At 39.8% G+C, this 144,179-nt stretch overlaps 3 protein-coding genes and 1 long non-coding RNA gene across 14 annotated transcripts in view; 2 read left to right on the top strand and 2 right to left on the bottom strand.

Moving 5' to 3' along the window:
• Positions 1–7,373, bottom strand: part of LOC145995201 (uncharacterized) — a 26,861-nt gene extending 19,488 nt beyond the window's left edge. Inside the window, exon 1 of the mRNA XM_083131760.1 lies at positions 7,251–7,373. The gene's annotated coding sequence lies outside the window, so the exon portion shown is untranslated. The remainder of the gene's footprint in view (positions 1–7,250) is intronic.
• LOC145995202 (uncharacterized) overlaps positions 1–56,595 on the top strand; it is a 79,218-nt gene extending 22,623 nt beyond the window's left edge. Inside the window, exons 2-5 of the mRNA XM_083131762.1 lie at positions 8,319–8,458; positions 15,250–15,438; positions 51,288–51,380; positions 55,803–56,595. Coding sequence (XP_082987888.1) covers positions 8,341–8,458; positions 15,250–15,438; positions 51,288–51,380; positions 55,803–56,467 — 1,065 coding nt within the window. The 5' untranslated portion in view covers positions 8,319–8,340 and the 3' untranslated portion in view covers positions 56,468–56,595. The remainder of the gene's footprint in view (positions 1–8,318; positions 8,459–15,249; positions 15,439–51,287; positions 51,381–55,802) is intronic.
• Positions 56,596–67,741: 11,146 nt separating this feature from the next.
• Positions 67,742–127,718, bottom strand: bwa (alkaline ceramidase). 11 transcript variants are annotated; one of them, XM_083130920.1, is made up of 5 exons: positions 127,608–127,718; positions 87,983–88,124; positions 79,572–79,828; positions 74,294–74,431; positions 67,742–70,207 (listed from the first exon to the last, which is right to left on the bottom strand). In XM_083130920.1, the coding sequence occupies exons 2-5, from the start codon at positions 88,073–88,075 to the stop codon at positions 69,886–69,888; spliced, it is 810 nt and encodes a 269-aa protein (XP_082987046.1). In that variant the 5' UTR covers positions 88,076–88,124; positions 127,608–127,718; the 3' UTR covers positions 67,742–69,885. The 11 variants fall into 11 exon arrangements, with proteins under 11 accessions (XP_082987046.1, XP_082987045.1, XP_082987042.1 ...); XM_083130919.1 differs by having other exon boundaries at positions 87,983–88,127; positions 127,608–127,703; XM_083130916.1 differs by lacking the exon at positions 127,608–127,718 and adding an exon at positions 95,592–95,699 and having other exon boundaries at positions 87,983–88,127.
• Positions 127,719–142,434: 14,716 nt separating this feature from the next.
• Positions 142,435–144,179, top strand: part of LOC145994721 (uncharacterized) — a 13,779-nt gene continuing 12,034 nt past the window's right edge. The window contains exon 1 of the long non-coding RNA XR_014442394.1: positions 142,435–142,561. This is a non-coding gene — a long non-coding RNA (uncharacterized LOC145994721). The remainder of the gene's footprint in view (positions 142,562–144,179) is intronic.

The raw sequence follows: 144,179 nt of genomic DNA, 5'->3' as shown, positions 1-144,179 counted from the left end.
AATTCCTTTCTTCCCTCTTCCAAATAAACGTTATTTGACATTTCTATCGTCAACGATTGTTGAGTTATTTAAATTCTTTATTGGTATATTTTTTCGTCGGACACATTGTATTTTCTCATTCTGCAATAAATTAAGCTGTTTATCAATAACCAATATTTAAATTAACACATGTTCCAAACACAGCTCATCAACTCCGTCTGTGTTGTGAAAAATTAGGAAACAAGATGAAACCCTGCAAGGTATTGGTTATTTCGCCCTGTGAATTTCTTGATGTTTCTTATGTTACCCAACAATATTTAGACGGTTTCACATTTGCCACAAGTGTTATCGAGGATTATAATGATGACGTTTGAAAACATGAAATCATCTATATGCCTCATAAACAAGTTAATATTTGCAAACCTAATGGCAAGATCTACTAAAAATGTGACTATTATTTACGGAGGGATAAAAATAATATAATCCCTTACAGAGGTGAAAATTTACCTCTGTTGCCTGGAATGCTAAGAGTCTAGTAGGAGAGGGTAATTCACACCCATTCTGTGAAACAACTAATTTATGATTAGCTACGAACAACCTACTACTTATTTTCAAGCTAATTTTATGCATTAATGTGTGAATAATACAGAGTGAATTAAAAGTTAAACAACGTGCGATATTTTAAAAATACTTTTAAGGGTTACACAATATAAGAATGAAACAGAAACTGTGTATTTGCAATGCAACTAATGTGATTCGTGTGAAAATAATCGTGAAATAGAGGTAATGTGGTCACTTCTGGTACTTTATGCCCAGAAACTTGTTCAAATCTGAATTTTTAAAAGACCAAATCATATACATTTTCACATGTTCCTTGCACTTCAAGTTCTTTGAGAGTCAGTTATTGAGGTGATGTGTACATAATGTGTGCCAGAAAGGTTTCCGTTAAACAGTTATAGCAGTCTTAAAATGATGTATATCTGAAAGAACAAGAGCAATAAAGAGTACCCTTCGTCAGTGATGAAACACTCAAAGTCAGGGCTCGAAATGGATCAGAGTGGAACGGAACGGCGTTCCGGCTCGTGAATAGAAGGAAACCTTCTCAGTCTCGTGAGAAATGGCAACAGACCGTTCCGGTTCGTTAATTTTTTTTAGATATTTCAAGACATTTTCCATTTAAGTGTAAACTAAATTGTTAATACTAACTACATATTATAGGATTCATATAAGCTTCCCCTATACATGAAGATGTGTTGTTGCCGTGAAGGGGCTAAGCAGAGTATGACCACAGATGTATGACGTCGTTTATGTTGCCTAAGCTGGATTCAAGTACGTAGCGCTGGAATTGAGACCTGCACACTATCTGCAGTATTTTATTTTCTCTTAATTTTCCCTTTCTCAGTACTTATTTACCCTAATTAACCCAACAGTAAAACTGCAAGTTGTCAAAGACGCAAAATAACAATTAATTTTTTTAATATCAAATCAAATCAACCAATAAAAAAAATGTTTTTTTTACCTTTAGGATTCAGATTTTTAAGATTTTTTGTTTATTCATAGCACCTATCAAGAGGACGAAAACTGCCAAATTTCAGATTTTTTGGGCTCATCGGTTTTGAGTTGTTGACTTTCAAAAAAGCAAAAATCCCAAATTTGGACGACTTTTTGAAATCTTTAAACAGCTGTAGATAAAAAAAAAACTTAGTCTTAGTCTTGTAGTCTTTGACCTAGAGAGCTCGAATTGGTGACATCCTCTTCTATTTGTAATGAGCTTTAATTTGAAATACAACATGACCGTGTTACTTGAATTTTGTAATTTTTCATAAACCTCCCAAAAAAGTTCTTTTGAATATCTCAAAAACACCCCCTTTATTATTATTTTTTTAAAATGTATATTTTGAAGACATCAATTGACTATTTGTGTGCAAAATTTCATAATGGGTCGGCAATGGGTTCCTATGGAAATTAAGTTTTTTTGTCTTATAAAATGTGTGAAATTTGCTAAATTTGTTGACTTTGTTAAAACCATAACTATTACTTTTTCTTGTTAAATTAAGGTCACAATATTTTATTTCACACTTGAAAAGCAACAAACCTAATTTTCTCCTGTGTAAAACGAAAAATTTCGGGGGCTCGAGCCCCGAGTCCCCCTCTGGATGCGTCACTTGTTACAAGGAATGAATATATATTTGATGATTCCTGCTGAAATGGTTTTATTGCGAGCGAAGACAGTTAGAAATTGTTTAGATTTTCTTTACAAACCAAAAACAAAAATTGTAATTTAATTGACGCCAATACTTTCACGTGTCATCTAGACGTCTGCACTTTTCTGACGTTCCACATTTTGTCCTTCAAGGCTCTTTCAGCGGCGCAACCACAGGTGGGGCAGGGGGATATCAATTCTAGGGGAGACAAACATTGACGGTCAAGGGCACCTGCAGGGGGCACCGAGAGGCAATTTCCCCCCTTTATTTCAAATTTAAAAATACATTTCGTAAAATGTTCTTGCTTTTCTTAGTCTTTTCAAGTTCGGAGCCGTAGATAGGGTGCGATGGGAGTTGGCCCTGGGCGCCGAACGATCTAAATGAAAAAAAAGTTGTAAAAGAGAGAATGCCATGGCGCTTCGTGAAATTATTTGCACCCTATTTAATCAATATTGTTTTCAGTTTGCAAAAAATTGGATCCAAAAATATTCTTGCTCGCTTCGCTCCCAATATTTGGTTGTTTCCTGTAATGCATTGTAAATTACCAGAGAGAGAAGTAAGGCTTCTCTTTATTGATATTGTCTTCAATGCACGAACAATTGTTTAGGGGGGGGGGGGGCGTGCACATTTGAGAGACAATTTACATACTTTTTTTGCTCTTGGTTTATTTTGAGATGGTTGAATTGATCAACACAAATGCTTTAGCATCGATTTCTACCACTTTTTGCATGATTTAAGAGGATGATAACGTATTTGATACTACTACTACTACTCTACTACAGTACTATTATTACCACCAGCACAATAGTAATAATAATAACTATTATATAATAATTATTATAATTATTATTATAATTTTTGGTATGTTTATCCTGGTATTTGCACCCCCAAGACAAAAATTCGTGGTTGCGCCTCTGGGCTCTTTGCCTCTGTGCCCGGGGAACCCCGTTTCCCTTAACTACGTCTCTGGTTACTGCACATCACTGATGAACATACGTTGTGTGTTCAGATGTTTTGGAATTTTTGATATCTGCATATGAGTCATTCCATATGAAATCAACACAGCCCACAACCAGACCAACTCCGATTTTCATGGAATTTGGAGAGTTCAAACCATGCATGTAACTTAGTAACTACGAAAATTTTGAGCCTCGTGCGCCTTGTAATTGTTAAGCTATTCAAGGTCAAAGTTAGCATAAATTGCCCGTTTTGAGTCCGCTTAGCTATACTAAATATTTTGTAACTCCGCCCCTGTTTCGCCTAGGAAGCTCAAATAAAGCTTAACAGGGAATTGAACAAGATTTCCAGTGATATATTAACAAGCCTACCTTTGGAGAAAAATATAATTTTGTCACGTGATCTTGACCTTTGACCTTGAATATCTCAATACATGTCATCACCAAAAATCGTGAAAAAAATATATTTGGTCCCTCACGCCATACTCTAAAACATATCAAAAAATCATTCTGAGACTGCAATGGGATCAAAGCATACAAAATAATATGTGTAACTATCTGACTGATAAAAGCCCCATTACATGAACTATGACGAGTCAAATGTCCCTTAACACCCCCTACAAAATGTAAAGGAGTTATCGTGGTCATGAAAGAAATAGGTTAGGCACAGGTCCAGCATGTTGTTGACCGCCATATTGAATTCAACTCAAAAATTTCAAAGGAAAGGGGGTGATGTGATATATCATTTCGGGTGGGAACGCCAAGTCCGAAGGAAGGGTCGGCCCTTTCTTGCTTAATAACTTACTTATGGTATTAGTCGCCACAGGTATTGTTTATTTGCCTGAAGTCAGCTGGGTTTTCAATAAAACATCATCATTGCATGTTTTAGCTAGACAATTAGATGCCTCACTATGCCACAAATGTTTTGAACTCTGGTGTTTTATACCTTTCTGCATGACACAAGTCATTAGAAAACCTACCTGAATCACAAGCGCCTTTGAACAACAGCAGACGTCATTGTTGTGGTTGATCCAACTACTCATTGATTTGGTTTATTTTACTTCGCTTTTCTACCACTTTTGGTTAATCGCGAATATGAATATGAGTGATGATATTGATGAAGGGACACTGACAAAGAACACCCGTGCTCTAGCTGGGATTTGAACCAGGGACCTCTGTCGTCTTGGCGCACTGTGAAAAGCAGAGTGGATGATCCAAATATCGTACACTCTACTGACGTAACAGTGCCGATTAGTAATTCAGACCACTGTTTATTACATCTTGAGAATGCTGATAAACATTTTAAAATAATTTTGTCCAGAGACCATTCGATGTTAAGAGTTTTCAAATGAATGCTAAACATTTCCATTGACACAATATTAAGCAGTTAGATAATAACGAAAAAATACAATAAAAAAATTAATAGTTTTGCGGGTTAAGTGGTAGAGCAGCCACAGGCTGAATTTCTATCACGAGGACTTCACCAACTTATTTGACAAAAACTGTGTTGATCTTTTAGTTTCTAATACACATCGCTGTTCGTGCGATAAATTATACAATGCAGTGGCCATTAAGAAGCAGTATATTTGAGATTGGTAAAGTTACGTCAGTCAATATTGCGTATTGTAGCATCACACAGCACGAGTTGCATGAGCGCGAAGAGCGAAGAACTGGGTAAGAATTCTGCCGCTGTCGTCTGCTTCAGAAGGCAGGAAGGGTCACATGAACCAATCACGGTAGACCTCTCGTACGCCAGCGTAAGAGAGCCCATTTACGCGCGTGCTGTAGAAATGGAAGCTTTCCCTCCATAAAGGCAGCAAGGAATATAGGAGTCCTGTACGCCGAACCTGCTCGGCGTCCGGCCGGGAAAGGCATTGAAAAGAGATGCTAGAACGAGTGTTGAGAGTGGAGCGTTGCAAGCGGATCGCGAAAAATAGCTATTATAATGCCATGAAGGTCAAACATATTTGAAATTAGTCACGTTTTACTTTATAATCACAGCATTTTATAATTTTTGAAATTTTAAATCTGGGAACGTCGGGCGTACGGGCGTACTATAACGCTACGCCACTGGTGAACACACTCGTTGACGTCTCTCACACTCACATAGAACATTTGGCAATGTAGCAGGTGCAACATCATCGCAAGCAGCAAGTATGCCATCTCTCAGATGGTCAATATCACGGACTTTTAGTGCATGCACCATTCTCTTCAAATGTTTCTGAATGTAAGAGTCCTCCTAAGATGTTAAATCTGGGGAATGTGCAGGCCTTTTAATAGATCCCAATCTGCCCATCAATCTACCTAGAAATTTACCATGAAGAAATTGCCACAATGTCCACATAGTGTGGTCACACTTTGTCCTGTTTCAAAACTCTGGAAAAGTGCCATATCCCGTAAGCAAGGATGAAAAACGTGTTCACTTTACAAATCCAAGAAGCCCTCATCATTTAAGGTTTCGTTGTTGAATATGGATCAATCATTTCCGTTCTCAATACACTATACCACATCATTAGCTTACCAGCAACAACCATTCGACTGGGATCTGTCTACTGTAGATTATCAAATCACAGGTATTGCATACTCTTTTTATTAACTACACCGTGAACATAAAAATTAGTCTCATCACTGAAAAATTTTTCATTCCAAAGGAAGTGTCACGTATTTGCTTGAGATACTTTTCCCAATATTCTTCACTATTCAACTATTTGGTGAATGTCGCTGATTAAAATCATATGCAATGGTGCGTATACTTCTTTCTCTCCCGAGATGTCAGTATGATCTCTATGAGTTCCTAACGCGTTAGGAGCATTCTAATGCTTTGTTTTTTTAACACCTCGAAAAGGAGAAAATGGTTACAAGCATACAGTAATAACTTTATGCTGGTTAAAAATATGTTGGAAAAACCTTCGTCACTTCATTTCCTGTGAAATTCTAGCCTGATTTGATATATGACATCACCCCCTTTCTTTTGAAATTTTTGAGTTGAATTCAATATGGCGGTCAACAACATGCTGGACCTGCGCTTGACACACACAGCTAGGGATCTCCTTGTGCCTGACCTGTTTCTTTCATGACCACGATAACTCCTTTACATTTTGTAGGGGGTGTTAAGGGACATTTGACTCGTCATAGTTCATGTAATGGGGCTTTTATCAGTCAGATAGTTACACATATTATTTTGTATCCTTTGTTCCCATTGCAGTCCCAGAATGATTTTTTGATATGTTTTAGAGTATGGCATGAGGGACCAAATATATTTTTTTTACGATATTTGGTAATGACATGTATTGAGATATTCAAGGTCAAAAGTCAAGGTCACGTGACAAAATTACATTTTTCTCCAAAGGTAGGCTTGTTATATATCACTGGAAAGCCTGTTCAATTCTCTGTACAATAAGCTTTATTTGAGCTTCCTAGGCGAAATAGGGGCGGAGTTACAAAACATTTAGTATAGCCAAGCGGACTCAAAACGGGCAATTTATGCTAAATTTGACCTTGAATAATTTAACAATTACAAGACAAAAGAAACTAAAAATGTTCGTAGTTACTAAGTTTCATGCACAGTTTCAACTCCCTAAATTTCATGAAAATCGGAGATGGTCAGGTTGGAAATTGCACATATCTGTGTTGATTTGGCATGGAATGACTCATATTGCAGCACTGCTGGTTCGGATTTCGTGAACAGCTTCACTCAATCTTGAGTCCAGCCACTTTCCTCCTCCGAGGCATCAAACTTCACAAAGCCATCAAATTATTACAAAAAAAAGTATACTATTTTTAAATTGCCCCCTTGCCTCTGATATATAATTAAATTAAATATAATTAGATATAATTGACTATAATTTTAAGAATGAAATTATGAGAATCATTAAAATCCCCCCCCCTCCTCCAGACCACTCACTGAATTCGCTTGAGTAAAATAAACACCTCAAATCATGCCTACGCTTTTCTAACATCCGATTTTGTGTAATTAGGTCAAGAACATGAATTCCGAGATAAATAACACAGACGAAACAAGATACCTAGTCAGTCGTGCCGTAACTCCACGAGACCGAAGTTCTACTCCCCTTCTGTTTTCTTAAGAGTTAAGAATTAAATTCGAACTAACCTTGTTGAAATTGAGCTTGACGAAGAAATGAATTCTGCTTTCACGCCACACGCCTAGAGTCACTTATCAAATGCTGGCTTCATCTGCTGACTGACGTGTCAACGATGACGATATAAGTTCTCCACGTAACTCTCCAACTCTACGCTCACTTGTTCCGACCTTGGCGCTGAAGTAAGCGAACTGCACTTTTTTTTTTTCAATCTCACTTAGCCCATAAAATCAGGGAATGCTTCAAGGAGCTTTGAATTCGCAAAGGAAAATTTTTGCTGTGATATCCAGATAGCTACTATGAGCATTTATCAGTGGCGGCGTCAGAGGTGGGCACAGGGGGTAAATGCCCACCGATCGGTAGCGGCGCGAGAGTTTCTGCTGTCGGTGGGCCACTTGATGGCTGTGAAAGATTTGGGTCGGCAACATCTTCAATAAAAAAAAAAAGGATTTTGATATTAATATTGTTATTATGTGATCCAAACATGGATGTATTGTCCAGTATAAAACGGTTTAAATAAGGGAGTAAAAACATGTTAGACAATATCATACTTTGCATTGAAACCGTGTTAAAATTTAGGTTACAATTATATTTAGCAGAATGGTATAATAATAATAATAATAATAATATATTATAAACTAAATGTAAAAATGTTTAATTAAACATATTTTTGTCTATAGTTTGCGTTCTGTTAGTTGCTAAACAAGATAAAATATGGTTACGATTAAAATTACTAGACAAGCACTATTAAAGAAATCACTTCCACATAAAATAGAAAAACATACTACTACTACTAGAGATTGCTGAAAAAAAGTCATCTAAGCACTTTATTATTTATTTTACTTAGCTTTTTTGCTACTTTTCGGTAATCGCGAAGATGAGGATAAGTGATGATGAGATGAAATTGATGAAGGGGCACTTACAAAAAATACCCATGCCCAGGTTAGAATTCGAATGCGGGGCCCCTGCTGTCGTAGCGGCCTGTGCTAACCACTCCGCCACGGAGATCGACTTACTTGAGATGTTGAAAATGAAAAATTTCATGAGCCTTAATACATATTATGTTATCTGTTTTGCAGATAGTGCAACCTACAGAACAGGATGAAATTCTACAAGGATCGAGGAGGAATCGTTCTTCTGCTGCTACTTATGCTATGTGTGCAAATAGAGAGTAAACAACACGGAAAAGTACTACAGTTTATAACAATTGAAAACAATGGTATGTATGTGAATGTTTGCACAATGATATCTATTTTTATTTAATCTTTATTTTTCCAAAGGAGAACCTTCATGGTGGAATATGATCCTCGGTCTTTGTGATATGCATCAATTGTATATGCCTTTCGATATACATATTTTTGCCCATTTTGACATTGGTAAATGAAACTAAAGTATGTATAGATTCAGATCATCCTTCCTTTTATTTCGAAATTCCATCTGACAGGACAAATTGTTGGGTACGAAATCCGGTGATAATTTTTCCGCGTAGATGGTGCAAAACTGGTACTCAACTAAAAAAAAATATGTGTAACTTAAATTATTTTCCTTGTTTACATTGTAGGCTCTGTTCAAAAGCATTTACATTGCAAATTACTTGATTGGCTAAAGATTTCATGCATAGCCAGCGAGTTTCTGATTACAAAGTATTAGCTATTACTAATTTCTTTACTTTCTCTTTTGAAACATGTGATCAGTATTAATATGGATTCCTGTTTCGCCGAATCCCCTTTCGCCGAATGCCCCAGAGACAAATACCTCACCTAAGCAAATTTTTTTCAGCAAAATGGGGATTCCCGTTTCGCCGAATCCCCTTTCGCCGAATATTCTGAGGCATGGGAATTTTCCCTCTGCCGGGAAATTTCAGGAACTGAAAGGGAAATAATATTTCAACCAAGTTACAAACTCATTATTCATTTTCATTGACGATGAAAGTGAATGTATACTAGGATTAGATAATCGCATATCAGAAACTCTTTGTAAATGCAAAGAATGTTATATTTTATTGTTTGCAAAGGGTAGCGACGCTAGATTTATTGTGGTGAATTAAATCATAACCATAACATTTCTTCTTCCCAACTCTTTTCTGAGAAAAATGTCAGTAAAGAATCTGCTGATTTAATTAATTAGGAGTGTAAGCCTCAACGAAGGAAATCCTACCATCTTCCTTGGAACTTATGAATGATAAATGTGGAGCAACATTTAAATATTGAAACTCAAATTGATCCCATTGCTTGAAATTTCCTGAGTTCTCAATGATCTCATGAACATATATTTCTCAAAACAAGAGGCACCAAATATGTAATTTTATACTATCATGTTACAAGCGGCGAGTGAAATAAAAAGAAACATATGTTAGTGAAAATATCATTTTAATGGTTATATTTCAAAGTGCAGAAGCAAAGAAAACATCCTAATTACATTCATTCTAATACAAAACAATAAATTTTACATTTTATTAAAATTTTATGAAGACAATTAAGCACAAAATAAATTCTGATACCCTGAAGAAAAGGGTTAAGTAATAATCAGAACTTAATTGTAAATAACATCATCTTTGATTATATTAACAAATCAACTAGTTAGGAAAAATATTAACAAATTATCGTTTTATATGAAACTTACAGTAAGTGTAATTCTGCTAATTCATGTTACTTTTGTATCGTAAATTGTTATCATCTCGTGTATTTGAAAAGAATTCAGTCTAAATTATTTTTAAAAATATTTTCTGCTGCTGGTGTTATTTGAATGTCAAATTGCGTTAGGTTACTATAAAAGTGAAAACAAAGTTTAAAAAAAGTATCGATAATGAAATATTTGCAAAATTCCTAAACGTAAAATTAACAAAGAAACAGATGAACGGAGAAGACCATGCAATACTGAGTTGAATAATGCTTGCTCATAATAAAATATTGTTGGTTTAATTAAATGAAGAAGACTTGATGAGGAGACAGTAGTGGGAAATAATTTTTGAAGGGCCCTTGATTGGAAACCTATTGATTGTTATTGTTTATTTTTGTGGAACATTACAATTAGTCCATGAGCGAGGACCTCAAATTTAGGCGATCGGTACCACTAGGGGGGATGAGTTCTCGTATGATTTTCTTGCAAGGTGTGGATGCCTGGAACTGGAAAATGTGTGATATCATCTCATAACTCTTTGCTTTTTATATAATATGATTGAATTAGTAACCATAGCCGAAAAAGAATGGTTTTTCATATTTTTATAAAAAACATATAAATTGATTACAATATTTAAATAAATAAATTTAATTTCATCAGACTTATAACATTCAATATTATTTTATAATAATTGTAACTATTAAGTGTAATAATATTAATATAATTCTTATAATAATAATAAAACTCTATTATATTGCTTAGGCCTATATATTTACATAGATTAAATGCATAAGTTTTACTTACAATTTTCAATAATAATAGTGACTAACAGTAAGTCTTAAATATGCATGTATGTTATAATTTAACATAAACAAAATTTTATTATTTACATTCATAATCATCATCTTCTGAATAGGTGTCATCATTACTCATTGATTTTCACATGTGGGGTAGTCGACACTTGTCAGTGCACCTGATGTTATTTAGAAAGAAGACGAAGTTTGAAGTTTCTAATGAATTGGTTGGTTGATTGATTTGGTATTTCAAGTCCACTTTATGCACAGTAAGCTTAATTGGGACTGGACCTACAGTTTAAAGTGGGATCCGAACCACTTTGTGCCTGCACCGGGTATCGAACATGGGACCCCTTGATTACAAGGAGGTTACGCTACCACTGCACCATCGGGGAGACAGTTTTTAATGGAGTTGCAGGCTAGTAGATGATCTAACAGAGTTTAAGATACTGGCTGCCATTCCATCCAATTCATTACCAGCTCCTCTGCTCCATCGTGTTTTTTTCAATGTCCACCTTCTCCCACTTGGTCTAGGTGTACGTGCATTCTTTCTTTCTTTCCTTCTTTCTTCTAGAGAGAGAGGGGGAAGCAAGGTGAGGAGAGAGGGAATGTGCTGAGTTACCAGTTGAATCATGCTGCGGCCCTGCTTCTACAGGCTACAAGCTGGCCAGTCATAAGGTCGGATGTTGCACAAAGATTGCTACTGTGTTTGCATAAGGTTTCATGTTGTTTTTACTGTAGTCCAGTAACATACAACAGGTTTTATCCGTTGTTCTAGCTTTCACTGAAATGTGCCAGACAGCGTTATTCGGTGGAATGCTTCAAATGTCTATTTCACCCTTCTTTGCACAGAATAGATGATGACATGTCATGTCATTCACACAATGTAGGGGAAGATTTTGAAGCATACAGTAAGCACGAGAACTACAATTTGCCCATTACTATTTAATTGAGATTATATTGATCTCCGAGGCTGCGAAAATGTTTTCTGTGTTTGTCTGTTGGCAGGAAGGATGCACTTACTTTTCCTTTTACTGCAAATGCATATGGAGACTTATCATATCTCAAAAAACATTTTGAATAAGAATTGAAGCTATTTTCTTAACGTCAAGAACCCACGTGGGTATTTTAGTACTATATTTCAGAAACAATTTAACCGTGATTCTTTCATGGAATCTCAAGCACACAATACGCACATCTGTGTCATCTGAGCCTCTCATTACCGCTTCATAACTCTCATTAGCAGCGGCAGTATTCACCAACAAATTACCATATCTTCTTCATGTTTGCTGTTGAGATAGAGCACTTTGGGGCTACCTTCAGAGTGATGTTCCATCATTTATCTCCACAGTTCGCGAAGTGTTTTATTCAAAAGATTTACATAATGTTCTGGTTTCCTACATTCGTTAAAAAGAAATGCAATTAGAGTTGTTTTATTCATTACGTGCCTTAGGAATTTCCTTAACTTTCTGACAATCTGGGAAGATGAGATGCTCTATGGCTGATGCCCGAGTTCTTCCGATGTGATTATCCTTTCGGTGTTTATAGACGTCTCATTGAACGTATAAAACGGACATCGATTCTCGGACTAGTATTTTCTTCTGGAATGCAATGGACAAGGCAGACAGACCTCACCAAAGTTTGTCTCCTCTTCCTTTTACTCTCTGAATAAGAGCCATGCCATCAATCACCGTGGCTGAATTTCCAGATATTTCCTCAGGGGGATAACATTTTTCTGCAAGTATGTTTCTAATGCCCATGATAATGGTTCTAAGAGAATGCCCATTTGAAGATTCCGATTCTGTGCTGTCGCAATAATTCGACCAAATAGTGTCTTGTCTGATAATTGACCCGCCATAACTATCCACCGCCTCCTTCATGGATCAAGAGAGGAACAGAAAAAACTAGACGAAAACCATGTACAGCCGATGTTTATGCAACTAAAAGAACATTCAGAGAACAGATACAGTAGAGTATGAATTAGTACAGGTAACAGAAAGACCCTACAGTCGCTTGGACCAATGCTCACATGATGTGCGTCACTATAGAGCAATGTGTGTACCAATAGAGCAGCTCAGAAACGGACATGGTCTCAGCAGTAACTCACCCCTAGTATTGTAATCTCGAACGGCCAACACCGCTGCACATCTGTGTTGCATGAACTCGATGAAGTGATCGATGAGAGCTTGGAGGATTCTTCGCCACTCTTCACTTGGGCATTTTCAGCTCTGGAAGAATTGAGGGAGGTGCCATCCTACCTAGAATGCGTCTGCCAAGTGCATGTCAGACATTCTCTATGGGATTTAAGTCCAGTAATCACGGTGGCCACTCCATATTCGCAATTCCTTCGTCCTCCGGCACGTTGTACACTAACAGAACTCTGTGAGGACGAGCATTATCGCCTATGAAAAGGAAACGATCACCTATTGCATCTGCGCACGGCATGGCAAGAGGCCTGAGGTTCTTGTCCCCATATCTAAGGGTCGTCAAACTGCCATTTCCGTACGTCCCACAATTTTCATTCCAACTCACAAAATCGTTCCACCACCTCTATTTTAGAATGTTTCTTGAACAAAAACAGGGTTATAGCGTGTTCCACATTCCCTCCAGATTAGGCGCGTCTATTGTAACTCATCGGAGAACACCGCTCAACCCCATTCCTTGTGGCCCCAATTGCGACGTTCCTCAGCCAATTTTCCACGGACTGAAAGCTGTACGGTGATGGAACACACACCATGACTCTATATGCACAGAGGCGATCTTTATGAAGGCGATTGCAGACAGTTTGAGATTATATCTGCGCCCTATTGCTGTGAGAATAGCATATTATAGTTTCGTTGCATTCTGTCGTCTGTTCCCATCGGTTGTTAACGAGAGGTACCCGTTGTTTCTTGCTGTTGTTGCTCGCGGACGACCTTGACCTTGCCGTCGTCGCACATTTCTTGTTGTTTGGAACCGAATATACAGGCGAGAAATGGCATTGAGACACTCCAAGGGCTACAGATACCTCTCGCTGTCTGTCCAGATTCCATCCTTCCTATGGTTCTCCACGCCATTGATTCAGGTAAATCGCCCTTTAGAGGCATTGTACCACTTGCCCACGTTTCTGAATGAACTCTTACACTGTCCTTGGACTGCTACGGTCATACTCACAGCTGCGCACTTCAGTTGTTAATTCAGAGATATCGGCATTAATGATGAACAAATAGCCAATTGACTCCAGTAATGGTGTTAGATACCAACTTGTCAATTAAATTATGAAAATATTCACATGTTTTAATTAGTGTTAATATTATAATCTTAATTATTATCATCATAATTATTAATTTAGATCAGAATTACTGTAATTGTCATTTCTAATAGTAAAAGTAAAAATAATAAAAAATTTCAAAACTTTCCATTTACATCAAGGTTATCTGAGGAGAGTGGAGTGATAACACCAGAAGGCAAAGAGTTATGACATGCTATCACATATTTTCCATCTCTAGGCATCCCAACCTTACCAAAAAAACATATTAGAACCGTCCCCCGGAGTGGTACCGACAACTTGCCTTGCTCAAGGCCTAAATGGATGCTACAGCTCTTAAGATATTCGCACCCTTCTCTTAAGATCCAGACACTTCAATTCCTTAATAAAAACATAGTATTTGAAAAATGAGCAAATATTTTGGGGGTGAACTCGTTATGAACAACTCAATGAATCACGATGAAAAAAATTAGTAGTCCCCTGATAGAAACTCTGATACCTGTGAAAAGCAATAAGAAACCAAAGACATTAGGGCACTCATAAAATCCGAGGCTGTAAATAGCGATTGCAAAATTTAAAAAGGTGCGCTTTGGCCTCAAACACCTCAAATTTCCCTGTGGAGGGAAAGTTTCATTCATTCAAAATATTCGGCAAAACGTGAATTCCCCTTTCGCCGAAAATGTTAATTAGGTGTGAAATCTGATATAATGTGCCTCTAGGCCATTCGGCGAAAGGATATTCGGCGAAATAGGGAAGACACGTTAATATGTTGTCTTCCTTAAATTATTTAATTTTTACTAATTAAGTTAACTGAAATTTGGTTTCAGTTTAACTTGTCACGCCCGGAATAAAAGAGAATGTAGCGTACTACTTGAAAAATTAAGGAAGATTGCTAAACTTGAAAACAGTTTATTCGTGGTTTCATTTCAAAACGATTGATATGAACCAGTACTGATGCGATGATGATTTACAGGCATATCAAGATAATTTGCTGACCTATTATTAAGGCTAGGATTTTCATCACTTTGCACATATTTTGTCACCGTGAAGAGAAAACACAATGTAGCAATTCAATTCTACCACTTCAAGAATCACAATACATTTTGTTTCATGCCGACGCTTTTTCAATAGAGAGTTACTTTCCAGCCACCCTGTAGTTTACCCATAAAGTAGATGTATGAGAAAACTATGGATAAAAAAGTTGTGTTTGTTAGGGTATATTTATTAGAATTTTATGCAATAAGTGCATTTTTATCTTGCACATTTTGATGATTTTAAGTCCTAGTTTTAGTTTTACTTATTATTATTATTGTTGTTGCTCTTTGTATCTACTGATTTTCATCATTTCAGAAGCAAATGCGATTTCACACAACAGGCCAATGTCCAAAGAAATGAATCAGACTGATTTTATTATTGGTTTCAACAACGCAACCTTGAGGATCCAGAGACAACGATTGGGAATGCCGTGCTCCTGTGAAAGCTTGACATGTGGCTGTTGCGCCAATATGACGATTGAAACATTTGGCTTCAGACAATTGGGTATGTATTGATGTAATTTTCTTTAACGTTTGCGTAAAACATAATTACTTATTGAAACAACGAAATAACAACTGTTTCTAAGTAGGGGAACCTGTTCCTAAAATGACATACGGTAAGGAAAAAATGCTGTAGCAAGTGTATTAATTGCAACTCTTTGTTTATTTTTTACATATTAAGAACTCAAAGCATTAACTTTTATATGGTACAGTTAAAAATAATATATGTTATGTTATATGCTCTTTACAAAGGTTTTTTGAAAAATGCAACAGTGTGTCATTTTACCTGAGGTACATAGATAAAATGACATACCCATTTATAACACGTAATTGAATCTTACATACCCATTCATATAACACGTAATTGAAACTTTTTACTTGCATAAATCGCAAGTAAATGTCCTTGATGTCTTTGGTACACCAGCACACTCATTGTGCGCCCACATTGAACTTTGTATGCACTTCAGCCATGTTTCCTTAGGTTTCGAATGACTGAATAAGTCGTTGCAATAGATGCATTGCGCGGTGTCGTGTCGTTTGCGCCGAGGCTTCTTATCGGTTCATTTCCGCCGTGACATATGTCAAGACCATCCGTGGCTGGTTTTCCCACAATCCAGAGTGTCATCACCGCCGCGCGCACGTGTCTTTATGGCCACATGGTGCATAGTGCATAAAGTGGACTTAAAACATAAAATAAAACTTGTGTTGATGACGATGCACAGCTGTGTTTACACTGAAATGTTAAACCTATCCAGAGTGTCAAATATGACTTTTCTTTACTTATTTCAAAAGACGTTACACAGGATTACTTGTATCAATTTTATTCCACAACAGAAAATACATAAATCAGTATCAGCTTATTAACTATTAATCATTTATCGTTAATCGTCAAAACACATTGAAAATACAGTATTGTTAAAATATTGAAAGCATTCTACAAGTACTACGTAAATATACAGTTTGGAAGCAACGTAAATGTGCCAGTCTATTACACTTAATTATTATACACTACATAAAATCGTCAAAAACATTATAAATACAGTGTAATCTTTTGCAAACGTTATATAATTAATAGCTACGTATATATAAACACAATATTTCAATACACTTGCACAACAACAATACAAACGTTATTTGAATTCTTGTAGGTATGCAAATGCTCGAAGGCATTCCACGCGTTGTTTCTATCATTTCCATATTCTCAGCCATCTTGTCTCTCTCAAGTCTCAGTTTTACATAAATACTAATTTCCCAATGTATATCCCTCATATATACTTTCATCTTACATTCACTTACCAATCACCCTCCTTGTCAATCACTCCGGATTGTGGGAAAACCCACCAAGGAAGGTCTTGACATATGTCGCGGCGGAAATGAACCGATAAGAAGCCTCGGCGCAAGCGACACGGACTCGCATTGCGCATCGTCATCACATGTAGCTCAGAACCATCATCGTCATTATCATCAAACTGAAGTTTAATATTGGCTTGTCGAGCTGCCCGTCTTGATTCTAATACAGTAGAGCGTCGATTATCCGAAGTAATTGGGGGACATGGGTGTTCGGAAAACTGGTTTGTTCGGATAATCGAACTGTACATGTTTATTTGCCGTAAACAGCATCATCTAGATCTGTGTTAGTGGCGAGCTTCGTAGTTTTACGGCTTGTTGATCCATCAGTAGAATCAAGCATAGCTATAAAATTTGCTATGCTCGTCTGTTGTTTTTTTATATCCGTAATTGTCGACTTCCCCACCTTGTACTCATTGGATAAAGTGGTTGCAGATTCACCTTCTTCTAACCTTTTAATAATCTCGTACTTGTCCCTCATAGAAAGGACAACACGTTTACGTTTAAGCATTTTGTATCGTCAAGTTCACTTTTTCACGCAGCAGCACACAAGTGGTCGTAACAGAGAACAGAAGGTTACTGTTTGCACCGTGAGAAGCTCTTCTTGGGGGCGCGCAATCCTTCAAACTGCGCGGAGCGGCACGCCTCAACTCTAAGCTGGCGCAGCTGTTGCTGTGAACAGCTTTGATACTGCCGCTACTTCTACAGCCAGTGCCAAACCGACAGAAGTGTGCTGATTGTTGAAACACAGCGACTGGCGGCTTGGCCGGTCAGCAGCGCCTTATGAAGGCCCCATTAGAAGCAATGTTCCGCCAGCGGTGGCTCAGTGCGGCGACTACTGTGGGAAACTTGGTTTGGGAGTGAGGGGGATGATGGACGGTAGGGTGGGAGAGTAACAGGTGCGAGCGAGTACACAGTTCGGTTAAGCGGTCGTTCGGTTGACCGACGTTCGGATAATCGACGCTCTACTGTAGTTTCTTCTCTGCAACTTTTGTCTTCACTTCGGCGAGATAAGGGCTACCTGTTAATACTTGTGGTCCCTCATGCTTCCTTTTTCTGGAGGACCTGGCCTGGGATGTAGAGGGCAGTGGTGATATGTCGATTGGTCTGAGAAATGAGGGTAATGAAGTTGCAGTTACAGATGTGGTACCACAAGGTGATGGCATTGCAGATGGCGGAGGAAAAGATTGTGCATTTCGGTTACAGGAGTCAAAGCTGGAAATGATGCTCCAACCACCTGCTTGTTTTTCCCCTGCACTCTCATCCGTAGCGTAGCCTGGGAACGCAGAATGTCTTGGATGCACGTTGCCAACCCATTTCTCCATTGTTTATTGCATTTATAGCACGTTGCATAGTGCCCTTATGCCATGACTGTCTGTCAGTTTTTCTTACGTAATAATAATAAAAGAAAACATTTTCAGTCTGCTTTCCATAATGTCTACAATAATTCAGTTGCAATAGTGATTTATTTAATTAACTGTAGCCATTACTGGTATTATTTACACATTGAACAACTTTCAACACTTACATATTTTACGCCTTGGAAATAATAGAATTCCTGTTAAATGTGTAGGTCCACAAAAATATTTACTCTGATAAAATGATATACTATGTCATTTTATCCTAGTTAAGAGTATGTCATTTTACCCTCTGTCATAACCTCAAACAGGTGTGTAAATGCTCGCGTTTATGAATACTTGCAAGATTTTACAATGGGTTTATAATATGCACAATATAACTAATTCCTTACCTTATTTATACAAATGTTGGCCCGCTTATTGTAATTGTAGAAATCTGGCATCAAACAATGATCACCTCAAACTTTTACAACTCCGTATTTAAGGATTACGCTCCTGTTCCGAAATCCTTTACACAATGGCACCGCCACTCATACAGGTTCTTTGTTGTCTACTACAGTACACAATCAGAGACTGAAAAGTACTGCCCCTTGCAGCAGTAACGAGAAACTTAAGGTTGTAGTGTTGCCCACGGGACGAGACGGGACGAGACTTTGGCCTGTCTCATCTCGTCCCGTGGAAATGCCGTCTCGTCCCGTGCCTCGTCTCGAAAATATTCGTTTGTCTCGACCCGTGTCTCGTCTCGAAGAGCTTTGTCCCGTCTCGTCTCGTCTCGTTTTGTCTCGTCTCGTCTCGTAAAATTAATGTAGAATATCATGCCAACAAAAGTTAAGAGTGGGAAAAACATTATTCCCTAAAGTGGGTTAATTCTTTAAAACATTTTGTTCACTGTACAGTCAGATAAAATAAGGTTTGTTAACTACAAGGACATTAATATCTAGCCTAAAATAAAGTTTGTTGATTGCCAATAGCAGATAGTTTATGGAATCTGCCTTGTATTTCTGACGTCGATCCACTCTTTAACCATCGTACCCTAATAGAGCTTTCACACCGAAGAAACACGCAACAGCAGACAATTCGCACGGTGGGGTTGTAATCTTACAAAGTTACAAGCGACACGAACGAACTCCTTCCGTCTATAGGCAAGTATTCACCGCATATGCACCAGCAACAGACTGAGGCGGCACACCGCACGATGTTAAGAAAACGACCGAGTTTCAGCTACACGTGCAGCTTGTATTGCTTCGGTTCGGAAGGTTACATTTACTGAAGTTTCGTTTCCAACAGCCTGTTGCTTTAGTCTGCGAGCTCCCTGAAGTGAGCGTTCAGAGCAAAGTGACAAGCGACACGGTAGTTTCACACTGAAGCGACACGGGCCTCTTCAGTTTATAAACAACTCCCCCGCGCATGCACAAACAACAGTCCGAGAAAACACAACACACGGTATTCATAAAACGGCCTCATCGGTACAACACGCAAGCGACAATCGACATGAGCAGTTTCTTGAGTCGCTTCGGTTCGAAAGATTTCATGTAAGGGAGATTTGACACCGAAGCAACAAGCGACACGCAACACATGCTGCTTGGGAACGAGCCCATCAACAGCAACATTGCACACCGTAGCGGCACGAGAGGCTGCACAAGCATGCCTTCGGTTGGTGGAATCCCCAAGCGACACGGGAGTATCGCACCGAAGTTACAACCGACACAATCTCATTTAGTCTATAAGCGGGCATTCCCCGCGCATGCGCTACCAAGAGACAGAGGCGACACGATACACTATAACTATTAGAAAACACCCAATTCTGAGTGATACGCAAGCGACACGTGCCGCTCGTCGTGTCGCTCTGCTACGGAAGGTTGCATTTATTACTGAGTGTTCATTTCCAAGCCGCAGATGCCGCTTGTAGCCTGTCTCAGGATTATTCTTACTCCTTTGGCTTCTGGTAAGATATGTTATTCACGTCAACGCACAGTACTCGTATCTAAAACCCGAATCACACGGAACTGGATTTCCTGTACGAATGCCGTGGTTTGCGCTGGACTGGCTACCCATTTGCTTGTTTTCGCCTCACACGATATACTTAATTGTTTTGTACCGTACTTGTCGATAGACTTTTGTTCCCATAATTCATTGCGCAGAGCAGACAATCTGTAAAGATGGGCAAGCAATTTGAAGAATACTGCTTTGTGCTTTTATTAAAAATTTAAAAAGAAAAGCATGGACTAGAAATTGGCTCGAAAAAAATATGGTAATGAATGCGTACCGAACAAGCTTTTTGATGAACATGCGATTCGTAGGACTCATTCAAAAAAAAAATGTCACGTACACATCTCATCGCTTTGCATAAATACCTAGATATTAATGAACTGAACACGAATGCACTCCACGTCATCTTTTTTATCGAGAAACGGAAAAACTAACAAAAACAACCAACACTCGAAAACCACAGACAAAAAACTCCCCTTTGCAAACTCACAGATTATCTTCACATGGCCAAACTTTCTTCTGATTGGCTGTTCCACAGAATTCAGTCGAGGAACGCCAGTAGCAATTAGAACATGTCATATTCTTCCAATCCAGTCAAACAGCCAGCCAGGCAGACATCACATCCGGGCAGGTAGCCAGTTCAGCGCCAACTAACTGGATATCCAGTTCCGTGTGATTCGGCCTTAACTATTTGGGTATTACTAGGCCCTTCCCGATGGCATGGTGGTAGTGTCGTCGCTTTTTAATCAAGAGGTCACGGGTTCAATACCCGATGGAGGTACCTAGTGGTTCGGATCCCACTTTAAACTGTAGGTCCAGTCCCGATTAGCCTTACTATGCACAAAGTGGACTTAAAACACCAATTCAATCAACCAATCAAGGAGTCAATTTCTAGCTTGTTAGTGCGAGATCTTTGGAGTTTGCATCAGTATACTTGAGGGGGGTGAGGGTGTGTTGATTTTGAGAAATGGGGTCGCTATGAAAGAACTCCTTGTACGAGCAAGAATTTTATGACGATTGTCTCCAGCATGGCTGGAAGAAGACCTACAGTAAACAATGGTAGTGACTGCCTCCACATCGTTTTGGGCAAGGATGAATGGAAGGAAGCGCGTGGGGTAGCAGATGGTTGGCAGATTTAAGGTATTCGGAGGAAATTTCAGCAGGAAGATAGTGATCTTTGGAAGTAGGTAGATTCGTTACGGACAACGTGTGACGAATTCGGATTTTCGAGGGGGAATCTTGCAGAATATAACTAACAAGAGCTTACTAAAAAATCGAAGATATGTTGGAACATCGAGAAATATAGAGAAATGAGAGAATGCTTAACCGATGAAAGAAATTACATGCAAGTGAGATATTGATATGGACAGTCATAGAAAAGAACTGTTTCCAGCAACACGCAAGCGACAAGCGACACGTGCAGCTTGTCGTGTTTCTTCGGTTCGGAATGTGGCATTTATTAACGGAGGTTCGTTTCTAAGCGACATAGGTTGTTGCTTTGGTCTGGTCACTTCTTACTTCGGTCTGACCTATGCGACAAGCAACAAGCAATAGGCGACAGGCGAAAAGCGAGAAGTGTCGCTTGGAAACAAACCTACAGTAATGAATGCAATCTTTCGAACCGAAGCGACGCGACAAGCATGAGAGGATATCGATCACCCAGTGAAGTTATGCCACAAATCAGTCCCTTACTTTTAATTGATTATATCTCTTCACTGGATTCAGACATTCTTTTGCTCCATCTTTAGTCCCTGACCGCAAGGTATGAGGGAGGGATTACAAACAGCAAGGCAGATGATTACAGACCTTGCTTTTGGTCAGTTCCCTAGATGACACGATTTTACGTGGAATTTCTCTAATTTCGTGTTGTGACGATAACAATTATTGTATGCCTGCCTTTCTATAGCTTACGCGTTGTAGCAGTAGGTTTTTTTTTTTTTACTTTGAAAGCGTTAGAAATATTCCAGCTGTCAGGGCCGCCGTTAGGGGTGTGCGACGTGTGCCACCACACTGGGCCTCGCGCTTCGAGATATTTAATATTATTGACTATTTTATTCATATTCATTTCTCATGAAAAATTGATCACATTAGAATATATAAATGAAAAGAAAAGAAACCTACATTAGCAATACAGCTTTATTTGCAATCAGCATACATACTATAGAAAAGGAAAACAAAATCGAAAACGGGGACAGCGAGCCTGCTGTGAAAAGAAAATTTCAGCACTAACACAGTGGAGTTTCTTGTTTGTGATCCCAACCTTCTACCGATACCCTGTCATCTATTGTTCCATAGAGTGCAGGCAGGCATCGTTGTGATTCTTTGCGTTGATTCGAGCTCCCATGCCCCAAATTTGAGGATGGGGAATTTAGGATGTAAGTAAGTAAGTATTTATTGCTCATCTCATGTGCGAGCCATCGGCTGTGCGCACTACATCTATTCGTATTACACAACTATGATTTTTCTTACACACTACACTTTCCATTACATTTCGTATAGGTGTAAAATAGCAGTTCTGGTTGTTTTAAACCCGTCCCCCATGATTTCTCCCATCCTTTCCCTTTCCGCCTCGTTCCATTTAAATTTCGGAATTTTCCTAGTTTGTACCCCTTTTCCCTTTTTCTGTGCACTCTGTTCTCCCAGGTTCACCTCATGTGGTTCTGATCTCAGTGACAATATGATTGGGAAGTGGTGCGAATCTATTCTGTCTCCTACATAGAAGTCCCTCAGCTCCCCTATTATTTCCCTCGAACAAATAGCATTATCAATGACACTTTTCCCCGATTGAGCTATAAATGTATACTCCCCGTCCCGATCTCCAAAATATTTCCCATTTAATATCTCTAGGTTCATCGCTTCGCACATTTGTAATAGCTGCCTGCCGTCCGTGTTGATAGTTTTATCCTTGCTTTTTCTTCCCCTCCCCCCTCCCCTTCCGATATGACTTCTTCGTCTCCAATTCTGGCGTTCATGTCTCCTAATATTATAATGCCTGCTGTTGGGTCGCTATCTGTTATATCCTCTACGCATTTTGTCAAGTCCTCAAAGAATTTTTCTGAGTGAAATTTTGAATTTTTCGGTTGCCTGTAGGCTACTATTATATATAAATGCCAGTTTCCAATATTTATCCTGGACGCTAATAACCCCCTTACACCTGTATCTATCTCTTCCACGTTCTTCCTGATATTATGAGCTAAGTTAATAAGAATCCCTCCCGAGTGTCGCCCCCTCTTCCCCGACCTTTGCGCGTCCTGCAGGAGAGAGTATTTGCCCATCGCTTGCGGCGCTTCGCCTGCTGGCAACCACGTTTCCACCATACATGAAATATCAAACTCTTTCACAAAATTTACAAACGAGGGATTGGAGAGTTTCCCCCTGAGACCCTCAATGTTCCAAAATAGAATGTTTATGACCCCACTTTCAACCCCCTCAAAGTCATTGACCTTACCTCCTCCTCCCCCGTCGTCCCGGTCCTCCTGGATACCTTCCTCTTCCCCCTCTCCGTCGGTCGGTCCTTGCCTTCAGGAACTTCGCCTACCTGCTCCTAGGCGGGGGGCGGTCCACCCCTCCCCCTCCCCCTGTAGCTTCCATCTCTAAAGCGCGGGTCTCTTGTCTCCTGACGGACTGCCCTTTGTTCTTCCGTTGTCCCGTTCCTTAAACCGCCTGGTTCCTGCGACGTTGCCACATACTCGATGGACCTTGCGTTATCCTCTCCAGGCGACGTTGTCACACCGTTCTTTGCAGTCGGGGTCTGGTCGCTCTTCTGCAGCTCCTCAAGTGTCCATGGCCTCCCGTTTATGTACAACGTTTTGTACCTCAGTTGCACTTGACATCCTTCCGACCTTGCTTGGGACATGTACGTTTTTAGCTTCTTTCTGCACTGCCTCGTTTCGTAGGAGAAGTCTTCCGCGGTGCTAACGCCGAACTCTCGTAGGTCCTTGGCCCTTTGGAGCACAGCACATCTGTCCTTAAAGTGCTCGAATTTGGCTATCAGCGGTCGTGGCTTATCCTTATCTTTCTTTGTCCCCAGCCTGTGCACTCGATGGAAAAATCTTTCACTAACGGTCATGTTCAAACTGTCCTCTATCACCTTTTTTAGCGTCTCCTCAGATTCTTCCCATGTTTCTTTGTCTTTCTCCGGAACATTGTAAAAAACCAGGTTGGAGCGCCTGCTCTGGTTTTCCATTGAGTCTAATCTATCCTCCAACTCATACACTTTGTCGAAGAGCCACTCGTTTTGTCTCCGTGCCACTGCCAATGATCCTTCCAGTTCTCTGTTCTTCTGTATTAGACTTTGCACACTTTCACTGAGTTTTTTTATTTCTATCTTCAGGTTTTCCTGTCCTGTCTGCACTAAATTATATATCTCTTCCAGCGTTCTTTCTGGCCCTGGGTTAGATTCCACCCCTGCACGCAAGAGTAACACTAGCACCACTATTCCGTAAGTAAAATATACATTCACCTGGGGTTCCTTTCCTTTTGGCCGTCTCTTCTCTTTCTTTCCCCCCTCGAAGCCGCCCAGGCCGATCCGCACTCTCCAAGTAACGATGTCCACCCCCATCTCGGAAATCTGGCACCGTCGCGCACGAGCTTGTCAACCACACAACCTTCCCCCACGAGAGTCAAGCACGAAGTCCAATTTAGGATGTAGGCAAATTGAGGACAGATGTCAAGAAGAGGATAGACCGTGGCAGGGAAACTTGTCCCGCTCGGGATCTTGTCTTTTGTGTGAAACGGATCCGCGACTAATAAGAAGAAATAAAGATTTGGAGATACTTTTATTTCTACTTCCTTGAAACCCAGCCAAGGGGCGGGGCAGATTTCGCCACTATGCCAGTCAACCCAAAAAGGCTAACTCCGGGGTAGTATTTGACAAGCGGATGAGGGTGAATTGTCCCTCCGGTACCTCCACCCCCCTGTAGTAAAATGTTGACCTGATATTCGCCCGCTTCGGGGGAAAGTAGAGGTCGAAGAACCTTGCCCTATGGTTGCTAATGTTTTGCTCTTAGGGGAGCAATTGTATGTCCTAAGTTTTATAATGTCCGAATTGGAAATTTTTCACAGATTGGCAGAAACTTATGTGGCGTCAGAGTTTGACTTCGATTATGGGATTGACCAGGGCGCACACAGAGGGGGCTGATAATGGCGCGAACAGCATCATCAAATATTTGGAGGTGATTTCTTCTCAAAATAATATAAAATTCAACATGTACACATTTTTCTTGAATATACTCGTATATAATATTGTAATGTGTAAAAAAAAAAGTTTGCATCATGTTGCAATATGTGCAATGAGGTAGGGGGAAATCAGAATGTTCCAGTCTTGGGAGTAGCTGGATGGATTCTTTGCATAATCAAAGGGACTTTGTTGGGGTATACCATTCTCTCGTACCAGCCTTAGAACACCCACCCCGGGAAGCTAAACTGGGTCTCCCGCGTGGCAGTCACATGACCTACCGAACCGACTATACTACCGCGGTTCCTATGTATGTTTGTAACGATGAATCTGTAGAGCATGGCTACATACATACAGGATAAAATATGTTTTTCAAAGGCTGATAGATGTTCGAAACAGGTCCTAAAGTAGCAAAAAGTTATTAAAGAAAGTTATTTGTCTTGATGTTCTCAACACGCTGCCAAATTTCGTTGGTGGCTCAAGGGAAATCCTTGTGTTAAAGGTGGGGTACAAATTATGCAATATTAATAACCATATTGATATTAGTGTAGAATTTTACGAGGAATTGAAGGTGTATATATTATAATTTTTCAAAATATAAGAGCCTCGCGGGTATAGTTTGCACAGGCCCTCGCGCTTCCTAACTGCGGCTCTGCCAGCTATTTTAAGGATAAGCAAATAATTTCATTAATATTGAAAAGCAAACAAAGCCCGCAATTTTCTAATTTTCTTCGTTAGGTTTACAATATTTTTATAAATTTCTCACTCAAAGAAATTATGGAAAACAGTTCTCTTATCACAATATTTTTACAAATAGATATCTGAATCGGTATTTTAGTAATGGACTTGTATAACGGAAAATCACGCCTTACAGATTAACCAATCTGATTAAAATAATTATAGATTAAATTATTCCAATTAAGAAACTTATTCAGTATAATTCTACACTTAATACTAGTAAAACTAAGGCAATGTGCAAGTGGATGATGTTTAATGTTGCATTTGGCCACGACAAATCGTCTCTGAAACAGCATTTGTATATGTTCTTATGGACATTAACGGAAAAAAGGAACTTTTGATCTAGTGGACCGATTGAGCAGAAATTCAAGACCATGGTAAAACACATTCTAAAAGTCAAGATTCCGAAGTTTAATAAAAATCGAGTGAAGGATAAGGCCGTAATTGAGGATCAAAAATCACGTAAGATAACAAAAGGACGCTTGAGAAGATAGCATTCACGCTGAGCTGTCCTACTTTCCATGCTGATGGACAATGAACGGGTCAATCACCTAATCTCGTCAAGGGTGCATTTCATCAATACAGGGGTAGATGGCGGATAACAAGTTTTTCTGGATGGAAAGTAGAAAAGGACTTAAGCATAGAGGCTAGACATGGAAGTCTTCGCGCGAAGCTGAAGGAAAAGACAGTACTAGTGGAATATTCGTTCGGATCGCATCCGTGCTAGCTGATTTAGCAAAAGAGTCTTTGTTAGTTTTCGAAACGTTGAACAGCCACATCATGGGTGAGTAGATCGCTACAGAGCCGCAAGGGTTTTTTCCCCCTTCCGATCGCGCCTACGTCTGCGACAAAATTCCATCTGTCGTCGCGAGAATTTGATTACCGCCGTGATAAATTATAGCCCGATAATTGCATAACATCTGAGAAACGCCGCCCGAACTATTTAAAGCTAACCGCCGCATTCGTAACCCTGTGAACTCTGATTTCAATGTGTGAGAGATCGTGAATTGTTGAGGATGCTGAACCATTGTTGATGTGCCAATCCACTGTTGAGATGCAGATCCATTGTTGAGATGCTGAACCATTGTTGATGTGCCAATCCACTGTTGAGATGCCGATCCATTGTTGAGATGCTGAACCATTGTTGATGTGCCAATCCACTGTTGAGATGCCGATCCATTGTTGAGATGCTGAACCATTGTTGAGATGCCGATCCATTGTTGAGATGCTGAACCATTGTTGATGTGCCAATCCACTGTTGAGATGCCGATCCATTGTTGAGATGCTGAACCATTGTTGAGATGCCGATCCATTGTTGAGATGCTGAACCATTGTTGAAATGCTGAACCATTGATGAGATACCGATCCATTGTTGAGCGAACTTAAGATCCTTGCTTCAACGAAGATTACTCCAGAGAAAGGAAGAGAGGAATACGGGTTGACAATCGTAAGTTAAGTTCTGGAAGTGAAAGTGATTCCGTTAATCGAGTGTCCATCTGAGATGTCATCCCAGGTAGCAATGACCCAAGTCCAGCCGTAAGGTAAGAAAGCATTTTTATGACCGTCGGATATCGATCCACAATATCAGCGCGTGATTCTAAATATTGGATTACACAATATTCCGTAGCCAAATTGACATAAACATTATCTACTTCGCATACTAACATTTCGCCGTAGTTATTCCTTGTGAACTGAGAAAGTAATTTTATAATGGATCCAAACCCTAAATAAATAATATTCTAATCATTTCAGTATAATTATCAATCTTAAAATCACATTGCGTTGAGTAAAAAAAAAATTGCTAACAACCGTCTTTAACTGAAAGCTAGACAATGCTATTTTTCCAAAAAATAACAGTATTTGTAGTAGAATTAGTATTGTGTAATCTGCCGATGAATGTGTGAGTGAGTGTGTGGTTTGTGCGTAAGAGGGCAGCCTGTATAATATAAATTGATTTATTTAATTATATAGATTTCACACCCATTTTTGTTGTGTTACGTAATTTACAGAATAGAATAATATAACTGTATGAACAAAGTTACCTCGCTTTAAAGGTCCAACTGCATAAACACGATCCCTGAAACCATATTTATTATAATATTATTATAGTCCTTATGGCTTGAGTGCAGTTATACTTTACATTATTGAATTAATTAATTAGTGTGCATTTTACTTTAATTGATTACCACTGAAGCCGTCGCTTTTTACAAGATGGCGCCCGAACATGCGACAGGGCAGGTCGAGCATGCGATAGGACAGGTCGAACATAGTTACGTTTAGGCTAATGTGTCGTATTTGCGTTCTAAATCAGCTGATCAGATAGGTAGGCCTGAGTGGGCTGTGGTAACTGCAAAGGAATAGGTTAAGATAATCGTAGCCATTATGCAAGCTATGGATAGGAAAGTAAACTGTTTCATTTGTTGTTGCTAGTATAACTGTAATTTCAAGAATTGAAATTTGATTGAAAATTTTTATAAGCCATAAACTTGCCATGTTTAGCGACGGGACGTTAAAGCGAAAGGAGCTTGTGAGGAAAATTTATTAAGCTAAATAATAGAGTAATAGCAATAAACGCGTAACCAAATTAATTGAATGTGAATAATTACGTAACAAACACAAACTTAGGATGTTTATCATTTATTGAGGTATTCTGGAATATTTGCATGTTTTGTTTATTGTATTTTGATATTTGTAGTGGTTAGTGTACTTAAAAACTATATAGAGGATTTTGTGAATACTATTATGTTGCATGTGTGTATATATATATTTTGGGCTTATCGATCAACAATTAAATGGGCGAAGAATTAAATTTTTGGGCAATCCGGCGGTACGGAAAACGACTAGGCCGATGGAAGAAAGGGGAACCCCGTAGGCTCTATTTATGAAAAAGAAAAGAGAAATTTATATCTCGCTGCGAGAACGCATCGAATCCAAGGAAGAAGAGAGAGAGAATAACGACCTAGGAGAAGGGTGATGGAGAGAATAACTCGACAAAGGAAGAAGATTGAAGAAATGGACAATCCAAAGGAAGGAGAGGAAGTGACGTTACTGGAAGGCGACCAGGGAGGAGAAAGCAACCGTGCTCCGGAGAATACCGTTATCCCTGAAAGTGAGCAGCCAACGGCAGTGTTACCAACCCAAGGCACCATGGATGTTCAAGCGATAATGGCGCTCTTCACTACGATGATGAAGCAACAAGAAGAAGGGAAAGAACGTCGAAAAGAGGAGAAAGAAAGGAAGAGAAAATTGGAAGAAGAAGAGAAGGAGAAGAAGAGAAAATTGGAAGAAGAAGAGAAGGAGAAGAGAAAATTGGAAGAAGAAGAGAAGGAGAAGAAGAGAAAATTGGAAGAGGAAGAGAAGGAGAAGAAGAGAAAATTGGAAGAAGAAGAGAAGGGGAAGAAGAGGAAATTGGAAGAAGAAGAAAAGGAGAATAAGAGAAAATTGGAAGAAGAAGAGAAAGAAAGGCAAAAAGAAATGCGAAGAAGAGAGAAAGAACAACAACACCGAGAGATGATGGATCAGTTTCTACAAGCAGTAAAAAAGAATGATGAGAAAATAGAAAAAGCCCAAGAAGAGTGTGTTGAAAGACATCGTGATAACTCGAAAGACATTGAGAACCTGGAAAAAACAGTGGAAACGGAAGTCAGGCAGATCCACGAACACCTGGCACACCTGGGAGAGAAGATAGAAGAAAAGAAGAATGACGTGGAAAAGAGAATGGAAGAGGAATTCCGAATGGCTGATCGTCGACTTGCAGCGGATTCCAGAATGGTGGAAGAAAGATTCGGACAAATCGAAACCAAGATGACCTCAGAACAACAGCAATGGAGAAAGATAAAAAACATGACGCAAGACTTACGCCAAGACGTCACACGAATCAAAGAAACGATGCAGAGAGAGACTTCTTCAATCGTTATTACGTCACCACGAACAATCTCGATCGGGGAGTCAGTCCACAGGCGATGACGTCATGGTGTAAAGAGTGCACTCACGGTCCCCGAAATGACGTGTCAATCATACCCCGGCACGGGGCCAAACGTCGTTATGTGTACGGGAAACCGGTCGTGACTCACGGTCCAGTTATCAAGTTCGGTACTGAGACGGTCGTTTATTGTCATACTATTGCGAGGCGGAGATTAATACCTTGAAATGTTACACTGTTTTGTTTACCTTTGATATGTAGATTCGAACAATCATAAAACACTAATAGCATAATATCTGGTACCTGAAAAACGTCAAATAACAACACTGACGAACGGTAAAAAAGTGAATATATATTGTAACAACAAAAAAATATTGCAATCAACAACTGTTTACAAAGCCTCCTCACTCTCACAACATTCACGCTATCTCTCTTTCACACACATGAGGTATTTTTACATGTGAAGTATGGATACAAATCATGGATCTCATTAACATATCATTCCTTTTAATTTTTTAAACCTTTATGTGAATTTAGGGCATTTGTCTGCCAGCTCCTGTGCTCTTTTAAATTAACTTGAGTGCCAGCCCTCGGAAAGCGGTTAACTAAGACAATTGGGTCGGCGTGGTTAAATCTTTCGTTCGACTGAACGTTTGCACCCAGTCGTAAGCACGACATTATACAAGTTTCTCGGACGGGGGTATTACACACAAGCCTCTCTCGTCCAATGAGAACAACTACTCAATTACATAGTGATGCAAAAACTTAATTGGCTCCAGCTGCCGGAATACACTAATCAATCGTCGGCGCGAGCAAAAATTACCTTAAAAACCACTATGCAACAAATAATACTATTTCACGCACACGACCTTGCAATAAAAACAACTACGCTTTCCACAATTAAAAGGACTCATCAGTCAAGTATTGACAAATTAAATGGCGCGACGGGGCGGTCGGTTACACAAGAAATGGAGCACACTTTGACAATTTATACTAAATATTAAAGAAATGAAATGGAGCTTCTAACCCTGAATGCAGACAATTAAATTTGAACATCTGAACATGAAATTACCCTTTTTTACAACAATATCAAAACAATTTTTAGACGCGGAAGTTAGGTTTGGGTTTTCCTGAGTAACTTTGCGAATAAGTGAGACTTCGGCGTTAACTGTACGGTGTTGATACTAACGACGCACGTTTACATGTACATGAGACCCTCTGAAGTATACTGTACCAGACTCTGCTACATGGCGCGGTCATTCATCTCTCCTGGACGCGGGACTTGCACACGGTTCCTTTGTGGCGAAATTGTCCTCCGAGGTCGATCGCGACGAAGAATAATTGCGACGATCTGGTGTACTTGCACCTCCTTAGTACTTCGGGCGTTCCTCTTGCCACTAGCGTCGGATGTACGAGGTCACGCGCCGGTTCGGAATCTCTCTGGTGACGGGCTTCGATTCGGCGTCGTTCTGGAAGCGTCGTTCTGGAGTCGTCCTTCAATCTCTCCCTCTGGCTTCGATCGGCGTCGTTCTGGAGTCGTCCTTCAATCTCTCTCTCTGGTGACGGGTTTCGATCGGCGTCGTTCTGAAAACGTCCTTCGGGCTTTGGGCAGTGTTTGGCTTTGGTGTCGTCTTTGGCGTTGGCTGACTGGCTTCATCGGAAGATGGCGATGCATCGTTGCGGGGTCAGGGAAGTCGACAGACTCCCTTCTCAATCTCCTTTAGCCGCCCATGATTATGTAGTTAACGCTTGGCAAAAAACAAATCACCGCGTAATCTTCACCAAAATAAGGCGCACACTGGTAACCCTCTATCTGCGATTCGCTCACGGTACGTAAGGAAACAAAGTCCACGGACACAAAACAATGATCACGCGAGAGTGTAGCGCGGAGATGCTCTCTCTGTGAAATCCGGGTAAAAACTGTGTCTGGAATCATAGTACTGCCTATATATAAGAGATTCGAATTCTTCCGTTGAACAGGACGCTCTAGTGGCTTGGCTTCGCTTTCTCAGGGAATGGAAATGACCTCTGTCCATTGTCTTGAAAGGCGCGGTCGGCGACGCGTCCTGGATCCTTTCAGGCTTGAGCTCCAGCTGATTTCTCTGGTCATCCGTGAACATGGGTTAGCCCGCCCGCTGCGACTCAGGCCTGGTAGCGACGAAAATAATCTTTCCTTATCTTCGCGTTGGTGCAAATATGTCATGTTCTAAGCGGCGGCTGTCACTCAAGAAAAACTCGTCCCCAACTCCCGACGTCTGGCTCGGATACAAGTTTATTCACAAAATAAATCAAACCTCACACTTTCATGTTTGTGCATAAAATGAATCAATAAACAAAAAATAGTTTATATCGAACTGCGTTTCACATGTCACTAGCTACCGTGACATCTCGCCCTCCTTCCGATCAAAAAATTCTGTTGGCGAATAAAATTTTTTACTACTCAGGGGCACGAAATTTTGACAACAAATTTTTTAACACCCTGTACAAGAAAAGTCAACCAGTTCGATAACACAACACACACGATATAAATGATGCCTCCAATTTACATAATAGATAAACATATTATACACTCTCAATAATTTACACAAAAATAGGATAAATGTACCTCACATCCTGATCAGAATTCAAACCAAAGACTCGCTCGTGCTTTTATATCGCGCTAACCACTCTTGGCGCTTTTCGTCGGAGCAGTTCCACCTTTTGCATTTCTCTGCAAAAATAAGGCCCGTCGTACATGAACAACAGCTTCTTGATCTTTCCCTTCACTTGCATAGAGCGTGGAAAGTGCGTCAGGAAGGCTTCCCTAAACGCCGAGTACGAATGAAAGTGTCTTTCATTCCGATCCAGCTTGTTCTGTGTTCGATCTTGCACCCAGCCTTTCAGTACAAGCAATCGCTCTCCATCCGCCAGTCCTAACTCCCGGGCTGTTGCTTCGAATTCCTCGACGAGGGCAGACGGCGATATCCTGACGTCCCCGGAGAACTTCTTGAAGTTTTTCTCATATTCGGGCGGGAACAAAGCTCTCTCCGCGGACGGTGGTTCAGGCCGTATGTCGTCCTGGCTTGAAGTTTGGGCTTCGAACGGTCGCGGCGATGGAAGATGTAGTACCGATTCCACTTCGCTTCCTCGGTTGACACCTGTAGTCGGCCTTGCGTCACTCGCGCTTCTTGAAGGCGAAGGAACTTCAGCTGGCTGCGATGACGTCATAGCTGCCGGCTCTCGCGGTGATCCCGGAACGTCGGCTACGTTCAATTGTTGTAGTTTTTCCTCGATTCCCTTTATCTTCTCGGAATTCCCTTCCGCTGGGTTCGCTGCTCGCCGCACTTGTCGCTCGAGGGCATCGTTGCTCCGATTGCAAAGGAACTCCAGCTGTGCGCTTTGCTGGCCGATGTGTTGCAAGGCTCCTTCTCGTTCACGTACGCTCTGCGCCAGTGTTGCCACCTTGGCTCCTTGATCCATGATGCGAGCGTCGGTCTCCTCGGTCCTGGGTTTGATTTGAGCCTCGGATTCTTGGATCGTTGGGAGGAGTTGTTGCGTCATTTCTTCTCCGGAGGCGCGAACTGTTCCTTGGAGGCATTCTTCCATTCTTCGTACGTCGGTCTGCATCTCGGTCTGCAGCATCCCCTCGACGATGGTTTGTACTTCTCGAAGCGTCTGGAGGATTAGCTGGAAGTGGTTGGCACCACTGCCACTTCCTAAATCATCTTGTTCCTTGCTGTGGTCGCTGTCCGCACGTGACGATGTACCCCCTTGGGCACTTGGTATCTCCCTTTCCATTTCCAACGGGCCCTTGCACTGAAGACAAACCGGTCTGGCCCCCTCGCTGTTGATTTCGAAATCAGCAAATTCCTTTCCACAAGCCTCGCAAACCATCATGACGTCACTCTTGTTCAAACAGTTTATACGACGATTTCTTAATCTCATGAAGGCCTTTCCTTAATTATCTGCTCAATCTTCTGTCGCACTTTGGAACAGTTAAGCAAACTTACGCGAGCTCACACAAAATGTGAATTACAAATCGATACATAAAAAGAAAAAGGAGGTCCGTCGGGAATCCCTTATCCCGCAACTCAGCCTGATGCCATAAATTACGCCAACAACCAAAAATAGTACACAAAAAGTACATAAAAATGCCCTATGCAGCTGCCCTTGCTGCTTTCGCCGAAAAAATATATGCCCTATTGTTACCAATTACGCCCAAAAACGTGTCCTTACACGTGAACCTACGACAAATACATCAAAATAACCCTCGAAATACAAAACGAAAAACACACAAATAACCAGGAACCTAACACAAGAATTTTATGCGTGGCGTATACAACAATGAAATTTCTACCGCTCTCGCAACCTGGCTTTCTTGGAAAGGAATGACAAAATTTGCCGTCCCATGTTCGCGGCGCCAAATGTAACGAGTGCACTCACGGTCCCCGAAATGACGTGTCAATCATACCCCGGCACGGGGCCAAACGTCGTTATGTGTACGGGAAACCGGTCGTGACTCACGGTCCAGTTATCAAGTTCGGTACTGAGACGGTCGTTTATTGTCATACTATTGCGAGGCGGAGATTAATACCTTGAAATGTTACACTGTTTTGTTTACCTTTGATATGTAGATTCGAACAATCATAAAACACTAATAGCATAATATCTGGTACCTGAAAAACGTCAAATAACAACACTGACGAACGGTAAAAAAGTGAATATATATTGTAACAACAAAAAAATATTGCAATCAACAACTGTTTACAAAGCCTCCTCACTCTCACAACATTCACGCTATCTCTCTTTCACACACATGAGGTATTTTTACATGTGAAGTATGGATACAAATCATGGATCTCATTAACATATCATTCCTTTTAATTTTTTAAACCTTTATGTGAATTTAGGGCATTTGTCTGCCAGCTCCTGTGCTCTTTTAAATTAACTTGAGTGCCAGCCCTCGGAAAGCGGTTAACTAAGACAATTGGGTCGGCGTGGTTAAATCTTTCGTTCGACTGAACGTTTGCACCCAGTCGTAAGCACGACATTATACAAGTTTCTCGGACGGGGGTATTACACACAAGCCTCTCTCGTCCAATGAGAACAACTACTCAATTACATAGTGATGCAAAAACTTAATTGGCTCCAGCTGCCGGAATACACTAATCAATCGTCGGCGCGAGCAAAAATTACCTTAAAAACCACTATGCAACAAATAATACTATTTCACGCACACGACCTTGCAATAAAAACAACTACGCTTTCCACAATTAAAAGGACTCATCAGTCAAGTATTGACAAATTAAATGGCGCGACGGGGCGGTCGGTTACACAAGAAATGGAGCACACTTTGACAATTTATACTAAATATTAAAGAAATGAAATGGAGCTTCTAACCCTGAATGCAGACAATTAAATTTGAACATCTGAACATGAAATTACCCTTTTTTACAACAATATCAAAACAATTTTTAGACGCGGAAGTTAGGTTTGGGTTTTCCTGAGTAACTTTGCGAATAAGTGAGACTTCGGCGTTAACTGTACGGTGTTGATACTAACGACGCACGTTTACATGTACATGAGACCCTCTGAAGTATACTGTACCAGACTCTGCTACATGGCGCGGTCATTCATCTCTCCTGGACGCGGGACTTGCACACGGTTCCTTTGTGGCGAAATTGTCCTCCGAGGTCGATCGCGACGAAGAATAATTGCGACGATCTGGTGTACTTGCACCTCCTTAGTACTTCGGGCGTTCCTCTTGCCACTAGCGTCGGATGTACGAGGTCACGCGCCGGTTCGGAATCTCTCTGGTGACGGGCTTCGATTCGGCGTCGTTCTGGAAGCGTCGTTCTGGAGTCGTCCTTCAATCTCTCCCTCTGGCTTCGATCGGCGTCGTTCTGGAGTCGTCCTTCAATCTCTCTCTCTGGTGACGGGTTTCGATCGGCGTCGTTCTGAAAACGTCCTTCGGGCTTTGGGCAGTGTTTGGCTTTGGTGTCGTCTTTGGCGTTGGCTGACTGGCTTCATCGGAAGATGGCGATGCATCGTTGCGGGGTCAGGGAAGTCGACAGACTCCCTTCTCAATCTCCTTTAGCCGCCCATGATTATGTAGTTAACGCTTGGCAAAAAACAAATCACCGCGTAATCTTCACCAAAATAAGGCGCACACTGGTAACCCTCTATCTGCGATTCGCTCACGGTACGTAAGGAAACAAAGTCCACGGACACAAAACAATGATCACGCGAGAGTGTAGCGCGGAGATGCTCTCTCTGTGAAATCCGGGTAAAAACTGTGTCTGGAATCATAGTACTGCCTATATATAAGAGATTCGAATTCTTCCGTTGAACAGGACGCTCTAGTGGCTTGGCTTCGCTTTCTCAGGGAATGGAAATGACCTCTGTCCATTGTCTTGAAAGGCGCGGTCGGCGACGCGTCCTGGATCCTTTCAGGCTTGAGCTTGTAACGATATATTTTGTGCTTTTAAGCTGATTCTCAGCAACATACACAATATACACAACCATACATTTTGAATCCTTGTCCCGAGGTTCAAAACTTGCAGTACCTGAAGTTCTGTGGATGCTAGTTTAGGCAATAGACACGTATTTCTTCAAATTATAGTATAACGCCCATTTCCTTTTAGATATATATAGGTTTATTCATAATATATTTACAGAAGTTAATTCTTGGCCGTTATTCGCAAAATTACATTCCGGTGTACCCTGTCCCCCCTTCCCGAAGAGAGTGTGTAGACTCGCGTAGCCACTGGCTCCACGAGTAAAAAAAAATATAACCCTCAGTACCAAAAAAGGTGGCTGAAGGTATGTGTGTTGTGTACCCGGTTTCCCACATGAAATAAACTATTGGGATAGTGTGAAAAGAGCAAGTGTGTGTATTAAAAGAAAGAAAGAAAGTTAAAGTATCCGCCTATTCATATTATCAAGAAAGATTCTTCGTTTCGCCCCATAGAGAAACAACACCTCTTTACCTCGCCGAATTGCACCGAAACATCTGAGGCCGACTGCTGCCTTCCCTTCCTTTTATAGGCCCCGCTAATGACCTAAACCGTTACTGGAAACTTACCGCTCCCCAACGGCCAAGAACTCAAACGTACAGGACATAGACATAGACATACACAATTTATAACATAAAAAAGGATCCAGTAATGATCGCATCATTACATAGTCCCCCCTTCCTGAAGAGAGGAAAATCAAAGTTCTGTAACCTAGAAAAATAATAATAATATACACAAAACACTTGTTCGCAGTTTCTGTTCACTTAACAGTTCACCCGAAATTCACAGTCAATGTTCACACGAATTTTGTCCACAAGTGTACTTCGAGATCCGCGATCGTCCCTCAGCACTGGAGCTGGTTAACCCACGTCGATTCTTACCCACTCAGCATCTCTTCCAACCTTCCTCCTGGACCAATTAGAGACAGTCTCCTGGAAATCCATCCAAGTCACCAAGGCTGCTGGTTCGACTCCCGGCAACGCCACTGCTCTGCGCTCCTACCGAGATCGGAAGACACCGCTTCGACCGGGTTCCACATGAATGGGTCTAAATGGCTCTACATCCAGAGTTGTCACTGCTATTCACTGGATTTTCTCACCACCGAACTGCGGCTTCTCGACGAAAATACGCGGTAAAAGAATACGCACTAACTTTGCGTTACTTTTGTTGACTGCGGAACGAAACGTTTGCACGAGTAGGTGCGAGGTATCAGAGAGAGAAAATAAGTGAAAGATAAAAAATAAAGAAAAGTTAGATAAATCCCTATATACAATATTTACAAAAATCCCCTTTTGAAATTAGATCAGAATCTGTTTCTCAGCTTGTAACGCATCTGGGGTACATCTTCATTCTCGTCTTCTGGAGAAGATACGTGCGCTCCCTTCGCTGAATTTTGCCCGGCTACTTTCTTCGCGAACTCAGGCGGCGAAGAATAAGGTTTTAACTGATCGCTGTTGGCTCTCAATATTCTTCCGTCCTCGCTGTGTTTTAGTTTGAAAGTATTTGCCGAAGTTTGCTCCACAATTGCGTGTGGTCCAGAGAACTTCCCCGAGAGTTTACTGGTTACTCCGCGGGCCTTATCAGAGAGAGGATGTTCCTTAAGCCAAGCTTTTTCCCCCACCTTAAACGTGCACTTGCGGCGTTTCTTATCATATACTTTCTTCTGTGCATCATGCATGCGCTGTTGATTGTTGCAAGCTATCTTCTTGGCCTCTTCTATCCTGAATTTCGTTTCCTCCACGAATTCCAAGATGTCCTCCTGTCTGATTTCGGGTCCTTGAGGCAAAGCGTCCCTGGCCTTCTCGAAAGGACCCCTCACAGAACGTCCAAAATGCAAATATGCTGGACTGAATGTGGTCGTGTTGCAAACTTGTGAATTCAATGCAAACTGCACGTACGGTAGCGATGACGCCCACTCGTTGTGCGACGAAATTAGTGTGGAAAGAGCACGTTTAGTTGCCTTTACGTAGCATTCTGCGAGATTGCCCTGCGGGCGATATGGAGAAATTCTGATCTGCTTGGAATCAAACATCTTCATCATCTGTTTCCACATTCTGGAATTGAAAATGCTTTGATTATCAGTGGAGATTCTTGGGTAGAATCCATGGATCGAGAATATATCCAGTAATTGTTCTAACACAGATTTCGCAGTCACCACGCGAAGAGGGCGCAAGATAGTAAATCTGCTAAAACTATCGACGCATACTAGAACGTATTGGAAATTTCCCTTTTTCGAACGAACGACTGGTCCCAGAATGTCACAGTATAAGTTCTTGCCAACTTCTGTTTCCTTATTACTTGCCATGAAGCCTTGCTTCTTAGTCGTGTCCCCTTTAAATACACAGCATGGTTGGCACGACTTACAGTATTGAATAACGTCTTTTGTTAGGCCTAGCCACGTGTATTGTTCTCTGACCTTTGCTAAAGTTTTCAATCTTCCAGGGTGAGAAGCGAATGCACTATCATGCAAGGACATAAGAATTTGTGCACGTAGAGAAAGAGGTGCCCATATTTTGCCAGTTCCTTTCTCTTTGTACTTTTCTGCAGGCAAATTTCTCCTAAGGATTCCATCATCGTCGAAATACGAAGATTTGGCCAGTGTCTTCAACTTTTCCTTGTACATCTTCGTCCCTTCCACCTCCTCGTTCCTAACAGTCTTCCCTAAGTCTGCAAGAAAATTATCTTTCATTTGCTCTGAAATGATTGAAGTGGTGTCCAGAAGCCTGCTCGGATCCAGCGGTTCGTGTTCTTCATTCCCCTCGGCCACGGAAAAAGGCAACAATGAAAAGCCCTGCATCTTTTCACTTTTAGAGAGACGAACCTTGGGTAGTTTGATCCCTCGAAGCAAATTTTCTCGTCGTTTCTTCTTTATTTGCTTCGCGCTTTGTATAGTGCACAAAGCACTGAGGTCAGCAACTGGTTTCTGTGGAATATCTGACGAATCGATCACAACTCCGTCTTCCATCTCGAATTTTACGTAACCTTCATCATTTTCATCTTCCAGGGGGAATGTTTCCTGAGCTGCGGGTAACCCGTCGTACTCAGACGGATGGGTGTTGCATACTTCATTTCTCGATAGAAAGTCTACCAGATTTAGCTCTCCTTTCACGTATTTGATGAGCAGAGGGTAGCGCGAGAGACGAGCGGTCCACCTTGACATCTTTGCGCTCTTGTTTTCAGTACTGAATATCGTGGTCAGAGCACTGTGGTCAGTGAAAACTTCCACTGCCGGAGCGTGGCAGATGTACTTGTCGAAAGTCTCGACTGCAAGGAGCAGAGCGAGGAATTCTTTGTGCGTTGTGCTGTAGTTCTTCTGGGCTTGTGAGAACTTTTTACTTCCAAAGGATACAACATGCAGTTTCCCCCCTTGGTCCCTCTGTCCTAGTAAGAAACCGGCGCAGTTATCGCTCGCGTCGCTGTAGATGACGAACGGCTCATTCAGTACAGGAATGTACAGAGAAACGTTATTCTTTACTGCTTCTTTCAGTTTGGTCAGGCACTCTTCGCGAACATCCGTCCACCGAAAACGAACTCCCTTACGTAACATGTCAGTGAGAGGACTCGTCAACTCTGACATGTGACTAATATGACCTTTCAGAAATCCGAAGAATCCTAAAATGCTCTGGAGTTGCTTCACATTCTTCGGAGCCCTTATCTGGTCCAAATACTCAATCTTGGATGGGTGGCACATCACTTGCTTGTGAGAAATTCTGAAACCCAGGTAATCCACTTCCGAAGTAAAAAGTTGGGACTTCGATGGTGAAAGTGTTAAGTTCGCCTTGTGCATTCTCTCCAAAACTTCTTTCAGCGCGAGCAACAATTCTCCCTCCGTTTCTCCATAAACCAAAATGTCATCGTAAAAAGCAATGCATGAGACACCCTGCAGCTCTCCAAGGACAATATTCATCAGTTTCGCCAGTGTGTTAGGAATCATGCTCAATCCATAGGGACATCTCAAATAGCGAAAGATTCCTCGTGAAGTGTTGAAAGCCGTGTATTGGCGTGAGTTTTCTTCCAATAAAAGCTGGCCAAAAGCGTTTACCAAATCTAATTTACAGAAATATCTAGCCTTGCCTAATTTACTCAAAGATTCAAACATATCCGGGACTTCATTCCTAGATTTCTTTGTTACTGCGTTTGTCTTTCGAGGATCCAGGATCACCTTGTATTTATCCCCTTTCCTGATTAACAACGGTGAATTAATGTAATTAGATTTGCAGGGCTCAATGAAACCCCCAGCTAACAGCTCATCGATACAGTTATCCATTATTTCCTGCTTTTCTGGAGTCAAAATACGAAGCTTAGAATAGAATGGTGTCCTATCGGTTAGTTCTATTTTGTGCTGTAAGATGTGTGTAACGCCAGGTTTTTCAGAAAAGACGTTACTGTAGATGTTTAAAATATCTGCTAATTTCTTCTTTACTTCTGGTGAACATTCTGCACGCTCAATCAATTCTGCTATTTCGGGACGTCTTTGGCAATATCCCATCGTCGCGGTTGTTGCATCAGATGTTTCACTTTTTCCCATCGTCGCGGTTACCGTCGCGGTTGCCCCAGCTTCAGCCTCCACAGTCGACGTTATCCCCTGCAGAATCGGAAGACTCATCCCCGCTTCCCTCTTCTCCGCAGAAAACAAATAGATGACGTCACTGTCTGCAAAGCTGTAGCCTCCCTCTTTCAAGTGCAAAGATAATCCGGCTTGCCTTATGAACCCACGACCTGCGATGAATCCCTTGAAACAATCGCGCAAAACGACGAATTTATGCCTAAGTTTCACCCCATTCAAATGTACAGTAAGATACATTTCCCCACATGATTGTACAGAGCCTACTGCCAAAGAAATATTGATACGTTTATTGTTAATCTTATTTCCTTGTTTTTCCAGTTGTTTTGCGACCTCTAAATTTACAGTGCTCACAGAGGCCCCTGTGTCTACGAATAAGGAGAAGTCCTTTCCATTGATTTTACAGGGGACTAACGGCTCTTTGTCGCCAGAAGTGAAATTCCTGCAGTTGCGTATCTTCCTACTCCCCCCTTTGTTTTTCTTCCACGCAGCGCCTGCTACGATGGCGGTGTCGCTCTGTTCGGGCCTAACGAGTTTTTTGGAGCAGTACACATGGCGGCTTTGTGGTCAAGACCGTCACACCGAAAACAACGGATCCCCCTTCTCTTCGTCGGTTCTTCTGCTCTCGACGGGGTCCCAACATTCCCGGAAAAGCTTAGCCGGTTGACCAGTCCAGGATTTATGGCGCTCATCGATACTTCTGTCCTCACGTTGCCGAAGAGGTTCGTTGCCCCCGCGGCTGCTAATTGCTTGGTTCCACTCACAGGAAAAGGCTGGGCGAACACCTGCGGTGAACTGTTGTCCCTCAGTTCTGGGCAATAGTACAGGGCTTCTGAATACAATCTCTTTTGAATGTCCATAGAATGGGTTTCCAAATCTTTGATTGTTGCGAATGTTCTGTTGTACAAGTGTGTTCTGAATTTAGGATGGGAAAATTTCAAAACGTGCTGGATGACCTCGTCTTCTGTCCCCCGTTTCTCCCTCATTGCGAAAAGCTTCCTGGTGTGTCGAATAAATGCAAGAAGAGACTGGTCTGGTGACTGGTAATTGTTCTGAATGATCCTTGCTATTTCCGAGTCGTAATCGACACTAAAGAATTCTTCCAAGAACGCCTTCTCAAATTCCCTAAAAGTGCCGAATGGTCTCGAAAATCTGAACCAATCTGCAGCGATTTCCTTCAACGAAAGCGGCAAGATTCTATCTAAGAGGAAAGTATCCCCAATTTCCATGATTTCCTGATAATTGCGTAATTCATACAAATAATCGTGTGGACTTACATCGCCGACGTTTCCCTTAAAGATCGGAATGTTTATGTTGCTTTTTTCCAAGATTTTGTTCATTTTCTCCTCGCCCGTCCTTGCCGAAGTTCCTTGCGTAAGGTTTAGAGAAAGTCTCTCAAGTTCCCCAACAATATCTTCCTCAGGCCTTCCCTCCAAGTTCGCATTGCCTAGCAACTTGCCAATGAGCTCCCTGTCTATTTGAATTGCCATTTTGTCTTCTGTTACTTTCTTTCCACTTCGCAATAACATATGCCTTCAGTACTTCTTACAAAAAATATCCCGACTATGAGCCCCCAGTATGTAACGATATATTTTGTGCTTTTAAGCTGATTCTCAGCAACATACACAATATACACAACCATACATTTTGAATCCTTGTCCCGAGGTTCAAAACTTGCAGTACCTGAAGTTCTGTGGATGCTAGTTTAGGCAATAGACACGTATTTCTTCAAATTATAGTATAACGCCCATTTCCTTTTAGATATATATAGGTTTATTCATAATATATTTACAGAAGTTAATTCTTGGCCGTTATTCGCAAAATTACATTCCGGTGTACCCTGTCCCCCCTTCCCGAAGAGAGTGTGTAGACTCGCGTAGCCACTGGCTCCACGAGTAAAAAAAAATATAACCCTCAGTACCAAAAAAGGTGGCTGAAGGTATGTGTGTTGTGTACCCGGTTTCCCACATGAAATAAACTATTGGGATAGTGTGAAAAGAGCAAGTGTGTGTATTAAAAGAAAGAAAGAAAGTTAAAGTATCCGCCTATTCATATTATCAAGAAAGATTCTTCGTTTCGCCCCATAGAGAAACAACACCTCTTTACCTCGCCGAATTGCACCGAAACATCTGAGGCCGACTGCTGCCTTCCCTTCCTTTTATAGGCCCCGCTAATGACCTAAACCGTTACTGGAAACTTACCGCTCCCCAACGGCCAAGAACTCAAACGTACAGGACATAGACATAGACATACACAATTTATAACATAAAAAAGGATCCAGTAATGATCGCATCATTACAAGCTCCAGCTGATTTCTCTGGTCATCCGTGAACATGGGTTAGCCCGCCCGCTGCGACTCAGGCCTGGTAGCGACGAAAATAATCTTTCCTTATCTTCGCGTTGGTGCAAATATGTCATGTTCTAAGCGGCGGCTGTCACTCAAGAAAAACTCGTCCCCAACTCCCGACGTCTGGCTCGGATACAAGTTTATTCACAAAATAAATCAAACCTCACACTTTCATGTTTGTGCATAAAATGAATCAATAAACAAAAAATAGTTTATATCGAACTGCGTTTCACATGTCACTAGCTACCGTGACAATGGAGCAGGATAGCAGTTGCTCGCGAGTCCACTCCGTGGTATAGACCAGTGTGGCCACCTCGAAGTTTTCACTGGACAACTTTATGATTTTCGACCAAGAGAAGACAGAAACTTTGCCATCCACGTTTCTTCAAGAATTCAAAAGAGATTGCATTTTATATGGGATTCACGAAGAGGATTACCTGAAGCTCATCCAGAAACTTCTTCGCGGTTCCGCACGCATTTGGTTAGACCACCAGGTACCAGCGTTCAAGACCTTTAGCACCTTCGAAAAAGCTTTCATTGAACAATTTCAGTGCAGATCGTTGGTAGAGAGGAAGGTTACCCAGTTAAGAAACAAGCGGTACGACGTCAACGGAAAGCTCACATACAAACAGTTTTTCTGGCAGAGGGTGAATGAATTCCGTTCGCTTAAGCCCGGAACAGAAGTGATAGAAATCCTCACGGCCATCAGAGCCATGTACCCGAGCTATGTACAGAGGCAGCTTACAGGAGATGTGTTAGAAAATTTTGACCGAATGTCGCTTATCCTTGAAGACATGGATTTGCTGAAGGAGAACGAAAAACATCGATGGGAAGATCAATCGAGCAGAAGAGGGAATAATAATTTTGATAGGAAGAGAGGAGAAAATTTTCCACGAGTGCAAATGGCGACTACACGCAATACATACAATGGACGTCGACAACAATTCAATCGACAAGAACAATCGCAGTACAGTCCTCCAAGACAGCGAGACAGGGATACCAAACGCTCGAATCGAGGAAACTACCGTGGAGGCAGACAGAACACAAACGCAGGTTACCGAGGGCGTGGCGACATACGATTTTCACGTGGGGAGGAAGACAATCGTATGGAAGAAGGCAGAACACAAGCTATTCATTTAGTAAGAACCGCCTACAACAATGAGAAGCAAGAGACTGACGAACAATGGCCTCAACCATCCACGAGTAGGGGACTCAATCCCAACGCGCCAGATTACCAGTCAGGTACTCGTCGGGATAACAGCCACGGCGCAAGAGCGGAAAACTAACACCTTCCGACGACAGCTCGGCTCGTGTCGGCGGAGAATCTGAGATGCAAAAGGTTCTAGAGCCACAATCCTCACCTGTGAATCGACGACACAAAAAGACAGACATAGAAGTAAGAAGTTGTTGGTTCATAAATAACTTATCAGAAGATGATGATGAAAGCGATGCTGCAGAGAATTCGAGCAAGAAATTATGGCCATCTCAAACGCCTCAAATACAGTTAAAAATAGGAGAACACTCTATTAATGCCATCGTGGACACTGGGTCGGAATTGAACTTATGTGGGGAACAGATCTGGAAGAAAATCTCTAAGGATATAACGAAACCGCAGCTTAGTAGCAGTAAGGACATTAGGCTAGTAGATTTCTCAGGCAAGGTTAGACAGCGACCACTAGGGCACGTGGTAGTAGGTGGCAAAATAGGAGACATGGAGACTCTAATAGATTTTTACGTCGTTCGAGAATTGAATGTGGATGCTATTTTAGGCATGGAGTTCCTTATACAATATAGCGCAGATTTGAACCTACGTAGAGGTGCGTTACGTTTATGTGACGACGTCAGTCAGCAGGAAGCTGAATTTATAAATAATAGAATGTACTTCCCAGAGGAAGGAAAGTGTTTTAATGTTACAGAAAATTGCGCTACCTTAAGCCCTGAGGAAAAAATTGATGTATTAGTGTCTAATCTCAACGAAATAAACATGGAAGCCCGAGAAAAATTCAGAAACATCCTACGAGAACATGCAGAGATCTTTTCAGAGAAACCAGGCAGATGCAGAGTATACACTCATGAGATCAAAGTTGAAGGTGACGAACCAGTTGTGTCACGTGTATATCCGGTGGCCTACTCCTACAGGGGCGAGATAAGAAAGCAGCTGAGACAGATGTTAGATTGGGACATCATTAGATTAGGAAATAACATCTTAAAACTCACAAACTGCAAAAATGGCAAAGAAACAACACCTCAGCACATCGATAATGTAAAAAAAAATGGAATTGTTCGACAGAAAAGAGAGATTCGTGGATTCAACAGCTAAAAAGGAACCAAACAAATCCTACCAACGACCAAGCTGCAAGCTACGTGTAGAGAAACTTGTATATAGCAAATATCTATATATATCATACAGTCTAAATATATATATATATATATATATATATATATATATATATATATATATATATAACATAATGAAGTAAAAAGTTTAAAGAATTGTTAATTATAGTAATCGCATTTATATAACCATATCTACATGATGAATAAATTAGTTATAAGTATATAATTTTCATGTTTTAGTCAAGTTATGAAAATTGATTTACGCATATAATCATTAGATTTAAGTTTGGTAATTGTACTCATTTTTGAAAATCAAGTGTAGGTATGTCTAAAGGTTTATATATATATAAGTTCACTTATTTGACGAATGAGAAATATTTAATATTCATTTGCAAATATTTAATATGTAAGGTAATGATTTATAGTAATGATAATTGTGCTTATGTGATATTGTGATATTGGTTATGAAAATGGTGTAAACAGTCCAGGGTTCGAGTCCCTGATTCGGACATTTTAAATTTAAGGAAAAGTAGGCATAATTTTACGTTATTATGAAATTTATTGTGGGATGAATTTTCCTCTAGTCAGCAAAGCTAATTCCAGAAAAAATTCATGTGTAAGAGGGGGAAAGTTTATAACGGAAAATCACGCCTTACAGATTAACCAATCTGATTAAAATAATTATAGATTAAATTATTCCAATTAAGAAACTTATTCAGTATAATTCTACACTTAATACTAGTAAAACTAAGGCAATGTGCAAGTGGATGATGTTTAATGTTGCATTTGGCCACGACAAATCGTCTCTGAAACAGCATTTGTATATGTTCTTATGGACATTAACGGAAAAAAGGAACTTTTGATCTAGTGGACCGATTGAGCAGAAATTCAAGACCATGGTAAAACACATTCTAAAAGTCAAGATTCCGAAGTTTAATAAAAATCGAGTGAAGGATAAGGCCGTAATTGAGGATCAAAAATCACGTAAGATAACAAAAGGACGCTTGAGAAGATAGCATTCACGCTGAGCTGTCCTACTTTCCATGCTGATGGACAATGAACGGGTCAATCACCTAATCTCGTCAAGGGTGCATTTCATCAATACAGGGGTAGATGGCGGATAACAAGTTTTTCTGGATGGAAAGTAGAAAAGGACTTAAGCATAGAGGCTAGACATGGAAGTCTTCGCGCGAAGCTGAAGGAAAAGACAGTACTAGTGGAATATTCGTTCGGATCGCATCCGTGCTAGCTGATTTAGCAAAAGAGTCTTTGTTAGTTTTCGAAACGTTGAACAGCCACATCATGGGTGAGTAGATCGCTACAGAGCCGCAAGGGTTTTTTCCCCCTTCCGATCGCGCCTACGTCTGCGACAAAATTCCATCTGTCGTCGCGAGAATTTGATTACCGCCGTGATAAATTATAGCCCGATAATTGCATAACATCTGAGAAACGCCGCCCGAACTATTTAAAGCTAACCGCCGCATTCGTAACCCTGTGAACTCTGATTTCAATGTGTGAGAGATCGTGAATTGTTGAGGATGCTGAACCATTGTTGATGTGCCAATCCACTGTTGAGATGCAGATCCATTGTTGAGATGCTGAACCATTGTTGATGTGCCAATCCACTGTTGAGATGCAGATCCATTGTTGAGATGCTGAACCATTGTTGATGTGCCAATCCACTGTTGAGATGCCGATCCATTGTTGAGATGCTGAACCATTGTTGAGATGCCGATCCATTGTTGAGATGCTGAACCATTGTTGATGTGCCAATCCACTGTTGAGATGCCGATCCATTGTTGAGATGCTGAACCATTGTTGAGATGCCGATCCATTGTTGAGATGCTGAACCATTGTTGAAATGCTGAACCATTGATGAGATACCGATCCATTGTTGAGCGAACTTAAGATCCTTGCTTCAACGAAGATTACTCCAGAGAAAGGAAGAGAGGAATACGGGTTGACAATCGTAAGTTAAGTTCTGGAAGTGAAAGTGATTCCGTTAATCGAGTGTCCATCTGAGATGTCATCCCAGGTAGCAATGACCCAAGTCCAGCCGTAAGGTAAGAAAGCATTTTTATGACCGTCGGATATCGATCCACAATATCAGCGCGTGATTCTAAATATTGGATTACACAATATTCCGTAGCCAAATTGACATAAACATTATCTACTTCGCATACTAACATTTCGCCGTAGTTATTCCTTGTGAACTGAGAAAGTAATTTTATAATGGATCCAAACCCTAAATAAATAATATTCTAATCATTTCAGTATAATTATCAATCTTAAAATCATATTGCGTTGAGTAAAAAAAAAATTGCTAACAACCGTCTTTAACTGAAAGCTAGACAATGCTATTTTTCCAAAAAATAACAGTATTTGTAGTAGAATTAGTATTGTGTAATCTGCCGATGAATGTGTGAGTGAGTGTGTGGTTTGTGCGTAAGAGGGCAGCCTGTATAATATAAATTGATTTATTTAATTATATAGATTTCACACCCATTTTTGTTGTGTTACGTAATTTACAGAATAGAATAATATAACTGTATGAACAAAGTTACCTCGCTTTAAAGGTCCAACTGCATAAACACGATCCCTGAAACCATATTTATTATAATATTATTATAGTCCTTATGGCTTGAGTGCAGTTATACTTTACATTATTGAATTAATTAATTAGTGTGCATTTTACTTTAATTGATTACCACCGAAGCCGTCGCTTTACACTTGAATCTGGAGTACTATTAAAACGAAACTATTAAGCTTGAATACATTGAAAAATGGAAGTAATGCTGGATTTCGAAAGAGTGTTAAAAATAATTAGGATAGCCTTTTTTGGATGTAAAAAGAAGGTAAAATACTTCCCTGTGCTATGGACCACACCATGAAGGCGTATAGGAGGTGTGGTGTTAGAGCCCCACACTTTCTTGATCATTGCCAAATGTGGGAGTGGTGTGATCAGCACCACGCCCCTGGACGCCTTTATCCCCCAGAGTCTCCTCCAGGTACCCACTTTATACGACGCTGGGTGGGTGCCGGAGCTGCTTGAACTGGTGGAAAAAAACCAGGTTCTCTCCCACCGGGGATCGAACCCGGGTCTCTCGCATGGTAGTCAGACGCCATAACGACTGATCTACCGCGGCTTTTTTGGATGTATTGTTGTTGAATTGTTGTTTTAAGTCTACTTTATGCACAGAAAGGCTAATCGGGACTGGACCTACAGTTTAAAGTTGAATCCGAACCACTATGCCATGTGCTTCCACCAGGTATCTTTTACAACTGATAACATATAATTCTCAAAAAACCCACTTAAACTTCCAAAATAACTACTCTGCATTTATGGTGTTGCTTCACAGCAACATAAAATATACTATATTTTATTAGAATACATAAATTGGTTACAAGGCGACGACGTTGCCACTACGCCATCGGAGAGGCCCGTTTTTTTTCGGTGTAATACACGCTGATTTAGGTTTCAAACAAAAATACTTTATTCCGAGTAAATAATTATTTTGTTTGTATTTTTTTCGAGAATTCCGAGACGGGACGAGACTTTTCAAGAGCCATTTGTCCCGTCTCGTGTCTCGTCTCGAAAACGAGACGGGACAAATGGTCAGTCTCGTCTCGTCTCGAATTTTTAAAAGCCTGTCTCGTCTCGTTTTCGAGACGGGACATGTCTCGTCCCGTGGGCAACACTAACTTTATGGAAAATTGCTTTCAGTGATAGAAATGCTGATGTTGTTCACTTGGAAAATTTGATAGCCACTTTGGAAAAGTTGAAAAGAGTCATTTTTGAACATCTAATATTTTATAGTTTTTCTCCGTGACTTCTTTCTGCACTTTTACTGCAAATTATCGCAAAATATTCTTATAATTTTCAGTGGCGTAGCATGGACATTTCGGGTGGGAACGCCAAGTCCGAAGGAAGAGTCGGCCCTTTCTTGCTTAATATTTACTTATGGTATTAGTCGCCACAGGTATTATTTGCCTGAAGTAAGCTGGGTTTTCAATAAAACATCATCATTGCATGTTTTATCTAGAAAATTAGATGCCTCACTATGCCACAGATGTTTTGAACTCTGGTGTTCTATACCTTTTTTTATATCTTTCTGCATGACGCAAGTCATTAAAAACCTACCTGAATCACAAGCGCCTCTGCACAACAGTAGACGTCATTGTTGTGGGCGATCCAACTACTGATTGATTTGGTTTATTTTACTTCGCTTTTCTACCACTTTTGGTTAATTGCGAATATGAATATGAGTGATGATATTGATGAAGGGACACTGACAAAGAACACCCGTGCTAACGCCGGGATTCGAACCAAGGACCTCTGTCGTCTTGGCGCACTGTAAAAAGCAGAGTGGATGATCCAAATATCGGACACTCTACTGACGTAACAGTGCCGATTAGTAATTCAGACCACTGTTTATTACATCTTGAGAATGCTGATAAACATTTTAAAATATTTTTTTCCAGAGACCATTCGATGTTAAGAGTTTTCAAATGAATGCTAAACATTTCCATTCACACAATATTAAGTAGTTAGATAATAACGAAAAAATACAATAAAAAAATAATAGTTTTGCGGGTTAAGTGGTAGAGCAGCCACAGGCTGAATTTCTATCACGAGGACTTCACCAACTTATTTGACAAAAACTGTGTTGATCTTTTAGTTTCTAATACACATCGCTGTTCGTGCGATAAATTATACAATGCAGTGGCCATTAAGAAGCAGTATATTTGAGATTGGTAAAGTTACGTCAGTCAATATTGCGTATTGTAGCATCACACAGCACGAGTTGCATGAGCGCGAAGAGCGAAGAACTGGGTAAGAATTCTGCCGCTGTCGTCTGCTTCAGAAGGCAGGAAGGGTCACATGAACCAATCACGGTAGACCTCTCGTACGCCAGCGTAAGAGAGCCCATTTACGCGCGTGCTGTAGAAATGGAAGCTTTCCCTCCATAAAGGCAGCAAGGAATATAGGAGTCCTGTACGCCGAACCTGCTCGGCGTCCAGCCGGGAAAGGCATTGAAAAAAGATGCTAGAACGAGTGTTGAGAGTGGAGCGTTGCAAGCGGATCGCGAAAAATAGCCATTATAATGCCATGAAGGTCAAACATATATGAAATTAGTCACGTTTTACTTTATAATCACAGCATTTAAGCATTTTTGAAATTTTAAATCTGGGAACGCCGGCCGTACGGGCGTACTATAACGCTACGCCACTGATCATTTTATAAATTTGTGTGTGAAACTGACAACATATTCATTGCAAAGAGTTCGGCTTATGTTAATAAATTAATATTTATTTGGAACTTTTATGGTACTAAACTTGGGGAGTAATGATTACAGATTATTAACCTTCTATTATTATTCATGATAAATTGTTATAACCAGATTACAATACTTATTTGTATCAGTATGAATTTACTTCACACAAAGTTATTCCTAGAATTAACTTTTGTCTATTTGTTCTATGTTGCTATGTTATCATGGAGACTTAGGTAATATCATTATGTTTCTATTTTTTCTCTTTTTATCATAGCAAAATTACGTAATCATTACTTCTGTTTCAGGCTGTTTGAACTTGACATACGACCCAGACGAATTCTCCATGGGTATAAACGTTCTGATGAACGGAGTGTCTTTCTATCAAACATCTGTCTCAGGTACGTGAACCGTGTGTGTATATTTTCTACTTTCTTTATAAATTATTGTTTCTTAAATCAGAAATGAATGTATATATATATATATATATATATATATATATATATATGTGTGTGTGTGTGTGTGTGTGTGTGTGTGTGTGTGTGTGTCCAAAGTAAGAATTTACATTATTAGCTTCATTTTTATGATAAATAAATGTATATAAGGTAACTGGGGGGAATAACACCATTCCAAGCTTCTTCGATTTTTCCTGGCATTATAAAAACATCTGGCAATGTAAAAACTGGATAAGGCAATAGATGCATTTTTTTGCTAGCAACAAAAAATTATGATTTCTTTATTTCAAATAATTAGTAAATTTTCTGAGAGCTTTTTTCTAAGAAGATGCATTTTGGCGTTATTTCCCACAGCCGGGTAATAACGCCACATGTGTAGGGTTAACGCCATACTATAAGAATGTCCTAATAAAGTAGATAAATGGTAATTACTCACTTTATACACACTTGAAGCATTATTCATTCTACAACTATTTAGAAGATGCCATAACATGCAACGTATAATATATTATATTAACTTAAACATATAGTAAATGGAAATGTATATAATACACAAAACAGATTCTATTTTCCACGTTTATTTATTTTCTACAGTACTGATACAGTTTCTTATCTCTTGAAATCTATAACTTTAACTGTAAGTGTACTTCCGTTGCATCTAAAACACAAACCGAAAGCAAACAATAAGTGCTCGTGTTGAAGATATCTCATATTAACAATAAACACAATAGCAAAGTTAGCGTTGTTACCCCAAATTGAAGTTGGCGCTATTACCCATAATACGCAAGTTCCTCTTTTGGAATGCATTTTGCTTCTTCCTCAAAACAAAGAGAATTAGTTAGTAGTATGTTTGGAAAAAATAACGACCCACGTACAAAAATAATACAGAGCGCGAACCTCTAACGTGAGCAAAAAACTTCTGCACACTAAGAACTTACCTTCTCAATTTTACATCAGCGTCTCCGAATCAGTGTTGCCACAATCTGAGGACACAATTTCCCTTTCCAAAGGGCAAAATTTCCCTTTTTGGACCATTTTTTCCCTTCACCTAAAAAAATTTTACATGTAAGCTTCATCGCTTTCTGGTCACATGTCCCAGTTTAAAATCATGGTCAGGAATCCATTAAATCGTTAATTCTAATCGTTACAATTATCCGAAGATATAGAAAAGCGACGCACAATAAACTTGAGAGAAATATAAATAGATACAGGCTTATATTCAAAGGAGCAGAAATAAGAAGGATCAGAAAAAATAAAAATGTGAATATGAAACTGGAATTTGACATAAACTGTAATAATGTCGAGTCAGAAATCTTAAAATTTCCCTGAAATTGTGATATTTTTCATCGAAATTCCCTTTTCCCTTTTGGCTAAAACTTCAGTCCGAATTTCCCTGCAAAAGGGAAATTTTCCTTCATGTGGCAACACTGCTCCGAATAGCCACTTTCACCACAACCAGCTAACTCACACTGGGAAGAATGGCGCGACGTCAGAACAAAGGAATCACGTGACTTACTTCGAATTCACTTTCAACTTTTCGAGATATAGCCACCTGGCGTTATTCCCCCCAGTTACCTTATGAGGTGGGCCAAAAATAAAATCATAGATTTTATAATTTTGAACTATAATAGCAAAAGAAAAGTTCCTTTTACACAGCAAAAGTTCATGTGAAAAATTTCACTTCTACATTGTACCATCGCTAAGATCCTCTACAGGAGCATTTTTTGTTTGATGCTTGACAAGGGAACCCACCAAGTAGGTCCCGAGCATGGTCGGAGAGAAAACAAGAATTACCAAGGGTTTGCATACAGCAGCACCACGAAGAGTAGACTGGGAGCCTCTACCCAGGAGCCCATAACTGCAGTGGAGACGATTGATTGGGTTCCAAAACTGGAGGACAAGGGGCCAAAACTTACGAAATGAACAATACTACTACTACAGTTATTTACTTGATGTCGTTTATTTTCAAGTGGAATTTTTTGCCACTAATTTGTTATTGTTATTTCAACATGTGAGGTTAATTATAAATAACCAAAATTAATTTTAATTGCAGATGGTCATCAATGAAAAAAGAACATCTTGTTTGCAATTCATGCATGAAACTGTTACACTAGTTGTATTTTATATAAAATGAATTTACTATAGAAGTAACGTAGTAATTTTTTTATAGAAGCTGTAAGCATAACTGAGTTAAGATTGCAAAGTGAGTAACTGTAGCTGTAACTCTGTTACTTTGCATGCACGTTAACTGTAATTCGATTACCTTTTGTAACACTGGGGAAAGCATATACAATCATTACGTAAAAATTTAGTATGTATTTTTACAATATTTTATAACTATTGCCATATATTGATTGATTGATTTAGTGTTTTAAGTCCATTTCGTGCACAGTAAGGCTAATCAGGACTGGACCTACAGTTTAAAGTGGGATCCGAACCACTATGTGCCTCCACCAGGTATTGAACACGGGACCCCTTGATTACAAGGCGACGACGCTACCACTGCACCATCGGGGAGGCATATTGCCATATGTTATAGTTTGTCATACTATGTACTGTATTCATGCTTCTTAACTATGTCCATACCCATGTAATAATAGATCAAGATAAAAATAAAGATGATTATGATTATACAAAAATAAATTATCAAGAAGAGGGGTAGTAAGCTCAAATAGGAAAAAAGAGCAGAGGGGCAATATATAGAAGACACAAGAAGAAAAGAGTGTTACAAAAAGAGATGTAGGCAATTTGTCCTTTTCACAGGTCCTAAACTCTACCTCTGGGGTCCCATGTCTGGCACCAGTGGTGAACACTCTATGTACCCATGCTACTCCTGTCTAGGGGTTGGGTGGTTAGCTGGTATTGAATATTTTTGTCAACATAGTGTGAAAAGAAAGATATAGTGACAACATGCAGAAGATACATACATACTTGATACATGAAGGGTTCGGTGGGTGTTTTGTAGTTTCCACTACACCTGAAGTTCGCCACTGTCCAGCCAGACAGGGGAGCTCAGCCCCCCTGGAACTGCCGTCAGCCCCCTCCCAGCAGTTCCATCAGCCCCCCTCATCTTGACATTAGGTAAACTATTTTGTATAATTTGTTTGCAGTGAAGAGTGAAAATGTAGACGGCTCACAACTTTAAGGATAAATCCACAGAACATGAACAGCAACTATTAAATTCACTCATCTTGTTTATGAGCTGAAGTTTAAGTAGCTACAAGTATTTAGAAGATTATCTAGACTTTGTAAGTTCTTTCATATGGAGCTTTTTATCTGTACCTTCACTGTCCCAGTTGTGACCTCCCGTTTAGATAGAAATCTGTGACTTTCATGTCATCATGCAAATTCCCTTCCCATCTGCGTCAAAGGTCAACAGCTCCAAAGATTTGGGAACAAAGGGGAGTTTCATTGCTTTGGCTGGGGGTGGAATGTACTGTAGGCACTGTGATTGAATATTGTGCATTTTTTGGTGTGATATAAATAACAGTATCATCTAAATGGAGTATTTAAAGGATGATTTCAGTATCAGTTAATTAACACTTCAAGAGATGTTTTAAAAGATGTAGGAAAATGTAGTATTTGTATGATATTTATAAATTTTATATAACTTAATGAACCCTTCCCCACACATTTATTTCTGTTAATTGTTTGAAAAATGGATTTGGTTTACTAAGCACCCCCTCGAGATCAATTGTAGTTACGGGCTTGTGTCTAGCACTCTGATTTTGTATTGTGAGTGTGCAAATTCCACACTTAAGCTTGACCACTGTCAGGGCCAAGTGACCTAGGCGACTTCCCCAGGCATGCCAAATTGGGGCATCCCCCTTGATTAGCACCAAAACCTTATTTCTGATTACAAAGCATGGTTATTTGTTTTAAAATGTGTTGGATTTGTGTAACAATAATTAATTGAATTAATTGAAATTATTACTGCATAGCATAATAAATATATTGCAAAATTATGAAGCAATTTAAGCTAAGAAATTACTCTTACATTGATGTCATTAAAATTATGTATTAAATAAACATATACCTACAATAAACATGTTCTTTAACAGTAACACTTAAACTATTTAAAAAGTAAGCCTATTAATTTTCAACATTAAAACTGTAAATATGTAATATGGTCATGTTTTTTATTAGGAGAAAGTGGAACATAGGAGGACAATTGTGGAAAGTAGAGGGATGCCAAAAATTCACCTTGTCGGGGTGAAAATTTTATCTTGATCCACCCCTGACCACTGTCTGGTATTATGCATTTTACATGAATAATATTAATTGCCATAATACAAGTTTTAGTTTAGAAACATTATTGCATAAGTATCTGCAAGAATAACATTAATGCATTCTATTTTATTTCTACAGCCAAAAATCCTCGTCCAATTTGCATTCCCCTCCCACAATTTCCACTCATATCAGGCTGCATTCGATTCCACAACATCTTCACTCCAGGACACAACCTGCATGCCTGCGTTGATCTGGAAGCTCTAGTCTATGGAGTCCCTGTTCTTGTAATAACCTTCGACTGTTTCCGCATTGGGGCAGATGGAATTGCTATCCTGAAACCTGAAGATGGAGGAGGTCTTGGGCCGGATGAGGCAGAAGAAGACTATGATGAAGTTGATGACTACGATGAAGTTGAACAAGAAATAGAAGGAAGTGGAAGTGAGGTAGAAGATGGTGTGAATCCAACGCCTCAACTGGGGAGTGTGACTGAAGTTGAAACTGGTCAAAACACCACGGTGGTGAATGTAAGTGCTAGGCCACTGAAAGTGAAAAAGAAGAAACGGCCTGCTGGTTCTCCACAGAAAAATCCTCCGAGTCCTTTGAGGAATAATGTGGCCATTTATCCTGACCCTGTTCCTTCAAGTTCTGAACAGGATATAGCAGTTATGCCAGTGTTGAACCTTATGGCTGAATCCCAAAACATTTCTTTGAAGAAAGATGATGTTTCACACGTTGATCAGAATTACGCAGGTGCCAAGAATGGCTCATCCTTACGAGACAAAGTAATTTATTCCCTCAATTGAGCTTTTAGCAAATGGAAAATCACTTGCATTATTTAACAGACTCTTGCAACATGTGAAAATGAAGATACCATTGAGAAATGTTAAACTATGAACATGCATGACCTGTGTGACTAGTATTATGTACAGATATTTCCACCTGAGGATCGAACCAGCTGTCAAGATACTGTACTGTGTCATTTTCTAGAAGATATAAATTCCAGTGTGTTACAAGCATAATAAAACACTATTTATTACATGTAAGTTTCATGTTGCATATGGTATTTTCAGAAAATCATGACAATGTCTTGTTAGGTTTACAATCAATAAACATGATTGTAATGCTAACCTGGCAGAACTCATGCTAGTGGAACTGATGAGAGAATTTATGTCATATCTATTTGGTGCTGTTACAGGCCCGTAGCCAGGCAGGGACCAGGGGGAGGGGGGGTGAGCCCTTCCCCCTGACACTGCCGTCAGCCTCCTCGACACTAGGTAATATTATTTTGAGTGTGTGTGTGTGTGTGTGTATATATATATATCATGGGTGGTTATTCCGTGGAATGAAGGGAATGAGTCATTTCCTTATAAAGTAGAACACATGCTAATTTATTAACTGTGTTTTTGTTGTAAAATTACTTTTACAGTTTCATTCAAACCATTCTCTCACATGTAAAAGCCAAGAGAGGCTTCCCCTCGACCGTATGTCGCTCACCCTCGGCATATTTCGTGACACTTCGGGGCAAAAGAGTCTTCGGCCATATGCTCCCTGCCTCAGCATTCTTTGTAGATCTTCAGCATAGGGAATGCATGATGACTCATTCCAGCCTCACAGTTTCTTACGAGTTAAGTGTGCCTAAAACATATTTATATTGTAATATTTTCTCTATACATACAGTAAATTCCATGTGAGCTATCCTGGAGTATGTATGAAAAACATATGTTTAAAAATTACACTTAACAGTTGGCCAAATCGCTGCTCTTCAATGGACTCGAAGGAAATGAATCCTCAGAAATCATTCTGCATCTTGCAGCAGCTAGCTGATGGTGCGAAAAAAAGCGTAGATGAGTGCTGGATACACTTCGTCCAGGGCCTGACATGGAGAAGTTTTGAATGCCTGATTTAAACTCTACCAAGTGTAATAAAGAAAACAACGTGTTCGTTTTAATCCAGACCAATGTGGAATAATAGTTTGGTTGCAGAAAAGCATTAAAACTCTACTGTTGGCTTTGCGTCCTATTTTCAAATGTGTTTTAATTTGAATTCACTTTATACACAAATAGGCTAATCTGAACTGGACCTACAGTTGAAAGTGGGAACCGAAAAACTATGTGTCCCCATCCCTTCATTACAAGGTGACGATGTTACCACTATGACATCCGAGAGGGCCTATCTTCAAACAAAGAGGGTGTGGAGCAGTTTAGGTTTCGATGACATGAACAATTTACTTAAAGCATTCCAAACTCACATAAGCACTGAAAATCTGATGGCAGCATTCGAAGCTATGAGAATAGACTTGGAACAAGGTCAACAGTGGAAACTGGAGATCACAACTAGTTGATAAAAATAACACGAAAAAAGTTTTTTTCTAAAGACACTTTCTGTCCTTTCAAATTAAGTTAATAGTCAACATTTTGTCCTCGCTCGTCTCGGAAGAGCAATAAGTGTCGCTAATTCCTCTGATATCTAGAAGGGAGTACAATAATTTTTGTTTTATTTTAAGAAAAGTGCTTTGTCATCTTTTGCTTTCTTTCAAGTTACAGGTGTTAATTGTTTTCTACAATTCCGGTGTCTAGTGCTAGTGTCATTTTCAGCACTTTGCCGAATTCACACTTACTGCAGAAATACCCAAGAGCAACAATTGAGAAGAAGCTGAAAACTGAAATGAAAATGAAGATGGATTCTACAATCTAGTGATAGAAGAATTCATAAAGGACAGTTAATAATAATAATGCTAATAATAATAATAATAATGTTTCAATTTCTTAGGGCATGTGCTTGCCTTGCTGTAAAATTCACGAACTGCCCCTGATATATATATATATATATATATATATATATATATATATATATATATATATATATATATATATATATATATATACACACACACACACACACACACACACACACACACACACACACTGCTCTCCATAAATTAAGCAACAAATGGTGATCATCCAATAGAATCAAACACAAGGCCAGAGGGTGTACATATTTTATTTGTAACGAAAGAAACAAGTGTCCCATGCCATACAGACAGAACAGAAGAAACACAAAACAAGGTACACTCGTGGGCAAAAGAAATGAAATGTATGCATGGAGCATCACAGGTGGTAAACGTTGGAGACGGAAAGTGACCATTATCTGACACTAATAAGGGATATGATCACCGCGCGCAGCAATGCACACCTCACAACGCCGCCGCATGCTGCCAATAAGGTTGTCCACCAACTCATTGGGTATGAGGGTCCATTGTTGGGAGAGAGACAGTTGAAGGTCTTGGAGTGTTTGTGGAGGGGGCACAAGACCAGCGAGACGTCTCCCCAGAGCATCCCACATGTGTTCAATGGGGTTAGGGTCCGGGGAACGGGATGGCCACACCATGCGTTGAATATGGTGTTCGTCCAAGAACCGATCGACTAGTCCTGCCCTATGGGGACGGGCATTATCATCCAGCAGAATGAAGCCCGGACCTCGTTCTCGTGCGAATAGTTCCACATAACATGCAAGGACCTCATCCCTATAGCGCTGACCTGTCATGGTGCCACGTGGGAGGATATAGAGGTCAGTACGTCCACCAATAGAAATGCCACCCCATACAAGCACACCTCCACCACCATATCTGTCCCTTTCAACAATATTGGAGGGATGGAAACGAGTTCCTGCCTCTCTCCAGACCAATCGGCGTCGCGAATCACTGTCCAGTGAGAATCTGGACTCATCAGTGAAGAGAACGGACTGCCACTGGTCCAGTGTCCAGTTCACATGTTCTCGTGCCCAACGTAAGCGGGCTGTCTTCTGATGCTGGGTGAGTGGTATACACAACACTGGTCTCCTGGCATACAACCCACCCTCGCGTAGCCGTCTGCGTACTGTACTCGTTGACATAGGCCGTCCTGTGGCAGCAATAGCCGCTGCACGCACTTGGGTAGCTGTTGCGGACCTGTTACGCCGACTTGTCAAACGGATATATCGGTCATCCCTGACCGATGTCACACGCGGTCGACCTCCACTGAAACTCCGCGATGCATTTTGCGTTCTCTGGAACTTGTTCCATAACCTACTGACAACTGAACGATCGACATTGAGCCATCTGGCCACTTCGGCCTGACGCTGCCCTGCTTCTAGTCTACCGATGGCACGCCACCGTACTTCATCAGCCAAATGATGCCTGGTTGCCATATTCGACCCTTTCCGCACACTTGACTCACCTCTGCACTCTCCAGATAGAGACACACGCCTCTTCCGTGAAAGCGCGTCTTCGACTCCAATACCTGGTACGCCAGAAATCCGTGCGAGGGCACGATGATCGCACTTTATGACTCACCTGTTTTCCCTAAGGCATTTGTTGCTTTCTTTCAGCGTGCCCACCACTCTTCTTCTCTTTTCTCCAACTGTTTTCTCTTCTATCTCACATTTTCTTGTTGTTGCTTAATTTCTGGAGGGCAGTGTATATATACCGTGCGTCCATTTCGATCTGCAGCCGAGAGATCGGGAGAAGCGTGGCGGGCGGCGCTGACGGAGATGCCGACATTTGCGGCCTGAAATGCCCGCTTATTTTTATGGACATATGCAGACATTTATATAAATATTGCAAAACGAGCACTAACCTGTGTTATAAGAGTATGGTTTTAATTTTAGTAGCTTAGTGACTGTATGTGCCGATGATTTTGACATGCCCACTTCTTGTGAAACACGGCGTAGAGGTTTGTTTGGAGAACGTTCTAACGCAGCACCAATATCATCGAGTTTTGCTTCGGTTAGAATCCGTCGTTTTTGCTTAGGTGTTTTAAAATTTAATGATACAGTTTCTCTTAATTTAAGGACAAGATGTCTAACCGTATCTCTGTGTGGAGTTGAAACGCATGGGAATTTCTGTACAAATAACCTACACACGTCTCGACACGAGTTTGTTTTCACGTACGTGTCATACATAAAAATTTTTGTTCTAACGTGAATCTTGCGGCTGGCATTCCAATCGTCTCACTGACACGTCACACATACACACTACAATAACACAAACAAGTAACTGCAAGTAACCAAGAATAACACTCTTGCGCACAGTACGAAATTAACACGCTCTTGGTTTATATTGCTCGCCACTATATTTACAACTCTGTCTTCATCTAGTCGCGAAGGAACAAAAAACTCGAGCTCGGATATTTCGGATTGCAAGGGAGCTCAAGAAAACCATTCACTTTTATCGGTTTCGTCTGCAGTGTAATCCTGATACAGTGTTGCACATTCGAAACCTCCAAACGATTCCCATGGCCACAAAACTCTTTCAAGGATATAAACTTAAACAGGACGTTACTGGTCAAAACTATGATTAAAATGCTTTATTATCTGTGGCTCTTAACATCGTTTCTATAGCGTATTTATTTGTGTATATAAGAGCAGAACTTGGATGAATTACAGAAGAACTTTTGCATGTTATAACACAGGTTAGTGCTTGTTTTGCAATATTTATATAAATGTCTGCATATGTCTATAAAAATAAGTGGGCATTACAGGCCGCAAATGTCGGCATCTCCGTCAGCGCCGCCCGCCACGCTTCTCCCGATCTCTCGGCTGCAGATCGAAATGGACGCACGGTATACACACACACACACACACACACACACACACACACTCACTCTCTCTCTCTCTCTCTCTCTCTCTCTCTCTCTCTCTCTCTCTCTCTCTCTCTCTCTATTTTCCTTACAAATTGGTGAAGGATAAATTCAGAGAACATGAACAGCAGCTATTACATTCATTCATCTTGTTTGTGAGCAGAAGTCTAAGTAGCAGCAAGTATTTAGAAGATTTTCTAGATTTTAGAAAGTTATTTCACGCTCCTATATCTGTACCTTCGCTGCCCCTGTCACAACCTTCCTTTTAGACAGGCACACGTATCACTTGTACTGTCCACTGCATTTAGAATGTTAGCTGCAACCCTGTACCCAAGGGGGCCATGCCCCTCTAACAATAAAATATTTACATGCGATCCTAAAAATACATACGAAAATATAACATTGACAATTTTTCAGATTATGAAAGAATTTCAACTTTTCTCTTGCGGAAACAAATGGGTTGTTTGTGGAGATAGGCAAGCTCCAGAAGTCTGCAGTCTGCAATATTTGGTTTTTTAAATATTTTTTTTAAGAATTGATGGAAGGCTACCAGACGTTCCGATACCCGATTTAAATTCATTACAACAATCATTGCTAATACGTAGGCCTACATCATTTAATTTATAAATATATTATTTTATAGAATTATCGTGGCTGTTCAATGATACTGGTAAAAGAAAATTAAAGGAAATTTGAAAATATGACAATTTGCGGAATACAGTACTATTCTAATACTTCCGAGAATTAAGTGTAAACAAGAAGCACCAAATTGTACTCTGTGTGACAGCCTTGGTCTGTAAGGGATTGTGTTGCTGCTTGTTTGTCTGGTTGGGAAAGGGGGGTCTATGGAGAATTTAATTTTTTTCCCAACTCTGCAATGTCCAGCTGCAACACTATCATAGTGTTGTTGTCGCATCTAATACTCCATCAGTATTTCTAATCTTCCCCCACTAAAAGATTAAAAAATCCTGAGTATGGGCCTAATTAGGTTGCAATAATACACACACCGTGCCACTTGTTTCGATAACAACCTCGAACTTTTGAGTGAACCAAGCTGGTTCGACCACAGATATTATGTATATGCATTTATCTGTAGTTCGATGTTGATGGGGTCCTCCCTGCCTGTTGTCGTGTGTATTGAGGACAGCCTTGCCAACCTCCTGATAAGAAAAATTGCTGCTTCAACTCTTAAATTATGCTAAATGCAACTAATTATGTAGTTTCAAGTTCAATTTATGCAGCTATTTTGGAGTTGTGGAACTTGGGTTATCCATTATTTACTAGGAACATTGAGAATTTCGGCCATCAAATCAATTACAATGTATGAGCTTGAAAAAGTTGGAGAAAATTCAACGATTGGGAACGGTGGTCCATATGTTTTATTTGTGACCTCCAACTTTCTACCGATTTCCTTTCATAAAATGTTCATTTCCTAATCGGGGAGTATTATGAAAAGATTAAAACAAGAGGATGGACCGGGATGTGATTGTAAAACCTTGTCCTTTAGTCGGCATACTTTCTCTTGTTTGGAACAAGCTCGCTAGAGAAGTACAAATGAGACATAAAATATCTTTCCTCAAAGTATCTTCCTTTGAATTAAGTTTATCTGTCTCCCAAAGACACGCGTTTAGAGCACTTAACCAAACACACTGCGAAGGACTTTTAATTCAATGGAAGCGTCACACTGTAAATTGTTCGCGACAACCATTCATAATGCACAGCTCTTCATGGATGTATCCGATTAAAATAATGTGCAATGGCATGCGAACGTCTCTCCATAGACGTCACTTTGATCTCGATGCATTACCGAAGCGCTAAACAAATTTTAAGGCATTTTTCTAACACCTCGAAAAGGAGCAAATTGGTACAAGAATTCAGTCATAACATTTTACTGGTTAAAAATACGTCGAAAAAACCTTCACAATTGCATTTCTTGTGAAATTCTAGTCCATTTTGATATGTCGCACGACCCCCTTCCCATTTAAAATTCTGAAGTTGAATTCAAGATGGCGGACATCAAGATGGCCGCCGACCGTGTGGGTGGCGTCAATGTGGTTCCCCCTTGGCCAGATAACGATTGGTCATCGCCAATTTCAAATTCCATGCCGCAGTGGCCTTGTACTGAGGGTGTTAAGTGACTTATTGAGCCACCCTGTACAATATACAATGTCTACATTGTAAACAATACCTAAAGTGTATATATATTTGCTTAAAAATGTCTGTATTATATTGTTCCGCAAATTTTTGTCTGACCAAAATAATTTGAGTAAATAATTCTACAAAGGGGGAAGGGTCTACCTTTTTGGGGGAGTTCATCATCGGCCTTGGGGGGGATGGACACCCATGTCTTCAGATCTAAATACCATTGAATATGTCTAGGATGCACTTGGCAAACAGTGTTAAAGTGATAAACATAATAGCGACAATTTGTGTACATACATGTATGCACATATATACATTTTGAAATAATCATTTACCCAAGTGCTAAGGTCACTGCACATCACTGACTACCGTGTATGACCAAGGAACAGAAGTAGATATTTTATCACATTTTATGCATGATATGATGCTGACGAAGTGACTATATCAATGAAATGTGCTACAAGTGAATACATGAAACACACATCTTAAGTAGAATCACGGAAGCAGTACTCTACATGGAAACTGTAAGTCCATGCATAATTAAGTACATTAAATATTGAAAATATTTTGACAACTACACTGCTGGACAAAATAAACGGGACACTTGCATTTTTTGTGATAACGCAATGGTTCGATAAAAACTCCGATTCAAAGGCTAACTAAATGTTGCAGAAACTGAATTAAGTACGAATGAATAAACGAAGTCCGAGCCTATGAATGGTGCATATGGTACTACATGATCTGCCAAACATTCAGTATATACGTGCGAGCTGTCATTGCAATTCAGATGTCAAATATCAAGGTGTCCGGTTTTCTTTGTCCAGCAGTATATTTATTTCATGTGTTCACTTGTATTGCATTCTTAATGTTTGCATAGTGCAACTTTGCTGCACAGAATCCATTATCAGTTTTCATGTATTACTACATCTCTAGGTAGAATTACGTACATCATAAAAACATGGCAAATTTGGCAACTGACAGAAGTTCTTGCAAAAAACTATTGTACATTAAAAAAATCTACGCAAAACAATAAGTACCTTGTCAGATTTGATTTTTTTTTAAAAAAAAATAAATATCAAGTTAGTTGATTTAAAGTTGAAGGGAACTTAATGACATTATATCCGAGTTACTTTGCAAAAAGCACAAATCCAGGTAAAACTTCACTTTTGAAGTGAATAAACTCTACGTTTTGGCACTGATAACTGTTGCAGTTCAATTGTGACCAATTTTTCACAATTTTTGTGAGAGTCTGTTTGCAACAAAAATGACTCATCGTATTGGATCCGGTGTGCAGCTGGCCTTACAGGGTGATATGTGGTTAGCACGACAAATCCCTGTCGATATTGTAGCAGTAGCGGCTCGTGCCTAAAATAACAGGTGAAGAAGTACATTTATAGGAAATGAAAAACAAATAGTAAGTTGAACTGAATCATGCTTGACTCACCTACGTTTTGTAGATCAAATCGATCCTTCTATCTTTCAGGGCTGCAAATCTATCGATAATGTCTTCATGGAAGGGGTGACGTTCAATAAGTTCATTCAAGAGCTCCTTTTGGATTGAAACGTTCGCTAAAGATGAAAGTCGGTTCTGTGATGTAGCGCTTCTTGAGTAGGTTTTTATTCTCTTGAGGCACGAAAAACTCCTTTCCACTGATGCACTGGTTGAGGGTATTGTTTCGACCAGGGAGAAGAGTTTGTAAGTTTCCTCGAATACATCTGGATTTGCCCTCAAAGAATGAAGAACTTCTTCAGGTGTGCAATTTTTGTACTTTAAATGATCATTGTAAAAAGGAGACAGCTCATTTTTAAGGCGCTGAGGCTTATTGAATATTTGGGGATAACACTGTTGTAGCTGGCATAGTGCATCGGAGGGGAAATTAATGGAATGTGTCTGAAATTTCGATGTGTCTACAAGACAGAGGAACTTCAATTTGTCACAGTCTTGAAACCGAACACTTATTTGCATCAAAATATTATCAAGTATTTCAAAGTAGAGGATTCTATAATTAAGGAAAACTTCTGATTGTTCTCTTCCGGTAGTCACACTCGTGAGTTTGGCTGTGTTTTCAAACAATGTACCGAAATATTGTTCGTTCCTTCTTGCCGTTAGAATATCAGTCGAACTCTTGATTTTAGCCACGCAGAAACTGATGTCCAACGATCTTTTCTGAAGAACATCGAAAAGAAAGTCAGTCATACTAAAAATGTCATTGAAAACTACGACCAGGAAAGTGAACTGAAAACTGTTCATTTCATGAAGAAAACCTTTGCTTGATCGAATGGCCTTTTCATCAGATTCTGGATCGTCCATAATTATTTCAAATACATGTTTCAGCCTGTCCCAGTCTTCAATGATCACACGAATGAGTCTGGAATGGGAACTCCACCTCGTCTCAGTTAAAGTTGGAATACTTTTGGACAAAACTGAATCAATAACATGCGTTCGTTTGGCAGATTTGTGAAAAAAATTTGGAAAACCACTGATATGCAGCATTTTGAATTGCTATTGCAACTTTGTTTCAGACAAACATTGCTTGAGGTGCTTTATCCTTAATTCTTTTCTGCAGTCCATTTTAGTACCCTGACATTACACTTGCCCCATCGTAGCATTGCACAACTAATTTACGTTCATAATCAAACTCTTTCAATACACCGTCTAACAAATGAAAGAGTGTTTCTGCAGACCTATCAGCACTTACGTCAAAAAAAACTAAAAATTGTTCAACCAGTTTTCCCTCTTCATTAACATATCTCACAATAATGGAGCACTGTGATATCTGGCAAATATCTGTCGTGTCATCCACTTGAACAGAAAAAAAACCTGAAGCTTTAATTTCATTCCTAACATATTCCTGTAAGTACTCAGAAATGCATGTAATGAGTTTGTTTTGTAATGTCTTAGAGTCACCACTGAACACGTTTTTTATTTTCTTGTAATGGTTCTGTATTTCTAACGAACTTCTCGATATTAATAATGCAACAAGTTCTTTGAACTTCTCACGATTAAGCGAAGACACGCTTTCATCGTGACCCCTGAACGCAAGTTCTTGTTTACATAAATACAGCGTTGCGTCAACTATTAATTGTAGGAAAAGCCTATTTAATCTTACATTTTCATTGAACCGTACATTTAAAAGCCTACTATTTTCTTGTAGGGCATCTGCTATGGTATTCCTGTTTTTTTGTCAAAAACTTTGAATTGTAATTTACACTTTAAATGTTTCACCGAATCATTGTGCTTATGCAGAGAATGCGTTATATTGACAAAATCGTTATACCCTTCTTTATTCCACACATTGTATTTGTTGCTAAACAGTAAACAAAGCCAGCAGAACAACGATTGCAAATATTGACTACTACACAAGCAAGGAAAGTCGACAAACCAGGAACTTTTAAATTTAATGTTGTACGATTTACCTGCCTTTTTGTTCTCTCGCTTAACTGATATTTGAAGAATGTCAATGGGCCGCCCACAATTTAAAACGTCTTTTTTGTCTTCATCCGTCCATCTGGAAAATGGTGTCTGCAACAAATTACACACCAAGTCATTTACTGGGTTCATTGTAGAAACCACAGCTCAACACATGAACACAACACACGATAGGAAACGCGAAACACACACACGGAACAAGATCTCGCGAGAACGCGAAGATTTTGCCACAACCACTGGATGCAATGTTTTTTCCGACGAGAGAACTGCTGCACCTAGAAGGCGACACCCGTTCAAGGCCAACGCTAGGTGATGTCACTGTTGCCATGACAACCAGCTAAGTTTTCCGCAACCTGGCGGAGTTTGCTCTACGACGAACTCTGTGCGTAGCGCTGAGCGGCGTATTATTTGAGTATTATCGTGTGCGTTCTGCTGGGAAATAGTTTAATTTAACAAGCAAATAAAAAATGTCAATATTAATTTGAAAATTAGGTGAAAACATCTGCACTTGTTGTACTTGGCCAGCCGCCACTGTATTGTAGGCGTTCCATGACCAGATTACACTACTCATTTGTAGCTCCCCAATTTCCTCTTGATCCAGGGTGGAACTGGCCCCATACACTGGCCAAAATTTCAGGAGAAAAGTTGTTATGCTCCACCCCAGAAGATTCGAACCAGCACATGTCCTGAGCCTTAGACCACACGGCCACGGTGTGGGACTTTTATGTATCGAGTTATCTAGAAATTGGTAAAAAGGATTGCACCAAGTACATAATTCATGTTTGTTTTTTCCTGAAATAATAATCTTTATTCAACAAGTGATGCTGTGTTACGACTTATCTAATCAGCGTAATAGTAATTACTACTGGACTGCAATAAAGAAAATGCAGTTTACTTAATAATACAACTTTATTTTATGTTATTAATGTAAACATAACAAGTTAAATCACTTTAAATGCTGCCATTATATTAACGAATATTGTCAAAGATTTATATTTGGAACTACTACATACTTTTAAATAAACTGTGATGGCTTATGAACAAAAAAATAAAATACAAAGAACAATACTGTCTATCACAATATAGAACTCACACAATAGCAACAACGCAATACATTTCCAGTCATAGAGAGACAAAATTGGTAATGACTTTTTCTAAATGAATAAATTTCACCATACAATCAAGTTTGTACATCAACATTATTGCAATACCAAGATTTTAGAACACACAGAACAACAATATGCATACTTTAAGCACAATTAATTATTATTATTACTTTCTGAATGTAGCAGAGAGACACGTTCAAGTATATATGGAAATGTTTTAGGCTGAGATTACACTTTAATTCCCAGTAGGCCATTGTGCAATTCTGAATAGCTTTCATATAACCATTATTAAAGTTAAAATGCAGATCTTACTTACATGTGGCTTACAAGGTTCATGTTAAAACCAACGTTTCAGGTCCGTCACTGGAACTAAGTGAATATAGTACAGTTGTAGAAGCATTGGAGGAAGATAAAGCAGGTCTTCAAAGTCTTCATATAACCAACTAAGAGAAAGTACTCATCCTTGGACCACAAGATGGAAGATATGCAGAAAATTCACACCAACGAGAAACAACAGTTAATGGAAAGAGTTTCTCACCTTGAGCAACAAGTTCTCAAGATTTCAGACTAATTGAAGTCACCAGCAATCAGAAGAATTTTTCTACCAAAATATCAATAACACTATTCCAAAACAGGTGCCCAAAAAGCAACCAATGGCATCTGCTTATAAAGAGAAGGACATCCTTGATACATCTGCAATCTAGGAGGACAATCCAGATTGGATCCCTGCAACTGAACAGAAAATGAAGAGGAGCCCCAGACTGTCTCTGGCCTGCATTCTGCCATCCGATGCTCTTGCAAACAAAGGGCATTATTATTATTACAAATTCGTGCAGTTGCAAGAACAATGGAAAAAAACTGCACTGAGACCTGCAGGTGCAAATGTGGACACGCACGTGAACAGAAGCTAAAGGTTCACATGTTCAACCCCGGACACTGGATCCCTTTATCCATTTTTACCTTTTAATGTGACTTTATTGGAGAACCCTGAAGAAGGATCCATGGACGAATCTGAAACGTCATTTTTAACAAGAACCTTGTAAGCCACATGTAAGAAAGATCTGTATTTTATCTTCAATAATTAACAATTATGGTTATGCGAACATTTAAAAAAATATACATAACACGTTCTTGTTAATCATAAATCAATCATACTTTCTTCACATGATAATCAATTACCATGCAGTTATTATAAAAGTTGCTTTCAGTTTGTCAAAAGTTACTTTGATATATTACAGATTTTTAAAATATCAAAAATAATATACATTAATACACATATAAATGTATTCCAAATTAATACAAAATTCCCTGACTTTGTTAATTTGCTTTAAATTCCAAATGCATTTCCACACAAAAACACTAATACAAAATACACAGAAGACCAAATACTTTGTATTTCAATGCAAGTAACTATCACTCCTACTCAAACACAAACAAAAATACTGAGTGATTCACTACATATTGCACGATTTGATATGTTGTGCAAAGAAGCACACCCAGTGAACATTCCACACAGCGAAGAGGAAATAGCTTTTGTAGTGCTCTACCATCAGTTCTTTAAAATCTTCTGTTAATATATGCAATATTCAGCTTTTTACGAGAAATTTACCGACTGTAATGTTATGAAAATATGCACATCACATATATATCACAAGCTGCATTTACATAGATACTCACACTGCGACAACAAGAATATACTATTATTACACATTAAAATTAAGTCTATATGGTACAAATATCACAGAACGTTTGTTAGTATGAGGTGTTAGTATTAGTTGGTTGCAGATTTCTTTTACTTGCTAGTCAAAAAAATACATTTAATTCAGTCTGTTCATAAGAAAGGTTCAGAGTTTGTACAAAATACTCTAAAAAATATACAAATTACACACTGAGTAAAATAAATTAACTGTCTCAAACAACAAACTATTTTATATCTGGTGGTTTTCACATGCTGTATAGTAACACCTTATCGAGACATACGGTACTCCCAACTCAAAGTTATCCTTTGGCCAGTATTTTAAGACCGGAGTTTGTTCAGGCTTCTCATCCTTCACCGAGAAATATGCAAACAGAACGCATGCAGTGTATGCAGCAATGAAGATGAAGACATGCCAAAATCCATGCAGGTACGGGAAGTTGATGGATGACCATGCATCACAGAATAGACGATCGTTGATCCAACAAGCCACGGCAAGAAACCAAACAGCTGCACATCGTATCCCAAGCCGCACTACTCGTGCGCATTGGCATCTGAAAGAAAAAGTCATAGTTAGTTATTCTTAAGCTGGCATATGCAAGGTCTCGGAAGTTGGCGAAAAGTTATCTCTTTTTCAAAGACCCCCGAAGACAATACAGATAACACTGATTTTATTTTAATATTTTTATCGCATTTTTGACCTTTCTCTAAAGCGATCAGATTTTTAAAAACAAAAAAAACATTTTCAATACTTTTCTGAAGAAAAATCAGGATGGTAAAATGTACACATTTTAATGTTTCGTCATAAATACTTATGTTTGAAAAACAAAAATTAATAAATGCTGTGTAAATAACTTACAATATATGTTAATAAACATGACACTAAAACCAAGCAGTCCTTTAGAATTAGAAGTCATTCATCAATATTTTGCTGATGAATGGATATTCTTCAGTACATCCTTCTTTTCAAATAACATTTTATTCAATTTTGCACACATGTGATTAAAGTTCACCTTATTAATGAACATAGTTTTCAAACTTTGTAATGAAAGAGCATTCTTGTCACTTGTCTACAAGCCATTCATGTACGAAAACACTCCTTGAGTGGGGGCATTAGTTCCAGGTAAAGGGAGATATTTTAAGAAAATTGGAATATGACACATTGTTGATATTGAAATGTGAAATCATTTCTACTCAACGATGTCGTAGTTCATACTAATACGAGGTGCATCCAGAAAGTAAGTTCCTATTTTTTTAAAAAAAAAAACCAGCACAGTTTCAGGAAACCATTTATTGGCAACAGGTACAGCAAAGGTTCAGCTATTTTTCAACATAGCAACCAGCAGAATTCAACATAGCAACCAGCAGAATTGAGACACTTGTCGTATCGTGGTACCAACTTTTGGATCCCACTGTCGTAGAACTCTGCTGCCTGTGAATGGAACCAGCCTGTGACAAACGTCTTCAGCTCTTAGTCATTGCCAAAATGCTCACCTGAGGACAGGAATTTCTTGAGGTGCAAGAAAACGTGAAAATCGCAGGGAGCCAGATCAGGACTGTAAGGTGGATGATCAAACAACTCCCAGCCAAATTCCGTCAAAACAGCTGCTGTGCGCCGAGCCGTATGTGGACGAGCATTGTCATGGAGGAGCACAACACCTGCAGTAAGCATGCCACGTCTCTTGTTTTGAATGGCACGTCACAATTTCCTTAGTGTTTCACAGTAATGGTCAGCGTTCACCGATTCACCTCTGGGGAGGAAGTCAATGAGCAAAATGCCCATCCTGTCCCAAAACACGGTGCACATCACTTTCTATACCTACAGCGTCTGTTTGAATTTCTTCTTGGCCGGAGATCCACTATGCCGCCAATGCATTGACTGCTGCTTGGTTTCCGGGGTGAAGTGCGAAATCCACGTCTCATCGCCCGTGACGATCCTGTCGAGGAAATCATCGCCATCATCATGGTACCGTTGCAGGAATGTCAGTGCTGCTCCTGAACGTTCCATTTTGTGTTCGAGTGTCAGGTTTTCAGCAGGTGCTGCGTGACAATCTCATGCAACACGGATCGCGATATCTGCAGAAAAAGGCTACTCAACTCCGTAATCGTGAAGCGACGGTTCTCTACGATGCGCTGCCGCACCAGCTCAACCAGATCATCAGTGATGAGGGACGGACGCCCACTGCGCTCTTCATCATGGACACTTTGACGACATTCCGAAAACTGCCGACACCAGTGACGCACCATCTGCTTACTCATAATGTTCGGCCCAGACCTAACAGAACTGACAATGAATGTCAATTGGCGCAATGCTTTGTGCATTCAGGAACTTTATCACCGACCGAACCTCGCATGCGGCGGGAGAAGGAATACGAGCTTCCACTTCGGACCACTGCTGCCTCGCTACTGGCGCCGGGCGGGATCTGTCCACCTGGCATATGATTGATACGTCTTAGCTCTGCTGCGCATGCGCAATTTACACGGCTCATTATGTTTACTTTCACGGGAAAAAAATAGGGAAACTTATTTTCTGGATGCGCCTCGTAGTATATAAGGTATATTGTTGCAGTAATGCTATGCCAATAAGACATTGTGACAAAAAGATACTTTTTGGTGTTCCATTTGCATCCACAAATGTTAGGACAGAGACTCAAAAAAAAGGACTGTCCCTGTCTGGTCACTTTACCTTTCTTTACTACTGGGCATTTTCAGTTCTTTACTGCATTTTTAATATTTCTTAAGGTTTGTTAAAGTGCTTCCTGTGTTTTGCACGATGCCACAAAGGTGTATAGCCAAGCTATTCATGAAGAAGAAGTTACAGAACTTTTTGAAACAGAAACTGGAATGAGGCAGGGATGTATTCTGTCGCCTCTTATCTTTCTTCTGGTAATATTTACAGCAATGAGGGAATTCATAAAAGGAAAAAAGAAGAGGAATACAATGGGACCTTATGGATAGATTAGAAAATCTAGATTTTGCTGATGATGTGTGTGTTGTCAGAATCATATAGAGATGCAAAAACTAAATTGAAAGATCTGGTTGTAGAAACTAAAAAATTTGGACTGATGTTAAATATATCAAAGACTAAAACAATGCGATTAAATGCAAGGACGCAAGATCATATTCAATTAGAAAACAAAAGCTTAGAACATGTAGACAATTTTATCTACTTAGGAAATGAAGTTGCAACAAATGGAGGGGCCGGAGATGATGTAAAACAAAAAAGCTAAGGGAACCTTTGTGCAAATTTATCCAATATGGAAGAGTAGGATTAGAACTACAGAAGCAAAGTTAAAGATTTTTAGAAGCAAAGTGACATCAGTATTGCATGGAGCAGAATCCTGAAAAGTAACAAAGCAAACAGAGATTGCAAGTTTTCATTAACAGATGTCTCAGGAGAATATTAAATGTACATTGGCCACAAATAATCACAAATCAAGAACTTTGGACATGAGCATCAGAAGACCAGATTAAAAACCAAATTATAAGAAGAACTGGATAGGACACACACTAAGGAAAGCAGACAATACAGTCGAGAAACAAGCACTTGATTGGAACCCTCAAAGTCTCAAAGTGCTAGAAAAAGGGGAAGGACCAAAAGCCCATGGAGACATACTATTGAAGAAGACAACAGGAGATAAGTTGGAGAGCCATGAATAAGATTGCATGCAACAGAGTGAGGTGGAGACACTTCGTGGGTGCCCTATGTTCCAGTAGGAACTAAAGGAATTAAAGAAGAAAGATGAAGGCGTATAGGCGGTATAGAGTTAGGGCCCCACACTTTATTGATCACGGCTGAAGGTGGGAGTGATGTGATCACCACCATGCCTCTGGCCATCTTTACTCACCAGTTTCCTTCAGGTACTCACTTTATAGGATGCTGGTAGGTCTCCCCTATGGCACAGTGGTAGTGTCGTAGCTTTGTAATCAAGGGGGTCCCAGGTTCAATTCCCGGTGGAGGCACATAGTGTTTTGGATCCCACTTTAAACTGTAGGTCCAGTCCCGAATAGCCTTACTGTGCATAAAGTGGACTTGAAACACCAAATGTATACGATGCTGGGTGAGTGCCAGGTGAAAAAAATTCCAATTCCCCCACTGGGGATTGAACCTGGGTCTGCCGGATGGTAGCCACATGCCCTAACAAGGCTCATAAATTCCATATAGATCTCTTTATATTACAAATTATCTTGGATATCGCATCAAAAATTGACATTAGGAGTTGGCACATATATGCCAGGTCAGTGTTTCCAGGAAGTAGAATGTCTGCAGCTTGGTCCAGCTGAAATTATGTCACCAATGTTGACAGCCACCATTAAGTCCCTAGTGTTAGCAACTACCAAATCATTTACACGGTAATTCAAGTGAGCTATTTCACAAACCTTGCAAGAAAATTCAATGAATCGAAATGACTTTTGAATAAAATTTTGAGTGAAAAAGGAAGAAGCTATCTGAAAACAAAATGGCACAAAAGTAAATTATTTCAAGAAGTAAAACTGACTGGGCCAATGAAGTTGTATAACTTCTAACCCCCCCAACCATGACATTGTACTAATGTATTGTTGTACTGAAATATCGCTTGTCTCCTTTGTAAGGCCATGCTTTGCTACTGATAAAATAAGTGGAGAAATTCTGAACTTACCTTCTCAATTCATTTACCATCAGAATAAATGCAGGTATTCCTAATGTCATCAGAATAAATGCATTACATGCAGGTTTCACACATGCCAGAACAGTTGCAAAAACCGAAAACACTGTAATGCCTAGGCCAAACAGCTTTCTGAAAAACACAATAGGTGATTTTCATTATAGCACATGTTACCAATTAAATATGAAATGTACCTTATATGTTTTAAATGTTTCATAATACAAATAATAAATTAACACATTGACACTCTTACATTAAGTAACTGCAAAAGGAAAATTGATATTAAAACAGCAAATTTAAATTAATTTTAAGTGATATATCACACTATGTTTTGCTTACATGCTCACACACATATAAAAAGTCATAACAAGTGTTCAATTTTAAAATCTTCAAAGGTAAGAAAAAGGTAAAAGAAGGTGCCTCCTGGTGGCCATTGACACAACTACATGTAAAGAACAAGAGGCACACAGAACTTGGTCAATTCTTAAAATTGATAATATCAGTAATAACCACACAGCCACAACTATTGGGCCAACTGCAGTTTTTACGTGGGAAAAGTTGCGTTAACTTTGGTTGGCAAATTCAAGTTACGTTGGGGCAAAGGTTGCTGCAAATTCTTGCCCAACTATGGAAAAGTGAGTCAAAATCAGTTTTAAAAACTACTTTCTCATGTTAAGACAACTTTCAAGAGTATGCTGTATATTCTAGAGTGTAAAATAAGTGACATGTAACAGTATTTCTTTTCGAATATTTCAGTCACAGCACATACTGGAAATATAATATTTTGTTAATGACTTGTAGTCACTTCTCGTCTGCCATGGATGAAAGATATCTCTGTGCTGGGAATTGTCGTTTGTCTGGTTCGCTGTAGCAGAAAAATAACATTCTTAGAGGTATTCATGTATGTAAAATAAACAATTTATGTGCAGACTAAATTCCATGAAAGGTGGAAAACGTAACTCAACTTAAAGTTTTTTGTGCCACCACTTGAAGGTACCTTGAAAACAATGATGCCATATGAATGAGAAGGTGCTATGTATTTTGCTATTTTACATGAATAATTTGTACTAGTTTATATTTGGCCTCCCAATAAATTATATATATCAAAACACAAACCTATCTACAATTTAGTTTTCAGTACGTTGGCCCAACGTAAAAACATCATCTTGGGCCAATGTTGGAACCACGACCAAAATTACCGTTGCAAAACTATATGTTCTTACGTTTGGCCAACGATTTTCAGTACAGTTGTCTCAACCACTTTTGGTTACTTGGGAAAGGTTCCACTTATTCTCTTTAATTCCCCACAAACTCTTCTTTCCTCCCCTTACCCTTCTTTCTGCACACTGCTCGCGATGTTTTTGCTGTTATGTTACGCCACCTGTTGTTGGTTTTATATAAAATTATAACTGGGTTGTTGGATAATAGAGAGTTTATTCACCAAATATGTTTCAATGCTAGCACATGTAATTTAAGAATAATAAATTTATTGCTATATAATATCCCTAAAACTGAAAAGTACAAACAATCACCATTAATTAGAATGAGTAGTATATATAATAGTCTAACATACACAAATCCAAATATTGATTTTAATCTTAACATTTTGGAATATAAAAATACTATAAAAGCCACACTTAACAGAGACACTTTAACAAATGATTGATTATTTTTTGTATTTATTATTTATTGTAGTGTGTGCATATGTATAATGTAAATGTATGTATGTCGATGAGCTTATGGATATGTGTCCATTAATATGTGTATGTATTTATTTCATTATTGTTTCTATCCTATTATAGTCATATTTATTCTGAACAAATCTACATATGTATTCATGAGAAATGTGATAATATTGGTTGTGGGTTTATGGATAATTTATATGCGTTATGTATATATATATTTATCCGAACACATCATTACTCTACGCTATGTAAGTATACTTATGTTATAGTTACATCTATGTAAATATGTATGCATGCTATTTAATCTCACTTTTATTCATATTTTCATTATTTATGTTATATTAATGCCTCTGTAATTGGAGATATCCATTCTCTGTAGAAGGGAAATAAATAAATTTTATGCAAACACCTTTTATCTTACGCATGACTACGTACAGCCTTTTGATTGGTCGACGACCTTTTTTCCTCATTGTTTCCGATACGAGGCAACAGAAGAGTGCAGCGGAGATGTCGATCTGTGGGTTTTGATTGCCCCAGTTGGTTCCAGAATCAAATTGAATAAGTACAAAATAGTGGATTCATTCCACCGTTGTGATCTTGCGGAAGTGTTGGATTTTTGGGTTCATTTAATTATGTTGGAGCATGTTGTGTCATTGGTTTAACAACTATTGCAGGGTGTTTGTATTTTCGTAAATTACTGCCCAACACTCTGTAATGTGAAACAGTGGAATAATGTCCCAGTTAGGTTAAGTACTTGGCATGTAAGATTCGTGAATGACTACAAGTTGAAAAATTATCCATTTCAAATATAACCACGATTTGAACCCAAAGATTTTAGTTTCATGCCAGTAGCGACTTATAACGTATATTTTTGGTTGAGAATGCCAGCTTGTTAGAATAGATATTAATGGTAAAGAAAAGGATAGTTTCTGATGTTGCCTGGTGATATCGGAATGATACTGATAAGAAGGAGAGTTGAAGTAAAATGGGTTTGGTGTGTTTGATTAATTTTCCATTTTTGTGTCCTCGAATATTTGTAATACTAGAATTATGTGTGCTATTAAGTCAAAAATACTGCTTGCATCTTATTTAACGTTGCTTGTAAAAGAGTTATAAATTTTTGTGTCAAAATGTGTACCACTTCTTGCCAAATTGCATCATTGTGGCATTCTGTTTTGGCATAATTTCCTTTCCTGGTTAGAATACATTAGTGTTCCAAAAGAATTTCGATCCTCGGAAAATAACCTGTCCCTCATAAACAGTACGTAAAGATTGGACTTATTTGTTTAGGATTCAAACCTGTGGCCCAATCGTACCACTTCTCAGAAGCCACCCTGTGATGTTGTAGGTAACACATCCGAAGCACAATATAACAGGGGTTGTACACCTTGGTCCTTATTGAGGAGAAGTGTATCAGTCGGGTAAACAAAAGGTTATTGGATTGGTGGACCGGGTGGTCACCATAGTTTAACCTGTGCCCTAGTCTACTCCTTAAGAACAAAAAGGCAAGGTTGGTACAATAAGAAACCATGAATCCAACTAAGATAAAGCTGCACATTTTGAAATGTGATCTTAAAACATTTAATTCATAAATTAATACAAGATTGGATTAAAACTAATCAATTCTTGCACCGGAATGGCCTCCCTAAAGAAGGTTCAACTGGTAATGACATGAATAACTATGCAATACATTGTAATATATGGTCGATTCTACCATATATACCACTGCAGATTTTAAAATATAGCTGACAACAGTGCAAAAATGTATAATGGCATGTTTAATATTCTGATTTTATGATACACAAAATGCACAAGCATTAAAAAACATATGGGACATTCCAGCGTTACGTGTGTGACATTTCACATACAAAATGTAACATTCTAGACATATGACAATATTCGGTAAGATTTTACAATACCAGACCATTCCCCTATTTCGCATACTTAATGATTTTGGGCTACTAATCACGAATCTGCAGTCAATATTTGGGGGCCACATGTAGAAATTCGAAATTTTTTCACACATCATTCAAGCATAACCCCCCAAACCATTCACAGTAAGGTTAGGTTCGGTTTGGTTAGGCAAACGTAGTTACAATTTGGGGTCGTAATTTCGTTCTTTCAGTATTGGAAACACGTAACAATCGTGCATTGTCGTTTGCTATATCAGACCCACTTTTTTTTTAATTTCTACACGTGACCCCCAAATATTAACTGCAGATTCGTGATCAGGAGCCCAAAATCATTAAGTATGCGAAATCGGGGAATGGTCCGGTATTATAAAATTGCTCCCAATATTCAAATTAAACTGATTTCATAGAATTATGAATTACTTTGTGGAGTCTGCCAACAAATAAAAAATAAAAAAAATATAAAAACTTGCGTATGATGTCATACTCTAAATGCATGTAAAGCATGAACGAAATTGCTACATGTGTCGCTCTTTAAAAATGTTGCAAAAATATGGCTTCATTTGTCTGTGAAGCATATAGGCTACAGATGCTAATAATTTTTGTTGGTGAAACATCCAAATTAAATGCATTCACAAACATTTAAACTTTAATGCAATTAAAAACACTAATAATTTTCAGATTAATTCATTTTATTATTTACATGGAGTAGAACCAATTTTCGTGGAATGCCCCATGTACAGTACTTCTTATTTTAGACAAACATAATTTCCATATGCATACTCAAAATATTAGGAAAAAAATTAGGGCTGTAACAACTTTATACTAATTCAGGTAAAAATCTGATATTCCCTGGACACCTATAACTTCTTCATTTTGTCAATTTTTGACATTTGTACTTACCTATCTGCTTGGCGGAACATTCTTTAAGGTGTATTCACGTTTTTTTGATCAAAGTAATTGCAATTTTTCACATTACGAGTACTTCTTTCTCATAGTCTTTTCGCTTGCCTGACACACAATATGGCACATACACCTTCCTACATAATCCCATGTCGTGCTTGTGTTTTGTCGATTTTCATTTGTTATGCAGTGTTTCAACCTTCGGAACCCAAGAAATACCCGTGAACAAAGCTCATCTGATCCAATTTTTTTTTTTAAAAAAAACTGTTTCGCATTGTTTTACGAAGAAAATTGTAATGTTTCGTCGCGCTCTCCATGAATGGTTTTTGGGGCCATCCATCCCGGATCAGTGGGTAATTTAAACTAAAAAATTATTTTCGTTTGAAATTTTTGAGTCCAAATTTCCCATCGATTCTGGGCTCCGCCCCTGGGGTAATTGACCCACCGCTACACTCTGGCTACCCGGCTTTATCTATAGAGTTCCTGTTAAAGGCATGTTAGAAATTGGTCGGAGTCACCTGCCCCAAATGAACCCCAAACTTTTAAATTTGAAGAAATCCGTTTCCAGGATATGGAAAACTTACCTGAATTTCACCACGCATCCACGACACGCCATATTAGGCATATACCCACATAGTTTCTTCTGTAAAAATGAAGAAATCTGTCCGGGGAATATCAGATTAGTACCCTAATTCACTACCTACAAAATGCATATTCACATTTCAGTGCCGGATAAAATTAACAAAGTACTGAATTTTTTTTATCATAACTAACCTGTCATTCTGAAAAAAGTATGGGATGAAACGCCTTGGGAAGAACATACAGAAGGCTGCCATGAAGACCCACAGAATGGCCACCTCATCTAGAAGCTGCCCAATCAGACTTAAGGTTGCATGGAAGTAAGCAGAACTTATTCCAACAACAATTAACATAACCCAAATTATATGAATGCCCTTGTTCACAAACCGACCATACTCCTGGAACAGGTGCATGAGTACAGGAGGCATCAAGAAGAATAAAATATTGCTGAACTGTAAGAGAGAAACAACAAAATAAAATACAGCTAAAACTTATGTAAACCACTTTTTACAGAAATTAATAAATTTCAAGACAGTCAATTCCTCAATTACCTACATTAATCTAATTTTTTACACAAGGCCTATGTGAGATCTATCTTGTAATACTCATACAGTACTTAATGGATGATATTCAATGTGACGTCAGTGGCACAGAGCATGATGGGAAATCTGGCCAAATCCGCACGTGGTCCGGTTCAGTCCAGCAAACGTGAAGCGAAGCATATTCTGCGTGCGTGAAAATGACCCGATGTTTAACGTTTTTAATTGTACTATTGTAGATTTTCAAATGTAGTTTCCTTTTGACAAATTAATACGTTGTGTGAAGGTGTGTGTGTGTTGTGTTTAGTTTAGTTTATTTGCATCCAAGGACTACCGGTGTGTACAAATTACAGTACATGGTAATATAGGACATGTCCATACTTACATTACAATACAGGTACATTAATAGATTTTACAAATACAAAATATATAGCCAAAAATTGTAAAAAATTGGGTCTTACTCTGCTATTATATCAAAATCACAAAAAAATATAACATGAGAAGATATACTAATTACCCACTTTCATTTGACATTTAATTTTACAAGAATAATATGTGAGTATACTACATTATGTACATTTGTCTTATGTAAAAGCCGCTTCCATGTATTCAGCTATCGAATAAAAAACATGCTTCAGAAGCATTGATTTTATCTTGTGCTTGAATATCATCAAGTTTGGTTCTTTCCTCACATCTTGTGGTAGTTTATTGTAGAGATCTATGGAAGAATTTAGGGGACCTTTCTTACATAAGTTAAGGCGGCAGTGTTTTATGTGAAGTTTGTCTTTATTTCTTGTGTTTAGGCCATGTATTTCCTCATTTGTGGCAAAGTTGGAAATATTTTGCTTAACATAAATTAAGCATTCATAAATGTATATGCAGGGGAGAGTTAACACATTAAGTTTTCGGAAAAGAGTTCTACATGAATAAGTTTTCTTTACTCCAGCTATGACTCTTATAGCTCTTTTTTGAAGCATAAAAAGGACATTGGAGTGGCCCTTGTTACCCCAAACCATAATACCGTATCTTAGTAAAGCATCAAAGTTTGCCATATAAAGGCACTTTACAGTTTGGGTGCTTGAGATGTCTACCATTTCTCGAAGGGCATAGCACACACTACTTAATTTTGATTGTAGCGTGTTTATGTGTTCTGTATAGCTAAGGTGTTCATCCAGAATGATACCCAGAAATTTTGAATTTTTGTTAGGCTCTAGTTGTGTATTCCCAGATATTAGATTGAGGCTTATTTGGTTTCTGGTTTGGACTGTAGAAAATGTAATGTAATTTGTTTTTTTGCTGTTGAGGAGTAGATTATTATTTAAAAACCAGTCATCTAATTTGTTTAATACGTTATTAGCCTTAGATTGTAGAGCATCTTTGGAAGTGTCTGTTACTATAATATTTGTATCATCAGCATATAATATTGCATTTGCCTCAGGTATAACATTTGGTAAATCATTTATGTACATAAGAAACAAAAGAGGGTCAAGAATACTTCCCTGAGGCACCCCACATGTTACACTTTTCATGGTGGAGTGTTGATGTGTTATGTATCCTTTTTAGTGGTGTGAGCGATTTCTACAATTTGCTTTCTATTGGTAAGATAAGGCCGGTTCAAATCCGGGAACTTTTCTAACGGTGGAAGTGGCCCCGGCGCCTACCCAGCATCGAATAACATGGGTACCTGGGGGAAACCCTGGGGGGTAAAGGCGGTCAGGGGCGTGATGCTGATCACATCACCCCCACTCACGACCGGATCAAGAAAGTGTGGGGCGTTACCCCCACACCCCCTATACGCCTTCATGGCGTGGTGCTATGCACAGGGGAACACTTTGGTAAGATAAGATTGAAACCACTTTTGTGGTAGTCCACGAATACCAAGTTTTTGAAGTTTCCACAGCAATATCTCGTGATTTACAGAATCGAAAGCTTTTGATAGGTCACAAAAGACTCCTACCGTGTGATTACAATTATTCAGAGATTGTGTGACACATTCTACTAAGTCTGCTAACGCTGTTTTCGTGCTTCGTTCGGACCTAAAACCATGCTGCGACAAGCTTAAGATTGAGTGTTTACTACAGAAATTTTCTACTCTCATCATTATTGCATGTTCAATAATTTTTGAGAAGACTGAGAGTTGGGAAATGGGCCTGTAATTTGATAAATCCTTTGGGTCATTTTTCTTCAGTAATGGTTTAACAACAGCTATTTTTAGCCTGTCTGGGAAAATACCCTGTTCAATGGAATTGTTTATTATATGTAGTAATGGTTGACATAGGGAACTATAACATTTCTTAATTAGGAAGTCTGGTATTTCATCAATGCCAGAAGATCGTTTGTTTTTTATACGCCTGAAGATTATCTTTAATTCCTGTTCAGTAATGGGGGAAATGAACAAGGATTTGTCATTCACTGTTATGTGTGTAGAACATTCTTCTGGAGCAGCCATAAACCCATTCCTTCTATTTGGAACTGCATTTACAAAATACTCATTGAAAGCATTCGCAATATTAGGGGGATGTTGGACTTCTTTTCCATTAATGCATATCACCATATTATTACCTAAAGATTGGTGTTTTGTTGATGCATTTCTTATAATTTCCCACATTGTTTTACATTTATTGTTTGAATTATTGATTTTACGGTCATTATGATTAATTTTTGATTGGTGGAGTACATTTTTATATATTTGCTTATACCTCTTGTAATATTTCAGAAAAGATGGATTGGGATTCACCTTACTTTCAGAATGAAGCATTTTTAGTTTTCTACTTGAGATTCTGATTCCGTTTGTGACCCATGGTTTACACTCGGTGGATATGTTTACTTGTTTAGGTGGAAAACATTCATTGTGTAACAAGATAATTTTGTTCAGAAAGAGATTAAATTTTTCGTTTGTGGAAGGTAAGTTATAAATATCTTCCCAATTTTCGCTGTTTAGTTTTCCAATAAACATAAGTATAGAACCTTCATCATATTTACGTTTCTGCATTTTTAGTGGCTTTCTATGATATTCAGTAGCTTCTCTTTTACATGTGAGACATAAAAATTGTGCTTCATGGTCGGAGAAGTGGACTGATATGTTTTCACATTGAAACTCTTTTGAGTGTACACTTATTAACATGTGGTCTATGAGGGAGAGTGTCTCTTTCGTTATGCGCGTGGGTGTAGTTACAATTTGCTTTAGGCCAAAAGTGTTTATTGTGGCTTCAAAGTGCAGTTTCCGTCCTGTATTTTTTTGAAAATCAATGTTTAGGTCCCCGCATACCAAAATTTCACATGTATAACTTTTTAATTCATCTAACAATACTGACAGCTTTTTTATGAATATTGTATAGTCTGCATCAGGCATTCTGTAGCAACATACTATTATTAAATTATATTGTGCAAGACGTACAGCACTAACTTCAAAATGTTTTTCTATAGGTCTCACAGTTTTGGGGACAATTTGTTTGGCAATTATATCATTTTTTGTAAATATGCCTGTTCCCCCTCGTTTTGTTAGAGACCTTGATGAGAAACTAGCTAGGTGGAAATTTGGAATTTGAAGGTAAGTAATTTCATCTTTGGACAGCCAGTGCTCAGTAACACACAGTACATGTGCATCTAAACATTCATCGGTTAGGAGCATTTCTAAATCTAACACTTTGCCTGTAATACCTTGAATGTTTAGATGCACAATATTGCATTGTATAACTCTCTTTTTCATTTGAGAGAAACTATCGGGTGCAAGACCTTGTTCCTTAGGTTTAACATTTACAATATTTGTTGCATTTTTACATTTTACAATAAAAAATCATCTTTAAATTTGCCCGGAACACTCCTTATTCTATCGGATGTTCGTGCAGATGGTTCTTTTTGTTTTACATTAATTCTTTTATCATTTTCCACTTCCTTGTCTTTTTCATCTTTTCTCACTTCACTGTAATCTTCATTTTCTTCACTACCATTTTTATCACTTACCATTTGACTGCATTTTTCACCATTCATCACAAGACAGACTTTTCCGCTATTTACCACATCACTATATTTCTTTCCATTTACCACTTCACTTCCCTGATTATTTATGGGGTGCCATTTCAGTTCAATAGGATTGCACTTTCTTCTTTGGTTTAGAATGTATTCAGTTATCACCGTACCTATTGCTTTTGACACCTTTTCTTTTCCAGATCGGTTCAGATGCATGCCGTGATTTGTGAAATTGTTTCTCTCTAGCCTGCTTACATCAACAATATCGACATTACTAAAGTTTTTGCACAGGTGTCTGATATTCTTGTTTGTCTCTTTTATGGCCACATTAACACAAGATTCCGGTATGAGATCGTATCTCGTTGGTATATTAACTATGATCACTTTAGAGTTTCTTATTTCAGGTTGTTTCTTTTCCAATGTATATATCACATCGTGACCCTCATTGCATGCTACATTGTTTGAACCTGCCATTAGCACTACACAGCTGCTGATTTCTTTGTTTTGAGGTTTTAGGCTACTTACAATCTGCCCAATTTTTGCACCTGGCTTGACAAAACCTAACACTGAAACATCGCCTAGCTGACTCTTCACTTTTTCTGCCATTCCTCTGCCATGACTATCAGCATAGATGATCACTTCTGGTTGACTAACACTCGATTTTTTTATTTTCGAGATGTTTGTGGTTGTGTTTTTTGACTTCACATTTCTTCTGTACGTTCTTGAATTAGTTTCTGGGTGTATTTCTTCAGTCTGGAAATCTTGTAGTGTAGAAAATCTGTTTTTACTCTCAAAATTTATGCTATCGATGTGATGTTTTTTCTTTGTTGATTTCCTAACCACTTGAGTCCATGAGGATGTAGAATTTGTTATTTCCTTTGCCTTTTCAATAGTTTCTAGTCTGTTTTTCAGGGCTTCATTTTCATTTTTTAACTCCTTTATATCACTTTGCAGTAGACTCACTACCTGTAAAAGATTCGGGAGTTCCTCATTTTCAACACTTTTTTCTCCGTTTTCACATTGCGGACAGAACCATTCACTGTTTTGGTCAATTTCTTCATCGGCATTCAAGTTGCCGCACTTAAAGTGTAACCATTCGTCACACATGTCGCAAAGAATTCCATTCTTTACAGATCTTTTACACTTTGCACATTTTTCATCATATTTTGTCTTCAATTTGAGAGGAGCTGATAAAAGTACGTCTTCACTCGGTATGCCATTGTTTATGTATTAATAGTGAGAGACACACATTCAGACAGTTTCGTTGGTGGTTGAAATGCCGTGATTTTTCCAATCTCGGGTGAAATATGAATCGTATATTATTAAGGCAAGTACCATGTTTATGGCTAGCGTTATATGACTTTTATGCTAGTCCTTACATCCGCATGCTTTGCAATGAGCGTGGTTCTGTATGATCTCTTAATCACACCCACAAAAAAATGAAATGATGCTTATCAATCAGCGGAATAGTCTGCAGTATGCCTATATTTGTAAGTATATACTTCTCAGCATATCTTCTCTTGCTGTCTCAATATACAGGGTGTCATTTTAATGGCGCCCACGGACCACAGATTTGTATAGAGGACATCAAAACAAACAACTTTTCTCAGTAACATTTTCCTCATTGGTGCGTCGATTCGACGCTACAGCCGTTCAAAAAAGACCGTTTTGCCGCCTGGATGCTGCCAACCAACACAACATTTGATCGTATATGTGACGTAATTTCCTGCGGCGAAACGGCGCACGGCAGGGTTGCAAGGAACACACAAATTATGTGAAAAATGACAAACTACCAACCATATTATCAGCTGTAAAACGAAGCGAGAAACGCGTCCAGTAGACCAAACATCATAGCGTACCAACTAGATGATGAGCAGTCATCTCAGGGGAAGGGGGAAGTGAACTAACGATATGAGAAATTGTAAAAAAGTATTCAAAATGAAGTGTCAGTATCGGATTTTGTCTCAGCCTACATGTCAAATATCAACAACAATAAATTTTGATGGCCATGCAGCTTACATGTGGCTGTTTACGCCCAGCTACATGTGATTTATTTGCAAATCTCGTTGCAAGGTTGAGTCTACAGATTTGTGTCCAGATGCCTTGCGGTACTTTTGTGCTGATAACGGAAGTATCCGAGGTTCACGTTGTTACATTACGACTAAAACACATACAACAGTAGCAACGTAATGATGAATCAGTAACGAGTATACTGCCCTGTTCACAGTTTCAAACTATTACATGTGTATCTGGTGCATGCATAAACACAGTTTATATTACTACTACTTATATCCCTGTATTTTCAACCATTTTTGTCACTTGCCTCATAATGCCCTGAATATACATTATATTATGTGTTGCTTACCTTTGGAATTTTGAGTTCTTTCATTTCTATTGTGTCAACTGTTCAGTGTGTCACAGACAACTAGTATCAGAAGGACGAAGTGGATAGACTAAATTGTAGATTGTCACAGACAACTAGTATCAGAAGGACGAAGTGGATAGACTAAATTGTAGATGCCAACTTGGTAACTAGATTTGCAAATATTTGACATGTAAGATGAGACAAAATTCGATATGACCACTTCCACTTGAATTCTATTTTCCTTCTAACATTTTTCGTATCGTTTGTCTACTTTCTGTTAGGTTATAGAACGTGTTTTCTCATTTTGTTTTACGGTACATAATGTGGCTGATTGTAGCCATGTCATTTTTCATAGAATATGTGTGTTCCTGGCAACCCTGGAACGCATCGCTTCACGACGGGATATGACGTCACAAATGCAATCAAATGTTGTGTGTGGTTGCCAGCATTCAGGTGGCAAAACGGGCTTTTTTGAACGACTGTAGCGCCGAAACTACGCAACAACGAGAGAAATGTTGCTGAGAAAATTTGTTTGTTTTGATATCCTCTATAAGTTTCCGTGGTCCGTGGGCGCCATTAAAATGACACCCTGTATATATGAAAAGTGATAATGATACATTACGGCCTTAAAAAATATAGTAGCCTATACAATTTTGTACTTCGGAACATTTCTGTCAATTATTATTTTCACGAGACAAAGTTTGACTTTAATTCACTTTTTATAATTGTTTTTTTCAAGTAATGCAAGGAGAAAATTATGTTTTCACCAACAAAGAGTATAAGAATAACATTGGCACTGTTGGAAAAAACAGCTTAAATAGCCCGTAGCAGTTGGTAACATTAAAAAAAAAAAAGTAATCTACATCCTTCTTTGCGTGCATTAAGATCATAATATAATTAAACAATTAGGATGATAAAAATAGTTGCACTAAGTGAACCATATTTGAAACTGATCTGACTGCAGTGGCCAGTAAGTTTTACTCAGTAAATTGACTCAGTGCTCTCATAAGAAGAGCTGTTACTGTTATCAGCAGTCTGTTAGTGTTCATCATAATGATGTAATGTTGACATTTGCAAGAAGTTGAAGAACCTACTTGAAGCATGCCAGATTTGTAAATATACACAGTGATTTTTGTATTGCACAAGGAAGCAGTTAGTTCATGGAAAAAGTAATGTGCATTTGTGTCTCAATTTTGACCTATTTACCTCTGTATCAGAAACTGAAAGAAAGTAATGGTTTTTCAGGGCAATTTCTGATTTTTGAAAAACTTCTAAAGGCTATGTGTTATATGGTATTCTAGACACAACTATCCACTTTCTCTTCTTTGCAAGTAGCTACCCTCCCTGCAGAAATAACTTCTGCTGCCACAGTGGAATGCAGTCTTCTCTGCATACCAAATATGACTAATTTAAGACGTGTACCTTGTGTCTCTTTTTGATGTTACATTATTGCTTGTGGTACAGCTGGTATGGTATAAATTATCTCACATGATCTAAAAATGGGACTGAAAATAAACAAAGAATAGTATCCAATTAAGCGCATCTGCCTCCGCAGTAAGATGGTAAGCCTTTCAAATTTGGGAATATTCTACATGTTACGAGTAGTCCAAGGTACAAAGCATTTCATCTTCAGTTTTTCCTCACTTAGGTATGCAGTTTTTAAAGTGTCACACTAAAGAGGATATTACAAGACAGAACAAATTTTGTAATAATAACCAGATCTGCCTACTTACTGTGTTCACAAACTCTGCAATAAGTGGTGTAATTATGTAGTTTGCCTCACACCAGTCCACAGGTGAACTTCCTGGTTCCAAGTGATGCCACATTGTATTAGTAAGTTCAAACCAGGTACTGTGTCAAAAAAGGGGGAAGATTCTGCTGTAATAAAACGAATTTGGAATCACATTACAGCAATAAACCATGACATGTAACAATTTATTTTTTAGTGCTAAGTAACATTTTGAATTACTATTTTTAGGAACTAGTACAAAATCTGAAAACTTGACTGAATCTGGAATCTTATATCCTGCAAAAGCTATTTGTAACAAAAAAAAATCCATTTTAGGCCAACGAGAAAATACAAGCAATATGTAACAATTAAGCCTAACATTATTTGTCACGAACGTACGTACAAGGAATGTCGGGCAGGCAACTGCCTGTGTGTTCCTCATTCAGTACCCCCAAACCCACAACGCATTCGTTTTGCGATATCAGCCGCTGACTGCAAATTGACTTTGAGGAATGCGATTGTACAATTATCAGTTTCTGTAGCCTTAAGTAATCGTAACAGCATTAAAATTCGAACAATAACTACGTGCACACAATATGTACGTTTGTCATAATGCTTAACCTACTTCTATTATTACCAGTTGCCACAATCGATTCGTTTCTTTCAAGTATGTCTCGATTTCACTTTCATCGCTTAAGAAGCATGCAAACATTCTTTCTAGAAAAGCTGCTTACAACTTCCTAGGTGACTTTCTTTGTAATTTTCTTCACAGAATACTGAGGCTAAAGAATTAAAAAAGAAATACTTAAGTCGCAGTACTGCAGAGCACACAGCGAACAGCTATTTACCTTAGCAACCGATATGATAGCAACGGGACACAAACAACACAAATATCTTATGGCAAGTTCACGTTATAATTTTCACTCTTGAACCGCATATTCATTTTGTACACTTCCACTTCTTACATTGAAAAAATCACGTACTTGAGATTCCCTTTCAAAGCCAGTAATCACTTGTGATGAACACTTTTCTCTCAAACTGCATCTCGGGCCCCATAGCTTGAAGGTTAACAGCTGCGCGGGTGAACCAACTCTCAGAACCTCAGAGAACCAGCTGATTCGCTTTTGACTCATGCAACGTTGCCAAATGTACAAGTCACATTTGTTGTCATTGGAGAGTTGGAACAAGGGAGAAGAAGGAACGCACTCTCCTTTGTTGCCTCGCTTGTTACTTGCAATGCAAATAGATGTTCAACGATCACAATCACGTGCTGGCTGTTGGTGACGGTATCGTGTCACTGAAATTCCTTTGTCTTCCAAGTTGCGCTGTGTTGCCATGCAGTCTGGTCATATGTCGCTTTGAAATTATGCTCCCAGTTCTTTCATACTTTGATTCTATGTGTTCCGTTGCTATTTACTGTCGTGTCGTACAGTGGGATACACTAGTATTGCTCGGCAAATTGGCCATGACTATTTTCATTAATTTTTCCTCTTTACATCCTATTGTTTTTAAGCGATGGAATTTTATGTATGCTGGTGCAGAAGTTGTCAACACCCTGATTTGAGCTTTCCTTTAATTCTTGAAGCTCTTATTGGTCAAATAAAGTGCACGAACATGGTGATGCACAATTTGCACCGTAATACTCTTGGATCCCACTGTACCTAGATAATAACACAGAGCAGATATGACGCCGGAAAAAAGAATGGGGTAGAATATTTTCTGACATTTATTAACCCCTATATTGCTTCTGTCGATTAGAAGAACATTCATTTGTCCATATTGTTAAAGGCATTGGGCGGGTCGGGGGGGGGGGGACAGGGGCGGACAGGCTGACCGGGAATGGTCTCCTCTCCTGGCCCCCTTCTGGCGTCATCGCTGAACATAGGGGGATGAACATGCTCACACGCACACATGGGGAAGGGCGTGAAAAAAATTCAATGGATGATATTCAGCTAACAACTACAAACCCCCCCCCCCCTTCCCTCGTTCATTGTGCCTTACTGCGGACAAACAGATCAGATCCTGCGTTGAAAACATGCCGGGTAACCTTTATGCGTTTAGTGTTTGCCGAAGTGATTCGCCCTACAGATACCGTAAAAAATGTGTAAAATTATTAATTGCAAATTTTCTCGTTGTAAGAAGGCTTCTTATACGCTTTCCTTAATACACGTGAATCAGGCAAGATTAACAAGTAACATGTCGCGAAAATAGATTGCCAACAGCCCTAAACCTGGCTTCCTAACAACCTAACAACGTAGGTTTGTGCTATCAGCATATTTGAGAAAAAGATTTTTGCGAAGTATTAGTAGCTGGATGTGCCCCGCACCAATCCCTTACATATATCTCCAACATTTGGACGTAATTATAGCTTCTCTATGGGGAGAAAAAAAAACGAAATTAATTCCACTTCCAGAAAATTCTATTCTAATTTAGATGTTTCACAATAGAAATATTTTGTTTGAACACTCCTAAGTATCTACGTCAATTTAATGTATATTGAAAACAAATGTCCCGTACATGGGCGCCCGGAAGGGGGGGGCACCCCCCCGGGAAACGAATGTCTACCTAAAAATTATATATTTCACACATAATTTCATTTCAGTCACAGCAATAATTATAAATTCGTTGAAGAAACATGATAATTTCAGACTGAAATAGTGATTTTGAGGGGGCATCACTATTTTGGGGGGAAATATGCATCCTTTGCCCCCCCCTGGAAAAAAAATTACCTTGCTTGCTCCTCCATGGAAAAAATCCTGCGGCGAACGTCCATGGTCCCGTATTAGAGGAGAAAATGGCTGTAAGCTCGCCAATGTCGAAACAGTTAACAGAAACGTGGCAACAGTGTCAAAGTGCCTAAAGAAAACTAAATTAAATGTGTTAATAGCCTTTAGCGGACAATGAAAGGGAAAGCAATGCAATAAACACGATGCAACGTAGAGCGGCACGCTTCACTGATTCGTGACTATCAAATGAGAGTACACGTAAATTACGTGTAACACGCCAGGAAATCAGGAACAATCCCCTCCTCTGACACTGTACATACGAGCAAATCTGTCAAAACGATAGCATAAACACTGCAACCAGCACATCGTCCTGGATTGCTATACAGTGGCGGGAATGTGGGAATTTCTATTAGTAAATATTCAAACATTTATGGGAGTTGAACAAATTTTATTCTCATTCCTGGTACTGTTTTATATTATCATTTTGGCTAGAGTCTTCATACTTCTTGCTAATTACTAGAACTTCCTATTATGCCGATTAACCTACCTCCCACTTACCACGTTAACATAGATAAGCGATGCAAATATCGTCAATGTAAAAAACTATTGAGGAGAGTGGTATGAAAATCTGTGCCCGGAGAGGATACACGGAGACCGAAAAGACAGAAAATGGCGAGGAAGACAGAGAATTCAGATACCTGAGGAGGGAATACTCCCTCATTTCCCTTCAAATACCACCGTGCGGGTGTGTATGTGATAGATAGAGTTTTTCCCACCTTTTATCAAATTTTGACATTTGCAAAACTTTGTACCTACATTTTTTTTTAGTATGGTATGAAACTCATGTTTGTTACGTCATCATCTTCCCACCAACTTGACAATAAAATATTTGAACTCAATTGCATTGTTTAGGAGGGGCAGTGACGTAACCATGCCGTAGAATTTTTATTTACAATCCTGTAGTGTAAGAAACTAAACTCAGGGTGTTACGTTGTACATATTGGAACAAAAGGTTGAAATATATTTTTTTTTAAATATATTGCGAACTTTAGGAGGCAACTTCTATACATAGAGAACATTTGAGCTGAAATTTTTAGACTTGTTACAAACCTTGGTGTATTTATCTAGTTTTGTGTTATCAAAACTGATACACACATTTCAAGATTGTGGACGAAAAACAAACTTTATTTTCTTGCGAAAGCTTCAGATTTTGCTATTGATGTAGACGACATTTCTTGAGATAAATAAACTAAACTCTTCAGTAGTTTTAGGCAGTGGCGTGACCAGGATTTTCGAAAGGGGGGGATTACGTATACGTTTTTGAGTCAGCCCTCATTTTGTCATCTTTTCCTTCCTTTGACGTTCATTATTTAGGAATACTGGGCCAAAGGGAGGGGGGTATGACCCTCACCAACGCCCCCCTTGCAGGGCACGCCACTGGTTTTAGGTTCAATGGCGAAGCGTGACATTCTTACGTAGTCATCGCAAGATTTGCCAAAGGTCAGGGTCGATCTTTCAACGGAGGGGGAGGGGTCACCACAATATTTTTCTGCTATAAACGCCAAGGTCATTGCCAATTCAGTGTAAAAGTTCATACCACAGACCTTACGACTACAAAAGACACATAATTCTATCCCATACGACGAGAATTATTAAATATGATGGAAACTGAAATGGAAATACCTCAATTGTCGCGTTTAAAGGTAAGAAGAATCAGCTTTTTAGGCCATTTTTTCGTGTGTTTTTCCTCTTAACAAGTGGAAATAGCAGACATTCGAGTGGTGTGCCCAGGATGGAAGGGGAAGGGGTTACGTGTACTTTTTAGTAGTCATTCCCGAATTCCTCATTTTGCCATCTTTTCCTGTCTTTTATTTCTTTCTTTTTTTTTAAAAAAAAAAAAAAAGAATATTGAGCCTAAGCAGTGGATTATGACCCTCACCAACCTTGAGCACGCCACTGGACACTCTGAAGAATCTTGATGACTCCAAAGAAGCCGTGGCTGTAAACATGACGATGGGGGCTGAAAAAAGTTACCGTTATGACCCAGACCTTCAAGAGTGGGGGAAAGTACAGGTCGTTGGACCTTGTAGGGTATGCCTGTTCGGAAGCGTTCGGCTGTTCTCGGCACCGGAGAGACCAGAGAAATTCGCACCAATCTGCGATGAGCTGGGCCGAAACTTGGCGGGAGGGTTCGGCTCGAGGGGTAGTACTAGGGCCTCATTTCAATGCTCAAAGATTAGCGAATCTCTTGTGTATTTCGAGCTGTTTCATGCTGTTCCTTGGCTTATTTCGCACAAATATGCCAGTATTCTGACTTATTATTTTTTTATTTCTTCTCTAAAATATATAAAATGCAATATTTTTATTATTTTGCTTGGTCATCGCCGCATCTCCCGATGGCCGGACGTCTCGCTTCTGGTTAATACCCGAGCTAAGTTTTTCATAAAACCTCTAATATGGTGCGTCATATAGGAGGGGTTGGAGTCGAAATGAATGGCAAGATACGAACATTGTGACCACGATATTTGCAGCAAATTAAGCGATTTTAATCTGAATGTTATCAGCTAGATACATTGGTTGGTGTTCTGCTATTGCATTTGTGTACAGTCACGGACACTTCTGGGCTACAACAATTTCATTGAAATTCAATGGAATCATAACAACACAGAAGTGTCCGTGACTGTACAAGCAGGAAAAGCATTTCAAGATGGCGGACGAATAATAGATTTCCTATGTTGTAGCCACTCCAAATTCAGTTGCTATTTTAGAAGCTCTGTTACATTTAAAATAGGCGTCGCCGAATTCTATCACGTATACAACCATAATTTTAATATTAGCACATCAATGGGCCATTTCCTACGGTAAAGATAAATGTTGTAGTTAAAATAAAGATAAATTGTTGTAGCCCAGGATACCCGATTTCCCACCAGGTTGCCTGTAGCATGTGTGGTTGTTCCATGTAATCCTATCACGAAGCGGTACCAGAGTTGTCACTTTGGCTGAATACACCATGTAGCTACTTGACATGACTCCACAGGAAAAAAAATCGAGTGGGGTAATGTCAGGCGCATGTAGAAATGTGCTAAAATGTACCACATATTATAAATGTACTAATTACTACTTTGCTCACAGAAACTTTAGGACTATATATATTCATTAATGCATAATTCATTTGGATACATCAAATATACATGTGGAGTTACAGACAGTTGAAATTAGGGCGTTTCCATTCGGACACCCTGTATTATGAATTTCGTTTCGTTTTCGAGCAGATCTCCGTGGCAGAGTGGCTAGCACAGCACACTACGACGCCAGGGGTCCCGAGTTCGAATCCCGGCATGGCTGTACTTTCTGAATGTCTACATCAATCTCATCATCGCAATTAGCTAAAAGTAAATAAAAGAGAAGTAAAATAAAACAAATCAATCAATCAATCATTTCCTTTTCGAAATTCTCCCTCCCCACAGGAAAATCTCTGGGTCAATCCCCTGGTTCCATGAAGACTGCAGCTCCCAAAGTTCCAACTTGTTTGTTTCAATTTTATTCGCAACAGAACACAGCGTCGCTGGTTGCAAAAACGCAATTCACTCACGTGCTTTAATTGCCGCATGCATCCGGTCTGTTGACATTATTAAAACAGCAGCCACGCAATATCTCTATCAGGCACCCAGTGAGGGAGGTGCGTCATTATTTGCGTCGTTCAAGGTTTTTTATCTTCACCTTCTGGAGTTCTACACAGGAAACAAGACAACACTGTATGGGTCTTGTAGGGCGTCTGTGACGACCTCGAATGCTGAAAGTGTCAACTGCGTTTACATTCAGAGAAAGTAGGGCTTGTATTTCCGGAAGAATGTCATTATTTTATTGTCGCTTTCAGAAGCGCCCACTAATTACGAATACACTGTAGTTTCAATACATTTCAAGAGCTACAATTTGCAACAAACGTAATTAAGATTTGATGCTGTAACGATTTTAATGAAAGCATGTAAAAATTTGAAGACGGCGGAAAACCTGCAACCCGATCATTGTATTTGTCATTTTAAATATTGCCGGTCCCCGTGGCGGAGTGTTTAGCACATCGCGCTACGACGCCAGAGGTCCCGGGGTCGAATCCCGGCCTGGGCATGGATGTTTGTGAGTGTCCTTTCATCATCGTCATCGCTCATCCCCATCTTCGCAAATTAGCCAAAAGTGACACAAAAGGTGAAGTAAAATAAAGCAAATCAATCGTTTTAAATGTTTGGGTCAAACTATAGTTTGACTGAACTAATATAATTGAAATATTCACATCTCAAACATAACTATTATATTGTTGCCAATGATATAGGGGTCTAGTGGGTCTAGCACCCCAACATCTCTCCCTTTAATTAGAACCCCAAACGCAGATATTTCTCTGCCTGAGAATGAAAACAAAATCTTGTTTTTCCTCAAGCTTGTGTTGATTAACCTACGTTCTTTCACACCTTGCAACTGCGTAGAAACTATAACAACTGGCAGAGTAAAATATCGGCCGTAAACACTGCCGGAAACAGGTGATAGCACAATTACCTTTGGAGTGTTTCTTATCATAAACAAGTAAATCTTCTCCGATCACAACTCGGTACAGTCACAGATAATCACACTGACTCTCAAAGGAATCGTTATAACCCAGAAGTGTGGGACTTTAAGCAATGTGGATCTTATTACTAACATTTTTCGAGAACTTTTCGTTCGTTACACTACGCGGGAAAGTGTTAGAAAGTTGAATTGAAGATGTGAAAGTAAGCGTAGATACTTGTAACTGGTGTCTCATATAAAAGACGAGCAAACATCTTACGTAACCATAAGCTATCTACATTATTTGGGCGTAATGAACAGAAAAACCAGAACCTTAACATCCATACTTACAGTTATAGAACAATTTCCATGCTTTGAGCCTGGCGCCACTATCTCGCTCTGTGATTTGAAACTCGAACGTAGGAAAGAAGGAGACACGCATCCGAGGTGTGGGAGAACTTCCTGTTTCTGAAGCTCCAGTTCCTTGCAAAGGAAGCAGGAAAGTACCGCCCGCCCCTTGCTCCCTTCCCCTGTAAATGTACTTGCGATTTCTTAGCCAGGGCGGTGAGTGAAAGATCAGATGAATGAATGATCTTGTCCGGGAGAACACATAATTATGAACAAATCGACACAGAAATGTTTGCAAGGAAGAAAAATTGATTTCAAAACGGTTCTTCCTCAAGCACTGCTTGCATTTGTATCTTTTTTATTTCACGTAGCGCCGCCCTCCGTGGGTGGTTAATACAGCGCGTTACGACGCCAGGGGTCCCGGATTCGAATCTCGGCCTGGGCATGGATGTTCGTTGTGAGTGTCCCTTCATCAATTTCATCATATTATCACTCATCCTGGCCTCCCCGATGGCACAGTGGTAGCGTCGTCGCATTGTAATCAAGTGGTCCCGGGTTCGATACCCGGTGGAGGCACATAGTGGTTCGGATCCCACTTTAAACTGTAGGTCCAGTCCCGATTAGCCATACTGTGCATAAAGTGGACTTAAAACACCAAATCAATCACTCATCCTCATTGCGATTAGCCGAAAGTGGTAGAAATGCGAAGTAAAATAAACTAAATTAATCAATCAATTATTTCACGTCGCTTTTCTATCTCTGTAGGCTAATGTTGACGATGAGGATGATGAAATTGATGAAAGAACAAGGTCTTTAGGCACTGCTTGAATTCGAGTATCTTGCAACGAGCCTGTAAGAGCCTTACCTGCAATTGTCAACGTGTGCAATAATCACGTTCACATTCCAGCTGAAAGGGTGTCGTGCAATGTAGCACAAGCTTTATAAACGAAAGGAAGTCATCGATAGCTTAATGTTTAACGTTGTCGGCTCACCGCAGGCCTGCTTGGCCCGCCGTATTTGTAGAAGAGCGCTCTTGTGTGGAAGTATGGACTTGAAAGCGAGCGGTGGTACTGTAGCGCTAAAAGAGGAGCGCTAGGCAGGAGGCTTCGGCGGTCGAGTTCGTGCAGTAGTGGGGAGACCTCTCGTCATCTGATTCGTGTGTGACAGTGCCCTATCAGCAGAAGAAGCAGGAGGTGGTTCCGTGAAAAGGGGATTGTCTTCATACGCCGTATTTTCATTTCTCAACGCACGCAGATTGCCCACTGAGGTGCAGTGTTGGTGCGGGAAGTTCGCACGGCACGGATATTTCGCTCTCACTCACAAGTGGAAGCGAAGACTCGAGACTTCCTTACAACTTTGCAATCTATGGATTCAAAGTTGTTTTCTTATTGTTTATTTATTTATTACTTTTTAATTCTCCGTGGGAGTAGCTACGTATAATTCAGTGTTTTGATCCAACCTACCCTTATGTTTCAATTCCGATTAACCTATTTATAGATAACTTTTGTCCATAAACAAAAACCCTAAAACATCACGATAGATAGTGCATACCAGGAGCGAGACTATACTGATAACAAGCCAAATATTAATAATTCGCAATTGAATTCTTGAGAATAAAATACAGGAGGAAAATCGATCAGAAATTGTAAATATTATTATTCTTATCAGTGCTATGATGATGCTGATTTTGGAGTTGGCAACCTGATTTCTTATGAGTTGGCAACCTGATTTCTTACGAGTTGGTAAATTTATTTGTATTCATAGCCTAGGACCACGTGACACAATGAGTTAGCCCAGATCTTGGACTCAGTATACGCCACTGATATATATATATATTTCTGCTTCTTTAGGTAATCACTGCGATGAAGATGAATAATGAATAATGATAGATGACGATTCGGTGTCAAAACAGGGTGAGGGAGGGCAAAGACAATTTACTTTATCTTAGCATTTAGAGGTAATAGTGCGGGGGGCATAAAGTGGAGGGTGCAACTGCCCCCATGCTCCTCCCCCCCGTAATCGCCGGCACTGGATGCAAATGTTGAAGGTCAAGGTTGAAAATGAAAAATTGGAGCACGCCATTTCCTTACATTGTTAGTTTATGAGGAAACGTATAGAATATCAATGCGGCACAATTTTATTATCCCACGTTTCCGTTAGAAATTACGTCAGCCAAGTTGAGGAAAATACCATACGGAAGGGTCTAATTTATTTGCGAAATCACTTCTCCTTTGTTATAAGCGTTGAAGTTTTCTACAAAGAAGTATTGATTGGTTTGTTGTTTTAAGTCCACTTTTGACAGAAAGGCTAATCGGAACTGGACCTACAATTTAATGTGCGATGCAAGTAGACTGCTACTGCAAGTCAATTAAAATTGCTATAGACTGTCTAAGAGAAAATTCCATAAAGAAGGACACTTTTGTAGAATATAAATGTTCTTCAATCAGAATTTTAATGTATTTAATTTACCCGATGGCACAGTGGTGAAGCTGTCGCCTGCAATCAAGGGTTCCGTATTCGATTCTATGTGGAGGCACATTGCACAGTGGTTCGGATTCCACAGATTGTGAGTCCTGATAAAGTAAACTTGAAACAAATTTCTTCAATATTTTTTAGTTTTTTTTTATTTGCAGAATAATCTGAAACGAATCCTCCATGTTTATTAGCATATGTTACGATCAAACCATCGGAGGAGATCTGACCCTGCTTACTAAGTATTTGGAGGGAAAGTTATATTGGACGCCCTATACAACTCGCCATATACGATGGATCCGTATGCGCAGTACATCTGGATCCCTTGTTTTTAAGGTCCTAGTGAACCACTGGGAATTCTGGCAACGTCACTGGATTGTTCGCAGTGTTTCTCACTCTGCCTGCACGGTCATCATATGTGACGAGCTGTATAGTAGTGTCTGAGATATTGATATAATCTGTCCCGGGAGTCTGTGGAGCAAGCGAACGAAAACGAGACTAATGAACACGCGAGAGGGAAGGGGGCAACGCGGTTGCAGCTACCAGCCGGTTTCGGCAACGTGGACTGTCCCGGTCCGCTCACTCTGTGTCTTCCTTTCTCTAACGTTATTGTCGGTCTTGCTCCACAGACTCTTGGGACGTAGTATAGATAATGTGGATGTTGACTGTGACATATAATCGAAAAGAACCGATCGGCCGACGAAGGGATTGATTCAAATGAACGGGTATTTTTGATCGATACGTTTTAATAAAGCAATTCTGATGAACGAATTTTTCAGACAGAAGCTTGATGACTTTTTGCAACTGGCTCTTCATGGGTGGTGCCAGGAGAAAGGCGGAAACTCTTCCTAATGAAAGAAAGTTCCGCACAAGAGTTGTATCCAGTTACTTCATAGCCTCAGAGGAGAACGCGAGCCGCCTGTTCTCCCTGTCCCAGCAGAAGTTTTTATTGTTTGAAGGTCGTTGCCGTCATCACAAATCACACGCGGCATGAGATTTTCGCAAGGAAGAATCCTTCTCCGCACAAAGGAGGAAATGAAGCACCACTTCCACCTAAGCAATATTAGCAGTAAAAAACTGAACTTCGGCCCGCTTTAGACGAAAGCATTTCCTTTAACATTTTTGCTAGCATAAATGCTATGTAAATGCTTACAAAAAAATTATAGCACATAGTACTTTGCACGGAAGTATTTCATGTAACATTTCGGTTAGCTTTTGCGATTACAATACAATGTATAATATATACAGCGCGAAAGGCACATCTATGGCGTCTATGGTGAGTCCACGGTGTTCACAATAAAAAGAACTAAAACATTCTTCCATACGTGTATAAAGTATGTACTTAAGCAGTGCCGTTGATTTGAACCTAATACCGTTTTATGGGAAACGTTATTCCTGTCGGTTGAATAGTTATCGGCCTTTAGAAATGTGAAGTGATAAATTGTTTACATTTCACGCGGCCGCCATTACATCTGCACTCATGGTCGTTTCTGATTGGTAATGCTACGGAAATAGGACGGATCATATGCTTGAGTTAGGCAGGCTTTTGACGAAAGCATTTTTGCTAACATAAATTCTATGTAAAAGCTTCCAAAAATCTTATAAAAGATACACGCAAGCATTTCATGTAACTTTTCAGCTAGCTTTTGCGATTACAATGCATAACATATACAGCATGAAAGGCACGTCGAGTTACACCATATATGGCGAGTGCGCGGTACTTACAATTGAAAAAACTAAACTAATATTCCATACATGCACAGTAAACGTTGCAAAGTACCGTGCGTTCATTTCGATCTTCAGCCGAGAGATCGGGAGAAGCGTGGCGGGCAGCGCTGACGGAGATGCCGACATTTACGGCCTGTAATGCCCGCTTATTTTTATGGACATATGCATACATTCATATAAATATTGCAAAACGAGCACTAACCTGTGTTATAAGGGTACGGTTTTAATTTTGGTAGCTTAGTAGCTGTATGTGCTGATGATTTTGACACGTCCATCTCACGGTGTAGAGGTTTGTTTGGAGAACGTTCTAACGCTGCACCAATTTAATCGAGTTTTGCTTCGGTTAGAATCCGTCGTTTTTGTTTAGGTGTTTTAAAATTTAACGATCCAGTTTTTCGTAATTTAAGGACAAGATGTCTAACCGTATCTCTATGTGGAGGTGAAACGCCTAGGAATTTCTGTACAAATTGCATACACACGTCTCGACACGAGTCTGTTTTCACGTAACTGTCATACATAAGAATTCTTTGTTCTAACGTGAACCTTGAGGCTGGCATTCCAATCGTCTCACTGACACAACACACATACACACTGCAATAACACAAACAAGTAACGGCAAGTAACCAAGAATATCACTCTTGCGCACAGTACGAAATTAACACGCTCTTGGTTTACATCTGCTCGCCACTATATTCACAGCTCTGTCTTCATCTAGTCACGAAGGAACAAAAAACTCGAGCTCGGAGATTTCGGATTGCAAGGAAGCTCACGAAAACCATTGACTTTTAACGGTTTTGTCTGCAGCGTAATCTTGATACAGTGTTGCACATTCGAAACCTCCAAACGATCGACACAAAACTCTTTCAAGGATATAAATTTAAGGAGGACGTTACTGGTCAAAACTATGATTAAAATGTTTCATTATCTGTGGCTCTTAACATCGTTTCTAAAGCCTATTTTTTGTGTATATAAGGGCAGAACTTGGATGAATTACAGATGATGAATTATAACACAGGTTAGTGCTCGTTTTGCAATATTTATATGAATGTATGCATATGTCCATAAAAATAAGCGGTCATTACAGGACGCAAATGTCGGCATCTCCGTCAGCGCCACCCGCCACGATTCTCCCGATCTCTCGGCTGAAGATCGAAATGGACGCACGGTATATATATAATCAGTGCCATGCTTCTCTACCTAAAACCATTTAATACGAAGCGTAATTCCTCTCGGTTGAATAATTATCGTGTTTTATAAATGTGAAGTGATACGTTGTTTACATCTCACGCGGCCGCCATTACAACTGCGCTCGTGATCTAGAGGTCGCTTCTGATTGGTTACGCTACGAAAAATGCTACGGACCGAGCCTATCCTTGAGAAATGCCATGAAATATGCCATAGCATTTGAAAAGCCATAAGATTTCTCACTTTACACGGTAGCATTTTGGTCATGGCGTAAATGTTAAGGAAAATGCTAAGGAAAATGCTTTCGTCTAAAGCGGACCTTAGGCGTGCTAGGATTTTCATTCTAGGAGCTTTCTAAAGATGCTTACTGTGATTTATTCGTTATGCAAAATTTATTTTAACACTGGAGAGCAACTGACTCCGATCCATGTTCAATTAGTTTCTTATTATTGCTGTGTTTACTGTAATCGAAACAGGGGCGCAAGCATGGACATACTCAGACTTTTTCCAGGGGCAATGATTTATTTGGAATTAACTGATAAGGTAATAACATTTTTTTCACTTTTCACATAAAAACTCACAATGAGCAGAATGAAATTTTTCACCACTCGTCTTCGAGGGAGATGGCAAGTGTCCATTGCCCTCCGAAGGATATGTAAGCGTCCCTTTGCAGTTTTGCACTTCCCTCAAGGCACCACTATTGACGACAGTCATATAGGAACGTTTTTTATTTGAGATTTACAAGAAATCAACCTACACACACACACACACACACACACACACACACACACACACACACACCATTACACATACACACACACACACACCATCACACATACACACACACACTACATAAACAAGGGCCATTCCACTTTAGAACAGTTCAAATAGTTCTGAAGCGTTAAAACAAATTTTGCATAATCTTGCAATATTTACAAGATAATTTGTTTAATGTTGTGCCTATTGAGGAACATAAATTAAGTGGATTTGAAAATAAAATCCTTAGCAAAACATTTGGACCTTAAAGGAATGAGGAGACAGGTGAGTGGAGAAGGTTACATAATTTAGAACTACATAATTTGTATTCATGTCCAGATATTATTAGAAGGATTAAATCAAGAAGACTTAGGTGGGCAGGCCATGTGGTAGGAATGGGAGAGGAAAGAAGAGTTCACAGGATTCACGTCGGGAAACCTGATGGTAATATACCAGTAGGAAGGTCAAGACGAAGATGGAGGGATAAAGGTGAGATGGACCTAAAGGAAATCGGTAGACATGGAAAAGAGTGGATAGGATAAGGATAAGGACAGATAGAAGGCCTATGTTGCTGCAGCCATAAACCTTGTGGTTTAAGAAGGCTATAGAATTAATTAATATTGTGGCTATTTTCAAAATAGTTTTTAAAATGTTTCAAAAATATGTACAATTGAGGAACATAAGCTCCAGCCTCTTTTCCATCGTTTGTGCACTCATTTTAAACAGGTTTTACCTCCTAATTAAATTTGCAATGGCACAGTTCAATTTGCATCGAAATACTACTAGTATAATAGGTTCACAATGTTTCTAGATCTATTGGATAGGGAGATAATATACACAAAACAAACTTTATCGATTAGCTAATAAAAACTAGATTCCTTGAACAATAGAACCTTGCGTCTATTAAATTATTTGAAGGGGTTTATACAACACGATGCAAAGGATTTGAGGTGGTACTGTAACTCCCTCCCAAAAATTCTGGGGTATAATGTACCCGTCGTTCCTGCGCCACTCCCTCAGGATAAAGTTTATAAAAATTTGAGCTGAGAGTAAATTAAACTAATTCGCTAATGCCATGAAGGATCAGAACCGAGGAATGAAGCAGAATAACTTTCACTGTTTAGGAGACAGTCGGAAAAGGAGAAAGACTGACATTGTAAAGTTACACGATTACAAAATTAGGAGCAACATTGTGGATGGACATCCCTGCAACCGGAAACGAAGTATATAACCTTGATTGACCGCCATTGTAACTCTGAAACGTTGCTAGGTGATATTTTTTGGACGGATTCTTTCGGTGTGCCTGTCTGTCTGCGTCTGTACAGTGATATGTTAGAATATATATATATATATATATAAACTTTCTGCTGAGCTAGGTTCAGCGTAGGGCTGCTCTACCACCTAACTCAGGACAAATTAGAATTACATATAGAAAACATTAAACCAAATGGTTTATGCAAAATAGAAGTAAACATACTGGTTCACACGCACACACATAATGCATACATACATAATCAATACCGTATATAACGATCTCCGTGTTGCTAGGACAATTGTTAGCACGCACAGACTCAACGACGACAGGGGTCCCGGACTGGCATGGGTGCTCCTTGTGTGTGTTCTTCATCAATTTCATCATTCAGCCTCATCTTCGCGATTATCCAACAGTAGCAGAAATGCGAAGTAAAATAAATCAAATCAATCAATCAATCAAAATCGTATCTAAAGAGAAATAACGAAATAGTGTACATAATACGCATTATTCATAGTGCTAGTCAGGTGTATGGATATTTATGGAGAGTACTAATATTTTGTAAGTTGATTCAGGTATTTGTCGAGTGGCTTAATCGTTAGCAGTAGAGCAATGAAAGAAATTTTGCGCCAAACTTGACGAAAACGCAATGCAGATGTAACGGAACTTGACACAGACCTCGCGAGCACAGATGATCTGGCACAAGGCGGTGGCCGGTAAAGAAAGAGTGAAGAAGAGAAGGCAGACAGTGGAAATTTTCTTTTCGTCGGCACAGAATACCTGTTGGAGGTACATTGCACAGGATCCCACTTTAAATTGTAGGTCCAGTCCCGATTAACCTATCTGTGCATAAAGTGGAGTTAAACACCCAACTCAAACAAACAAAATAAACTCGTCGGCGCAGAGCCGTTTCTTGTGGTTCGTTACTGGAGGATATGCTTTATGCTCCGCGTTACCGAGAAGAAATTTACGCTGACTAACCAAGTGGTGCAACGCCGAAACTTTCTGAAGCATCTTGTGAAATTCACATGCTACGTAGAAGTCCGGAGGTTTTTAGAGACGATCTATTTTTCGTTCACTGTGCCCCTTGAATGAGCTATCGTGACATTCCGGGTTTCCTCGTGCAGTCCCGGCATTCCTTAGGAAAACAAAATGCAAATGCTATCATTTCTCAAACAGTGTCTCCCTTATCGACCACCGTATTGAGCACCTTTGTCTACTGACGTCAGCGGGGATTGCTCTGGTTGTTAGGTTTAGAGCTTTTAGCATAAATACACTGCAATTTTTCGGGGCTTGATTAAAAAGGTATTATTTATGCTAAAAGCGCTAAACCTAAAATGCCTAGTCGATCAACGTGAACATCGTGACATCAGTAGACGAAGGTGCTCTATAAGGTATGCGATACATGAGATTCTTCTCAAACACACAGCAGTTTGGAGCGACGCGGCGCCTCAAGGCTGTTTCAGTCTAATGGGAGATGGGTTGACCGTAGTTAAACGAAACCATTGTATATAATTAATTTCCGCCACTTCTAACTACGTTCAGTCAATTTGCGCGTATAATTTATTATATTATATAATGCGCAAATTTCCTGAACGCAGTTAGAAAGTATCGGAAAGCGAATGGTACGGAACACGATAGTGTTTTGTCAATGCGCGCTATCTGCGAGTTCTTGCTCATAGCGTTCGTCTTCTGTTTTCCCCCGACGGTGCTGCCATCGGTGGTCGCGAGGAAACGACCTTCCAGTGCCGCCGTACTACAGCGCCTTGAATAACGTAGTGTGGAAAACGACCCAAGAAACTGGATGAGAAACATAGATGGCAGTGCGATCAATGTCGGTGCTAATTTTCTTATGAAAGTAATGCGGCTTTGTTAGTTTTTGGAATATATTGTGTAAATTTGTTTGTCTTGAAAGCCGGTACGTGAATTGATGGAAACAGTTATATTTGTGGAGTGATTTGCAGTCACGAAATGGCATTAATTTGGAAAGAAAAGTAAAATAAAATTATAAATAAATAGCATGCGTAACACAAGAAGAAACATCGCAATGTGATTCCGGACGTCAGGTCTTCGACTGTGTATTAGAGTTTATTTTTCTATGTTATTAGAATATAAATAGTATCCTGAGAGATATTTCATACCAAGGCGACAAACCACAAATGTCGCTTGAAAGTGAGCAGTCGGTAATCAATGCAGCCTTTCGAACCGTAGGGACAAAAGCTCTGACTGCACCGTTTCCTCAAGGAGATTTTAGACCAAAGCGACACGCGACAAACGATACGAGGATTTCACACCAAAGCGACACGGGTCATTCGGTCCAAGGCAACTTTCATACCGAAGCGTATAACCGATGTGCCAATTACCATAACCATGTGCCAATTACAAATCTCCATCGGTCTTTCTACGCTTTCCCCCAAGATCTTATTTTCTGCTCTCTGAGAAGAAACCCAGCTGCCTCGCCGAGCGTTCGTTCCCATGAAGCCTCCCATATATCACCGCCCCTACTTCAAGGTGAAGGAAACAGTGTATCCGGCAATAAACTCCCATATCTGTTCCGTACAAATTCATCTAAACTCTGGCTCACGTCAAGATAATTTCAGCCCAGATGGAGCCTATCAAGATGATTTCGGCCGAGAAGGAGCTAATCACCTGGAACTTCAGGCATTTAAAATTTAAAACCCCAAGAAGACTTTCTCCCTTGTTTTGAACAAAGATCCTCTGTCCTCGTGAGATTTTGCAGGTGGCCAGGCTCGGAATCGAGACAATTGCTCCACACATGGTGTTCTCCACGAGACGCATAACTTCCACGATCGCCGCCAGCCCGTCTGGCTCACTGACGTCGAATTGACAAGAGTAAATAGCAGAGAATCTTGAACTCCAACCCTGCCAGAACATTTCTCTTCGTATATCTTCGCTTCGATGCGATTTCGACAGCAAAGGAAGGAATAACTTTACCGAAGTGTCCGAGTTGTGTGCGATAAAATTTGAGCTGAGAGCCATTAAAATTAATTAGAACAGATGCTTTTCATTCCTCGAGATCAGCTCTCAAACAAGGTGCTATTGTGTTTTCATGCTATGCGATTATCGCCTCTCAGTAAGCAATTCTCGCCCCTATCGCCCCTCGTGTGAAACGATTCTCACCCCTACATACAGAAGTGACCACGTGTGGGCGGAGCAAAAAGTTCAACGACCAATAGAGTGAAGGACAATTCTTCGGAGAACAGAAAGAAAAGACGAAGTAAGGACTTAGCAGGGGCAGTGGAAAGTGAGAGTGGAAATACACAGTTCGAGAGACACAGTTCGATTTGTCAGTTCGACATTCACATTTTAGAGAGACAGTTTTAGAACATTCGCAGTTAAAACTTTCAGCACCTTTATAGGTCAGAGAGAAATTGTTTTCTCTTCTCTGGACCATGTTTAAAATCTTAGCTTTGTGATTTCAAACTTCTTTAAAGTAACTGGTTAGGCCATGGTGCTCGAATGCAGTGTTTACATCTGCGGTCTGCGTTGCTCACTTGTTTAGAGCGGTGCATCATGGGTCTATGAGTGTTTTGTCTTGTGTCGGTGAGCGACCAGAGATTGTAAGTATATCAACAGAAATGTATTAAACATTATTTTGTAACATATTTCAGTGTCCAGTGTTCTGATTTCTGATTTCCGATTCCTGATTTTTAAATTCAAGATAAATTCATGGTAAATTGGCTAGTAAACGAAGACCAATGCAGAAGGAACATCATCGTCCTTCTCCATTGGCCGAACCAGTGACCGTTCACGCAATCATATCTAATTCAATTTGTGTTCGTACATTTTAATTGCTCATTACGTGATTGAACATCCATGCCTTATAAATAATCCAAACCTAGGTACGAACCTCTAAACGCCCCCTTTATTATTTTATTTTTAATTACTGTTATAAGCGACACATGTTGCTTGGAAAGCAGCCAATCAAGAGCAACATTTCACATCGTAGCGGCATGACGGGAAGCACAGGCCAGCGTTCGGTTGGTGAAATCCTCAAGCGATAAGTGTCGCGTGCCGCTTATCGCTTTGGTGCGCAATCTCAGTAAAGCAAGACACTCATTGCATCGCGTAAGCGCGAACAACAAACCACGGCAACATGTTGCAAGCTATTGAGGAAATGGCCCAGTTTGAGCGACGCAGAAGCGACAAAGCAACACGTGTGGCTTATCGTGTCGCCTCGATCTGTTGTTATAATGTGCGGTTTATTGTGTCGCCTATCTGTTGTTCGCAAGCAACGCTTGCTAATAGACAGAAGGCACTTTGTCGCTTGTCACTTAGTTAAGAACTCCCATTGTAGCGCGTCGCTTCCGTCTCAGCACCCTTCCATTAAGGAGCTTTCCGACTGAAGTAGCAGGCGAATACGCCATATGAACGTGTCGTTTGCTGTTTGGACCCTGATACGATTTGTTTATTTTGGCCATATGTAATAGTTTATTTGCTTTCTGTTAATTTCACAGACATCTGTTCGATATATTTGTTAGTTTCAATACTGTTGTTTGTGTTGATTTAAATTTGTAATTTTTGCTGTATATTTGTTACACGCAATATCGGAAGCGGAAGTCATTTCCGGTTTATAAACATTTGTAGAACTGTCCAATCTTTTATTGATTCCGTTGCCAGGACAACAGTGCGTGAAAAGGAAAAAGTGAGTTGAGTTGCGTGAGATGACGTTTATTTAGTGAAAAACACTGTTTTATAGGAAAAGCCTCACCTTAATTCAAATGTGATTGCGTTTGTGAATATTATTGTTATTTTGCAGTGATTGTTTAAAGGCAAAATGTGTTATTAAATTTGTAAAATAGCAAGAAGCTATTTTTTTGTTCAAACCGTTTCGTCCTGAGAATGCTCATTGTAGCATAACATTAAGGAGAGTCTCATAACTCCGCCGCACAAGGAGATTGGGTAGCTACCGTGACGTAGTGATCCGTGATCCAGTGGCGAACACCAGAAAGGAACGTCACAGGTAAATTTGGCGCTCAACGTGAAGGCATCGATGATGTAAAAGGATAAATTGTAACTGTAATATCGTGTGAAGAAAACGTGTGTTTTGTGCCGTGTGAAGTCATGAGGAAATTGTCGAGCGTTACAAAGTCTGATAACACATAGATGTAAGTCATGTGATCGATTTTGCAGAGATATCAAGGTTATGAGCAGGAGAATTTTGCGAAGCCAGAGCAAGAAGAAAATGGATAAATTGAGTTGCTGTGATGATAAAGATAAGCCTTTGGACGAAATATTTCAGTGCAGGAAATGCGAGGCGTATTTCCATTTAGGGTGTGCAAATTTGCCAATATCCAGAGAATTTATTCCTGATGATGACTTAATTTGTAAAAATTGCAAATCGCATAGTGCTACTTTAAATATGGAGGTACTTTGTGGATGGTTAAAGAGAATTGAAGAAGGAAGGAAAGAAGATCAGAATGAATTGAGGAAGATCATTGAAGAAGGAAGGAAAGAAGATCAGAATGAAATGATAAAGAGGTTTGAGAAAATGGAAGAAGGAAGGCTAGAAGATAAGAATGAATTAAGGAAGATCATTGAAGAAGGAAGGAAAGAAGATCAGAATGAAATGATAAAGAGGTTTGAGAAAATGGAAGAAGGAAGGCTAGAAGATAAGAATGAATTAAGGAAGATCATTGAAGAAGGAAGGAAAGAAGATCAGAATGAAATGATAAAGAGGTTTGAGAAAATGGAAGAAGGAAGGCTAGAAGATAAGAATGAATTGAGGAAGATGATTGAAGAAGGACGGAAAGAGGATAAGAAGGAGTTGATGAAGATTATTGAAGACGGAAGAAACGAAACTAAGGTAGCTTTCAGAAACTTGGAGGAGGTATTTAGGAATGATAAGGAGGAAATGATGACGAGAATGAAAGCAGACCGAGAAGAATTGATGAAGAAGATTGAGGATGAGCGGAAAGAAGATAAAAATGAAATGATGAGAGTAATAGAAGACAGAAGACAAGAAAACAAAGAAGAATTGGAAGTTGTGCGATGTGATTTGTTAAAACAGATTGATGAAGGGAGAGATGCTCTAAATAAGATAGAAGAAGTCTGGGAAGTAGACAGACGAAAAGTAATGAATGAATTGGACACCGTAAAAGCAAGGATAGAATCCGTCGTGGATCAGCAAAGTACTTCAAGGAATTTGTATATGCAGGACAGTGAGAAGATGAATAAAGAAATTAACCAGAAGTTCTATTTTATGGAGGAATTCCTTTTAGGGAAATTGGAGAGATTACATTTAGAATCTGTCCAAGGAAATCCAGGAATGACTGCTGGAAATACTGACAGATCTGTGGAAAATGTTCGATGCGTGAGAGATGATAATGACCCTTTGATTTCCGGTATATCTTCAACAGAATCTGTATCTTCTGCTGAATTGTTGACTAAAAGGAACCGTAAGAGGAGAAGACGTATCCAAAGTACAAAAGGGATACCCAGAGAAGATATTGATAAATCTCCTGATGTCTCTCATAGTCCATCTCACACTGGACATTTTTTTTAGAATGTCGGATATTAACTCTCTGAGCAAATTTACCGGAGAAATAAATTCCATATCAGCGGAGCGTTATTTGGAAGAACTGAAAACGTCCATGGACATAATGAAAATGCCTATGCACTATAGATTAAAGGTGCTTCCTTCTGTAATGAAAGGGAAAGCTAAAGCCTGGTTTATTGCCAACGAGAGAAGGTGGAAGTCTTTTGAACAGTTTTGTGCCGCGTTTAAAAAACAGTATGCCTCTGCAGAAGCGAAGCAGAGAGAGATCCAGATTTTAAGAAACAGAAGATATTCCAAATCCTCAGGTCTTTCTATGGAGGATTATTGTTGGGACGTCTACGGGTCATACTGTAACTTGGTCGAACGTGTGGACCAAACAGAAGTGTTAAGTTTAATTATTCATCAGCTCCCATACAGAATACGACAGCTAGTATTAACAAGAGATCCTCGAAACATTGACCAGTTGACCAACTTCTTGGGGAAGTACGAAGCCTCAGAACATATAGATGGGTGGAGAGGCGACGGTAATAAAGCAGAAGAAAGGAGACCTAACCAACCTCGAGTTCGCAGAGTACAGATGACAACTTCTACTAATAATCCTGGAGGATCCCGCAGCGCAGAGAGCGGAAATGGGAAGGAACCAATCACCAGAGAAGGACAGCGATTCCCGGGTGGTAGGTGGAAGAATAGAAACTGGACAAGTAACAGACTTTATAGAAGGACTACGCCGTACACAAATAGTTGGAGAAGAGATCAAAGAGCTCCAGAACGAAAGAGTGTGCAATACAGACGGAAGAGCTACCTTCCAGTAATCTTAGAGTTACAGCGTCGCCATGGGAAATTAACTGCAATGAAGTTCTGGGTTTAGCCCAGCGCCCGTTGTAAGCGGTACTCTTACGCTTGCAATGAAGGGCATGCAAGTAAAAGAAAGCGACGAAAGTGAAGACCCATTCCTAACAGAAGATCCGTTAGAAGTATTGTACTTGAATATCGAAGCCACTCCTCTAAATTATTTAAAAATTAGAAAGACGATAATGGAAGAAGATAGGGATAATGTGAAGAAACCTGAAATTTCAGTCGAGGTATTAGGATTCCAAATAAAATGCACTCTGGACACGGGTAGCGAATGTACCCTTATGAATTATAATATTTGGCTTCAAGTACGAGAGCGATTACCAGGTCTTAAATTGCAGAAGTGTCCAGGCGTAATATTAAAAGATTTTGCTGGAAAAGAAAGATCACGGATAGCTGGTTGCAGGCGAATAAATTTTGAAATTGGCGGTTTTATATTTGAAGATTTGGTATATGTGGTCAAGTGCTTAGAAGCTGACTTATTATTTGGTTATCCTTTCCTTCGAAGATACAAAGCCACTCTGGATGCAGGCGCAGAAAAATTGTATCTGATCAATGACGGACACACAGTAGAGCAACATTTACTTCCTAACGCTGGAGATTCAGAGAAGGGCGAGTCGCGGGAGAAGACAGCCTTTATACAGTGTACGAAAGCGGAGGAAGAAGCTAACGCTGATGAGTGGACTGCAACAGAATCAGACATAAGAGATAAAGCCTTTGCTTCAGATGTTTTGAGAGTTGAGGAAAAGGAGCAGCTATTTAATTTATTGTTGAACTATGGAAGAATATTCGCCGACAAGTCAGGATTATCTAGGAATTCTATCTGTAAAATAAATCTAACCAGTGAAGAACCTGTTTACTCCAATCATTATCCTGTTCCGTTGTCCAAGAGGAAAAAGTTGGAAGGAGATTTATTGAAGTGGCAAGAGAAGAAAGAAATGTTTGATCTATGGAGAAAAAGAAGGAAGGAGATTACAGATCAGAAAACAAAAAGAAACCGCTTGTAAAACACTTTATCAAATAAGCTTGCACGTGTTATCAAATGTATATGAAAATCTATCTTTTGGTTGCATTATGAAGGTTGAATAGTATATTCCATCATAGAAAGTAATCGTCGAGAGTCCTGCACATTCTTTGAAGAAAATGGATAAAGAAGAGTTTATAAAGTCATCTAATTATTCAGATGATGCTTGGCTTGTGTACATGATTTGGATACAACTTGAATTTCATTTCCTGTAATGATTATTATTAAACCGAAAGAGGGCTGACGTTAGGTATAATTTCCAGAAGAATTAGAAGTTCACAATGTTGATAATTTAGTTCCAGGAGACCAATCTGAGAATGAATGGCGAAGTCGAAGGAAAAGGACAGCCATAGTTGAAAATGATAAAGGTCCAATAGGGAACAAATGTATAATTTTATGTGAGACTTCAATGTCAATAATTAAGTTTAAGCCCAGAACAATTACAGAAGTTAAACGTTTGGAAATACAAATGTTTAGGAAATGTATAGTTGTATGAAGAACAAGCTGTTAATGTTAAGAAGCTCTTAGAAGATGTGGAAAGGATGGTGAAAGAAAGAAAAGAAGTTCTACACAAAGCAAGAGAACAGATAGTTTTTATGATTAAAAAATGTAGGATCATATGAATTTTCTTAGAGCGAGTTTGCATGAAGAGTGAAGAGTTCTGAAGTAAGCTCGAAGAAGTTTATTCTATAAAGAAAATTTCCTTCATGTACATTGCGTCAATTTTCTTTGTTTGTATGGGAGGAGAACTTGATACGATTTGTTTATTTTGGCCATATGTAATAGTTTATTTGCTTTCTGTTAATTTCACAGACATCTGTTCGATATATTTGTTAGTTTCAATACTGTTGTTTGTGTTGATTTAAATTTGTAATTTTTGCTGTATATTTGTTACACGCAATATCGGAAGCGGAAGTCATTTCCGGTTTATAAACATTTGTAGAACTGTCCAATCTTTTATTGATTCCGTTGCCAGGACAACAGTGCGTGAAAAGGAAAAAGTGAGTTGAGTTGCGTGAGATGACGTTTATTTAGTGAAAAACACTGTTTTATAGGAAAAGCCTCAACTTAATTCAAATGTGATTGCGTTTGTGAATATTATTGTTATTTTGCAGTGATTGTTTAAAGGCAAAATGTGTTATTAAATTTGTAAAATAGCAAGAAGCTATTTTTTTGTTCAAACCGTTTCGTCCTGAGAATGCTCATTGTAGCATAACATTAAGGAGAGTCTCATAACTCCGCCGCACAAGGAGATTGGGTAGCTACCGTGACGTAGTGATCCGTGATCCAGTGGCGAACACCAGAAAGGAACGTCACAACCCTCATGTGCAATGAATGCTATTTTACAGTCTGGAAGTGTGTGTCACTAGTGTGACAGTGTGAACATCCCGTGTCGCTTGTCCCATTGGTTTGAAAGTTTCCTTACACTCATGTCGATGGCACTAAGAAAGTTTTGTGGGGTTCCCCTTGTCGTTTCATGCAATCACCATTATCATCATCGCCGTCATTAGTTTAAAGCGGAAGAAAAGAGACAGTAAATATCAAAAATACAAATGATTCAGTGTGTGTGTATATCTTTAAAAGAAATGATGATGATAATAATAATAATGAACCTAATTCATACACAAAAATTTAGTTGCCAAGAGCATTCCACGCGTATTTTTTCTCCCGTATTATTAACGAAAGTATGACGATAACAGGACGTGGTCGACTGTCTAGAATGTTCGTTAATATCTTCGCGACCACTGTACCAAATATCATAGCAATTATCACATTCATAGAAACAGTAGCGAAGCGTAGTCTTACGAAGGAGGCAAGCAATGTTTCAGTACAACAAAACATGTAGTACAATGACACGCCAAGAGGGGGATTAAAGGTTTATAGCCTCATTGGCCCGGTGGCTGGATTTGTCAAAATATCATAATAAAGTGATGGTTCTAAAAATAAACCATATGATCCTCAAACGTCACATTTACTTTCGAAAAAAAAATCGCATTCGGAGTCAAACATTAAAATAAAAAGTTAAACACAAACTTTAAAAATTTCATTTCAAACCAAAGAAACACATGAATAGACGATGTACTCACCACAATAAATTCCAAACTCCTTTGCATATATAGGAAATTTCCCGCTATCGAACAATTCAACAAATCTTAGGGCCTCAAGGTTCTCAAAACGTGAAGACACTCCCATGCTCTTTCCACAACTGGAAAGCATCCACGCAAGATCACTTTGGAAATCTCTGAAACGACCGAAAGTGATACCAACCTATTTCCTTAATTTTATCCCTCATGGGAAGGAAAGATATATCAGTATGGAGATAGAAATTAAGCTGTGGAATCAGAATCATTACAGCAGAAAGAGTATATACATAATATTTAAGTAATAAAGTGTCATACAGAGGCGGGGCCGGGGGAGGTTTGGCCCCCCTTTGGCCCAGTATTCCTAAGAAAAGGAAAGTCAAAGGCAGGAAAATATGACAAAATGAGGAGACTACTACAAAAAATCCTGGGATCACCAATTGTGTCATAATACGTAATAAAACTTAAAACATGTTCTTGTGTTCATAATGTGTACAATGTATATGATTTAATTGTGCTGTGTAAATATCAGTAGAGAGTTCTTTTTAGATAGCTTTATTTTCACCCCAAGTTTTATTCAAAAGCAGTCAATTTATTGAATGTGGTTGTAAAATTTGTGAAACAGCTCACTTGAATTACTGTGTAAATAATTTGGCAGTTGCAAACACTGGTGCGGTCAACACTTTTGACGTAATTTGAGCTGGACCGAGCTGGACACAGGGTGCAGACCAAGGTCCGTCGAATCTTCCCTCCCTCCCTGGGGAAACTCTTCACGGGGGTGCAGACATTTCACTTCCTGGAAACACAAACCCCCGCCCTTTACCATCTCGCCCGAACTCCCAATATCCACTTTTTTACGCGTTTTACAATTCGCGAAATCTAAAATAAATTGTAATATAAAATGGTATATATGGAATTTAGAACAATGATAATAACTGCAACGTCCGGGCGCCGGAGCACTGCACACTACACCCCGGAGCGGTGCAAAAGTGTACCCATATATGCTAGCTTGTAGCCAGCCGAAGACATGGACTCAAAGTATCTCAGGGCTTGCGGGGTTTAGTATGGAAAGGTCAAAGGTCAACTTGTAAAAGTTTATTTATATTTATACACGCATGTAAATAACCAGTTTAGCACATACGCTCTTAAATCCTCCTCAGTGAGGTACCTGGACAGTATTAGTATTCTTATCTAATTTAGGGGGGAACCAACTAGTACAGGTAACCAATAGGAACCTGGGTAGCCGTCACGTGCCACGCCGTCTGGGGACAACATGCGAAAGCGTCAATAGCGAGGGACGGGCCAAGGAGCCCGCGGTTTCACAAAGGTGTTGGTGTGAAAGGACGCCGCAAAGTCAATCCAGCTACGACAAGGGAACGGTTCGGTCCCTTGGCATGTCCAGTCAGTAGCAAGAGACGGCAAGGTACAAAGGGTAGGTCTGGAAGCACCCAGGAGACTTGGGCTTGGGCCGCCACGACCCAAGGGTAGCACATCAAGCTCTTATGGGGCAGACCAGGTAGGTAGGAAAACTGCTTTTCTTTTCTCCTCCTTCCTTCTCAAGGAAGCTATTGGATCCTGGTAGGGGAAACTTCCAGACTAGATCTGGGAACCAGGTCTTTCGCAGTCGGCATCCGGCAGTCGACTCAGCTCCGGGCCTCGCTGCTTTGTTTATATACTGTTTGGTGGCAGCACTGAGGCGGGTGGAGAAGATCGGAACTAAGCCGGCTGCAGCGTTGCAAACTGCCTTCAATTCACGAGATGCAACTCGTGCGTTATAAAAGATCAAGTTTAGCATTGTAAAAACCACTAGCATGTGGCGATGTAAACTTAACACTTGTGTGCTAAACTGAACACGTTACATTAAAGAAATTACAAGATAAAGAGATTCGACAATGCAAGTTACAAATTAAACAACAATTACTGCACAAAAGATAACTGAATGCGTAAACCACGCAGGGTATTTAGCATGCTTTCTTTAACCAAAACGTGTGTGCCATAACAATATATGCTTCATGCTTAACAACAATGCACTCAAAATTAGATAAAAGATAAATCAAAAGCGTAAGCCTCGCAGGGCATTTCTCAAGCATTAATAATTATATATGAAAGAATATGGCTATCACGCAGGATAGCTACATGTGATGACCACGCAGGGTCGTTACATATGCCTCTCTCTCGGGCAAAAATTTTGAGGAAAATTAAAAAGTTTAAATTTTCAGAAAAATTTTTGGTAAACCAGAGTCTATATCTCTTTTACTCTTCAATCACTAAGTCTTTTCTTCATTCACTATTTGTCTTCTCCGTTCGGGGGAACACCTGAAGAGACGAAGGTTGTCAAAATTCACTCGGTCGACTGGGTTCTTGGTCGTCGGGTTCAACAGCAGGGCAGTGTTGCTTCGAACATCCGAGGCGACATAGGGGCCAATGTATACCTCAAACAATTTGGCGATAGTCCTATTCTTTCGGGAACTTAACTTGTGATTCCTGACAAGAACCAAGTCACCTTCTTCTAATTGAAGAGCGTTTTTTTTTCTTTCATTCTTCTGTATCAACAATTGTTGAGCCTTGCTAGAAGGTTTAGATAAGGCTTCGTCGTAGAGATGGTGAAGTAGTCCAGAACTTCATTAGACAGGGATACACGGAATAGCAACCCAAGAGGAAAACACTTTGAAATATCTGAGACAGGGTGCATGGCAAGTTAATCAGCGAACTCATAACCAATAAATTCATAATGAGACACAATATTAGCTGGATGAAGTTCCAAATCTTCCAATCTTCATTCTCCAGTAAAGCCATCAGGAAAAACGGTAAAGAATGTGACTCGTAAAGAACTGTCTCGGCACACTGCTTATATCCAACATCCTTCAATGGTACGAGCTTCTCAAGAATAATCTCCAAATTGCGTCTCAGCACATTTAGGAACTCATGCTTATGGGAATCAGTCAAAATATCTAATACCTCTACCTTCCTTGAGAGGTCAGCGGATTTATACATCTCAGCCTTCTCTACCTGGCCTACGTGGATGTACCGCACAGCTTCAATATCCAGAGGATTCCCTTCCTCATGTTCAGGAGTCTTCACGAAAACCAACTCTGCTGAGTGCTGTCTGAAGCATGACATGACTTCAAGAAGATTCGCAACATATTTCTTCAACATAAAAACTGCAGTACTAAAAGATATTCCGCCGATTTGTAGCTCTACTCGCCTACTTCCAAAAACTCGCTTTCTGTGGGTACCAGAGAAATCAACTAATCTTATTTCTGGAACCTTTTGTACCTGAATGCCTGGTATTTGATCCTTTAGTTTAGTCCAGACATTATGACTTAGAATTGAACATTCGCTTCCGGTATCAATTATACAGTTTATCGGTATTTCCATTAATTTTGAAGACACCGCTGGTGATTTGTAACTGGTCTTAGATGCTCGTGCAGATTCCAGATCACTTTGCAAATTTATTTCCTCTGTTTCGGACAATTGAAAATTTACTTTTAGTTCCTGGATACATCTTAGTGGTCGCTCCTTCCGAGGCCCCTTGCCTAAATGGGAACGAAGCACCTAGACAAGGCTCTAGTTTGTTTGACTAGACTGTGACCTTTGGTTATGCAGGAAGTCCCGGGTTGTCTCTAGGGCTTCCTCCTGCTCAGAGGTCAAGTCTTCTCTGGTTGGTGACTGCCTTCTAGTCTGTTCTGCACCCCGAGGTGAGTATCGTCTAGGGGAACTCCCATCCTGATAATTTCTTATATCAGGGAAGCTTCGACCTCTTTCTGGATAAGGTCGATTAAAGTTCCTCTGACCATCCTGTTGGCTGCGGTCCGCTCCTCTCCAGCCTTGTCTTCTATAAAACTTTGGAGTCCTCGCAGCATTCCTTTCTCTACCGCTGGTTCTGGTCTCGATGTTGCGGACTTTGAAGCTCTTATTATTGATTCCAGACTCTTTACTCTTGGGGTCTTCCTTATTTCTCCAGGCATCGGGATCGTCATAGATGTCGAAGTCCTTGAGAAAACTGGTCAATTCATCAACTGATCTTGGAGCATGCGCAAGGCAGAGGTTCCGGATACGATTCGGCAGCTGTCCTATTATTAGATTCAGCACTTCACTTTCGCTGAAATTGTCACTCAAGTTTCGATAGGCAGCGTAGATGCTCCAAGCGAAGCTCTCCATATTCTCGTGGACTGGGCGAAAATATCGTCGATTTCTTACGGCAGTTAACTGTCTTTGTTTGGCTTTCTCAGAGGCAAACTCCTCCTTAAATCTTAGGCAAAAGTCGGCATAGTTGACAAAACTATCTATGTTTCCCGCCAGCCAATGTTCCGCCTTGCCTGCAAATACTCTAGGAAGTAACTCAAGTCTATAGTGCTCAGGTATCTGCATAAGCTCGAAACTGACATTGAGCTCTCTAAGGTACTTCTCTGCCGATTGGGCCTCGATATCGCCTTTGAATTTTGGTATGTGGGCGATATCAGCCATCCTAGGCATCTTGAAATCGGCTCTACGTCGAGGAGGAGATCCATCAGAACTGTCTCCCTCTCTAGGCCGCTTGCCTCTACCTGTTCGAACTGTTCTTTCGACGCAGTAGGGACTTTGCACTACTCTAGGAGGTTCAAAGGTGACCGCTTCCGGGTTTAAGCTTCCACCCCGTTCAATAGAATCCGGGAGTACATCTGAAGTGGCTTCGGTTTGCAACTGCAGTCTTTGAAACTTATCCTGCAGCTCACCTACTCTTCTAATTATAGTTCCAGTTTGTTCATGGATCTCTTTTCGAAGGGACACTTCCAGTCTCTTGGTCTCTTCACGGAGAGAGCTCACTTTTTCTCCAGCAGTTGTTACAACTTCTTCCCGGAGATTCCGCGTCAATGCGTCGGCAGCCTCCTTCTGCTCTCGTACAGTTTTTTCCATCTGCTCGGTCCTTTCACCAAGGGTTTTTACCACAGAACTCATTGCTTCAACAGAGACCTCTATCTGTTTAACCCTCTCGGGATCGTCACTTTCAGTTTCTTTCCTAGTAACTTCCCCTCTAGACTGGACCAGTTCTAAGCAGGTATCTAGATTCCTCTTCATCTGTTCATGCTCTCTTTCTATCTCTCCACGCCACTCAGCTAAGGGCTCTAGTTGTTCTTCTACTACCCTTACTACCTCCTGTTGGCAAGAGATCCGAATTTTCTCCAACTCTTCTCTAACACTTTCTCGTTGGTCAACCTTAAGCTGAGAGAAAAACGTTCGCAACTCCTCCCTACTTTTCTCGGCTTCTAGCTGCCTTCTTTCATTCTCTGCCTCTTTTTCTTTGTTTCTCTTTTCTTCCTCTTCTTCCTTTTCTTTCTTTCTCTTTTCTTCCTCTTCTTCCTTTTCTTTCTTTCTCTTTTCTTCCTGACTTTCCACCAGGACACGGAGAACTTCTAACTCCCTTTCTCTTTTCTCTTCAGCTTCTCTCTTCTCCATCTCCCTTTTCTCTTCAAGAGACTTTATCAGAGTCCTAAACTGATGTACCTCTTCTTTCCTTTTAGCTTCTTCTTCTGCTTTCTCTCTTGCCCTTTTAGCTTCTTCTTCTGCTTTCTCTCTTGCCCTTTTAGCTTCTTCTTCTGCTTTCTCTCTTGCCCTTTTAGCTTCTTCTTCTGCTTTCTCTTCTTTAATACGGGCTGTCTCCTCTTCCTTCTCAAGGAGTCTCCTCTCCTCCATGGATTCGACCACCTGTCTCAGCTCTAACAACTCTTTCTTTCGAGTTTTCTCTAATTGAGCAGTTTCCCTTTTCCTTTGTTTTTCATCAGCTTGTCTACGCTCTTCTTCCTCTTTCTTTTCTTTACGTCTCAGTTCTTCCTCATCTTTCTTACGCTCCTCTTTATCTTTCCTTAACCACTCCAGCAGCCAATGGTCTGATTGGGTCTTACTTGGAAGACTTGGTTCAAGCAGGGACGCAACCAAGGGTGCTGATAAGCATGTTTTACACCTAGCCTCTGCATCAGTCTCTGAGGTCTCTTCTTGCCCCTCACATCTCAAATGGAAATTCTTGAGACACTGGAAACACTGGAAGGACTCCATCTCGGCTCCAGAATCATCACAGCATGCGAACCCAGTCTCACCTTCCATGGTTTTTCTCCCTCTGCTCCGTAGACTCATTCCGGACGTTTCTTTTTCCATTTTGTCACAATCGTATATGTCACAACACTTTACCTTCGTGAATTCTGTATGGTTTCTCCGAAAACACTTCACTACCTTCGTGAATTCAATGGACGAACACTGTCACTAACTCTTGCACTACAACCAGTGAGCCACTTCTAGTCCATATACGGCTTCACCACGTAACTAATCTGACCCCACGTTTTACAAGTCGAGCCCTGTGTTTTTGCAAATCGGGCCCCACGTTGGGCGCCAAAAACTTTTGCAACGTCCGGGCGCCGGAGCACTGCACACTACACCCCGGAGCGGTGCAAAAGTGTACCCATATATGCTAGCTTGTAGCCAGCCGAAGACATGGACTCAAAGTATCTCAGGGCTTGCGGGGTTTAGTATGGAAAGGTCAAAGGTCAACTTGTAAAAGTTTATTTATATTTATACACGCATGTAAATAACCAGTTTAGCACATACGCTCTTAAATCCTCCTCAGTGAGGTACCTGGACAGTATTAGTATTCTTATCTAATTTAGGGGGGAACCAACTAGTACAGGTAACCAATAGGAACCTGGGTAGCCGTCACGTGCCACGCCGTCTGGGGACAACATGCGAAAGCGTCAATAGCGAGGGACGGGCCAAGGAGCCCGCGGTTTCACAAAGGTGTTGGTGTGAAAGGACGCCGCAAAGTCAATCCAGCTACGACAAGGGAACGGTTCGGTCCCTTGGCATGTCCAGTCAGTAGCAAGAGACGGCAAGGTACAAAGGGTAGGTCTGGAAGCACCCAGGAGACTTGGGCTTGGGCCGCCACGACCCAAGGGTAGCACATCAAGCTCTTATGGGGCAGACCAGGTAGGTAGGAAAACTGCTTTTCTTTTCTCCTCCTTCCTTCTCAAGGAAGCTATTGGATCCTGGTAGGGGAAACTTCCAGACTAGATCTGGGAACCAGGTCTTTCGCAGTCGGCATCCGGCAGTCGACTCAGCTCCGGGCCTCGCTGCTTTGTTTATATACTGTTTGGTGGCAGCACTGAGGCGGGTGGAGAAGATCGGAACTAAGCCGGCTGCAGCGTTGCAAACTGCCTTCAATTCACGAGATGCAACTCGTGCGTTATAAAAGATCAAGTTTAGCATTGTAAAAACCACTAGCATGTGGCGATGTAAACTTAACACTTGTGTGCTAAACTGAACACGTTACATTAAAGAAATTACAAGATAAAGAGATTCGACAATGCAAGTTACAAATTAAACAACAATTACTGCACAAAAGATAACTGAATGCGTAAACCACGCAGGGTATTTAGCATGCTTTCTTTAACCAAAACGTGTGTGCCATAACAATATATGCTTCATGCTTAACAACAATGCACTCAAAATTAGATAAAAGATAAATCAAAAGCGTAAGCCTCGCAGGGCATTTCTCAAGCATTAATAATTATATATGAAAGAATATGGCTATCACGCAGGATAGCTACATGTGATGACCACGCAGGGTCGTTACATAACTTATTTTAGTTATTTTATGACTAAGAATTATTTTTATATTCGCGATCTTGTTTACGTGTTCATGAAGACAAATATTCTTTACTCGTAGTTTTTGGTGGCAATATATCCTTCTGCTTTCGGTTGAGCTCGGCCATTTTCGGGAATAACGCAAGCTCAGCAAGCAGAGCTTTTGGTATAAGCGTTGTGGACGGGTTCCACTCGAATTTCACGCTTCGCCATGTGACTCTTTCGGGTGCGTTATTTTCCCGCAGAGCAGCCGCAAGCATTGAGGCTGGTGCTTGCTACAGAGTTGCTGAGGGAGTTTGCGGCCGTAATTTTTCGCGAAATCGAGTGCGATGGAAACGAAATAAGGCTAAAACATTAAGTACATTAAATGATATTCGAATAATGCAAGCAGTGCTTGCATTGCTTGTACTATATCTTCGCCTCTGCATAGAAATGCTTCATGTAAAAGAATCAGACGTTGCAGCGAAAACTCCATTTACTTCCATTATAAGCAGTCGAACACCAAGCACCGGGGTCAACACCAGCGCCTCTAGCGGATCAGAGAGCGCAGAACCGTGCACGTTTTCCTTTCCACACTACGTTATTCAAGGCGCTGTAGCCGTACTGTCAACCGCAGTCGTAACATCTTGTAGTAATATGTTTAAGCGGCGCCCAATGTGGGTGGGACTTCCCCGAAAGTAGAATGGAATGTTCCGCATGGCGTTTCGGGGCGCCACAGTGGACGATAAGCTTAACTACCCCGTCCCTTCATCTGAATTTCGTAAAGAAGAAAATTGGGTTGTTCTTTTAAATGTAGTGTTGGCATTAGCTTGTGTTTGTAGTATTCTGGAACTAAATAAATACATTCATTTGCTGAGAAACAATTATTTATGAAATTCTATGTTGAAATAAGTATATCAATTCGATTTTTGGCGTGTTCCACTTTTAGATAATCGTGGCGATGATGATGATATGATGAAATTGATAAAGGGACTCGAACCCGGAACCACTGGAGCTGTGCTAACCACTTCGGCATAGAGGTCGACTAGGTTTACCCGGAAGTAAACACTGACATAAGTACCGTGACCGGCTGGCTTAAGAGTTAAGTAATGTATTCTCCCGAAAGTTTTTTTCTGTCTATGGCCATGAATGGTCGTCCTAAACAAGAGTGAGTGAGTCAACAAGAACTGATTGTGTGACTGATAACATTACATTCAATTTCCTGTCCAAATTAGAGCTGCGACGAAGTTTCTTTCTCTCCTGAGCTTCACAAACTAGTTTTATTTTTCTTCTTGGAGTTCTGATCAACAACTTTCTTTACTATTTTCAACGGTGCCCGCAAAGGGCGATATCTGGAAAGACACATAATTCGTATGGTGAAATTGTAGCTTGAAAACAAACATGGAAGAGGGATGCAATGAAAGACAGAAGAATAAGTTGTCTCTGTGCATCGCGAAAAACTACAAATAGACAAAGAACTCTTTGAAGTAAGTCTTGAAGCTTTCATGGCGACGAATGATGAAAATATTCTCTCGGGCTATCGATCAGGTTTTCCAAGCTTAGCTCTGGAAAGCTTGGAATCCTTTCCACAACTCCCTGGTCGATAGCCCGAGAGAATCTTTTCATCAGGCAACTCTTTATAAAAAAACTGACAAACGTTTATGGAAAGGAAGCAAATCGAATCAAATTTTCTATTTAAATAGTAAACTTAAGTCTGAACTTGACATCAACGGCACGATATTTCCAATTCAATTTCAATTTTATAATTTGTAAAACAGTAATAATAATAAAAGGTAAAACATGAGTTTTTATAACTGACGGGCAAGATATGAAATCTAACTCTGCCCCCTAGTGCTCGAAATAGAAATTCCTAGCTGATGAGGGGGGGGGGGTTGCCTACTTGGGGAAACGTGAAGGGATGCTGGTATGGATCAACATAGAGGAAATGCAATGGGTGTGGGGGTGCCTATGCAAATTATCCTAGTGGGTATGCTTTTTGATAGTTTTCTTTACTGAGAGGGGAACGTAGTAGCACCCCCCCAATTTCATTCACTTTGAACACTGCTTCCGCCCCTGAGGAAAAAAGAATCCTGCGGGCGGCCTTCACTATTGATATTACGATTGATTTCTGGGAGCTTAATATCGCCACGTGGAAAGCCTATTGCGTAGCTCTTTAACTCTTGTTTTTAATATTCCTGCAAGGATAAAACTGGATCGTTACGAAACCTAGCTTCGTTGCAAGCGCTGGCCAAATGAGCCGTTGCTTCCGCGTCGCAGCAACGACCTTGCACACTTCGACCGAGTTAATTTTATCCCTACTTTGAAACAGTGGACCAGAGCTTATGCAAGTTCAAGAATTTTAGAAAGTGATGTGACGCACTGTGTTTTGATTGAAGGCCAACCACCTATGTTAATCCATATGGGACGTAAACTATAGTACACTTGCACTTTCCTCCATATATGACTCTCATTTTCAGTTTTATAAGTGAAAATAATAGCGCTAACTGTATAGTCCAGCTACTTGGAAACCATGAAGTCAGCAGTTGAGCATTAAATTAGCAGCCGTCAAAATCTGGTCCTGCTTTTATCCATACGGGCATCCAGAGTGCAGTTCTATTTTATTTGCGCATATATTCTGTTTGTTTTTCTGCACAGTTGTTTTTAGTGCTTGAAGTGTAAATTGTTCAGTGGAGGGAAGTGTATGCTGAAGCCTTGAGGCTAACTGGGGGATGCACCTACGTATGTTTAGCATTGTGGGTGTGTGTAGAAACAATATTCAGGGTAAGGATAAAGTTTTTCCCTGTTTTCTAACATTTATTACGCAAAAATACATTGGGTAGTTTTTTTTTGTGTTATCTTGGAAATAGCATCAAAACTAAAAAAAACACTCTTTTTTAATGTTAGGCACAGACATGTGTTTTCTAAATGTCCCCTAAAATCACGTGTTTGTTCTTTTATTCATGCGCACGGAAATGTCTAAACAATACTCAATTTTTTTTCATGTGTTAGACAATATCTCCTCAGTCACCTTCGCTAACACAAATCGTTTCTGCAAAATTTTAACCACTGTGCTTCGAGGGATTCCAAGTTCTCTTAAGGGTCCCGGGTTCGAATCCCGGTCGGGCTTGGTTGTTTGTGAATGTCCTTTCATCAATTTCTTCATTTCATCACTCATCCCCCATCTTCGCAAATTAGCCAACAGGCACAAAACGCGAAGTAAAATAAACTAAATCAAATCAAAATCAAACCAAGTTCTCTTGAGGCACAAGTTGATTTCCGAGAACTCCTCTGAAACGTGGTGCACACTGTGTCCATAGTCCCTCCACTCATAGCAGGACTACCCGTTCTGGGCATGCCACCAACACTGTCAGTCTCGTTAAACTTTGCATACCATGCTTTAACGCTTTTAAAATCTTGAGAGTCTCGTCCATACTCCATTCTGTCTTTGCACTGTCAGCGGTGATTTACTTTCTTTGTACCACAAAATACACCGCACTTTCTTCTTCATTGACGGCGTTTGATCGCATAGCCAGGTGCAATGACACACACAAGAAACACTCGATGATTCGGACTAGATAACACCACAAGATTCAGGGACGTAGCTAGGCTGATCAGTTCGGGGGGGCCCAAAACTTAAGATTTTTTTCTATCAAACCATTAAAAACTAACAAACTATTAATATACCATATAGGCCTACATATATGTACAGTATGTGTGTGTGCTTTATTTATTTATTTATATTATATATATATATATTGTTGAAAGAGAACATTATATTCTCCTGTAGCCCCCTAAAATTTACGAATATAGACTCGCGAAATCCACGCGGTCCATAAAATCACTGCATTTCCTACCAATGCATCAGTTTGTGTTCAACGAAAGTGTATGTCACCGTAGGATCCGAGCGCTTCGAATTCTGTCGGTTGCGGGACTTCTTGAGTCTTTTGTCAACATGGTGCCAATCAGAGTTTCTTTCTGCCAAGGTCGTTGCACCTATGAATCGGCTCTTCAGTTTGAGTGGCAAAAGACATGTTATACGGAGGAAAGATGTACAGGAAAAATGACCTTCTTAAATACCATGAAACATGTAAAACATCCACAGATATTTATTCGGGGGTGGTCCCTTTGACAAAACATCAATATCCTCAAAATTCTTCGAACGGACTGTGTAAAACATTGCAAAACTCCAAAAACTGAACCTGCTCTGCAACACAAGGAAAATGCCTCATTTAGCAATCAATGTGCCTTTGTTAAGTTGGTAAGTTCAGTATGTCACTACATTTGAAATAATGCTGATGGTAAAATTAATAAAGTTTGTTAAATGACAACGACTCCTTACCACAAGAATATAATTATTCTTTGCGGATATCCCCTATAACGGTTGGGGGTGCGACGTGCTGACCCCACGTCACCCCATTACTGGTTAAAGATCTCCACACCTCTAAAATTTTAGGTAGGATTGTGGGAGGGACTGGCAGTCGGGAGATAGACCAAGGCCCTTCCAGGGCTGTTGAACCACGGGTTATTATATATTTATAGATGCTTAAATATATGTGCAACCTCACATGTGTTTCCAGTGACTCATTGCAAGGGTTTGTTATTGTACTTGACTCAACAAAATAAGCTTACTGTGTGAGGCAGATTCATACGAACCAAAAATACCCAAAATAATAACAATAATAATAATCATTTACTTCAAAATTACAAAAATGTATTTACTTGTTCTTGTTTAAATTTTCGATTCTTCGAAAAGTTTGTTAAGGAGTTGAGTTGAGTTGGTGTTTTTAGTCCTATTTATGCACAGTAAGTCTAATCGGGACTGGACCTACAGTTTAAAGTAAGATCCGGACCACTGTGTACCTCCACTCATGTATCGAACCCGGGACCCCCCGATTACAAGGCAACAACGCTATCACTGCGCAATCGGGGAGGCATCGTTTGTTAAGGAGGATTCTGAAAATCTGTCTCGAGAAAAATATGCGACTCGAGAAATCGTACAGTTTGTGAAGATAATTACTTTTAACACGTTGCGTGTTTTAAACTGTTTCAATAGTAGAATAGATATTTGGTGCGAATAATACTACTTACCCGGAGATATGAGGCATCCTGCCACCATTATACTTATTTAGCGTGTATTGCGCTCTGATTCGGGAACTGTTTGCATATATGTGGTTTACCGCTGCATAAGCGGTCGTTCTTCAATCTACTAAAGCTCAAAACATTGTTTGGACGCAACGGCAACACTCAACGCCCAACCCTGCCTGTTGTTGACCTGCGACTGCTAGGGGTGGAAAGACCGCTCCCTCAAAATTTCGAGAAACAACGAAGTTCTAGGTTCCTACACTGACATCCACTATAGCTACAACCAGGAAAACGAGAAAGAAATGTGGTTTTGGGTTCGTGCCACTCAAATTAAGAACAGTGTTTCTAACTGAAAGAAAAAATTACTGAAAAACTATTTTGCAATATTTGTCATGAAAGTAAAATTTTCAGCAAATGTAGAACAGTTTGCCGGGGCCACGTGAACGTTTCGGGGGGCCAGTGCCCCACCGTGCCCCCCCCTAACGACGTCCCTGACAAGATTCCTCTTTCTATATGTCATAGTTTTTACCTACGATTTTTCTTAATCCTGGAAAAACTGTGATCACCCAGTATATATTGAACATAGGCCATTCCATTTTAGATTCTTGCTCCACTGCTCACGTTGACGCGTAAACATGATGCCAACAGAAGTTTTCAATTTTGGAAAATTTTCCACGAATATCTTTCACGTTACATTTTGTTTTCAGATACTGTATACGTTCGTTCACGTAGCATTTTCTTCAAGTTATTTTTCCATCTACCTTTTTTGGTAAGTTAATGTTCAGGAGCGCAGCCACGGAACAAGGCTTCTTTCGTGGCGAGAATTTATGTCAGTGAGTCTGTGGGTTGGGGATGTACTGGATAATAATTTTAGTTTTAACAGTTAGTTTTAATATTTTTGGTCACATTGAAATTTACAGATGAGAGCCTCCCCCACAATAGAGGCTGTGCTTCTCAAGCAGTGGTTAGCACAGCGCGCCAAGACGCCAGAGGCCCCGGGTTCGAATCCCAGCCTGGACATAGGTGTTCTTTGCGAGTGTCCCTTCATCAATTTCATCATACCATCACTCATCATCATCGTCGCGATTAGCCGAAAGTGGAAGAAAATCGACGCTAAATAGCAAGAATCAAGCAAACACATACATCCCCTAAATCCGGACCTGACTAAGCCCAGTGTCGTTGGCTGTTGAATAGAATATGTTCACCATTGAGGAGGAGTGTATTTGGTTTTGTATGCATAGTAGTATATACATTGATATGAGAGAGTGGGTGAGGGGAAGGGATATTTTCACTAGCTTAGAGGTGGCGAATCCAACCCTAGTGCCCTCCTTATTCCTCCTTGGTGACCCTATACCTGTAGAAGTAAACACCATCACTGGAATACTGCGCTGTTTTCTCCTGTCACATTATCGTTATCAACACACTTTTAAAACAAGCTCAAAGTTAGTTCACAATTAAATAAAAACTAATCCCTTACCCAAGATCTCCTTAAGAACACGAAAAAGTCAGACCTCCTTTGCAGGTTGTTTCAACGTCTACTGCAGCTGCCCTTCAGAATCTACGCAAGAGATAGATGTTGCAAACGACCTTGTTTAACGGCAGGAGACCGACCTACTGATCCTCCCTATTACTCAAGCGTTTACTGTTACATTTCACTAAACAGCCTTTTCTTCTTCTTCTTCTTCTTTTTTTTATGTTTTGGTTGCGGAGGTAGGTGTTGTGTGTATAGTCACGTGATTTCATTGCTTCATCAGTGAAAGGTTGCATGGAACTTAATGACTTGCGCCTTAATTTATAAGCCCGTCTGTGAGAAGTTCCACGACAGCTTCGGAGCGGGAAAGTTTCATTTAAAATGTTTCATGTTAAAGCTTCTTATTTGGAATATAATCCTAAGGTTTGCCACTTTATTATCCCCTCCCTCTAGTTTCGAAACTTAATGATATTCCAATATTACAACATTGGAATACACCGTGTTTATTAGACAGTTTTCAATCCAGGAGCAACGTAAAGCGGATCGACAATATAATCAGTTCGTTGATATTGATAGTCATTGGCGGAAGTATCAGGAGGGACACGGGGCACGTCCCATTTCCAAAAGGGAAGACTAAATGTTGTGCAAAGTAATGATGTCGTCATATCCCAACAAACATAAAAATGTTCGAGCAACACAATGTAGACAGCCAAAGAATGAGACGAAGTAACAAATAAAGTAAACGGGACTGGATTTGCTGGACACTGAAACTCTGATCTAGGACGACTTGAGTACAAAACCATCACGTTAATGCAGGGGTTCATTTTGGCTCAGGGCCGAGATAGCGTGTGACTGCAGACGGCAAGGCATTCCGGGCCGGCATTTTCGTCCCGTAGCGTCCCGCTTATTTTTACACACATATCTTTAGCATGCAGACAATTACATAACAATTGCAAAACGAATACTAACCAGTGTTAAAAGAGTTGTTAAAGTGGTGGCCAACTGCATTTACACATTCCCGGCATCTGTGGATGAAATTTTGATTGACACGCAACAGTTCCTTTTCCGTAATTTTTGTAAGTTCTGTTTCTCTTAATCACAGAAAAAGTTGCTTAACTGTTTCTCTACCTGGAGCCGGCCCCCGTGGCGGAGTGGTTAGCACATCGCGCTACGACGCCAGAGGTCCCGGGTTCGAATCCCGGCCTGGCCATGGATGTTTGTGAATGTCCATTCATCAATTTCATCATATCATCAGTCATCCCCATCTTCGCAAATTAGCCAAAAGTGGCACAAAATGCGAAGTAAAATGAAGCAAATCAATCTACCTGGAGGTGGAGCTGTAACTCCAGGGAATTTGTGAAAAATGTGAAAATTGCCTATAAACGCCTCTACATGATTCAGCTTTCACATAAGTTTCACATATAAGAATTCTTTGTTCTAAGGTGAACTTTTCGGCTGTCATTTCAATGGTCTGTCTCACAGTCTTATTAAACACTCACAAACACACACTGGGATTACACAGAAAAAACTAACACACAAACGCGAGCACACACACACACGCAATGAAATGAGAAAATACACTGCACGCTAAAACGAACAGAACTGTGCTGATAAGCGAGAACTATTACGCCTGAAACGTAAGCTTTAGATATTGTGTTGCTCTTGCTTTTTTTTGGGGGGAGGGGGATGCACACTCAGTGTCGTATTTGTGATTTCATTCCTGGAGGTAGGTCTTTTTTGGTGGGGTATGAAAATTTGTACATGTTACCAGTCACTTTTTGCCTGGCGGTTAAGTAGGCTACCTTAGAACAGTGGTTCCCAAAGTGCGTGCCACGAAATGTTCCAATATTTTCACTGAAGTTATATGATTGTTGGTAACAACATATATATTAAATTATTATTCCAAGGTAAAAATGTAGTTGACAAAATCGAAGATTTAAACAAATATGTACTTATTTAGTACTTTTTACACATATAAACGTACAAAATGTTTCTGAATTTGAAATATGTGTTTATTTTTTAAATTAAGGCAAGGAACCTAACCACACTAACTGAGCGTTGCAATTGTTAGATAGGCCTACATTCTGACTTTGGCGCCTCGGAAAAATCTTGAAACACTACGGGCGCCGTGAAAGGAAATTGTTTGGGAACCCCTGCCTTATAACATTGTTTCTAACCTAGGTCATTAAATCTTATGATAACATTTAAACGTAATTTACAAACACATAGTACATACTGTATATTTACAATCTAGGAAAGCCCAAACTCGCACACAAAAACGGCTAGCGAACTATTAACACCGAAAACTTGACAAAATATCTATTGCTAACCTACTTACAAGTTTCTTGTGAACTTCAATACATGTAATATATCAGCACTATGCCATAGAAGTTTAATGAAAAACAGCATATGTTGGCTCGGTGAGTTGTTCATTTGCAAAATTGTGTTTCTTTTTTTTTAATTCACAAGGCTGCATACTCTTCAACAAGGATATCTTTCCATAACTGGACGTCTTTCAATTCCCTTTTCTTTGAGGGGGAATATAAACTTCCATGGAAGGGATAAAAATAATTGTATTTCGCGGGGGATTAATTTTTTTGTGAAGGGAAAATCCGCGGCATCCCCCTCCTTAATTTGCACACTGCCTAGTGGTATAATGCTATCACCTTGAAATCAAAAGGTTCCATCCGAATTCGATCTCCGCTTGATTCACATTACACAGTGGTTCGGATCCTACTTTAAACTGCAGGTCCAGTCGTGATTAGCCTATCTCATCATATCTCTCGAAAATAACTTTTTATTGAGAACTGAACGCGCTTGACCATTGAGGCAATAATCAGGCACTGGTGGTGAACTATAAAAATGCACATTATCTTGAAAAAGAAAGCTAATTAATGTTTTTCAGAATGACGGTCACATGACCGAGGTAATGAAAAATAATACATGTATATGTGTATAATATACATACAGTATATTCTGTGCAAAATGAAGTATTAAATTACCACAGGTGTTGCCCACGGGACGAGACGGGACAGGCTTTTAAAAATTTGAGACGAGACGAGATTGACCATGTGTCCCGAGACAAACGAATATTTTCGAGACGAGACAGCATTTCCACGAGACGAGACAGGCCAAAGTCTCGTCTCGTGGGCAACACTACCACAGGTATATTTTAGGCTTATTAAATTACAACACTTTCTTCACGTAGCCATCAAAATAAAAAAAAGTCCTGCATAGTAGCACAGCAGAAGAAACCAACTATATCCTTTGTTCATAACTACGCAGTTAACTACAGAGACTGCTCGACCTCTATTGCTAAGCACTTACGCATAGGAAACCGCTTGGTAGCAATTGGATGCAGATTGGATACATCACAAATTTGCACCAAATGACAATTCTAAAGTGTTTTTTTCTTAATTAAAGGCGTTAAGGAAAATTCAACGTAATTAATGGCATAATTCAGGGATGCATATCTCACCCCCCAAGGCCAACGGCGCATCCCCCCAAAATCATGACATAAGTCAATTCAAATCATGTCATAATCCCCATAAAGTGTTTAATTACGACAACGTGTCTCCTAAAAATAACGTTTATCTTAGCTTTACTATACTTGATCTGCCCCCTCTCCCTAAACAGGAGTGCCCATCACCCCCAAGATTGTTGATGCATTATCCCCCCATCAAAATAGTTCATCACAATCCCCGAAAATAGTTTGGATGAATAAGTAATAATTTATGTATATTTGAATACAATACCATGTTATTTAAACTGTCCATATTTCTAACTTGTTCAATTTTTGAAATAACGGAAAGCTAGCATATTGATTGGTTAAATGTAATAAATTATATAAATATGCATTTAAGCAGTGTTTGCGAGTGGAGAATAAGATTTATAAAACCCACAATTTGAGTATTTAACACAAATTGTCACGCAACTTAAGATAGAAAATTCAACCTGAGCACACCAATTAACATGCTGCAGCCATGTGACCGATCAATTATTGTTTGACGAGACCAAGGAATATAGAGACATTACAGAACCCTAGCTAGAAATTCCTAAGCTCAGGGCGAGAATATAATACGGTTCCTCAAGGGGCGTGCCCAAGCGAGGGGGTTTGGTGGGGGTATATAACCCCCCCCCCCCCATTTGGCTCAGTGTTACTAAAAAAAGAACGTCAAAGGTAGGAAAATATGACAAAATGAGGACTGACTATCAAGAAAAATATACATAACTCCTCACTTTGGAAAATCCTGGGCACGCCACTGGGTTCCTCTTGAAGGAACTCGCACCCCCTCTGCTTGGGAATTGAAACATATAATCCAAATATCGAGAATAACATTCATGTCTTGTAATGCAGCTATAGCACAAGACGTCACATTCATCTCAGTAGAACGCCAAACACATATTTTCGAAACACATAAATGAGAGCGAAGTAAGCAATAAAATTGTTGCATCCATTTCTTTGCAGGCTTTCAAGAATATTAATTTAGTGGGGCATCAATAGCTACTTTCTTAGGATCCCGCGAAATTTAATCTTTTCCAGCTTCTCTTTTCGTACTGTCGGCGCCGAAAACGTGTGGATACCATATCGCTAAATATAGTCCCCAAAATATAATATTCGAACTCTCCCTCCACTACAGAAATCCCTTGACAATATAAGATTTAACACTTTATCAAGAGCTTCATATCTCCCCCTAAATTTTAATACTCAATACTCCCACACCCACCAAAATTTACATGCCAATTTTAGGCTTACTGTTTACATTGAAGAATGGATATTGCATCCTCCGAAACAAATAATTCTCAGTTCCCACACCAGAATTTCCGCAACAGTCTAAGACGCAAGAAATGGATAGCCCCCTCAATTTAATGCTCACTCCTTAACAAAAATATCCGCCATAATGTAAGACTTATCTCTGATATTCAAGAGTTGGATATTGCCCCCCCCACCCCAAACGTTAATTCTCAATCCCCCCCAGAATCCACGTGTCAATTTAAGCAAGACCAAATATGTCATAGTTGGCTATTGCCTCCCCCTTTCCCGATAATACACATTACAATTCCCTTGAAAGTCTACATATTGCTATTTATATTGCAGCAACGGTTAATTGATAACGTATCAACTTGTGTCCAATACTATGTTGTTCACTTCAGATTTCCATCATAGAAATCCCCTCCCAAAGTTGGGCGGACGCAACTTACGTCAACAAACCCACCCGTGGGCACCCCTACCCAAAGATACTTTCTTTTCTTCATGTAATGGATTAAATATGGTGTATTTAAGGCGTAATTTTTTTTTACATAGATTTTAGAACAAATATATAAATGTTGAATTTCATATTATTTGAAAGGGGAAAAAATCCTCCCAAGAATCTCGATGGTTCAGTCTGCGCCATAATCCCCCTCCCCCCGTGGGCACCCCTGGCATTATTTACATTTCAGTAGTTTTCTTCTTCAGAACATGAATATGCCACATACCGATTAGTGCTCCAAATTTGCTTCATGATGATCTTATAAATAATAGCAGGCCCGAGCCAAAGGGGGGGGGGGGGCATGTGGACCATGCCCCCTTCCATAGAACTATGAAATATTTTATTGTGAACCTATAAAAGAACCTAGGATGATTTTTCAGATTTTTCATATTTTTTTCTCGAATAAATAAACGGATTGTTTGTGTAGAGAGGCAGACCCCAGAAGTCGGCAGTCAGCGATATATGGTAATTTTAGTTTCATAACCGTCGATGCATGGCTACCTATCAGACATGCTCGATTTAGTCGAGACACTCCATTCTTTTTAAACTTCATTCCGATTTTTTTTTCGAATTGCAGTCGATCGTGATGCGAAAAAGTCCCGTTTTCTCGCGGTGGGGTTAACTGATATTCAGACATGTTGTCTGATTACTTATGTTGTGAATAAATTATTTTTTAAACATAATAATTGTGGCTGTTCGATGGTGTCGGCGTAAGAAAATTAAAATACATTTGAAAACATTGTGAATTTGCGGAATACAGTAATATTAGACTATTTCTGATAATTGAATGTGAACATTAAGCATTATGCAAGGATACTCCATAACACATATAATAATCCAACAGCATTTTGGATCTGCTCCCCTCCCCTAAATTAGGGTGACCAGATATTTGTTGACCAAAAAGAGTATAGTCTATAGGTTGAAGGTGCGCATGCACAAAACATAAAGAGAAAACGAAAATAAGGGTGGCTATTTGTTATTGCTTCTATTATAGTCCCCATAAAATAGGCCTACACTCTACAGATTCAAATTACTTATGGGTCTATTGTAATTAGCTAAATACAAATACTTCCTCACCAATGGCCACCATCATTCATACATCTGGGATGATTTTGCTTCCTTGAGTATGTTCAAGTCGTCCTTTATTGCCAGTCCAAACTCTTCACAGGTCATGTCCACATTGGATTTCACTTTCAATACTTCTTCGAGTGTTGACACCAGGAGTGTACTTCTTTCCTCTCGCCAATAAGTTTTTATAACACTGAAGAGTCTTTCACAATTAACATTTGTACCAGACAGAGTAGACAAGAATATTATAAGAGGCACAATCACTTTTAAATTTGACTCAGCCTGTACTAACCTCCACTTACCCATCATTGTTTCTTTTCTTTCTGTGGATTTTAATGCATTTTTACACGTAAAATAATGAATGAAATGAAATAGCAAGGAAAATAGTATATTTGGGGATTTTTGGAAATTGAAAAGAGTATAGAGTATATGAACCTCTAAGAGAGTATAATACTCTTAAAAAGAGTATGTCTGGTCACCCTACCTAAATATAATCCTGATTAATAGCATTTACAGCTTTACAGCGAGATTTTGAAAATAGGACAAGGTCGAAGTTAGGCACTGACATTTGGCGTTTTGCAAGTTCTGGCCACCTTTCGATCTCACCACCTAAGTTCCTCTGGGCACATGTTCGTGCAGTTATAACTTGACAAGTTTAAAAACAAGACGCTGCAATCCATTGTTTGCGCACCTCACATCACATTTCCCCACTCCATTGTCTGCGGCGACGTTCATTCGCAGTGTTGCAAACTGGAGGGAGCTGAATCCTCTGAGAATTTTCAACGAAATTTGAATGTGAAAGGCATGAATTAGTATCCCGTCACCTACGCTACCTATTGATTGCGCTAAATTCTAAATACATTTTGATATTTTCCCTTTAAACCTTAAATGAATTAAGTTATATTAGGGATATTTCTTACCAGCATAAGAAATGTATGAAATAAAACGATAGAAAAATGAAAAATATATAAACGATAGAACTGAGCTCACCTAAATGTTTTCCAGTTCTCCTTCAGTTTCACTCTCCCACTCATCCGAGTCTGTGTCTACCGATGAATCTGTGTCCGTGTCTGAATCGGCTTCACCAGGTCTAATTATCAGTTCATCTACACGCTCGTCCATAAGTCCATCTCTTTCAAAGTAAGAATCTTGCAGCCAAGAGTAAAGAGCATGAACATTTCAATGCTTTAGAAAAAAACACAGGCAAGCGTGTTATCAGATTGCCTTCTCGTAGTGATTGTTGTACGATAAACAAACGAACCACCACCCCACTCGGTTTAAAAAAAAATATATATATATATAAAAAAACTGGACACTGCTCGATGTCGCATTCAGAAAATGAAGTCATTCGCCCTGTAGTTTCTCTTCGTTATAAACCTTAACGCACGTGAGTAATACTACAGTTTACGATCGGCGCACCGCACGCATTTTCAAAGGCCGGATTAAATAAAATGAACCACTGATATAATAGGAGCCTGCATGCACCGTCACGCTAAACAGTGAAAATCGTTTGTCATATTTGTTTTAGCTTAATTTTGCTGAGTTAGCACCACTGGTACTCTCAACGCCAGACAAGTGAGTAGAAGAATGGTGGGGAGGATGACGTAATAGAAAGTGCTCCGCAGCGATCTGCGCATATCGGGACTTAACTTGTCAAGTGTTCTTTGTATAATTCAATTGCAAGGGCGGTGAATTATATTCTTGCTTCGAGTGCTGAAATTTCTGGCTACGTCTACATTGCTCCCTTCGACGATCCTTGCTTCTATCGAAAACCCTAACATGATATTTCAAATGCAGTTGCGGCTGCATGCCCTTGTCATTTTGAGCAGTTACGAACGTGCTAATCCTTTCGTCTCCTGATATCCTGCAGGGTTGCAAGTAGTCTACTAAAGTTGGTCTGCCACGGATAATGGGAAAAACTTTGTTTTTAGCAAACGACGTCAACTTATTGATCACTGATCAGATAGATTAATCGTGACTTGACATACAGTGTAAAGTGGAATTTGAACCACTGCGTATTTTTCATATTTTCGTCGTTTTTATGTTATTCTCCGGCCAACATACCATTCATTCACAGCGCAGAACGGTTATTTTGACAAAATTCTGCTTCCCTGCTAGCTGCTTTGGGGAGGGATTTTTAAGGTTGACGCTTCTTACCCAAGCAGTAAGCCTAATTGGTTGTTTGACCGCGAGTTCCTTCGTATGTGAACGCGGCAACAGATGGTCACTGCCATAAAGACGGTTTCCGCGACGCGACGGATCCTAGGCCGTCCCGGCTATAATTTACACGGTAGATGAGACAACTCGAACTCGGAACCAGTGGCGCCAATTTATTGGGGATCCAGCCAGGCACGTATCCAGAGGGGGGCTTAGGGGGCTCGAGCCCCCCCGAAAGTTTTAGGTTTACACTAGATGAAATGAGGTTTTTGGTTTCTTGTTGTGTGAAATAAAATAATGTGACAATAATTTAAGGAGAGAAGTAATTATCGAGGCAAGATTGAGAATGTTCCGTAACCCTGTTATTGATAATAGCACGTATCCAAGATGGGGCACAGGGGGCTCGACCCTCTCTAAGGAGAAAATAATTATCGAGGCAAGAAGGAGAATGTTTTATACCCCCTATTATTGTTAATAGCACGTATCCAAGGTGGGGTTGAGGTGGCTCGAGGCCTCTCCACCAGGATTTTTTTTTATTTTACACTAGATAAAATTAGGTTTTTGGCTTTTTGAATAATGTGACGATGATTTAAGGAGATAGACAATTATCGAGGCAAGACGGAGAATGTTCTATAACCCTGTTGTTGATAATATTGCACGTAAACTTTTCTTGCGCGTTCGGTGTTGTCGCAGAGCACTTGAGCACTATGTAGAGACTTGTCAGCATTTGGAAGCTGCACACCAAAGGTAGCGCCACATGTAGGGCGATTCGTTGTAATATCTAATCTCTGGAAGGCGGGAGAGGGTACGTTTTTGAATGAGAGAAGGAGTCAACTACTGGCAATATTAACGAATCGTTTTATCTGCGGAACGTTCTAGAATATAATGAGGATTCAATTTTTCGGTTGATCTGTACAAAGAATCGGTTAATGAGATTTTAGAGGTTAGTGTGACAATCCATACAGTCGATTAGTGATCAGTCAGCGTCCTCTGGTTGCTTTATAAAATATAGCGATTCGAAAATGAAGACATTGACGACAGCAGAACTTCCGGGGCCTCAGTGTAGTGCTAGTTCGAGTCGAGGGCCGAAGAGATCAAGGCCTCTCTCTCTCTCTCTCTCAAGTGAATATTTCAGCAGTCCTACCGGATATTGGAGTGGTTTATTAAAACAGAAATAAGCTGCATAGAGCAACTGAAAAATCATAATTTTGAGTGATGATTTAGTTTTGCCAGAACTAAATTTCGTATAAGCAGTCCGAGAATTTCATGGTATAAAAAAATACTTTTGTTTAAGCCTACTGGGTTCGAAACACATTCAAACACTTAACTACCATAAAGAGACAGCCGAAAATTTTATGAATGCCGAGAAGAGAAAGCAAGAAGATGTTGCATATGTAGATATTTTAGGCGAAAATTGCAGGCTCTACCAGAACCCGAATCAGGGCTCTACCAACTGAGCCACCAAGCCATCCTTGACTTCAACCGATTTTTCGTTAAAATGTCTACATAGTACATGTCCTGTGTATATCAAATCGTAAGGTGTTGCCTGTATAGTGAACAAGCACGGGAAATATAGGGGAGAGAAGAAAACTGAGGAGCATTCCCACCGGTTGAGGAGAATTTTTTTCTTCTGTGGTCAACAAGAGCTACTACTTCGAGGTGACAATGACAGTAGCCTAATAAGAGAGATTTCACACCGTGTCGCCTGTGGATTTCACAAGTCGAAATTAGGTTTGTGCGGCCTTTTGTGTCGCTACGGTGTGAAACGTTGCTGTTGATTGGCCCATTCCAATGGACATGTATCGCTTGTCCCTTCGGTCTGAAATCTTCCTAAGTCTTGAAAATTCAAGTCACAAGGATGGAAAATTAGGGCCTTCTTAAGGTTAGGTGGGAAGGCAGACAGACGACAGCACCCTAAAGGATCATATCCAAACCTGCAGGAAGAACGCATCTTACTTTAATCTCCAATACGGAATGATAAAACTTCTGGTGAGTTGATTTTAAAAAATGTGTCCAAGATAAAGAGTGGCGTGCCCAGGATTTTCGGAAGGGAGAGGGGTTACGCATACTACTTTGGTGGTCAGTCCTGATTTTGCCATTTTTCCCCTGTCTTTGACGTTCTCCTTTATTTTTATTTTTTTAAAAAAAGGAATACTGGTTCAAATGGGGTTATGACCTCACCAACCCTCCCTTGGGCACGTCACTGGAGATAAATGAGTAAGCATTTGATCATACTGAGAGACGAAACATTAGAAGTGTTGGGAACGGAAGGGTTTTCACTGTGCATTAATTGTTTCGTGATCCAGCTGTATTCGAGAAGACTTCCTTGTTTCGTGCCGATATGACAAGACAGCGGAACTGTGACAGGCATTTTTGAACACTTGTGAGTGCTAAGGCCTGAATCTGAACAATTTAGTGCGTTTCGGCTTTTATAAGAGCTGCAAACATGGGAGGAGAAGACACGTTAGTGGTGTTCAGGCTCGAATCTGAGATAAATATTCGAGAGCTGTCTGCGTCAGTTCGCAGCCCACAATTTGAATCTCGCGTTGTCGAGTGGATTGTCCATCCCGTGCATGTGTATCAGCTTCGTAAAAACACTCAAAGGCACCGTAGATGTTTTTATGCCTGATGAGAAGAAATGGACAAACACACATACTGAGATGGTTCCGGCACACAATGTTAATGCATGGAAACAGAGGAGTCGAGTGGTAAAAAATGTTCCGATTTCACGTTCAGATTAAAATGACAGCCTTACAGTGGCGACGATTTAATTAAGGGATAGTTGCTCCCCATTTTTTTGCCTCAACATTATGGCCTCTTAATGTTAAGCCTTGTCTACCAAGAGAAAGTAAACTTTCCTTGCACCGCCGTCCGCCCCTTCCCCTTTTCGGAACCCAATTGCCACCACTGGTCTTAAACATACAATGTGAGGTTCTTACTATACCCCTTTAAAAATGGTGTTAAGCGCCCCCCCCCCCGAAAGGAATTCCTGGATACGTGCCTGTCTCCAGCGCACCCAATATTTTGTCGTGTTATTATTCCTGAATCGTGGACTGTTTATTGAAGTCAGAAAATAACACATTTTGTACAGAAAAATAAGTGAGGAGGTATCGTTTGTGTTCTGACTACCATGCTAAAGGTCCCGGGTTCGATCCCCGGCCGGTTCAAATCCGGGAACTTTTCTAACGGTGGAAGCGGCCCCGGCGCCTACCCAGCGTCGAATAACATGGGTACCTGGGGGAAACCCTGGGGGGTAAAGGCGGTCAGGGGCGTGATGCTGATCACATCACCCCCACTCACGACCGGATCAAGAAAGTGTGGGGCGTTACCCCCACACCCCCTATACGCCTTCATGGCGTGGTGCTATGCACAGGGGAACACTTTAACTTTACCTAGGAGGTATCGTTTGTGTACATTTTATTTGTCTCGCCTACAGCTATAGTCAGTTCGCTAATCGCTACACGTTGATATGGCGCGAGACTCGTCTGAACAATCAATATTCTCTTCCCTGTGTATGTAAATTCGGTTCGGAAATCCGCTATTTCTGATTTACCAAGTTTGTTCTCAAATAATTCGGGAGATTATGATGTGATTGTATAATATCTGTTGAACTTTCCAACACTCATGACAGAGCAAACATCTGAGGATTTTGTATGAAGCAAATGAAAAGGTGGTTGGTGCTCAGCTCCGAAACGATAATTTCGAGTAGTTCTCGCAAAACTCCTGGCAACATTTGTATGTGCACGTGCTGCTTATCTTGCGACTTGAAGGGACTTCCCCTGTAGTGCTTCCAACTGTCAGGTAATGTTTCTCGCCCTAGGATTGTGGTTTGGCGTCCTCCCCAATCCCCGCGCTATCAAGCACCATCATGGTTTGTAATATTTACCTCCTACAAATTTTGAAATGAGGAAACAAAGAAAACAACTCATTAAAAATAATATAGGTTATATCACACAGTGGGGTTATTTTACTTAAAGATTCGTAGTTTGCATTTCTGATTTTTTTTTTAATTTTAAAAAAGACTATCATATTTAAGAATATCTTAGTTATGTTTTAGTATGCTATTACTACTACTTTGGGAAAGAGAAAATTCCAGCAGTGTATTAAGAGAATATGAGCCTACAAGCAGTGGTGGCAATTTGGTTCCAAACTGAGGCAGCAAAGGTGCCAAAACTGGGGATGGGGTAGTTTACTTTCCCCTGGTAGATAAGGTGGCAAAAATTTGGGGTGGGGCAACTGTCCCCCCACGCCCCTCCTAACCGCCTACTAACTACAAATAAAAGTAGAAAAAGATTAAGAAACTAATTAAAATTAATAATACAGTATGCTGTATGTTCTCAGTAGAGAAAATTGTAATTCAAAAATCAACTGTGCTTGAAAGAAAAATATCGTTATAAATTTTAAAAAGTATAGAAAGAAAATTCTTGCTTTCAATGAAGCAAATTCGTTATTTATCCTTTAAATTATTATTATTAGCTTGAACAGGGAACGTGATGTACCGAGTTGAATGGTGACATCTATTCTCATGTGATGACTCCCCAAGTAGGGGGTAATTTTATTACTTATAGGAACAAGGGTCGAGTAGCACATTGTATGTTATTCTTCTCTGCCAAGTGTAAATTTCTCCATGACATATTCTGAATTTGTAGTCTTTAAAAAAAAGCTCTGAAAGGCGCCCTAGGCTTCAACTCCCTAGGTTAACCCTCGCTACGAGCGTGTCTCAAAGAGAAGACACCAGGGTAAATCAGTGACTGTCCATAGCGTACGCAGAGGGTGAGGTCTGATGGGGCTTCAGCCCCTCCAGAAATTTTGAGAAAACCAAAATTTTCAAAATAAAGCAGTGAAGAACTCGGGAAAAGTAAAGTGGTAACTGAACCCCCCTCCCCCGATTATCATTTTTTCTATGAACAACTTTTAAAACGAAGGTTAAAAATGGTAATTATGAAATATTTATTTTATTGTATTGTATATTCCGATCCCATCCCCCCAAAAGGCAGTTATGTCATACCACAGATCTGTGGTAATACCCACTTTTACAATTCCGACCCCCTCCGAACATATCATTATATTTCAAGCATTGTTAAATTTACAATATTTGAAAAATATTCAATTTTCTATAAAGTAAAGAAAACCTGTTTCTTTACACCTTCAGCATACACAAATTTTAGCGAAGATATCCTTCATTAATCAATAGATTCCTATATGTTTGACGAGTTGACTGTCAGACAAACGTTTATGGCCAATAAGAAAATGAACACTGTTGTAACAATGCATGCGATGTTTTGCAAAATTATATTATTGAGTAATCAGTGCAATTTAAGTAATGGTGCAAACCACTTCCACAGCTATCAAGTAGGTTTCGAGGTAGAGTCCGGGACCAATGTAATCGAGGGGTCATTTGGGAAGTGCGAATTTCAGTCGTGTACGTCATTACACCAAGAATCAATTCTAACCTACACTTGCATTGCTTTATACGAACAATGCATAGTACCGTGAACAGGAACCAAGCTGACTTCCTTGTTTTGGAAATTAGAGTAATATTGTTTTGCAAAAATAGAGTCTAGGGCTGTAATAGATTGTAATTATTGTGTTATGCTGTTATAATTCCTCCCGTTGCAACGGTAAAGCCAACGACAGATATGATGAGTAGAGTAAATTAACCAAGAAAACGAAAACCTATTGTCTCAAGTCTCAAGAGGTCTCGGGTTCGATACCATTTTCAGACATATTGTTCAGTGGTTCGGATCCAAATTTAAACCGTATGTCCCGTTCCGATTAGCCCATTATGAGCATAAAGTGGGCTTAAATCAAACTTTAAGAAACATTCTCGAGCGTGTTAAACTTTGTGACAAAAGGCAGAGCATTTGAGTCTTCAAAAATATGAGGCATATCTTATCTCCAAAAGCTTGTCAGTTGGGAGGGGCGATGGAGACCTATCGTGGTTTGTTCGGATCCCATTTTAAACTGTAGGTTCAGTCCCTGTTAGCCTACCTCTGCACAAATTAGTCTTAAAACTCAAACTTATTATCAAAGTCCTGTTATTTTTGTTCTCCCAAATTTCTACGAAACTGCGCGCGTCACGATGCTCCCTCCCCTTCTGGACACTCCTACCGCCTGCCCCCTTTTAATAATTTGTGACTATATTCCATATCTATCCATATTATGGGTATATCGGTTGATTTAAGTGCCTATTTTTGCGATATGCAAGAGTGAAACACGGAGATACGGAACCTCAAAGAATCGAAGTTCTGTGGGTGTTTTTAACCGCATTAGATAGCAACACTTACTACATGGCGCCACCTGTGCAACGGGTTCCAAAACAGAAGGACTTGCTCTACTTCTCAAACTCTTACGCCATTCGGCACAGTACACTGGAAACCAATTGTGCGTATCACATTTTGTTAGCGATTGCTTTCAATAATTTCAAATCTGCCCAGTAGAAGTGGATTGAAGTCACGAGCTGATAATTTTGTGTTACAGGAGGTGAGTACAGTGCCATTGATTTTGCATTTAAAGTCCTGCGAGGATGTCAGGGATTCCTCCAACTAGCTAGATCAATAATTCCTTTGCAGGTGATAATTGTACCCTTGCACAACCCTTCCCCCATCTAAGAAATTATACCTTTTCATATGTAACAGTATCCGAGCAATCAACAGATATAAAATGGTTCGATTGTTGACATGAACACACAAGTACTGTTTATACTTTTGGTACACCAAATTAGTACAGTGCGTCCATTTCCTTGCGAGGCCGAGAGATCGGGAGAAGTGTGGCGGGCGACGCCAGTGGAGATGCCGACATGTTCGACCAGCAACGTCACGCTTATTTTTATGGACATATCTTTAGCATGCAGATATTTATATTAATATTGCAAAACGAGTACTAACCTGTGTTATAAGAGTTGTTCAAAATGATGTCGACCTACATTCACACATTCCTGGCATCGTTTGATGAAATTGAGTTTTATTTGGAGAGCGTTCTAACGCTGCCCCAATTTCGTCGAGTTTTCTACGGTTAGAATCCGTCGTTTTTGCTGAAGGGTTCTAAAATTGAACGATCTAGTCTCGTAATGTAAGGACAAAACGTCTAACCGTCTCTCTACCTGGTGAAACTCTAGGGAATTTCTGTGCAAATTGCCTACACACGTCTCAACACGAGTGTTTTCACGTCAGCGTCATACATAAAAATTTTGTTCTAACGTGAACTTTGCGGCTGGCATTTCTATCTACACACAACACACACTACAATTACACAAAGAAGTAGCACGGCAAGTAACCAAAAAACACACTTTTGCACCATAGGCGTGCACAGACCCTCTGATTGGGGGGGGAGGGCAAAAGCCTTGATGAAAGTTCAGTCGGGAAAGAAAAATCTCATTTTATCTCACTCTTTTAGTTCTATTGCATTGATGGATATATACACCGAGTGAGTTTTTTTTAGATTGACACAACGAAATATCTCGAAAAGTACGCATCTGATCAAAAAAATGTTCTGAATGAAATTTGTTTGTCTCGAAGGGGCTCATCCAATGATGCCAAACTCCCCCCCACCCCACCTCCTGGGGGTGGGCGAGGGGCAACTTTAAAATCTCACATGGGAACCTCCATTTTTTATTGCAGATTCAGATTCTCCAGACAAAAATATGTAGGTTTTGTCTGAAACTTTCTTTTTGGATTTGTGATAAATGGCGCTGTAATCGCAAAAATGAAATATTGAGGAAATGGTAAATGATCGCAAAATGACATGAGGCATGTTGAATTTTTATAAGAAACTGCATTTAGCATAACCCAGGAACAACGACGTGGACATAGCAGTATTTTGTTCCCATCAGGGTGCTTTTGTAAGGTGAGTCCCCTCCCCTCTCACCATTGGGGTGCTTGTGTTAGGTAAGTCCCCTCGCCTCTCACCATCAGGGTGCTTGTTTTAGGTGAGTTCCCTTGCCTCTCACCATTTGGGTGCTTGTTTTAGGTGAGTCCCCTCACCTCTCACCATTTGGGTGCTTGTTTTAGGTGACTCCCCTCGCCTCTCACCATCGGGGTGCTTGTTTGTAATAATCATTTTACAATAAGTGCTCGAAAATGTCACCACCCACTTCGATACA

This window comes from Lepisma saccharinum, chromosome 11 (genome assembly GCF_977018435.1).
Source record: "Lepisma saccharinum chromosome 11, izLepSacc3.1, whole genome shotgun sequence".
Lineage (NCBI taxonomy): Eukaryota > Metazoa > Arthropoda > Insecta > Zygentoma > Lepismatidae > Lepisma > Lepisma saccharinum.
Note: the sequence above shows the minus strand (reverse complement) of the source record. Positions and strands in the feature narration are given on the sequence as shown.

What these genes read in the sequence shown, in the direction of transcription:
- bwa (XM_083130920.1), bottom strand. Translation starts at nt 88,075, where the DNA reads ATGTGGCATCACTTGGAACCAGGAAGTTCACCTGTGGACTGGTGTGAG. An exon ending in TTGCAGAGTTTGTGAACACA is followed by an intron (nt 79,829 to 87,982) that starts GTAAGTAGGCAG and finishes TCTCTCTTACAG; the next exon opens with TTCAGCAATATTTTATTCTT. An exon ending in ATGGTAAATGAATTGAGAAG is followed by an intron (nt 70,208 to 74,293) that starts GTAAGTTCAGAA and finishes TTTTTCTTTCAG; the next exon opens with ATGCCAATGCGCACGAGTAG.